This window comes from Schistocerca nitens, chromosome 2 (assembly GCF_023898315.1).
Source record: "Schistocerca nitens isolate TAMUIC-IGC-003100 chromosome 2, iqSchNite1.1, whole genome shotgun sequence".
Lineage (NCBI taxonomy): Eukaryota > Metazoa > Arthropoda > Insecta > Orthoptera > Acrididae > Schistocerca > Schistocerca nitens.
In genome coordinates, this window is record NC_064615.1 from 965652904 (window position 1) to 965797082 (window position 144179).

General features: G+C 43.2%; 1 protein-coding gene across 1 annotated transcript; it reads left to right on the plus strand.

Annotated features, from left to right (window-relative positions):
* The first annotated feature begins 7411 nt into the window (after nt 1–7411).
* Nucleotides 7412–120581, plus strand: LOC126237288 (UDP-glucosyltransferase 2-like). The gene is made up of 7 exons (XM_049947234.1): nt 7412–7659; nt 12870–13048; nt 26867–27045; nt 38603–39062; nt 44639–44861; nt 103961–104180; nt 120136–120581. Exons 1-7 carry the CDS (start codon nt 7626–7628, stop codon nt 120416–120418), a joined length of 1578 nt encoding a protein of 525 aa, XP_049803191.1. The 5' UTR covers nt 7412–7625; the 3' UTR covers nt 120419–120581.
* Nucleotides 120582–144179: the final 23598 nt, after the last annotated feature.

Below are 144179 nucleotides of genomic sequence, written 5' to 3' on the forward strand. Positions count from 1 at the left end.
TCCGTCGTGTTTTGTAATTCTCATTATGATCAGTAAAGAAGTGTAGAAGAAGAACAACGTCGTGCATTACTTTCTGGGCAACCCTCGTACAATGGCTCGCACGACGAAATATCTGTACCTAGCCACTGGAAAGCTGCTCAGGTCATACCAACATTCAAGAAAGAAAATAAGAGTAGTACGACGAATTATACACCCAAATTGGTGACATCGTTTAGCGGTAGGATTTTGCAACATATACTGTGTTCGAACATTATGTATTACCTCTTGCAAAACGATCTATTGACATATAGCAAGCATTCACGAAATGTTTTTCTTGTAAAAAACAACTAAGTTTTTATTTACACTAAATAATGGGAGCTATCGATAAGGTGTCCCAAATGTATTCCATATTTCTATGATTCCAGTAATTTTAAGACACTGTTCCTCATAAGCGACTTTTAATCAAATTGCGTCGATGTGAACTATCATATCAGTTGTTAGAATTTCTTGTCAGAAAGATCACAGTGATTGATGGAGAGTCATCGAATAAAACAGAAGTGATGCTTGGCTTTTCCCAAGGAAGTAGCAGAAGCCCTCTGCTGATCCTGATCTATATAAATGACTTACCGGATAATCCGAGTAGCCCTCGTGGATTGTTTGCAGATGATGCTGTTATTTACCTTCAAACAAAGTCATCAGACTTTCAAAACCAACTGCAAAATTATTTAAACAAGAGAAAAGTGGGAATTGGCTCTAAATAATGAAAAGTCTGTGGTCACCCACATCCGTAACATTTCGGTTACACTATAAACCACAAAAATATGAATACTGTCAATTCAACTAAATAGCCAAGAGTTATAGTTAGGAACAACTCAACTTGGAACGATTATATTGATAATGTTGTGGAGAAGGCGACCCAAAGACTGCCTTTTGTTATAATATTAAAACACAGCACCTGGAAACGGATATTTTATCAACATATAATTTTATCCCTTTTCTTTCGTTCCTTTTAGTGGTTTATGGATTACTCATTTATGCGGAGGAAATAAAATCTGTTATTTGTCATACATACCAGTACATAATAGCCACAAACGATAACATACTGTCACGTCACAAGTGTGAGTATTGCCTGAGAAAGGGTGACAGGGTTCTTGAGAAGGGAATTAGTCGTTTGTCCTATGAGAAGAGAATTAGCCGGTTGTACTATGTAAGAAGTAATCTTGACCTGGCTATAATGTTAAATGCCTTATTACAAAAGGTAAGGATTGGAAAGTAACTTGAAACAATGTCAATGATGAGTGTTTCGCAACTTCTAAATTTACTCAGAAAACAATTTCACCTGCTGCTCTACTGGCTTGGAGGAATTGTACCACAAAGAGGCCAAATCTTAGAACATAGAGGGTGAATGGCTACAGCCGTTCCGTCTACTCTGAAATCAGACTGTCAGTACTAGCCGAGCCTGCACTCACTACACGACACATAGAGCTCCCTAGCTATTGGCTTATGGTTTTATTAGCTGCGCTACTTCTGCCTAGCCCTCCCTGGCTTCTCTCTGCTGCATTCTCCACTCTCTCCACGAGTACTATCTACATGGAGTACTATCTGCCTCCGAGTTATGTTCTGCTTTCTCCTTCAGCCCCGCCTGTCCTTCACACGATGTGACGGAGAAGACCTGTCCTTACCTCATTGGCTTTAACTGTGCACTGCTCGTCAATAGTTTTCTGAGAGGCTGGGTAAAGGGAGAGATCTGTCTCTCCCGTTATGGTCACACACTGCGTCCTAAGCTTGTCATTGTGTTTTTCGTGACGTATGGGTGTCTCCCTTTACCCCTCTCGTCCCGTGCTCCCTGTCTAGCCAGGAAATGCTGGGCTCACTGTCGTTGTCGATATGTGTACTGAGTACACTTGGACGTATGCCTATCCACGTTCGCTCTGTGATGTTCTTGGATCACTCTGTGTTCACAGCTTATAACGCTGTCGCTATACGTGGCACCCCAGCGTGCTGGCGCCTAGCCGGCCCGTTGGCTGCTCTGTGACTTCTCCTAGCCATGCCCTAAGACTACTAATATTTAACGTTATTCTCCATTTGTTACTATTTATCTACAAAGCTGTTTTCTGCGGATACGACAACACTGATTTTATTACAATTTCCTGCTTTTTAGGGAGGTTGTACTATTAATAATTTATTTACTACAATGATACAGTTAATTTGGTGTGTGCAGCATTTGACATCAATATAGTTGATTTAATCAATGATGCCTCATTTTTATATAACTTACGTACGAAATATATTTATGAAGTTGCAGGAACGTAGTTTTGTGTACTGAATCACCTAGATACGGTCCTATCCTGAGACCATTACCAATTCGCAAGATCAGCAGCTAATCATCGTATAATGATTCAGCACCTGTCTAAGCTCAAAACACAGTGAACAAAGCCACACTATTGGCTATTAAAATAGCAACAACATCTAGGCTGCAAGCAAGAAACATCAAATGACGTGAAGTATACTACTGTACACGCTTGGATATGCAAATGATTACCAGATCTGCAGAACGGTACAAAGCAGGTATGTCACTCTGTACATAAGACAAGATCACAGATGGTGTTTGACTGTTTCTGTAGCCAGCATGTTCTTCAGACCTCTCACCCATGAAAACACCTGTCATGGGTCATGGGTTGTCGAGAAACTGGAACTCGCTTGTTAAAGCAGCGTGGATTGATGTAGTCGTGTCTGTGACATAAATTTGGAAATTTGTGGTAAGTTCCTATGGGACCAAACTGCTGAGGTCATCGGTCCCTAGGTTTACACACTACTTAATCTAACTTAAACTGACTTTAAGAACAACACACACATCCATGCCCGACCGAGGATTCGAACCTCCGACGGTGGGGGGAGTCTGTCATATAAGCTCAGGTTTACTCGATACCAGCCGGGTTGGAGCCACTGGCCACTCACGCTGCCAAAGGGTGCAGCTCAGGGTACTAAATTCCGCACTCTCTTCGTCCTCAAACCGAAAAATTCTAATTATGTAATTTCTCTTTCCCTCCATAGTGTCCTTACCTTGTTGTGGTGGTGGGGCCTGCGTCGTCGAATGATTCTGAGAGCTAGGCTGGCTGGTAGCCTTGCTACTGGTAGGGTCTCCCACACCAGATAGATCAAAGGTGATGATCCATACTAAATGGGACATCCTGGTTCTCCAGGTTAGGGGTTGGGCGTGGGGCCAACACCCCTACACCGTAAAAAAAGATGATTGTTATGAAACACCAAGAAATAACCTCGGATTCGGTATGGAACAATGGAAACGACCCCAGCAAGTCAAAGGTTAATGCCAGGAGACCACGGAACAAACATAGAGTGAAATGCGGCACTTGGAATGTAAAAACACTATTCTCACCTGGAAAGGTGAAGGTCCTTGATGAAGAACTGAGTAGGTACAGGCTAGACATAGTGGCACTTCAAGAAGGCCTGGAGAAGCAATGCATAAAGTAGTACAGTTACTTCCACAGTGGAAATAAAGAAGGTAAATACCAGTTTGGAGTGGGCTTTGCAGTAGCCAACAGAGCAATGTTAATGAAAGAATATGCTGGATAAGAATAAAAGGAAAATTCTACAATGTAACTCTGGTTTCATTCATGCACCTACAGAAGATAAAGATGACAGTGAAAAAGACTGTTTCTACTAAGACCTAGAACCAGTACGGTATATAAAGATGCACCATCACACGATGTGAAGGTTTTTCTTGGTGATGCCAACGCTAAAGTAGGAAGAGAAGATAGTTTGAGACCTTACGCTGGCCTTCACAGTCTGTATGATTCCTCTAACAACAACGGAATGAGATTAGTCAATCTGGCAGCTTGAAAAAACTTAAGAATTATGAGTATCTACTTTCCTCGCAAAGACATTCATAAGATAACACGGAAGTCACCTGACCAAGAGACTCAGAACCAAATAGACCACATACTTGTGGATGTCAGACACAGAAGTGCTATCCGGAATGTAAAATCTCAAAGAGGTGCAGAAATAGGATCAGACCGTTACCTTGTGGTAACAACCATACAGGAGAGGATAGAAAGCCATAACAGCAGGAGAAGAGAAGCAGACCAAAAAAATAAATGCAGAACTACCGAAAGAGGACCACATTAAGGAATGATATGCACTTGAAATTGGAAACAGGTTTGCTTCCATAGAAGAAGAAGACGAAGATGAAATTGAAAAGTTTTGGTCGAAAATCAAGACAAGTTTAAAAGATGCTGCAAGTGAGGTGCTGAAACCAATGGAGAAAAGGAGGAAGAGCAGAGGATCGTTTAATAACTGGTGTAAAGGTGCAGTCACCAAGAGAAAAGCAGCGAAACTGTTATGGCTGACAAACGAACAGGATGAAAGAACAAGGTTGGGAGACATGGAAACAGCTAGAGAAGCAAGACAAGTCCTTCGAACAGAAAAGCGAGAGTTCATAAACAACAACATAAAACTGGCAGAAGAAGACCGGACAGTAGAAAATTCAAGAAACTTTTACAGGGCAGTCAGGTTCTTCAGGAAAGGATGAAATCCAGCGATTCACGTGATCAGAGGTCAAGAAGGACAGATAATCACAGATGATATGAAAGCTGTGTAGGAATGGAAAAACTACTTCGAAAACCTCCTGAATGTGCATGTAAACACCATGAGTGCTACAACGGAAAATGAAGTAGAACAATCATATAGAGAAAACGGAGATACCGTAACATGGGGGGAGTATGATCTAGCAAGCATGGAAGAGGTAAGAGCGACCATAAGACTGCTGAAGAGGGGGAAGCACCAGGAACAGATGGCATAGCCGGCCGCTGTGGCCGAGTGGTCGTAGGCGCTTCAGTCCGGAAGCGCGCTGCTGCTACAGTCGCAGGTTTGAATCCTGCCTCGGTCATGGATGTGTGTGATGTCCTTAGGTTAGTTAGGTTGAAACACTTCTAAGTCTATGTGACTGATGACCTTTTAATGTTTTGTTGTGGTATTCAAAAAATTTAAAAACCTCTCTCACACCGGCCTGATTTAGCTTCACTGATCAGGATAGTAAAAACATGCGTATATTAAGGGAATTTTCATTCACAAAGCAGGCTTATCACTTTCACACAGCTCAATACTGTTCTACCCTGATTAAATTGAGCTTAACTTAAATTCCATAAGGCAGTGAAGCAATTTCGAAGTCTCGGTGCGACGAAAATTGTCAGTCGATCTCCTGAAAACATTTGTAATAATTATTAACTTTCGGTGATCACATGGGGAAGACCGGAGATCTGCTGGTAAGACCGTGTTAGCCTATTTATTTGAAGTAACTGGATATCTTGAGCATACAAAACGGCAGGTTCGTCCAGTGCAAATCAGACGTTCCCCACTGATCCCGTGCAACACAGCGTAGTAAGCAGACACTGTCGATAATAATCTGTTAAATAATACGCGAACACACTTACTTTAGTTTATTTCATGTATTAAATTCCTTCTCATACAGAATCTCATCAAGATGGCGACTAGCTCAACAATACATACATATACATCCTCCTTCTTTCACGGCTAATCGGCAAGCATTGCCTCATTCTTTTCATAAGAGAAAACAGATAGCAGAGAAGCTATTCCATGGAGTAAATGGACGCTCCAAGGAATAATAGGCCTTGAAACTACTTTGCATTGATAATCATCGTATATTAAAGTTTAGGAATCGGTAAGATAAGAAGAGATATTTCGAGATATGTACTGAGCTATATAATTTCTAAAATTTCTGAAACTATCGCGGAGAGACCGCTGCAAGAGACATTACAACCTCATATGTTAAGTCCCATAATGCTTAGAGCCATTTGAACCATTTTTTGAACAGATGTCATACCTACAGAGATGCTGAAGGAGGGAAGAGCTACTCTGCAAGCGAGACTATGCCACTTAATCTGCTTAATTTGGAAGAAGGAAAGGATCCCAGAAGAATGGATGGAGTCTGTCATCTGCCCTGTACTAAAGGAAGGAGACCCAATGAGATGTGGAAACTATAGAGGAATCACACTACTACGTACAGCTTATAAGTTCTTGAGCATGTTGTTACTGAAGCGACTAACACCACATGTCGAGAAAGTACTGGAATTCCAACAAGCAGGTTTCAGAAAGGGAAAGTCAACTGTAGACCATTTACATACAATACGGCAAGTGCTAGCAAAGAGGTGGGAAACCCTTTTCGTGGGCTTCCAAAAAGCATATGACAGTGTGAATAGACAAGCAATATGGCAAGAACCCTAAGAAAGTGTGATAAGACCGTTGCTGTTTATAATGTATATAAATGATCAAGTAGAAAGCGTCGGAAGCTTCTTAAAACTTTTCGCAGATGGTACGGTTGTCTGTAAGAAAATAGCAACGACAGAAGACAGTACCTCATTTGAAGAACGACATGAAAAGGATTGAATGGTGAAGCCTCTGGCAGTTGATCCTGAACGTAAATAAATGTAACATATTATGCATACATGGGAAAAGAAATCCACTACTTTACACTTCCTCTATTGATACAAACTGCTGGATACAGTATCCACTGTAAAATTTCTGGAGTAACTATCCACCTTAAGTGGAGTGACCACATAAAACGAAAAGTAGGAAAAGCAGATGCCAGACAGATACATTGGGAGAATCTTACGTAAATGTAGCTCTTACATGAAAGAAGTGGCTTAAAGCACTTGTTCGAACAATTCTTGAATACTGTTCACTCATTTGGGCTTCTCAGCAGGTGGGACCGACAGTAGAGATAGAGAAGATCCAACAAAGAGCAGCGTGTTTCGTCATAGGATCGTTTAGTCTACGCGAGAGTGTTACAGAAATGCTCAACAAACTCCATTGGCACAGCTACAAGAGAGGCTTTGTAGATCAAGGAGAGGTATACTATAAAAATTTCGAGACTGTACTTTTCGGGACAAGTTGGACAACATACTACTTCCCCTCCCCCCTCCCCCCCCCCCTCTCCACATGTATAACGCGAAATGGCCTCGACAAGAAAGTTCGATAAATTTGACTTAATACATTGACCTGTTCGCCATTCGCGAGTGAAACAGGAAGGGGGGGAGGGGAATCAGTTAGTGTTAGTAGAAGTACCTTCCGGCACGCACCGTTAGGCGGCTTGCGGAGTATCATCACGTAGGTGTGCTGCACACTCACGATAAGTAGTGGAATTTTAGTGACCTACAGTAAAAAACCTCATACAATTTTCGTTACACAAGACTCATGTGGGTGCTAATAGCTGGTAGTGCCACACTTGAATATGTAAATTCCACTAAAGTTGGCAATAACGGGGCGTGGGATTCTGGGACGGAGGGAAACAAACAGCCGCCGCGATAAACTTTGACACCCACGTTGTACACACGTGCAGCAGTAAGAGGGCACGCGCCTGCCCGCTGCTCCTCCAGCGGAGCCTGGAGCAGACACGATTGCAGCCTCCAGGAGACAGACGAAAGAGCTGGATCCAGGAATGTCAGTATCTGTCCAGCAGCTGTGCGCGTCTTATAGGGGAGCAACGGTTGCGTTCTGAGTGTCAGGGTCGTACGAAGCAGCAAGAATCACACAAGTTCCGACACAAACATATTTAATCCGGAGCAAGAATCTGGTTGTTTCTAACGAACTTCGTATCTGCACGTGGTTCAATGTCACACGGGAACATGATGATCGGCGTCTCTGGTAATGTACCTATTCTTCACTTTTCTTCACGCTCTTCATTACATTATCATTCATTCTAAGCATATGTTATAGACGCAGACACTATGGAACAAGTGTGAGAAATTTAGATAACGTGGGAAAATCAACCTTTGTTTGTTTATAGTGTCGAATTATTACCTATAACTCTGCCTGGAGCCTTCTTCAACCCCTGAGGTACACGCACGGCACATTTTTTTTTTTTTCGAGGTCCGCGATTCACTCATTGTAACGATTAAACTATGATATTAACTCGATCTTTTTTTCAAGTAAAGTAAGTCGTCAATATCATCTTGAAAGGAGGAGAACCAGTAGTCGAAAGAACCAGTATCAGTGTCGTCAAAAACCCGCCAGCTTTCGGAAGAACTGTTCTCAGACAATGTCAGATTTTTAAAAAAGGAGGAAAATTGCAGGTGGAAAGCCCATCAGGGGTTTCTACAAAGAAGAAATGAAATACAAAATTTCGACGTTTGGGGTGGAAACGACATAATAGATACTTATTACGATGTATTTCGTGCCTTAAAAGCAGGAATGCCGTAATGTCACGTTGTTAATTACAGTGCTTTCATTGTCTTCTTCATAAGAAAATACAGACAACAGGATTGCATCTTGTGATAGAGGTACATTAAAATAAAGCCGGAAGGCTATGGTTGCTACTCGAGCCATGTACAAAATTTTAAAGCTTGCGGATTTATAGTGTTTAGAATTAAATAGACCTGTGAAATATTTATGGATTGACTGCTAGGCCTGCAGGTTAATAGTGAGCCGATTACGATCTAGGAGTTGTAGAAAACACAGAGGTCGTCGATGTGGGGGAGCAACGAGAGACATTTGTTAACCAGATGTAGGAATCCGTAGGGAATATACGAATTTAAAATATGTTTCTTCTAGAACTTGAAAAGGAAGAACTTGAATCCGGAAAGACAGAATGATGCCGTTAAGGTTAAGCCCCGAGTAAGTCTAGAGGCAAAAAGTATTGTGACGGGTTGAAAATTTCTGTGTTCAGCCAATTGATAATTCCTCTATAAAACGGGATTTCGGTTATTCGTTTATAAAATGAGCCAACGCGGTCATCTAGAGTTATATTTTGATTATTAATAAGACTATAACATTGTACGTTAGCGAAACTGACCAGTGGTGTATCCTACAATCGAAGTTTATTGGACGTTACGCTAAAGCAGTTACAGTTCACTGATGTAAACAAATTATTACATTAAAATATTTTACACATTTTATCGTAATTAATAATTTCTTCGTCACCTTGTTTCTTCGATTTCAGCCATATATGGACCACGTGAAGTAACTTCGTCATGATTTTGTATTCTTTCTTGATTTTCGGTCTTTGGAGTATTTCTTCATTCTTTCACTGTGATCTTATTCCTCTTTCATCTGACTACACAATGATGAGGTTTCTCACCTTCTCCTCAAAGCCTCCGAACTTCCTAATCCTGTTTCGGAAAGTTCGCCTGTATACAATTTCTGCTTTGGTAACGTTAGTTTCTGCTAGATCGTTTTTCACTTCCCTTGACTGATTTACTTTTTGTGATTTTTTCAGAAATGGTCGAATATTCTTTCTGGGTTCAATCTTTCTGGGATCAGTCGAACCAGGTGTTCATACAATTAAATTCTCCTTTTCCTGAGAATACTAGATAGTTTTTTTTTATTTGGGTATAGATTTCTTTATTGCTTCTCTTCCTCGCACTTCCAAATTTTTTCACAGTATCTGGATTTTTCTTCTCCAGCTCACCAGTTTCACCCTTTCTGTTGAAGACAAAACATTCCACTGCTTTAAGTCACTCCGGTTTTATGACAGTATTGTAGTGTTGGATTTTTGTTTCTATTGAGAATAATTTTTATTGTGTATATTCTTGATAATTCAGAAGCAATTGCCAACTTATGTGCTCTGTTTTTGTTTCCTTCTTCATCTAGACCGTTTGTTTCACCTAGGTAAATTTATTCAATGTGTTGGGCATACCGTGACGTGTGCTTAGGAATTTTTTGAGCATTTTTAAAGTACGTTACGAATTCAGTATTTTCGAAAGAGATTGGTAATCGGGCCTTTTCCGTACTCTCTTTCAATTGTTTCAAATTCATAAACTCAGCAGCGGCCCTTCTTTAATTCCCGTTGGTATTCACCGATCTGATCATCTAATGGCTCTCAAGCTATTCGAACGGCCTTGGGTAGGATTTTGTAACTAACAGCCGTTAAAGGCAGTCTATAGTTTCCTTTCTTTTGCAAGCAATGTCTGAGAGCGCAATTCCATTCTTCTGGAATTTTTTCAGTTTCACAAATTTTCTGCAAGATTCTTCGAAGTTTTTCAGTCACATCAGCGATGGCCTTTTTCCATATTTTCACGATGGCTAAATCGTCTTGAGAAGCCTTTTCATTTTTGAATTTCTAAATTATATTCTGAATAACTATCCGAAGGTTGTGACTATAGAAAAACATTTTCAGGTTCTGTTTTGTCAAAATATATCTTTTTTGTGGCTACTTTGCCGTTTTCTCTTTAAAACATAGACTTGGTGCTTGATTATTCGTTAATTTAGTTTCCAAAGTTTAAAAAAATTCACATGTTATTTTTCGCGAAGTCTTCTTCAATATCATGTAGAAGAACATTTTAAAATTTCTGATCTCAGCATCAAGCTATTCGCTTTCTATGGTTTATGAATCCCACATAATCAACTTATTTCTTTTTAGAATGCCATCTCTTCCGCGTTCTTAACCTTTCCTCTAAGGAAGCTTCACACTCTTAATTCCATCATCCGAGTTTCTTTCTTTTTCAGGGGAGCTGTTTCCCTGGCAGCATCTATTATTTTGGAATTAATGGTTTTCCAGTCACCAATTTCTAAGTTGTTTAATTTGTTGTGAAAGATTTATTTATTGTTTCGTAATTTCTCTAGGTCAGTTTTAAATATATTATTTTCCTTGCTCTTAGTCTGGAGAACAAATTTTACCTTAATTATCGTCAAGTAATGGTTTGTTACAATATTTGCTCCGTTATTCACCTAGACGTTCTTTATTTAACGTTTCCGCTTGAAATCGCAATATGATCAGTTTGGAACGCTCCTAAATTTGAATTTGGTTACCTCCAAGTTTTTTGCTGTCTGAATACCTTTTTGAAGTATTATTTTTGTTGGAAGCTTTGCATGTACTTATCTACCTTTCACAATCTCTATTGAATCTTTCTGTGCTGGGCAATGTCTGACGGTTTTGCGACTAGCTTTCTCTTTTCCAATTTCAGAGTTAAAATGTCCTAGCATTAATTTGACACTTTTAGTTTATATTTTAGATACTTCCTAAGGTTTCCCATAAGTTCCATCTTAGTTGGGTTGTTCTTATTGCCTTTATTTAACGGAGTATGCACTTAATCGGCGTGCGATCTTTGTTTCCACACCGCAGTGTTAGAAGGGGACAGTCTTTCTGACAGAGAATAAAAGTTTGTCACCGTATCTAACACTTTATAGTTGAGGGAAAATGCCGTCCCTAAATATCGTATACCTCATTTGTGACTACATCCCACTTTTCATTTAAAGATGCAATAGTTCTCATATTCCGCAGCATTATCAATACCGTTTCTTGTAATGCTAGTATGGAAATTCTTTGTTGATCCAAAACTTTTCGTAGTTGTTAAAGTATTCCAGTTTTTAAAAGGGAATTTCTGCTCGGAGTATCCAACAAAGTATTTCTTTTTGGGTTTTAATTTTGACGACTAATTCTTACATGTTGCTTTGGACTCTACAGAATCCGCAGGATAAATTGCACCACCTACAATGAATGAAGATTTTCTTCTCAGGACACTCTCTGGAATATTTTATTCCTGTGACGTTTCCATCATACATTCAGAAGTTATATAAACTTCGAAAGAAGGAAATGTAGTTCTTCATTTCATTCTTAAATCTGAACTGTAGGTTCCAGAGTTTCGGGGTGTGCTTGGCCCACGAGAGCTATTTCATTCCTCTAAAGTCCGCCGGCAAGCAGCCAGCGAGGCTCTCCTATCCACCACCTAGGATACGCCTCGCGCTGCTATGACCTCATAGTAGGTTCGGGGTAAATAATTTATTCTTACTGTATTTAAATGTTTTATATAATTTATTGTTCTTATTATTAAAATCGTATACACATGTGGCATGTCAAAAGTGAGGAGAAGCCATGTTGTATTTGGGAGGGAGGGGAGACACAGACAGTGGAAAACTGTGACCTGCTCCAGAATCGAACATATGACTCGAGCTGCATGAGATTGGATTGTTTGGATTTTGGCTTTAAAAACACTTGGGACACTTTCTGCCTTCGAACCCACAAAATGTTTCGTCTTGTACATATTTCACACATATGTTCAAAGAACGCAGTACTGTCGACGTATTCATGAGACGGAGTGGCTGTTCAGGTGAATCACAGTATACAAATATCGTATGTTTAAGGTTTATGGGTGACACAGACAGTAATTCCTTAATGTGAAGAACCGTAAACCAAGCTGTGGATCACTCTGTACACATTCCTCTGCTCTGATCTATGCCAACAGATACCTTTGCCACTCTCATCAGTTGATGACAATTTCCATTCTGAAGACTATTTTCGGTCTTCAGTCTCAAAATGAGACAATCTCTCTTCACGATAACTCAGACACTTGTTGGTTTGGCAATATTCTAACTTGCGGTGATAATCGTTGTGGAGACTCTCAACCAGTGATTACGACTGCATATGAAATGAACTCGTAAGATCCTCTAATGAGGCACTGTGCAGATTTCTGTTCGTAGATTAAATCTGCCAACAAGGAAAACTAGAGAGTTATTAGCGAACTGGCCCGGCTCACTATACTTCCAGGGGACTTCCATCCACGTCTGCATCCACTTGTTGAGGTCATTTCGGCGATGTATAATTTCTTATGTAGTGAAGTGCATAGTAGCGATCCTAAAAGTGGCTAATTTCTGTTCCATCAATACTTTTTCGATTTGTATGTATCCATTACCAGGGAATAATATTGGCTCAGCAACACTTATCGTGTAAGCGATTACTGCAAAAATACTTTCAACTGTACCATCGTGTTTCTGCAACTTAGCTAAGTAACAGATTTCTTTCTTTTCTTTGGATCACAAATAAAACAGTTTAAATGGATGGAATACATAGAGTAATTTATACAGGATTACTTAATTTAAATGTGATGCATAAAAACGGTGACTATCCCATTTGTTTCCAGAAAACGTGTTTCGGCCTTCCTTTCTATTGCCACTGCTATTTGGTGGGTGCCTCGCTTCAAAAATATTGGTGGTTGCTCCCACTCCATCCATTAGCCACCAGAAGCCGTTCCAAATCTTAACAACAGCTCTTCTTCAAAGAGGACACAAAATCACATTCTTCACCGCTAATCCATTGAAGGTGAGTCACGGTAAGCCAAATTTCAGCAGATGAAGTCATACGTTTCATGATATAACAACACCACTCCTTAACTAGTTACGACGTGTTTCGGAGATTTAACTCCAGGCTAAACTCGGCTTTTAATTGCTCAGCACAGTGGTCAAGAGAGATCTAGTAAGCATGCTGACGAACTAAAATCTAAAATTGTAGCAGAGATCGTCCTGCTAAGTTAACTTTATAAGTGTTGCATGTCGTTCAGTTACAAAAGATTCTGCTTTTCATGTCAAGGAATTATCGCCGCCTCGGCAGAGATCGTTTGCTTCCAGGAGCTACTGTGAACGAATCTAAAGCCTATGCATTCACTGTGAATAGCCAGTAACGAACGCAGGGGACGAGTCACATGTTGACTACTAGCTGCCACCCAACTAAAAATGGTTCAAATGGCTCTGAGCACTATGGGACAACTTCTGAGGTCACCAGTGCCCTAGAACTTAGAACCACTTAAACCTAACTAACCTAAGAATATCACACACTTCCATCAAGACTGTAGTGCCTAGAGCCGCTCGGCCACTCCGGCCAGCACCACCCAGCTAATGAGTTCTTTAACACGTCAGGACCTGGCTGTAAGATGTGCTTCCATACTCACACCTTGTGGGGCGGCGAGTAAGAAGGGAAATCTGATTGCTGTTTAAAAGTTTGAAATGTTGAATCAGTTTCTGGCTATTAGCAAGTTGTTAATGCTGTCTTTCGCCGTTCTCAACACTGGCTCTCTATTTACTTTTTAGCCCCCAGAAAGCGATTTAACAAAACGTGAAGCCTGTAATTAGAGTTCCTAGTGCCCACTTCATTTGAGAGTACCATTATAGCTGCAGCTTATAGCTTTGAGGAATTAGGAGATGGTCTGGGATTTCTAATCAAAAACGATTTTCCAAAATACACTCCTGAAAATTGAAATAAGAACACCGTGAATTCATTGTCCCAGGAAGGGGAAACTTTATTGACACATTCCTGGGGTCAGATACATCACATGATCACACTGACAGAACCACAGGCACATAGACACAGGCAACAGAGCATGCACAATGTCGGCACTAGTACAGTGTATATCCACCTTTCGCAGCAATGCAGGCTGCTATTCTCCCATGGAGACGATCGTAGAGATGCTGGAGTAGTCCTGTGGAACGGCTTGCCATGCCATTTCCACCTGGCGCCTCAGTTGGACCAGCGTTCGTGCTGGACGTGCAGACCGCGTGAGACGACGCTTCATCCAGTCCCAAACATGCTCAATGGGGGACAGATCCGGAGATCTTGCTGGCCAGGGTAGTTGACTTACACCTTCTAGAGCACGTTGGGTGGCACGGGATACATGCGGACGTGCATTGTCCTGTTGGAACAGCAAGTTCCCTTGCCGGTCTAGGAATGGTAGAACGATGGGTTCGATGACGGTTTGGATGTACCGTGCACTATTCAGTGTCCCCTCGACGATCACCAGTGGTGTACGGCCAGTGTAGGAGATCGCTCCCCACACCATGATGCCGGGTGTTGGCCCTGTGTGCCTCGGTCGTATGCAGTCCTGATTGTGGCGCTCACCTGCACGGCGCCAAACACGCATACGACCATCATTGGCACCAAGGCAGAAGCGACTCTCATCGCTGAAGACGACACGTCTCCATTCGTCCCTCCATTCACGCCTGTCGCGACACCACTGGAGGCGGGCTGCACGATGTTGGGGCGTGAGCGGGAAGACGGCCTAACGGTGTGCGGGACCGTAGCCCAGCTTCATGGAGACGGTTGCGAATGGTCCTCGCCGATACCCCAGGAGCAACAGTGTCCCTAATTTGCTGGGAAGTGGCGGTGCGGTCCCCTACGGCACTGCGTAGGATCCTACGGTCTTGGCGTGCATCCGTGCGTCGCTGCGGTCCGGTCCCAGGTCGACGGGCACGTGCACCTTCCGCCGACCGCTGGCGACAACATCGATGTACTGTGGAGACCTCACGCCCCACGTGTTGAGCAATTCGGCGGTACGTCCACCCGGCCTCCCGCATGCCCACTATACGCCCGCGCTCAAAGTCCGTCAACTGCACATATGGTTCACGTCCACGCTGTCGCGGCATGCTACCAGTGTTAAAGACTGCGATGGAGCTCCGTATGCCACGGCAAACTGGCTGACACTGACGGCGGCGGTGCACAAATGCTGCGCAGCTAGCGCCATTTGACGGCCAACACCGCGGTTCCTGGTGTGTCCGCTGTGCCATGCGTGTGATCATTGCTTGTACAGCCCTCTCGCAGTGTCTGGAGCAAGTATGGTGGGTCTGACACACCGGTGTCAATGTGTTCTTTTTTCCATTTCCAGGAGTGTAGTTGAGTATATTCTCAAATTCACAAATAAAAAACACAAGTGTCCCTACAACCTAACTAACAGAGCAGTTCAGAGTCTAATGCGCTGATGCAACTATAAATGTCCGAATTAAATGTTAAAAGGAATGCTCGCCATAATTTGATGAGAATATTTCATCAAACGCCACGCTAAATTATTGGTAGAATGTCTGTTCCGCGACGGCACGTGAAAATACGACAATACGCAAACTGAAGCTAGATAATGAAAAACATCCCAGAATTAACACTTCACTTGAAATGATTTCCTGGTTCCGCGTATCTCTAGTAACTTAATACGGCACCCGAGGCTGTTTGTCGCAGTGATACCGACGCGACGCGGCTCCCGACACAGATGGCGAGTGATTCAGCGTCTGGAGAGAACTGGGGCCTTTCTTCCTCGTCAGCGTTCTTATATATAAAGCCGCGGTGCGGACGTCAAAGGGAACGCCTGATCAAATCGGCTCTCCCGACTAGCCGCTGGGCTAGTAACGCACCACTTCAAGTTACATAATAAATTATAGCTTCTCTTGGTGATGGCCGAAGAAGCTCTTAATTTAAATGTGCATTCAGCACGCAGGTAAGTATTGATAATAAAATTTTGACGTGGCTAACTTAAATATTTTGGGCGAGAGAATTAATTAAATTACACTGCACGCAGCAGATGAGCTCTGAACTGTCCCTTTTGAGATCCGCTATCGCTATAATTTTATAGGTATTCAAAAGAAACTTTTCACATCTTCATAGTCATAGCGGACCTCCAACCTATTTAAATCTAAACATCCTAGCCTTATTTCTTAGCCTACTTAATCTATCTTGCTTCCTTCAGTTTTGAGACGAAAACCAGAAAATCATGAATTTCCACTGAAATCTTAATTTTTGAAAACCAAAGTACTGTTTTTATTAAATCATTATGAAAGATGAATCTAAATATAAATTTTGAAGTCTCTAGCTCTTTTCTGTTGCGCCAATGATTTTTATAGAAAAACGTCCAAATTTCGGAAATGGCTTAAGTTATCGAACTGATATTTAACACATATTAATTTAGTATTATTTCTGACATGCCAGAAAAGTTTTAGGTCATTTGCTTGATTTTTAAGGTACTGCGCAACATTTATGACGTCAGAGCTAGTTACAACAGACTGGCTGGCACACAATGGAAACTGATGTGAATTTACTACAGCATGAGTAGGCTGCTTCCCTACAACCTCATCAGTTCAAATTACATGATGGAGTTAAGTCTCCCAAACACAACGTAATTAACAAGTCTAATATTTATGGACTGGATTCATCAGACTTTTGCTGTTACAGCGGTTTACAAACGGTTGTGGAGGTAGCATTTAGAATGTGATTAGTGCAAAAATATAGTCGTTGAGCAAATTAATATGAATAACGGGGCAATACGAGAATTCAAATGAAATATACCGCATACTCAGGTACTCTACTGTTGGAGGGTTCCGCTATGTTGGCAAAAATCACTGAGTGGTCGTAGCAGTTACTAGTGTGACAGAAATAATAAGGTAGTGATTTGCACGTGTACAAATGCCAGTAACATCGCGTACACAACGAATAAAAGGGCTGTGCACTGGCGGAGCTGTCATTTGTATTCAGGCGACTCACGTGGAAAAGTTACCGACGGAATTATGCAACGTGACGGGAATTAACAGACTTTGAATGCGTAATTGTAGTTGTAACGAGATGCATAGAACGTTCTATTTCGGAAAGCGGTACTGAATTCAATATTCCGAGACCCACAGTGTCAAAAGTGTACTGATAATACCAAATTTCAGGCATTGCTGTCACCACGGACAACACAGTGGCCGACGGCCTTCACTTAAAGACCGAGAGCAGCGGCATTTGCATAAAGTTAACAGTGCTAAAAGACAAACAACACTTGGAGACCATCTGCAGCCATTCTTGGACTTCATGTTCCCAGACAATGATGGGATTTTTATGTATGGCAACGCGCCATGTCACCTGGTCGCAATGGTTCGCGGTTGGTTTGAAGAACATTCTGGACAATTCAAGCGAATGATTTGCTTACCTAGATCGCCCGAAATGAGTCTACTCGAACATTTACGGGACATTATAGAGCGCGCAGTTTGCGCACAAAATTGTGCACCGACAACATATTCGCAACTATATAAGGATATAGAGGCAGCATGCCTCAGTATTTCTGCAGGGTACTTCTAACGACTTGTTGAGTCCATGCCACGTCGAGCTGCTGCGCTATCCCGGGGAAAACGAGATCTGGCACGATATTAGGAGGTATCCCATGACTTTAGATACCTCGGCGTAAATGATCTGGCGGTCAGTGTAAGCAGCATTCTGCAGCTGTTTTCTGATGATGCTGTGGTGTATGGGGAGGTGTGTACTATAACGCCCCAGGGGAGGCTGTGGGCCAGTGATGCAGAAGATGACAGACCCCAGGAGGCTCCAGAGAAAGTCAGTTACAAATTTAAAAAGTTCCCTATTGAAACACGTGGTCTGCGTAGTACACCGGATCAGTCGCCGGCGGGCCTTTGAATTCTTCTGGGCTGGCTGCTTGCACGCCCTGCCATGCTGGCGCGGAGTATCCATGGTACACCGCCGGCCTCGTTACGTAAGCCCACAGTGAGGCTACCTTTTCAGTGGCGTGTGTATATTCGACAATGGCGTTTCTGCTGCGGATCCGCACGGCACCAGGCTGTGTCACATGGGGGATGCCCACCACAACGAGGTACCCGTCCTGTGATGGTGATACACAGATGGTGTGTAGGAGAGTTACCCGCTGCTCCTTGGGCAGCATCATTCTGAAGTAAACATGGAATAGCCAGCTGTGCCGTGACACAAAGTCCGGGAGGGATTTGGACATAAAGCTGTTGCCCTACTGTGTCCTCTAACTGGTGACCTCTGCTGACAGTTCCATGTGGCGACCTCGTCTGGCACAGTTCTTTTGGCCTGGTAGAGCTGCAAGACTGAGAATAATTTCGTTACAAAATATCCACTACTTACAATCAGCAAGCCAGCCCGGCTAGCTGTGCGGTCTAACGCACTGCTTTCTGGGCCGGAAGGTGCGCCGGTCCCCGGCACGAATCCTCCCGTCAGATTAGTGTCGAGCTGCGGGGTGCCGGCCAGTCTGTGGATGGTTCTTAAGGCGGCGTTCCATCTGCCTTGGCGAATGCGGGCTGGTTCTCCTTATTCCGCCTCAGTTACGCTATGTCGGCGATCGCTGCGCAAACACTTTCTCCACGTATGCGTACACCATAATTACTCTACCACGCAAACATTGGAGATACACTCTTCTGCTGTGAGACTTCCTGGTGGGTTCCACTGGGGCCGAACCGCACAATAGCCCTGGGTTTGGCGTGGGGCGGCGGTGGGGTGACGGGACTGCTGTAGTCTTTTGTGGGATTGTCTACCACTGCGGGCTACGGCGGGGACAAGGCCTCTCCGTCGTTTCTAGGTCCCCAGGTCAATACAGCACAATACAATACAATATTCTCAACAATGACCCGCTAGCTGTGCATATGCGCCACTACCTGAAACACCACTGCCACTGTCAGTGTGGTTGCGAGCTGCCGGGGTGGAGAAGAGTTTATACCTCTTTAATTCAGACGAATTTTCCATGAGAACGAGACACGCACTCGACCCCCTCCTTATCTACCAGCTAATTAATTATGAGCACAATGGTAACGGAAGCAAATGATGGTGAACCCTGTTAGTTGTAAAATAAGGAGTGCACACTCACAATAATTTAAAAAAAATTGTAATTTACTAAAAAAAAAGAACGTCTTCATAAGAAACAACAGGAAATGGGATTCTGCCTGTATCTACGAAATGATATGCGGATTAAATATTACGATGAGATTTATTATACATCAGGACATAAATACACGTGACTGTCGACGCACACAGTAAGTTAAAGGATAGGGTATACTGAAATATTATGAGAATAAGATTTGGCTCGAGAACAAGTGGCTCCTACTCTCTGTGATGCAATAGATTGACGATAATGACTGTAGGTCCTAATGAATCAAATATTAATCTCCCGACTATATAGCAGTATCGCAATTAATAGTGAGAGCTCAAATGGGATCAGATGGAGAAACAAGCAAAGCGAGCGCGCATGCTGCTGAGCGATTCAGTATAAAATTGATAAGGTCCTACAATGCCGGAGCCGCAAAATACTGCACCAGTACTGAAATCTGGAGCACGTCGTCGGTAGGCAGCGTCCTGATGATGTGGGCGCCGACTTCTGCCGTGCAGCAACTCTGTGTCCAAACCTGGCCGCGAAGGCTGTCCGAGAATTCTAAGTTCTTCCGAAAACGAGCGACCAAGTCGCAAGACCGTCTGACTCCGAGGAAGATCAGATCCCGAATTCCCCTCCGTGATGCGATGCAAGCAGCGAAGCAAGCATTGCTCAACTCCCTACTCTCCTCGAAAACTGCGAATCAGCATTCAGTTCTGATCCCAAAATTTCCCCACACTGTCTCAGAACATCATTCGTGCCAATAGCGACCGTTCCCTCCAATTTTGAGCAGGGCTTTATGACGTCAACTAGCCTCAGTTTAAGTTGACCAATCATGCCTCTGCTATTCAGCTGAGGGAACTGAACTTGCCGTTTGACCGGCTATCAAAACAACCTGCCTAGACCACTGGCCATCCAGTGCCAGACAGTCGTACTCAGCAGGGCACAGTCCACAAGTTTTCTCCGAATCAAGAGGACAATGCAGTAAGTCTGTGTCAGCAATTTTCGTTCTGGACGCCGGAACGGTAAACACATAAACTGCTGTGACACTCAGACGTCTCGCAGATCGTTTCGCCCTGCATACAATAGGCGAAACTCGACCGACGTCAGTCGTTCCGCCAGACGCTTAAGCCTATTGCACGACCTCCCCAACCCCCCCTCCTCCCCGAATTCAGGGAAGTGCAGCCCCCAACCGGAAACGCAGTGTGCCACGTCCTCTGATGCTCGCCTCGCACAGGCCACCCAAGGAAGTAAAACAACATGTTTAGGGATCAAGTGAAAAGTATTTTTTGAGCTCTCTGTTGTGTCTAGCTCATAAAGCATAGACACAATGAGGTAGCTAGGTGCACGCTAAACTAACGCAGACGGGCTTGAAGTTCTGGAACATGAGACTTATTAATGAATAAGAAGAAAAGTACGTAGATGTTACTTAACTTTTATTCTCTTGTTGGAATACATCTCTTGAATAGTAGTACGCTATTAGCACTGATACAAATGGCGCCTTGCTAGGTAGTAGCTAGGGACTAAGCTGAAGGCTATTCGATCTGTCTCTCGGCAAATGAGAGGAAGGCGTCGTACTTCTGGTCGCAAGCAATGTCGTCCGTACAACTGGGGCGAGGTCATGTCCGTGTCTTGTGACCTGCCATGTGGTGGCGCTAGGTTTGCGATTACACAGTGGTGACACGCGGGTCCGACATGTACTACAGGACCGCGGCCGATTTAAGTTACCACCTAGCAAGTGTGGTGTCTAGCGGTGACACCACATTCCTCCCCCGCAAATCGGCGAACGGTCGTGAGATAAGGCTTCCGCCCGCCGTGGGGAGGACCCCATGTTGACGTATGTGATGAGGTGGGGAGCCTAACAACAGGCGAGGCTGTGCCACCCGCACCCGGCCATTCGGTCCGAGGGGAGCTAGGAAACGCCTGCAAACCTAGTCCAGGGTGCACGTCAACATGAGGTGTATGCGCACGTAATGAGACAAAAGGGGCCGAAGGGTCGACCTCCATGTGGTCGGAGCACCCGACGGGCGAAGACGACATCTGGTCCGGAGCGGGAAAGAGGTCCATGGCGGAGGACGGCTGGTCACGGGAAGCGAGCGGCGGCGCGTGACCCAGGGAGGCGCGTGGCGGCTGCAGCGAAGCGTCCACTGCTGGCGGCGCCGGCGGCGGCTGCGGCGGCTGCTGCGGCGGCGGCGCGACGCCAAGAGGCAAAATGGAAGGCAGCGTCGGTAACACCTGGGGATGAGGCGAGCCAGTAGATGGGTCCCCAAGGCGCTGACCTGACGGCTCCGTCGCTGAAAGCAGACGGGGAGCGGCAGAACCCAGGCGACGACAGAGGCGCAGCTGATTGAGATGCCGACGCAGCTCACCAGAGGCCCCCAAAACCAAATACATCGCGCGGCCGAGGCAGCGAAGAATGCGCCCCGCGAGCCAACGCTGTGAACCGCGATAGTTGCGATAATAGACAACGTCGCCAGGAGCAAAAGCAGGAGTCTGCCGCTGCACAGGAACCTGATGTGGCGGATGCAGCAAAGACATCAGGGTGCGATGAGGACGACCATGGAGCAATTCAGCCGGCGAGCGACCATCGCGGGGCTGAGAGCGATACGAAGACAAAAAGAGCAACAATGCGTCCTCCCGAGAATGCGACTCTTTCAATTTCAACATCTGTGACTTGAAAGTCCGGACCAATCGTTCCGCGGCACCGTTGGACTGAGGCGAAAACGGCGCGGATGTCAGATGGTGAATACCATTGGCGTTGCAGAATGACTGAAATTCTGCGGACATGAATTGCGGGCCATTGTCGGAAACAATAGTCTGCGGAAGACCCTCAATGCAAAAGATAGCAGACAAGGCTTGGATTGTGGCAGAAGACGTCGTGGAAGACATCCCATCCTCGTCGCCAAATAATGTTGTGTCTAGCTCATAAAGCATAGACACAATGAGGTAGCTAGGTGCACGCTAAACTAACGCAGACGGGCTTGAAGTTCTGGAACATGAGACTTATTAATGAATAAGAAGAAAAGTACGTAGATGTTACTTAACTTTTATTCTTTTGTTGGAATACATCTCTTGAATAGTAGTACGCTATTAGCACTGATACAAATGGCGCCTTGCTAGGTAGTAGCTAGGGACTAAGCTGAAGGCTATTCGATCTGTCTCTCGGCAAATGAGAGGAAGGCGTCGTACTTCTGGTCGCAAGCAATGTCGTCCGTACAACTGGGGCGAGGTCATGTCCGTGTCTTGTGACCTGCCATGTGGTGGCGCTAGGTTTGCGATTACACAGTGGCGACACGCGGGTCCGACATGTACTACAGGACCGCGGCCGATTTAAGTTACCACCTAGCAAGTGTGGTGTCTAGCGGTGACACCACACTCTCAGTACAAATACTCTCACTACAATAACCTTATTCGGTCTGTTACTGCCATGCAATGACACAGAACATTAATAAAATTGATGAAAATGAGAGGAGACATGCAAAAGATGGCATGGAACCTCTCATTGTAATCTACCTTGCCCCCTGCTGCACGAATTTATGCAGTACCGCTGAGTTCGATGTTGCAACAAGGTGAGCTACCTAGCAACATTATGTCAGTCAAGCACGATATTTGGGCTCATGCTGACTGAGATTCTGTAGTAAGAATGGTGTCGCTAGAAGTACCGCGTCGACTATGATGACACTCTCCATAAGAAATACGTCAAGTAGCAAGCAAATTGATCGAAAGGCGAAGATTGTGGAGGCACGAGGCACACAAAGAGTTTAAGGCTCTTTGTTACAAAAATGCACAAGACAAAAAACAGCAACTGAAGTAACATCTGAGATATACATCTCTGCGAAGTTGCACAGTTAAAAACTGTCTGGCGTGAACCGCATGTCCCAAACATTCACCATTGAGTGGCTGTTTCAAAAAATTGATCGCACCATATAATGCTTTGAAATGATAAAATTGTTGCCGTTATCTGAAGAGTTTTAGGTCACATTGTTCCCGATCAATGGACATACTGGGGGCACTTTGCCGCACCGTGGTCTTCACCCACTTTGCTCTGCCGGGTGTGGGACTGCAGCAGTGGCGGACTAAGGGTAAGAGTGAGTGTCGGGGGCGGGGGTGGAGGGGATGGAGGGGGCAGCCCACGCTGAACCTCTTGTCCTGGAGCGCCTATTAGCTATGAGGGCCTCGAGATTTGGAGGCCCCCAGGCCCAAACAAACACAAAATACGTTCTGTAAAGAAGAGGCTGTTTTAAGGTCCCATAAGTATGAAAAATTTGTGCAAAAATAGTTCGGAAAAATTTCAGAGGATACATCAAATGGTATTCAACAGTAGTAGGAACAAGATGGGTCGATTCTGCGTTGTGTGGAGCTCGAATTTACGACAATGTTGCGTCAATGCCAGGAGTACGTGGAGGAGTACGACGAAAAATTCGAGAAGCCAATACTAACGCTCTGTTCAGTTCCTGTGCTAATCATTCCTTAAATATTTGTGGAGATCATGCACTCTCATACGATCGCTCTTGCACCATCTGTTTTCGTAATACTTATTCTCCTTCGCAGGAGGCCTTCTGTAAAGTTTGGAAGGTAGGAGACGAGGTACTTGCAGAAGTAAAGCTCTGAGGATGGGGCGTGAGTCGTGATTGGGTAGCTCAGTTGGTAGAGGACTTGCCCGCCAAAGGTAAAGGTCCCGAGTTCGAGTCTCGGTCTGGCCCACAGTTTTAATCTGCCAGGAAGTTTCAGGAAGACAAGTGTTTAACATCCCGCCGACATCGAAGCATTAGAGACGGAGCACAAGCTAGAATTGTTTCAAGCATGGAAAAGGAAATCGGCCGTGCCCTTTCCAGGAAACCATCTCGGCATTTGCCTAGAGCTGTTTAGGAAATCACGGAAAACATAAATCTGTATGGCCGGACGTGGGTTTGAACCGTCTTCCTGCCGAATGGTCGTGCAGTGTGCTAACCACTGCGCCACCTAGTTTGGTGCGTTCAACATCCAGGCGAGGAGATACGGTTTTATTGGTTGCGGCACAGGGTTTAAAGTTACAGCTACGGCACAGTGAACAGTGAAACAAGCGAGTATACGTCTGTTGCTAACAGCTGCCAACATAAGGAGTCAGAAAGATAAAAACTATCGAGTCTACTGCTGTAAGTAGCTGTAAAGTGCGTATACCTGACGAGAGTGGAGTATTGTCAGATACATGCGTCTCGTATTTGCAAAGAACGTACCAAATAGCCTAGTTTCTTACTGAAATTAAAATTAGTGGTCTGATCCACAGGGCGCAAAACACAATTAATATTTTGAGGTAACAGAAGTTTCTGCGATTTTTTACGAAATAAATAAACTATACCCCTATTTATATAAAGGCGCACGATCCATGGAATTACCCGACCCCTTATGGGCGTAAACAAGAATTTAAGTAAGGTCACAAAAAGCAGCCTTTTCTTGGCCGTTATCAAAAACTACGAAATCAATCAGCGGTACTCCCTCTCTATAAAATAATACAGTATCAGTAGACAGTTCAGGAGTCACATTAGAGAAAGTAGGAAAGCCGTGAATAGAAAAGCTGTGTTTTGCGGCTGTGCAGAAAGGCGACTGTCGCATGGGGCAACGTGGGGGGGAGGGGTGTGTGGGGTCCTTGGAAATTCAATGGCAGGTACAGAGGATACACCCCACTCTTTCACAGGTGGTCGGTGAGGCTCCTGGGAATCAACAGAAACGAAAACTGATGGTACGTCTTTTACCGTCACCACATGTTCCGCTGGCAAACTTGGGTCAATCTGTTTCTGATCAGCAGCGGTTTTTGGCAGGCTTTCCCCATCCAGGGGAGCAGAAAAATGGAGGGGGGGGGGGGATACCTTAAAGACTCAGGGATGTCAGAAAGTCCATAGATATAGTACGGAGCTCCGTAACAGATATATCTTCATGTAATTTTGTAGAGACTGTCTCAGTCTCGGGAGTCAGGTCGGAGGGAGTGCTGGATGCTTTCGACACTTGAACGGCATCCGACATGTTACCATTCGGTCTAAACTCAGTGAGGGGAGAGGCCTCTTTCACCGGAATCTTTTCAGTAGAGCGGAGAAGCGAAGAGGAATGTCTGCCTCGTCACCATCTTGCGTTCGTATTTGTTGTGAACTGGATGTGGTGGCGGCGCGGAAGCTACAGTGGTGAAGTCCCTTTGCGAGGTTAACGGCGGAAATGCGCAAGGACCATCACGCAACGGCTCGCCTTGCCCCTCTGAAACCTGGTTAGGCACAATGATTGTCATTTGTGAAACCAAATACGCTAAAGTTAGTTTTTACGTCGTTCATAACTGGTCACGACGAGAGCAACTTTTACATATCCCTTCTTCTCCTGTGTAGATTGTAACTACCCTGTATCCACACATCTGGAAATGATAACCATGTCCACGGATCGAAGTCCGCTATAAACTTGTAACCGATGTTGAGCGGACCAGCGTTCCTGCCGTATATTCCATATATCCCCAAATGGAAGCTGGACGGTCCTCAGAAAAATGTCAACTTCGGGCGGAAGGTTAAACAGCCAAACATACGAAAATTCTACCTCCGCATTCGCCGGAATAACCATAATAGCAGAGCCATCGCGATGGGTGAAGGGGACTTGTCCGTGCTGCAAAAGGAGCCTGTGAACATACAGATCGTCTAGAAACTTGACGTAAATACATACGATTCGGAATCGAAGTAAGCCACGTGAACCTGTTATGAAGTGATTTTTGTACTTTCAACATTGCAGCTCAGTCAGCAACCGTGATAATTTAATATGTAAGAAACTATCAGCCTCGATTGCGATAATGAAACCAACCTTTACCTAGGTTTCAGCCCAAATAATGGAGCCTTCTTCAGAAGATATACCTGAATCTATAATTTGTCTAAGAGGGCACGTGAGCTCCCGAGGACCACCGCACGGCGTCCATGGAGACGAGGCGCACGCCAGAGCTTAAGTCTTGGTGTTCACCTAGTACATACGTACCGCATTTTTAAAATGTGACTACGCCTATTCAGGCTGTTTTAGTTTTATTTCTAGACCATGCCCTCTTAGAAAAATTATAGATTCAGGTATATCTTCTGAAGAAGGCTCAATTATTTGGGCTGAAATCTAGGTAAAGTTTGGTTTCATTACCGCAATCGAGGCTGATAGTTTCTTATATATTTGCTATGAAGTGGGTAGAATGTTCCTGGGAGCCATTGACATCACGGCGCAAGACAAAGCCGCATCAAAATGAAATCACAAACACGAGACGCCGAGGGGCAATCAATTATGTAAAGCACACAATGACTCACAAGCCATTGAGAACAAATAAGGAAACTCTTGCATTGCTAAGAAAGAGGCGGGAACAAGCAGAACTTTCTCGGCCGTCATGCGAAGCGAAGTGTGCTCGGTGGATCTTCGGAAGGCAGCGGTGTAGTGATACGGGTATGTCAGCTGTGTAAAGGGAAGATAATCGAAAACGGAAGTATCCACAGGAGACTTGTAAAAACCAATGAAAGACATGAAATTGGTTATGGTCGACGGTAATATACGAAGTGCGTTGGGATAAAAACAAGGAAAATTTGTAGACAAGATTGATTTAGTAAGAGTTTAAACAGAAAAGCTGAATGGCATGCAATGTCGAAAGCGTCTTCTATGACTACAAAACAAGGTGGCCGAACAGCATTTGATCCATTGTTGGTATAAGAGAAGCATTCTACCAAGCTTTGTTCGTCGTATCCAGTGTCTCTTTTTTGCAGATTAGTCATGAGAACTTAACAGAAATCGACTTATCTGTGGGGTACAACATCATCGGCGATTTGGACCTGGAATCTACAGCGCAGCAGTCCCCCGTGGAGACGATGTCGATGCTTCGAGACGCCACAGCAGTGTGTGTGCAGTGGATGCTGAAGGAACCCGCCGTCCAGAGTTTCATCAGGTGGGTGTTTTCTCAACGTCTCTTCAGATCTGTTTCGCTGTGAAGCGAACGTACCAACTTTGTCAGTTTCCGGATAGTTGACTTATACGTACAGGATGTGCCAGGAAGAATAGTAAGTACACTACTGGCCATTAAAATTGCAACACCACGAAGATGACGTGCTACTGACGCCAAATTTAACCGACAGGAAGAAGATGCTGTGACATGCAAATGATTAGCTTTTCAGAGCATTCACACAAGGTTGGCGCCGGTGGCGACACCTACAACGTGCTGACACGAGGAAAGTTTCCAACCGATTTCTCATACACAAACAGCAGTTGACCGGCGTTGCCTGGTGAAACGTTGTTGTGATGCCTCGTGTAAGGAGGAGAAATGCGTACGATCACGTTTCCGACTTTGATAAAGCTCGGATTGTAGCCTATCGCGATTGCGGTTTAACGTACCGCGACATTGCTGCTCGCGTTGGTCGAGATCCCATGATTGTTAGCAGAATATGGAATCGGTGGGTTCAGGAGGGTAACACGGAACGCCGTGCTGGATCCCAACAGCTTTGTATCACTAGCAGTCGAGATGACAGGCATCTTATCCGCATGGCTCTAACGGATCGTGCAGCCACGTCTCGATCCCTGAGTCAACAGATGGGGACGTTTGCAAGACAACAACCATCTGCACGAACAGTTCGACGACGTTTGCAGCAGCGTGGACTTTCAGCTCGGAGACCATGGCTGTGGTTATCCTTGACGCTGCAACACAGACAGCAGTGCCTGCGATGGTACACTCAACGACGAACCTGGGTGCACGAATGGCAAAACGTCATTTTTTCTAATGAATCCATGTTCTGTTTACAGGATCATGATGGTCGCATCCGTGTTTGGCGTCATCGCGGTGAACGCACGTTGGAAGTGTGTATTGGTCATCGCCATACTGGCGTATCACCCGGCGTGATGGTATGGGGTGCCATTGGTTACACGTCTCGGTCGCCTCTTGTTCGCATTGACGGCACTTTGAACAGTGGGCTTTACATTTCAGAAGTGTTACGATCCGTGGCTCTAATCTTCATTCGATTCCTGCGAAACCCTACATTTCAGCAGGATAATGCACGACCGCATGTTGTAGGTCCTGTACGGGCCTTTCTGGATACAGAAAACGTTTGACTGCTGTGCTGACCAGCACATTCTCAAGATCTCTCACCAAGTGAAAACGTCTGCTTAATGGTGGCCGAGCAACTGCCTCGTCACAATACGCCAGTCACTACTCTCGATGAAATGTGGTATCGTGTTGAAGCTGCACGGTCAGCTGTAGCTGTACACGCCATCCAAGCTCTGTTTGACTCAATGTCCAGGCGTATCAAGGCCGCTATTATGGCCAGAGGTGGTTGTTCTGGGTACTGATTTCTCAGGATCTATGCACCCAAATTGCGTGAAAATGTAATCACATGTCAGTTCTAGTATAATATATTTGTCCAATGAATACCCGTTTATCATCTGCATTTCTTCTTGGTGTAGCAATTTTAATGGCCAGCAGTGTACTTTGCGAGATAGTAGTAAAGACTAAGTCGAGTAAAACAATCAGTATCACAGATAGGAACGTCAAGCCACTTTACTCACTGTTATTTATTCCAATGGTTTCGAGCTGCGCTACCTTGAAACGCCTCAAGCTGTGTAGCCATGATTAATTAGTGCGTCGATTTGTATAGGAGGAATTGGCCAAAAACAAGCCAGCATCGTACGTTAGAACGATCTGTGTGTAATAATCGGGGTTCGTGATTGGGTGATAACAGAGACCTTCCTTCCGGTTCTGTGTACTCCTTGTCCAACCACTCTTCCTCTATCTGTTAAAACCTACCTGCTCTTACCTGGTGTGCATTATGCAATCGCCATGCACCAGAATTCTCGGAGCCTATCCGTAGCGGCTAAATCTGATTGACAAGAACGCTTTTGTACTTAACTCACAAGCGACTCCTGACTGAAATAATGGTAATAATACTGATACCGACTTCTGACTGAAATAATAATAATAATAATACTTTCCCAAAGGACTTTAATAGTTTACTATCCACTTGGCAATTAAGTACCCACCATATTATTCAAGGCTACAACAAACGACAGATAAAGTCGCGGCGAAAATGGTCATCAGCGACTGTTTAATACAACACCGAGAAAGTTGACAAAAGTATGATTACCATCGTCCTGCTTACCATCAGCAGGATGAGAGATGACGTAACGACACGACATAACCTTTGTTCACCTAAGCTACTAATATTTTTGAACTTTTGCATTTTTTTGGTTCTAATAAAACCCCATGTCATTCCAAGCACGTGTGTCAATTTGTACCTCTCTATCTACATTATTCCGTGATTTATTCAGTTTTCAAATTTATACCGACTTTTTGATCACCCGGTGTTTTGACTTTCCCAACCTATGAGAAACGCTCAAAAATTTAATTCTGCTTCTGAGGTAACTCTCATCAGTAACAGGTCCGTCTTCGATCTGCACCCTTCACGTTGTTCCTCGAACAAGGGCCTGCGACTCCTACTTACAACTTTTTAGCTGCTTGTGTCGTCACACACATCACTTTCCCTAATAGACTCTAACCCCAAAAAAAGGAAGATGAGGCACCACGAAGGAATTACCAGGGCTGGAATCTCGTTGGAATAGGTCTTCGGTGGTGAGTCCCACTTCGAACCAAGCCCAGATGACCATTAGACACACCACGGAAAGCGGTGGGATAACAACCTAACTGTCGCCAGCCGTACGACCCAGAAGTGATAGTCTGGGGTGCCATTTCACTCCATAGCATAACTATTTTGGTTGTCATCAGCGTCACCCTTACAGCACAGTGGTGCGGTACGTCAACGGTGTTCTACACCATTCAGGGCAAACCATCTTGGGCTTACATTGCAGCAAGATAACGTTTGCTTACACACGATCAGATTTGCTACAGCTTGTCTTCGTGCTTGCCAAACCCTACCTCAGGCAAAAATTTCGCTGTTCTCTCCCCGACTGAAAGCATTTGAAGCATTACGGGCAGCGCCCTCCAACAATCTCGGGAGTTTGACGATCTAAGTGCCAATTGGACATAATTTGGCATCCTTCATGGGGACATCCAACAATTCTACCAATAACTGCTTGCATACAGAGATCGACGAGCGCGTTATTGACATCCCTCAAGGGTGTACCTCCATAAAAGTTATAAAGCGGAGTACATTCCGCGGAAAAGGGATCTGAAGTTTTACTCACAGCTCATGTACCAGTCAATCTATATGCTATGGCAGTACAGCGAAGTAGCTGCAGCTCCAGCAGACTTGCTTGCCACGTGGCTGGTCCAACTTCGATCCTTCCTCTGGGTAAGCTTTAATTTTTTAAATTGTTTTAAAACTTATAACAACGTTTAAATTAAGTTAACGACTTAAAATATCATCATTTAACTCATAAAACAAACACCGTCCAAACAGGTCTTGGAGAGCCCAATGGTACCGAGCGGCTACCATGTCATCTTGAGCCTTAATGGATATGGATGCGCATGTGCTCAGCACACCGCTCTCCCGACAGCTGTCAGTTTCCGCATCCAGTGCCGCTTCTTCTCACTAAATAGAATAGCTAATTCACAGGATAAAATTAAAACCATAATGTCAGCCGTGAGGGAAGTGTCTGGTCAGGAGCACAACGTCGACGATATAAAGTCAGTTCGCAGTAAAAATGTTTCTGTTAGTGTTAAGTCAGATGTATGTACAGTACTTAACAACCACTTCCTGAGCATTGCTGGTGAATTAAGTAAAAACTTTGTTTCTACAGGGAATCATACAGCTCCTGTGGAAAATGCATTTCGGAGACTGATGTCTGAAACACACTTCTGTGATACTGGCAAGGGGGAGATAGAGTAAATAACTAAATCACAGAAGACCAAGAACCCTCATGGATATAATGGAGTATCTAGCAGAATAGTAAAGTACTGGGATGCACTTGTTAGCCCTGTACTTAGCCATATTTGTAATTTTTGCTTTAAGAATGGCCATTTTCCTGAACGACTGAAGTACCCAGTAGTAAAGCCGCATTATAAAATGGTAGAAACGGATAACGTGCACAATTTTAGTCCTGTTCCTATGCCATCAGTGTTTGCTAAAGTTTCTGAAAAGACTGTGTATGTAGGGGCTACTGATGATTTTATTTCACGTAATTTGCTATCAAATGTACAGTTTGGTTTTAGAAGTGGTTTAACAACTGAAAATGCTATATTCTCTTTTCTCTGTGAGGTACTGGATGGCTTAAACAAAAGATGTAGAACTCTAGACATCCTTTTAATTTAACTAAAGCGTTTGATTACAAAATGTTACTCCAGAAGTTGGACCATTATACAATACGGGGAGTAGCTCATAATTGGTTCCCCTCTTACTGTAATAACAGACAGCAAAAGGTCATTCTCCACAGTGTTGAGAATGGCTATGATGTGGCGTCTGAGTGGGGCACGGTTCAATGGGGGTGCCCTGGGGATGAGTGCTGGGGCCTTGGAAGTTCCTTATTTATATAAATGATATGCCCTCTAGTATTACAGGTGACTCTAAAATACTCTACTGGTCATTAAAATTGCTACACCACGAAGATGACGTGCTACAGACGCGAAATTTAACCGACAGTAAGAATATGCTGTGATATGGAAATGATTTGCTTTTCAGAGCATTCACACAAGGTTGGCGCCGGTGGCGAGACCTACAACGTGCTGACATGAGGAAAGTTTCCAACCGATATCTCATACACAAACAACAGTTGACTGGCGTTGCCTGGTGAAACGTTGTTGTGATCCCTCGTGTAAGGAGGAGAAATGCGTACCATCACGTTTCCGACTTTGATAAAGAACGAATTGTAGCCTATCGCGATTGCGGTTTATCGCATCGCGACATTGCTGCTAGCGTTGGTCGAGATCCAATGACTGTTAGCAGAATATGGAATCGGTGGGTTCAGGAGGGTAATACCGAGCGCCGTGCTGGACCCCAACGGCCTCGTATCACTAGCAGTCGAGATGACAGGCATCTTATCCGCATGGCTGTAACGGATCGTACAGCCAAGTCTCGATCCCTGAGTCAACAGATGGGGACGTTTGCAAGATAACAACCATCTGCACGAACAGTTCGACGACGTTTGCAGCAGCATGGACTATCAGCTCGGAAACCATGGATGCGGCTACCCTTGACGCTGCATCACAAACAGAAGCGCCTGCGATGGTGTACTCAACGACGAACATGCGTGCACGAATGGCAAAACGTCGTTTTTTCGGATGAATTCAGGTTCTGTTTACAGCATCATGGTGATCGCATCCGTGTTCGGCGACATCGAGGTGTACGCACAATGGAAGCGTGTATTCGTCATCGCCATACTGGCGTATCACCCAGCGTGATGGTATGGCGTGCCATTTGTTACACGTCTCGGTCACCTCTTGTTTGCATTGACGGCACTTTGAACAGTGGATGTTACATTTCAGATGTGATGCGACCAGTGGCTCTACCGTTCATTCGATTCCTGCGAAACCCTACATTTCAGCAGGATAATGCACGACGGCATGTTGCAGGTCCTGTACGGGCCTTCCTGGATACAGAAAATGATGGGCTGCTGCCCTTGCCACAACAGCCTCCGGATCTCTCACCAATTTAAAACGTCTGGTCAATGGTGGCCGAGCAACTGGCTCGTCACAATACGCGATTCACTACTGTTGATGAACTGTGGTATCGTGTTGAAGCTGCATAGGCAGCTGTACCTGTACACGCCATCCAAGCTCTGTTTGACTCATAGCCCAGGCGTATAGAGGCCGTTATTACGGCCAGAGGTGGTTGTTCTGGGTACTGATTTTTCAGGATCTATGCACCCAAATTGCGTGAAAATATAATCACATGTCAGTTCTAGTATAATATATTTGTCGAATCAATACCCGTTTATCATCTGCATTTCTTCTTGGTGTAGCAATTTTAATGGCCAGTAGTGTATTTCTGTTTGATGATGACACTAGCTTGGTACTTAAGGATGTTGTGAACAACGCTGGCACTGTTTCAAGACATAAGTTCAAGACATAAGTTCATGGCTTGTAGAAAATAAACTAACGCTAAATCACAGTAAGACTCAGTTTCTATAGTTTCTAATGCACAATTCAACAAAATACGACGTTTTAATTTTATATAATGGGAGTATGATTAGTGAAACTGAGCGCTTCTAATTTCTGGGTGTTCAGATAGATAGTAGACTGTCGTTGAAAGCCAACGTTCAGGATCTTGTTCAAAGACTTAATGCTGCCATTTTTACTATTCGAGCGGTACTTGAAGTAAGTGATAATTCGACACGAAAAGTAGTCTACTTTGCTTATGTCGTATGGTGTTATATTTTGGTGTAACTCTTCCCATTCTAAAAGGATATTTTTGGCTCAAAACGGGCGGTTCGGGCAATCAGTGGTGTAAGTTAACGAAGCTCTTGTCAATCCCTGTTCACGAGTTTGGGTATTTTGATATTGGCCTTTTAATATATATATATTCCTTACTGTTAACAATGTTAGCTTATTCCCAAGAATAAGCAGCTTTCAGCCAGTTAATACTCGACAAAAATCAAACCTGCATTTACATCGGACTTCCTTAACTCTTGTGCAGAAAGGTGTGCAGTATACTACAGAATCCATTTTCAATAAGCTACCACAAGAATTCAAAAATCTTGGCAGTAATCCATGCGCAATCCAATCGAAACTGACTCCTGAGGTATATTGTTGATTGTTGTTGTTGTTGTTGTTGTGGTCTTTAGTCCTGAGACTGGTTTGATGCAAGTCTCCATGCTACTCTATCCTGTGCAAGCTTCTTCATCTCCCAGTACCTACTGCAGCCTACATCCTTCTGAATCTGCTTAGTGCATTCATTTCTTGGTCTCCCTCTACGATTTTTACCCTCCACGCTGCCCTCCAATACTAAATTGGTGATCCCTCGATGTATCAGAACATGTCCTACCAACCGATCCCTTCTTCTAGTCCAGCATCCAGTTCCGCACGCATACTCCCAGATATTTTACAGAAGTAACTGCTGCCAGTGTTTGATCCGCTATCATATAATCATACAATAAAGGATCCTTCTTTCTATGTATTCGCAATACATTACGTTTGTCTATGTTAAGGGTCAGTTGCCACTCCCTGCACCAAGTGCCTATCCGCTGCAGATCTTCCTGCATTTCGCTACAATTTTCTAATGCTGCAACTTCTCTGTATACTACAGCATCATCCGCGAAAAGCCGCATGGAACTTCCGACACTATCTACTAGGTCATTTATATATATTGTGAAAAGCAATGGTCCCATAAAACTCCCCTGTGGCACGCCAGAGGTTACTTTAACGTCTGTAGACGTCTCTCCATTGATAACAACATGCTGTGTTCTGTTTGCTGAAAACTCTTCAATCCAGCCACAGAGCTGGTCTGATATTCCGTAGGCTCTTACTTTGTTTATCAGGCGACAGTGCGGAACTGTATCGAACGCCTTCCGGAAGTCAAGGAAAATAGCATCTACCTGGGAGCCTGTATCTAATATTTTCTGGGTCTCATGAACAAATAAAACGAGTTGGGTCTCACACGATCGCTGTTTCCGGAATCCATGTTGATTCCTACAGAGTAGATCCTGGGTTTCCAAAAACGACATGATACTCAAGCAAAAAAACATGTTCTAAGATTTTACAACAGATCGACGTCAGAGATATAGGTCTATAGTTTTGCGCAGCTGCTCGACGGCATTACAATGTCATCGGCGAACCTCAAAGTTTTTATTTCTTCTCCATGCATTTTAATAACTACTCCGAACTTTTCTATTGTTTCCTTTATTGCTTGCTCAATATACAAATTGAATAACATCGGGGATAGGCTACAACCCCGTGTCACTCCCTTCCCAACCATTGCTTCCCTTTCATACCCCTCGACTCTTATAACTGCCATCTGCTTTCTGTACAAATTGTAAATAGCCTTTCGCTCTCTGTATTTTACCCCTGCCACCTTCAGAATTTGAAAGAGAGTATTCCAATCAACATTGTCAAAAGCTTTCTCTAAGTCTACAAATGCTAGAAACGTAGGTTTGCCTTTCCTTAATCTTTCTTCTAAGATAAGTCGTAGGGTCGGTATTGCCTCACGTGTTCCAACATTCCTACGGAATCCAAACTGTTCTTCCCCGGGGTCGGCTTCTACCAGTTTTTCCATTCGTCTGTAAAGAATTCGCGTTAGTATTTTGCAGCTGTGACTTATTAAACTGATAGTTCGGTAATTTTCACATCTGTCAACACCTGCTTTCTTTGGGATTGGGATTATTATATTCTTCTTGAAGTCTGAGGGTATTTCGCCAGTGTCATAAATCTTGCTCACCAGATGGTAGAGTTTCGTCAGGACTGGCTCTCCCAAGGCTGTCAGTAGTTCTAATGGAATGTTGTCTACTCCCGGGGCCTTGTTTCGACTCAGGTCTTTCAGTGCTCTGTCAAACTCTTCACGCAACATCATATCTCCCATTTCATCTTCATCTACATCCTCTTCCATTTCCATAATATTGTCCTCAAGTACATCGCCCTTGTATAGACACTCTATATATTCCTTCCACCTTTCTGCTTTCCCTTCTTTACTTAGAACTGGGTTTCCATCAAAGCTCTTGATATTCATGCAAGTGGTTCTCTTTTCTCCAAAGGTCTCTTTAATTTTCCTGTAGGCAGTATCTATCTTACCCCTAGTGAGATAAGCCTCCACATCCTTACATTTGTCCTCTAGCCATCCCTGCTTAGCCATTTTGCACTTCTTGTCGATATCATTTTTGAGACGTTTGTATTCCTTTTTGCCTCCTTCACTTACTGCATTTTTATATTTTCTCCTTTCATCAATTAAATTCGATATTTCTTGTTTTACCCAAGGATTTCTACTAGCCCTCGTCTTTTTACCTATTTGATCCTCTGCTGCCTTCAATATTTCAACCCTCAAAGTTACCCATTCTTCTTCTACTGTATTTCTTTCCCCCATTCCTGTCAATTGTTCCCTTATGTTCTCCCTTAAACTCTGTCGAACCTCTGGTTCTTTCAGTTTATCCAGGTTCCATCGCCTTAAATTCTATTCAGTTTTAATCTATAGTTCATAACCAATAGATCGTGTTCAGAGTCCACATCTGCCCCTGGAAATGTCTTACAATTTAAAACCTGGTTCCTAAATCTCTGTCTTACCATTATATAATCTATTTGATACCTTTTAGTATCTTCAGGGTTCTTCCATGTATACAACCTTCCATGTATACAACCTTCTTTCATGATTCTTAAACCAAGTGTTAGCTATGATTAAGTTATGCTCTGCGCAAAATTCTACCAGGCCGCTTCCTCTTGTATTTCTTAGCCCCAATCCATATTCACCTACTATGTTTCCTTCTCTCTCTTTTCCTACTCTTGAATTCCAGTCACCCATGACTATTAAATTTTCGTCTCCCTTCACTACCTGAATAATTTCTTTTATCTCATCATACATTTCATCAATTCCTTCGTCATCTGCAGAGCTAGTTGACATATAAACTTGTACTACTGTAGTAGGCATGGGCTTCGTGTCTATCTTGGCCACAATAATGCGTTCACTATGCTGTTTATAGCAGCTTACCCGTACTCCTATTTTTTATGCATTATTAAACCTACTCCTGCATTACCCCTATTTGATTTTGTATTTATAACCCTGTATTCACCTGACCAAAAGTCAAAAGTCTTGTTCCTCCTGCCACCGAACTTCACTAATTCCCACTGTATCTAACTTTAACCTATCCATTTCCCTTTTTAAATTTTCTAACCTACCTGCCCGATTAAGGGATCTGACATTCCATGCTCCGATCCGTAGAAGGCCAGTTTTCTTTCTCCTGATAACAACGTCCTCCTGAGTAGTCCCCGCACGGAGATCCGAATGGTGGACTATTTTACCTCCGGAATATTTTACCCAAGAGGACGCAATCATCATTTAACCATACAGTAAAGCTTCATGCCCTCGGGAAAAAATTACGGCTGTAGTTTCCCCTTGGTTTTTGCCGTTCGCAGTACCAGAACAGCAAGGCCATTTTGGTTAGTGTTACAAGGCCAGATCAGTCAATCATCCAGACTGTTGCCCCTGCAACTACTGAAATGGCTGCTGCTCCTCTTCAGGAACCACACTTTTGTCTGGCCTCTCAACAGATACCCCTTCGTTGTGGCTGCACCTACGGTACGGCTATCTGTATCGTTGAGGCACGCAAGCCTCCCCACCAACGGCAAAGTCCACGGTTCATGGGGGGGTATTGTTGATTACGTTAACATAAAGATATTCCTTGTCTTTTTTTTTTTAATTCATAAACATTTTGTTTTATCCGTTAGTACTTTTATGTTGTAATTTCTGATGCTGACACGTTCCACGACCTTGGAGATTTGCTCCTCAGTTTGGTCCTACGAAACTAGACGTGTAAAATAAAATAAATAAAAAGTCCTAATACTCCTCAGTTTACTGATGAATTGCCTTGTCACGTCATCCGATGCGATGTGTTTCCAAATGTGATACGTGCAAATGATAATTAGTTCCATATTTACTGCTGTAAATACATCCTTTTATCCTTTTTAGCTTATGTCCTTGCCTTCCAGTTTAACCATACACACGACATGCAGTAGCTCAAAATACACTCTTGTGGATTATCACTTTCGACTCCTTCAAGTATTATTACTTTTGGTGCAAATCAAGATTGTTACGTATCTCGAAAATGTTTGATAGGGAATCGTATTGTCGACAGGAAACTAGGTACAGTGCCACCTAGAACTGGATACTGTTCACCCCTACTGCTGCTCTCTGTTCAAATCATATGGTTCAAATGGCTCTGAGCACTATGGGACTTAACTTCTCAGGTCATCAGTCTCCTAGAACTTAGAAATACTTATACCTAACTAACCTAAGGACATCACACACATCCATGCCCGAGGCAATATTCCAACCTGCGACCGTAGCGGTCGCGCGGTTCCAGACTGAAGCGCCTAGAACCGCTCGGCGCTCTCTGTTCCCCGCAATGTATTACATTGAGGAATTAGGATCCTCTCCTAATAATGATACCGTCAAATGCAAGTATTTGTAAAATGGTGTCACCGTCCTTATGAAGGTTATTTTACTAACGACGATTCTAGAAATTGTGCTTCGTTCGAAATGTTTCAGTGTAGAAAATAATTTTTTACATCGAAACTACTAATGTTTAAAGATGGTGTCATTCAGGTAAACTCTGTAGGTTACGAACACTAATCTTTCTTCCTCATTTAAAATTTAAGAAACCATCATTTGCCGGCAGGGGTGGCCGAACTGTTCTAGGCGCTACAGTCTGGAACCACGCGACCGCTACGGTCGCAGGTTCGAATACTGCCTCGGGCATGGATGTGTTTGATGTCCTTAGGTGAGTTATGTTTAAGTAGTTGTACGTTTTAGGGGACTGTTGACCTGAGAAGTTAAGTCCCATAGTGCTCGGAGCCATTTGAACCATTTTGAACCAAAACCATCATTCAAAAAGTAATTTTCACTAAAAGTATCAATTTATCTTTACAGTAAGCGAGACAACTTCGACTTGGTGATCATGGAGCGGATGCCATCCCAGGCTTTCTTCGGCCTGGTCCACAATGCGGGTTCGCCGCCGCTAGTGGGTATGATCACGCTACCGGCGTTCGCGCCCGTCTACCACGCCATGGGCAACCTCGTGAACCCGGCCTACTCGCCCGACGTCTGGGTCGGGTACTCCGACCATATGAGCTTCTGGCAGCGCGCGTACACTGCCTACTTCCAGCTGAGGTTCTGCTACATGTGGTACTTCCAGATACAGCCGACCCAGGAGGCGATCATGAGGCAGTACTTCGGACCGGGACCACCGCCAGTGCACGAGACGGAGCGAAACGTCAGCCTCCTCATCGTCAACAGCCACTTTTCCGTCGACTACCCTCGCCCCCTTTTACCCAATATCTTAGAGATCACTGGTATCCATGTGCAGACGCAGACGAAGCCATTGCCGAAGGTAATCAGTGTTTTATATTCTTTCTTCCTCTGTGGAACCTTTATAACGACACAAACACATTGCTGGTGTTTGTTGTATAGGCATTAGACCGTAACCCCATTCACGGCTTTTAAATGCCAGGACCCAGTCTCGCCTTATGCAAAACTGAACAAACGACCAGAAGTTTGTGACACTGAATTACGTCATCTGTTTGGGAAACACCGTCTCCTCGGCAAACTAAAAAGACACGTCGAAAGAAGTTAAAAGAATCATTTATGTTACTAGGACCAAGTACATACCGAGCGAGGTGGCGCAGTGGTTAGACATTGGACTCGCATTCGGGAGGACGACGGTTCAATCCCGCGTCCGGCCATCCTGATTTAGGTTTCCCGTGATTTCCCTAAATCGCTCCAGGCAAATGCCGGAATGGTTCCTTTGAAAGGGCACGGCCGACTTCCTTCCCCATCCTTCCCTAATCCGATGAGACCGATGACCTCGCTGTCTGGTCTCCTTCCCCAAACAGCCCCAACCAAGTACATAGAACTGAATAGAAAAGTGAGGAACACAACCCTAATAAAATTCTGTAAAACAATGGCAGTACCGTCAGTGCTTTATGGCAATGAGGCTTTGACAGTAACAGGTGAAAGTAAATGACGAACCCAAAACGCAGAAATCAGATTTTTAAGAAGAGCAGGTAGCTATAGACTATCTGATATAAGAAATACAACAATCAGACTAGAATTAGAACTTAAAAGCATAAATGATCAGATGAAGGAATATAGAAATAAATGGACATGTTATGTCACAAGAATGAATGTGAACAGAATGTGTCAATAGCAATGAATTATCGACCTATAAGGAAAAGATCAAAAGGTAGATCAAACAAAGAGGTGGAAAGATTAAACACTAACTAAGCACTCACAATAGAGGAACTGAACGAGAAGTCTTGAAAAGAAATAAGAGGAAAAAGGAGAAGAATATTAGTATCAGGTAGATTATTAGTCTACTGCATTGAAAAGTTCTTGGAAAAATGTAAATGTTCAAAGAAAATCGTTTAAAACTCAATCCATCAAGAAGCAATCCGTCTCACTACAAGATATGTTGTCATTGTTTCACATGATCATTCAGGGAGTGCGGCACTATCGACTTTTGTCTACATCCCTCGAAACATTTCGTGCATCTCTAGTGAGGAAAAAACACATTTACACTTCTAGCATCTCTTGATTTTGTACTTTATCAGTCCATGTTGTCCCCCTATAACCATAACCATAGCCATAACTTTAACTTAATCAGAAATAAAATGCCGATATACAGAAAGAGATCTTTCATTGCCGCAACAGTAAGTGGAATTGCAAGATTTTCACCATACATAGACGTTGCTCGTGCTCCTCACGTTGTTCATTGTTAATATTTACCTTGAAAGTATCAGCGAGCATGTTTCTTTTAACTATAAAATTTCATTCAGTGATTCCCTCATGTAAATCATTTAATGCCTAAACTGGTTTCGATTCATTAGTTATCAACTGTAGTCCATGAACATATCATGGCGGATGGCTGCATCAGAGCATGACTGAGTTAAAATTTCCCTGCCGCTACTAGATTATATAATATACAGTCAGGTCGTACGTTTTGAATATTTGAAGTGGTTTTTTAATTTTTGTGAAATTTTCACTTGCCGTTAGACTGGCTGTGAAAACTCGTCAGCAGGTAAGAAATCTGAATAAATTCTGCTTTCGATGCAATTTATAAACTGCTGGCAAAAAGTGCAACACACTCAAGGACTGTATTTAATTGCATGAAGGTATAATATGCGCATACAAAGGTGTTGTAGTGTGTTATTAATTCGTCACATCCATCAGCGATCAGATGGCTCTCAGGAGGTCTCGCTGTTTTGAGTCCGTGTGCAGCGAATGTGCTGAGTTTACAGGTGAACGGTGTTTGCAGCATTCATTATCAGGTAGCGGGCTGAAGACAACGTACTCCTGTTGAACAACTTGATACATTTGAACGGGGTAGCATTGAGAGCGTTCACGAAGATGGATTGCTCCACATATTGCGCATAATCCACATCAGGACACTGCAATCCACCTGCATGGTGGAGAGTACTTCTAGTACCACTAACTGATCCCCCTTTCCCAGTTCAACTCGCGAATGGCGCGGCGTAAGAAGAATTATCGGTAAGCCACTGCATTAGGTCTAATTTCTCGATTTTCTTCATCATCGTGATTTCCAGAGTTATATGTAGGATTAAGTAATATGTCGTGCAACTATTTCCGGAAATTTCTATCCCAAAACTTCAATAATTAACCTCTCCATGATGTATGTAAGTCCTCTCTTGTAACACCTGTCATTACAATTTGTTGACCATCTCTGTAACGCTCTCGCGCCAGCTAAATGATCCCATGAAGAAACGCGCCACTCTCCATTGGATCTTTATCTCCTCTGTCAGCCATTTCCTTCGTGGTTGAGTTCCTTGTCTTTAAGATTCTTCCTATGAATCTCAGCCTGGCATCTGCTTTTCCCACTGTTGCTTTATGTGGTCATTCCACGCAATGTCGCTCAGAATAGTTAAGCCTAAATATTTCACGGTAGATACTGTTTCCAGCAATTTCTCACCAGTAGTGTAGTTCACAGTAGTGAATTTCTTTTCCTATATATGCACAATACATTGCATTTATTTAGGTTGAGTGTCGGTGGTGCGTCGCTGCCTTCAGCAGTAGTCTGTGGAACATTCCCATACGCGTTGATCACGTTCTGGAATCCGCGTACAGCAGACGCACTTCAAGTTCAACCCATTCTTCCCTCAACAGCATTGAGGGAAGAAATTCAGGAACATGTTGCACCTGCAGTGTCTCAAATAACTAACGACACTTGTGGATTTGGTCAATCTATTACTAACGCTTCAATTTCAACCCATTTTTCCCTCAACAGCATTGAGGGAAGAAACTCAGGAACATGTTGCACCTGCAGTGTCTCAAATAACTAACGACACTTGTGGATTTGGTCAATCTATTACTAACGCTTCAAGTTCAACCCATTTTTCCCTCAACAGCATTGAGGAAAGAAACTCAGGAACATGTTGCACCTGCAGTGTCTCAAATGACTAACGACACTTGTGGATTTGTTCAATCTATTACTGACACTTCAAGTTCAACCCATTCTTCCCTCAACAGCATTGAGGGAAGAAACTCAGGAACATATTGCACCTGCAGTGTCTCGAATAACTAATGACACTTGTGGATTTGGTCAACCATGACACCGACAATCTGGGCTACTCTGCTGAAAGAGTTGACAAGAGTAGAATGGCGCTTTTCTGTATTCAGTGATGAGAGTAGTTTCTGAGTGTATGCGAGTGATGGACATATGAGGGCTATTCGGAAAGTAGGGAACGTTTCCGTCTGAAGTCGCTAGGCGTGCGCTGATCGCTTATATTTTGGTATGTGCATGCTCGGCAGCTCAGTCGGTATCCATCCGTGATAGCGGGGACGTCTCTGCGCTTCTGGTTTTTTCGGTATTCGAATCTGAAATGTGCGCTGCAATCAAAATCCAGCCAGTTGTGAGGCGCGGTGTGTGATACGGTTTTCGTTGGCAAAAAGCCTAAAATCTATAGAAATTTATCATGAACTGTGCGAACTGTACAGAAACAACGTAATGAGTGAATGTTCCGTCTGGAAATGGTGCATTCGGCTTAAAAATGGCCGAATCAACGTTCATGATGAAGAGAAGAGTGGACGCCCGAGCATTGTGACTGACTATCTTGTCGCTAAAGTTGACGAAACGATGCGTGAAAACCGTCGCTTCACAATAAAGGAGCTTTCGCTTTCTTTTCCACAAGTTTCACGGACTTTGTTGTTTGAAACTGTCACTCAAAAGCTAAGCTACCACAAATTTTGTGCACGACGCTTACAGAGCACCATAAAGAACAGTGAATGGGGGCAACGTTGACATATCTGGAGGCCTACCACAAACATGGTGATTCGTTAATGGATCGAATTGTAACCGGTGACGAGACTTGAGTGAAGCACGTCAATTGCGAGACAAAATTACAGTTCATTGAATGGGGCACACAGGGTCCCCCAACAACTAAGAAAAAGTTTGCAAATCTTGTCAGCAAGGTAGTTGTTGGCAACAATATTTTGGGATAGGCAAGGTGTGCTTCTTATTGATTTTCTCGAACGTGGAGCAACCATAAATTCTGTCCGGTACTGTCAAACGTTGCACTGCCTTAGAAGATAAGTTCAAAACAAACGCCGAGGAAAGCTGACGTCCAAAATTTTGTTTTTGCACGACAATACCCGGCCTCACACGGCAAACCGCACTAAAGAACTCTTTTATTCATTCAAATGGGAAATTTTCCCTCATCCGCCCTACAGCCCAGGTCTTGCACCAAGCGACTTCCACTTGTTTTCCAAGATGAAGAACTGGCTTGCAACGCAGCGCTTTGATGACGACGTGGAACTCAGGCGGGCGTGCTCACTGGCTGAATTCTCAGGCGGCAGAATTTTACGACGAAGGTACTTCAAATGTTGTCCATCGCTATGATAAGTGCCTCAACGTGTTTCGTGACTAAGTGGAAAAGTAGTAAGTCAGTCGCTCTTTCAGATGTATATAATAAAATCCATTTCTCGCACTTATTTTCTTCTTAATCCCAAAACGGTCCCTACTTTCTGAATAGCCCTCGTACATATGCACGATGTACACCTGGAGAGTGGCCTGTTCCATAGAGCATTTGCCGATGACACACAGGTCCCACCCCAGGTTTCATGTTGTGAGGAGCCGTCAGTTACAGCTCGCGCTCACACTTGGTATTTCTGCAGGCTACAGTAACCAGTACCTATTACATTGATCAGGTTTTTATCAGCATGCTACTTTTGTTTCTGCGATAGGAAGGTGATGACCTTCTGCAGCATGACACTGCACGTCCACATACGGCTGCTGCGAAGGAACGTGTCCTTTACGGTATTCAACTGCCCTGGCCAGCAGGATCACCAGATCTCTCGGCCACGAAACACGTATCACACATGATGAACTGGGGACTCACTCGCTCTCCAGGGCCTACAAGAACAAAAGGCCCCAGCTGCTTACGATAATCGATCGCAGGATGCCGTTCGGTACCTTTACGGTCGTTTACACACAAGAATATTCGCCTGATTTGCACTCTGTGTATCCGTGCGACTGTTTGGTCACCCTCTATGCGAAATATGTGTTTTATTTGGACTTAATTTATTATCATACATTCCTACAGTTATAGACTATCTGTCACGTCACTTGTCACTAAAATGAACTTGATCTTGAGAATGTCGCATTTCTTTTCTGGGAGTGTATGTTTCAGTACTCCAAACCAAAGAACTGACATTGGGGCCGGCCGCGGTGGCCGAGGGGTTCTAGGCGCTTCAGTCCGGAACCGCGCGACTGCTACGGTCGCAGGTTCGAATCCTGCCTCGGGCATGGATTTGTGTGATGTCCTTAGGTTAGTTAGGTTTAAGTAGTTGTAAGTTCTAGGGGACTGATGACCTCAGAAGTTAAGTCCCATAGCGCTCAGAGCCATTTGAACCATTTGAACTGACATTGGTTGCATATTCTCGTGGTTGTTCCAGGATATCCAGGAGTTTATTGACGGGGCAGAGCACGGTCTGATATACATGAGTCTGGGATCCAATGTCAGGAGCAGCGGTTTGCCGTGGCAGAAAGTCCAGGCCTTCCTGGACGCCTTTCGGGAACTCCCACAGCGCGTCCTCTGGAAGTGGGAGAACAAGACCCTACCCGGACAGCCACCAAACGTGATGGTCAGCAAGTGGTTGCCTCAGCAGGACATACTAGGTGAGCTCCGATTTCGGCTCCTGACAACCGCTTATTTATTTATTTATTTACACATCAATTTCCGTAAGACCAAATTTAGGAGCAAATTTCCGAGGTCACAGAAGGTGTCAGTAAATTACAACGTAAAAGTAATAACAGATAAAAATAAATGTTTATGAACCCGAGAAAAGTCACTCCATAAGTTTAAGTAAACGCAATCAACAATACAACAAGAATCAGCTTAATTTTTCAAGGAAGTCCTCGACAGAATAAAGGAGTGACCCATCAGGAAACTCTTCAGTTTCGATTTGAAAACGCGTGGATTACTGCTAAGATTTTTGAATTCGTGTGGTAGCTTATAGAAAATGGACGCGGCAGTATACTGCACACCTTTTTGCACAAGTGTTAAGAAGTCCGATCCAAATGCAGGTCTGCTTTCTGTCGAGTATTAACCGAGTGAATGCTGCTTATTCTTGGGAATAAGCTAATATTGTTAATAAGAAATCACAGTAAGGAATACACATATTGAGAGGCCATTGTCCAAATACCCAGACTCGTGAACAGCGGTGGACAAGAGGTTCGTGAACTCACACCACTTATTGCCCGAACCGCCCGTTTCTGAGCCAAAAATATCCTTTTAGAATGGGAAGAGTTACCCCAAAATATAATACCATTCGACATAAGCGCATGAAAATAAGCAAAGTAGACTAATTTTCGTGTCGAACGATCACTCATTTCTGATACCGTTCGCAAAGTAAAAATGGCAGTATTAAGTTTTTGAACAAGATCCTGAACATGTGCTTTCCACGACAGCTTACTATCTATCTGAACACCTAGGAATTTGAACTGTTCAGATTCACTAATCATATGTCCATTCTGTGAAAAACTTCAGGTTTCGCTGAATTGTTTGTTAGAAACTGTAAAAACTGAGTCTTACTGTGATTCAGCGTTAGTTTATTTTTTACAAGCCATGAACTTAGGTCATGTACTGCACTATTTGAAACCGAGCCAATGTTGCACACAACATCCTTTACTACCAAGCTAGTGTCGTCATCAAACAGAAATATTTTAGAGTTACTGGTAACACCAGAGGGCATATCATTTATATAAATAAGGAACAGGAGTGGCCCCAACACTGATCCCTGGGCACCCCCACTTGACAGTACCCTACTCTGACCCCACATCACAGCGTTATCAACATTGTGAATAATGACCTTTTTCTGCCTGTTGCTAAAGTAAGAGGTGAACCAATTGTGAGCTACTTCCCATACTCCGTAATGGTCCAACTTCTGGAGCAATATTTTGTGATCAACACAATCAAATGCCTTAGTTAAATCAAAAAATATGCCAAGCGTTCGGAACCTATTGTTTAGCCCATCCAGTACCTCACAGAGAAAAGGGAATATAGCTATTGGAGTTGTTAAACGGCTTCTAAAGCCGAACTGTACATTTAATAGCAAATAGTGTGATATGAAATGATCAATTATCCTTACACACACTGCCTTTTCAATAACTTTTGCAAACATTGATGGCATAGAAATAGGTCTAAAATTATCTACATTATCCTTTTTCCCATTTTTATAAAGCAGCTTTACTACTGAGTATTTTAATCGCTCAGGAAACTGAAGCCTAGGTAAACGAGTAAAAATTACCTTGCAACTGAAGGCTGAAAAAAATTGTTTGTTTTCTAAACTGACCATACCTAAAGGAAAAATTACAAATACGGCTAAATTCTGGGCTAACATGTACATCACAGTACTTTAACATTCTGCTAGACGCTCCATCATAACCATGAGAGTCCTTAGTCTTGAGTGATTTAATTATTGAATCAATCTCCCTCTTGTCTGTATCACGGAGGAGTATTTCAGACATCCATTAGGAAAGGCATTTGCCAAGAAAGTTATATGATTTCCTGTAGAAACCAAATTTTTATTTAATTCGCCAGCAATGCTAAGAAAATGATTGTTAAATACTGTACACATATCTCATTTTTCTGTAACAGAAATATTTTCACTACGAACTGACTTTATATCGTCGACCTTGTGCTGCTGTCCAGACACTTCCCTCCCGTATGGTTTTAATTTTATCCTGTGAATTAGCTATTCTATTTGCATACCACATACTCTTCGCCTTCCTAATAACATTTATCAGCGTCTTTCAGTACAGTTTGTAATGGGCTACTGTTGCTTGATTTTGACTACTTCTAACATTTTAGTAATTAATTTCTACTTTGTTCTAAAAGATTGTATTATCATCTATGTTATCGGCACTATAAATATCCTGCCACTCTTGTTCCTTGACAAGGTTTAAAAAACTCTCTATTGCTGTTGGATTAACGTTACTACATAGTTTGTAATTAAATATGACATTATACTTGAAAAAAGAGACAGCATTGGTCGTATATTTTTACTATTGCAGACCAATGCTGTCTCTTTTTTCAAGTATACCTGTTATCTGGTCGTTGTGCACAAGACATGGAGTCGCCAATCAATAAATATGACATTGGTTTGAGTACAAAAGCCTTTTAATGTTAAAACTTGTGCATCATGGTCTGAAAGGCCATTCACGCTCTTACTAACAGAATGTTCCTCTAGTAATGAAGAATGAATAAAAACATTGTCTATGGCTGTGCTACTGTTCCCCTGCACCCTAGTTGGAAAAAAGATAGTCTGCATCAGTTCATATGAATTTAGGAGATGTACCAACATCCTTTTTCTTGCACCATCATATACAAAATTAATATTGAAGTCACCAAATGTAACTAATTTCTGGTACTTCCTACAAATTGAATCAAGAACACTGTCTAGCTTGAGCAGAAATGCTCTGAAGTCGGAGTTAGGGGACCTATAAACAGCAACAATTAGAAGTTTAATTTCACTAAATTCAACTGCCCCTGCACAACATTCAAATACCTGTTCAGTGCAGTGTCGTGATACATCTATGGACTCAAAGGGATTGCTGTTTTTTACGTACACAGCCACTCCCCCACCCAGCAAGATACTCCTTGGTAAACAGCCAGCTAAGCTTTATCCTGGCTTGCTTACTAAATGAAAATTTCAAGTCTCAGATTAATTTAGCAGACCTCATGTTGACACGTCAAGAGATATGTTGTTGGTTGGTATTACACCGATATGATAAGTCATGGGATAGCGATATGCCCATATGCATACGGCGGTATATCGCGTACACAAGGTATAAGAGGGCAGTGCATTGGCGGAGCTGTCATTTGCTCTCAGGCGGTTCATGTGAAAAGGATTCCGACGTTATTATGGCCGCACGACAAGAGTCAACAGACTTGGAACGCGGAATAGTAGTTGGAACTATACGTTTGGGACATTTCAGTCCCAGTGTACTGATAATACCAAATTTCAGGCATTACCTCTCAACACGGGCAAAGCAGTGGCGGACACCCTTCACTTAACGACCGACAGCAGCGGCATTTGCGTAGAGACAACAGACAAGCAACACTGCGTGAATTAACCGCAGAAACCGCTGTGGGACGTACGACGAACGTATTTGTTGGAACTGTGCAACGAAATTTTGCGGTAATGGACTATGGCAGCAGACGACCGATGCGAGTGCCTTTGCACCTCTCCTTGGCTCGTGATCATGTCGGTTGGACGCTATACGATTGGAATACTTTGGCCTAGTGAGTCCCGATGTCAGCTGGTAAGAGTTGATAGTAGGTTTCGAGTGCTGCGAACACCCCACGAAGCCATTGACCCAAGTTTTCAACAGGGCACTGCGCAAGCTGGTGGTGGTTCCATAATGGTGAGGGCTGTGATACTTGTGACACACACTGTGTCCTCTGTCTATCTGAACCTATCATTGACTGGTAATGGTTATGTTCGGCTACTTGGAGACCATTTGAAGCCATAGACATCATGTTTTCAAACAACGATGGAAATCTCGTGGATGGCAATGTACCATGTCTCCAGGCCACAAATGTTTGCGATTGGTTTGAAGAACATTCTGGACAGTTCGTGGTTTCCCGACATGAATTCCATTGAACATTTGTGGGACATAATCGAAAGGTCACAAAATGTGCACCGGCAACACTTTCGCAGTTATGGGCGGCTATGGTGGCAGCATGGCTCAATATTTCTGCAGCCAAACACGATATTAAGACGTATCCCATGACTTTTGTCACGGCAGTGTCTTTAATGTCGTAATTTTCTGTAACTATGGCCCGAACACGTAACTGCGGTGCAAGCACTCAGTCGCGAATTATTAGTTGTGTAGACCCGAACAGCTGTTATCTGCATTTCTTTTGCACTCCACTTGACAGTTCGATTGTGCTACATTTTCTGAAACCGATAAATTACTCTATTGGCATACATGGAAAGCGGAAGTTGATGTTGAACTTCCTTGAGAAGCGAACATGATTTCAATTTTGTTACATACAGCGTGATTCAAAAAGAATACCACAACTTTAAAAATGTGTATTTAATGAAAGAAACATAATATAACCTTCTGTTATACATCATTACAAAGAGTATTTAAAAACGTTTTTTTTTTCACTCAAAAACAAGTTCAGAGATGTTCAATATGGCCCCCTCCAGACACTCGAGCAATATCAACCAGATACTCCAACTCGTTCCACACTCTCTGTAGCATATCATGCGTAACAGTTTGGATAGCTGCTGTTATTTCTCGTTTCAAATCATCAATGGTGGCTGGGAGAGGTGGCCGAAACACCATATCCTTAACATACCCCCATAAGAAAAAATCGCAGGGGGTAAGATCAGGGCTTCTTGGAGGCCAGTGATGAAGTGCTCTGTCACGGGCTGCCTGGCGGCCGATCCATCGCCTCGGGTAGTTGACGTTCAGGTAGTTACGGACAGATAAGTGCCAATGTGGTGGCGCTCCATCCTGCTGAAATATGAATTGTTGTGCTTCTTGTTCGAGCTGAGGGAACAGCCAATTCTCTAACATCTCCAGATACTGTAGTCCAGTTACAGTAGCACCTTCGAAGAAAAAGGGACCAAAAACTTTATTGGCTGAAATGGTACAGAAAACGTTCACCTTAGGCGAGTCACGTTCATACTGAGTTGTTTCCCGCGGATTCTCAGTGCCCCATATACAGACATTGTGACGGTTGACTTTCCCGTTAGTGTGAAAAGTTGCTTCATCACTAAACACAATCTTTGAAACGAAAGATTCATCTGTTTCCATTTGAGCAAGGATAAAATCACAGAAATCGATTCTTTTAATCTTATCAGCTGCAGACAGTGCTTGAACCAATTTCAGACGATAAGGTTTCATAACTAACCTTTTTCGTAGGACTCTCCATACAGTTGATTGTGGAATTTGCAGCTCTCTGCTAGCTCTGCGAGTCGATTTTCCTGGGCTGCGAACAAATGCTTGCTGGATGCGTGCTACATTTTCATCACTCGTTCTCGGCCGTCCAGAACTTTTCCCTTTGCACAAACACCCATTCTCTGTAAACTGTTTATACCAACGTTTAATACACCACCTATCAGGAGGTTTAACACCATACTTCGTTCGAAATGCACGCTGAACAACTGTCGTCGATTCACTTCTGCCGTACTCAATAACACAAAAAGCTTTCTGTTGAGCGGTCGCCATCTTAGCATCAACTGACGCTGACGCCTAGTCAACAGCGCCTCACGCGAACAAATGTACAACTAAATGAAACTTTATAGCTTCCTTAATTCGCCGACAGATAGTGCTTAGCTGTGCCTTTTGTCGTTGCAGAGTTTTAAATTCCTATAGTTGTGGTATTATTTTTGAATCATCCTGTACTTTTGCGTGTGATCACAAATATGTAAGAAAATTTAAATAATACTGTATACTATTCATATTTCTAATTATTTAGCTTTGATCTGTCACAGATATTTTCAATATATTTGTAGTACAATGTATTTTACAAAGAAAAGTAAACTTGAGACGTAACTACGGTCAAAATATCTATCCACAGGGTGTTCATGTTAAATTACACTGAAGCGCCAAAGAAACTCGTATAGGCATACGTGTTCAAATACAGAGATATGTAAACAGGCAGAAGACGGCGCTGCGGTCGACAACGGCGAAATAAGACAACACAGCAGTTGTTAGGTGGGTTACTGCTGTTACAATGGCACGTTATCAAGATTTAAATGAGTTTGAACGTGGTGTTACAGTCGGCGCACGAGCGATGGTACACAGCATCTCCGATATAGCGATGAAGTGGAGATTTTCCTGTACGGCCTTTTTACGAGTGTACCATGAGCATCAGGAAGCCAGTAAAACATCAAATCACCGACATCGCTGTGCCGGAAAAAGATCCTGCAACAACGGGACCAACGACGTCTGAAGAGAATCGTTCAACGTGACAGAAGTGCAACCCTTCCGAAACTACTGCAGATTTCAATGCTAGGCCGTCAACAAGTGCCAGCGTGCGAACCATTTAACGAAACATCATCGATATGGGCTTTCGTAGCCTAGGGTCCACTCTTGTTTTCTTGATGACTACACGACACAAACCCTTACGCCTCGCCTGTGCCCGTCAACTCAGACATTGGATCGTTGATGACTGGCAACATGTTGCCTTGTCGGACGAGTCTCGTTTCAAACTGATGCCTTGCAATGTGTTGTTTAGAAGAGATCTCCACCCCGTCGTACTCTTACGAATTTATGGGCAGCCCTGCAGTATCCATGGCGACAGTTCCCTCCAGCACTACGTCAGATATTACTCGAGTCCATGCCAAGTAGTGTTGCGGCACTTCAGCATGCTCGCCTGGGCAGGTGTACCAGTTTCTTTGCCTCTTTAGTGTATTTAGCCTTATTGGTACAGTATTTAAATACCAGAAATAAAAGTAGCTTTTTAATACCAGTTGCAGATTTTATTGCAGTAAGTAATGAGCAAGAAAGTAGATGGGACACCATATCGCCCTTATGCCCAAAACACATTGGTCTCATGACTACGCGAAATACTTGAATAAAACTCAGTCAGAGGGAAGAGATTAAAATTATTTGTCATTGTGAAGTATGAGAGCAAAGTTTGGGCGAATATAATCACTGAAGTCTGCTAAATTGAGGCAGATGAGAGTTGCATGGCAAGAAGTGATAGACTGTGAAAAAGGATCTTTTTGTGTGAATTTTAAAATTTTTCCGGACATTGAATTTCAGCTTGCAGCTGTCGACGTTTAATTCATCGGACGATATTTCGAGTGGGCACCTGCCAATCATCTTTAGGTGAGCCACCCAATACGAAGACTTCCTCCGTTCCGCCATATGTAGCGCGCTGCGCGTTTGCGTTCATTCCCTTAAAATTCAAGTTAGACGGTGCACACCTCCCGGCGGCAGCGCCCTCGCTAGTGGAACCGCGTGGTTCAACTCTCCTCTGTGTTACCGCTCGCTGAGGCCGATGGCGCAATCTGCCGTCTTCTTTTTTTTTTGGTCATCAGTCTACTGACTGGTTTGATGCGGCCCGCCACGACTTCCTTTCCTTTGCTAACCTCTTCATCTCAGAGTAGCACTTGCAACCTACGTCCTCAATTCTTTGCTTGACGTATTCCAATCTCTGTCTTCCTCTACAGTTTTTGCCCTCTACAGCTCCCTCTAGTACCATGGAAGTCATTCCCTCATGTCTTAGCAGATGTCCTATCATCCTGTCCCTTCTCCTTATCAGTGTTTTCCACATATTCCTTTCCTCTCCGATTCTGCGTAGAACCTCCTCATTCCTTACCTTATCAGTCCACCTAATTTTCAACATTCGTCTATAGCACCACATCTCAAATGCTTCGATTCTCTTCTGTTCCGGTTTTCCCACAGTCCATGTTTCACTACTATACAATGCTGTACTCCAGACGTACATCCTCAGAAATTTCTTCCTCAAATTAAGGCCGGTATTTGATATTAGTAGACTTCTCTTGGCCAGAAATGCCTTTTTTCCCATAGCGAGTCTGCTTTTGATGTCCTCCTTGCTCCGTCCGTCATTGGTTATTTTACTGCCTAGGTAGCAGAATTCCTTAATTTCATTGACTTCGTGACCATCAATCCTGATGTTAAGTTTCTCGCTGTTCTCATTTCTACTACTTCTCATTACCTTCGTCTTTCTCCGATTTATTCTCAAACCATACTGTGCATTCATTAGACTGTTCATTCCGTTCAGCAGATCATTTAATCCTTCTTCACTTTCACTCAGTATAGCAATGTCATCAGCGAATCGTATCACTGGTATCCTTTCACCTTGTATTTTAATTCCACTCCTGAACCTTTCTTTTATTTCCATCATTGCTTCCTCGATGTACAGATTGAAGAGTAGGGGCGAAAGGCTACAGCCTTGTCTTACACCCTTCTTAATACGAGCACTTCGTTCTTGATCGTCCACTCTTATTATTCCCTCTGGGTTGTTGTACATATTGTATATGACCCGTCTCTCCCTATAGCTTACCCCTACTTTTTTCAGAATCTCGAACAGCTTGCACCATTTTGTATTGTCGAACGCTTTTTCCAGCTCGACAAATCCTATGAAAGTGTCTTGATTTTTCTTTAGCCTTGCTTCCATTATTAGCCGTAACGTCAGAATTGCCTCTCTCGTCCCTTTACTTTTCCTAAAGCCAAACTGATCGTCACCTAGCGCATTCTCAATTTTCTTTTCCATTCAGCTTCGATGCATGAGCTGTTAAGCTGATTGTGCGAGAATTCTCGCACTTGTCAGCTCTTGCCGTCTTCGGAATTGTGTGGATGATGCTTTTCCGAAAGTCAGATGGTATATCGCCAGATTCATATATTCTACACACCAACGTGAATAGCCGTTTTGTTGCCACTTCCCCCAATGATTTTAGAAATTCTGATGGAATATTATCTATCCCTTCTGCCTTATTTGACCGTAAGTCCTCCAAAGCTCTTTTAAATTCCGAGTCTAATACTGGATCCCCTATCTCTTCTAAATCGACTCCGGTTTCTTCTTCTATCACATCAGACAAATCTTCATCCTCATAGAGGCTTTCAATGTATTCTTTCCACCTATCTGCTCTCTCCTCTGCATTTAATAGTGGAATTCCCGTTGCACTCTTAATGTTACCACCGTTGCTTTTAATGTCACCAAAGGTTGTTTTGACTTTCCTGTAAGCTGAGTCTGTCCTTCCGACAATCATATCTTTTTCGATGTCTTCACATTTTTCCTGCAGCCATTTAGTCTTAGCTTCCCTGCACTTCCTATTTATTTCATTCCTCAGCGACTTGTATTTCTGTATTCCTGATTTTCCCGGAACATGTTTGTACTTCCTCCTTTCATCAATCAACTGAAGTATTTCTTCTGTTACCCATGGTTTCTTCGCAGCTACCTTCTTTGTACCTATGTTTTCCTCCCCAACTTCTGTGATGGCCCTTTTTAGAGATGTTCATTCCTCTTCAACTGTACTGCCTACTGCGCTATCCTTATTGCTGTATCTATAGCGTTAGAGAACTTCAAACGTATCTCGTCATTCCTTAGTACTTCCGTATCCCACTTCTTTGCGTATTGATTCTTCCTGACTAATGTCTTGAACTTCAGCCTACTCTTCATCACTACTATATTGTGATCTGAGTCTATATCTGCTCCTGGGAACGCCTTACAATCCAGTATCTGATTTCGGAATCTCTGTCTGACCATGACGTAATCTAATTGAAATCTGCCCGTATCTCCCGGCCTTTTCCAAGTATACCTCCTGCTCTTGTGATTCTTGAACAGGGTATTCGCTATTACTAGCTGAAACTTGTTACAGAACTCAATTAGTCTTTCTCCTCTTTCATTCCTTGTCCCAAGTCCATATTCTCCTGTAACCTTTACTTCTACTCCTTCCCTTACAACTGCATTCCAGTCGCCCATGACTCTTAGATTTTCGTCCCCCTTTACATACTGCATTACCCTTTCAATATCCTCATACACTTTCTCTATCTGTTCATCTTCAGCTTGCGACGTCGGCATGTATACCTGAACTATCGTTGTCGGTGTTGGTCTGCTGTCTACTCTGATTAGAACAAACCGGTCACTGAACTGTTCACAGTAACGCACCCTCTGCCCTACCTTCCTATTCATAACGAATCCTACACCTGTTATACCATTTTCTGCTGGTGTTGATATTACCCGATACTCATCTGACCAGAAATCCTTGTCTTCCTTCCACTTCACTTCACTGATCCCTACTATATCTAGATTGAGCATTTGCATTTCCCTTTTCAGATTTTCTAGTTTCCCTACCACGTTCAAGCTTCTGACATTCCACGCCCCGACTCGTAGAACGTTATCCTTTCGTTGATTCTTCAATCTTTTTCTCATGGTAACCTCCCCCTTGGCAGTCCCCTCCCGGAGATCCGAATGGGGGCCTATTCCGGAATCTTTTGCCAATGGAGAGATCATCATGACACTTCTTCAATTACAGGCCACATGTCCTGTGGATACACGTTACGTGTCTTTAATGCAGTGGTTTCCATTGCCTTCTGCATCCTCATGTCGTTGATCATTGCTGATTCTTCCGCCTTTAGGGGCAATTTCCCACCCCTAGGGCAAGAGAGTGCCCTGAACCTCTATCCGCTCCTCCGCCCTCTTTGACAAGGCCGTTGGCGGAATGAGGCTGACTTCTTATGCCGGAAGTCTTCGGCCGCCAATGCTGATTATTTATCAAAATTTAGGCAGTGGCTGGGATTATGAATCAAAGCCGCTACCCCTAGACCACGGGTCTATTAGAGCAAATCGTACAGATGACGTGGTTCCACGCACTGTCCAACTGGTGGCCGCTATCACCATTCGTCAGTTTTTCTGGCAGGCATATTTCCACAGATTCTTTAATACTGTAGTCGCAGAAAGATATTGTTGTGGTCAGAATCATAGGCCCATCACACTCCACTGAATGTCCGTGGATATACTGCTTTCGGCAATAGCGACTTGCTTAGTTGCAAAAGGTGAGTGCAGCGTTGATGTTCAGTGCAGCGTTCTTTCACAGTCCGTGTGGTCTGTCCTAAGTAAACCATACTAAACTGACAAAGTATTTTGCAAAATTCCGGCCTTCCGCAGTAAGAAGTCGTCTATCATCGATCCCAATAAGCCTTGAATCTTACATGGTGGACGGAAAGTCACTTTCGCTTGAAATTTACGGAGGATTCTTGCTATAAACGAAATGTTCCCCAGCGAAAGGAAGGAAAGCTAAAGACTTTGTCGGTGAGTTCTCCTCTTTATCCACTCCCTGATTCTTTCTTTTAACTGACAGTACTCCGTTTATCTTTTGGGTGGAATATCCATTTTTTTCTGAACTCTGTCTTACGTGGGCGAGCTCTTTAGCCCAACTATTTGGATCTCAGACTGTGTAAGCTCTGAGTACGAGTGTTTCAAGCACGCTTATTGTTCGCGCTTGCAATTACAGATACGTATGAGTGGCTTTCCGATAAACTGAAAGCCCCAGAGTGCCATCGTTCTGTCGTCTAACCAATACTTCCATCATCTTCCTCCATTTCCATAGTCAGCCGAATGTTGTCATGAATGGAGTTGAGGCGATGAAGAAACACCATCAGTTTATCCTCTTCATGGGGTCACACTGTGAAAGTACTGTCCGTATTTCCTACAAAATACAGTTGGTTTATGGGCAGCTAATTCAAGCTCTCTCCTCGAAATACTCCATAAAAGGGTTGGGCACCAGGGGAGACAGAGGCCTGTCCATGGTGACGCTGTTAGTCTGTTCAAAATATTCTTCATTGAACATAAACAGGTTGAAGATTGAGGATGCCGAAAGAAAGCGGTGACGTCCACCTGAAACTTGTTCACAATTAGTGACAAAAAATGAGCGAAGGAAACCTTTATAAAATGTGGCACCACATCAAAGTTAGGCAAACGGACAGAACTGCTCAGACGGGGAACCCCCTTGTCTATTGATAAAGTCAGCTGAGTTACGGGTGTGATGGGGTCATTTACCTACCTACGGTCTCAGCAAAGAAGTGAGATGTTGGGCTAAAACATATGTAGGCGCTCCAATGATGCTCACTATTGGATGTAATGGAACCCTTTCCTTACGAATTTTTGGAAATCCATACAGTCATGCTGGTACGCAATTATGTGGTCTTAACCGTTTGATAATGTCCTGAGGTAAAGAGGAGGAATTCAGCAGTACAGAAGTTTTCCATTGCACCCGTTATGTAGGGTCGTGATCAATCCTCCTACAGTTAGAGTCGCTTACCAGGCCAAGTGTTTTATCGTCACACACACTACAAGGTAACAAAACGGTTGCATTACCTTTGCCAGCGTTCAGTACCACTACATCACGTTGTACAGGATGGCGGGTATGGGCAGGCGGTGGGCGTTATGGAATAATAGAGTAATTTTTAGAGAAAGGCCATTTATTGGCTAAAGCATGTTGAACGGGGCTACATAGGCCTAGGGAGGTGAGGGTGAGCCAGAGCTTGCAAGTTGGCGAACATTGTTCGCGAAGCTACCGAAAGTGGTTGTCTGCCAAAACTAAGTCCACAGTGCCGCAGCACCGGGAGAAGCGGGAGATGTTCAATGCTACAGGGCGCGCATCCGACTCGCGGGGTGAGCAAGAATGCAAGAGAGCGGGCCCGGCGACGGGCGGCCGGGTATATTCGACGCACCACGCGGCTTCCTCCACCCTGATTGGTCAGGACCGAGCAAACCGTGCGGGCGGCATGGAACTTTCCAGAGCGTTGCCTGCTAAGCGACGCCTGGGACGGCGTTACCTCGTCAGCACACGAGAGAGGCGCGTGAACAAGGTGCCCTTTCTCGGTGCTGACTTCCTGTTACTAGACCGTGGGACGAAAGAATTTACAGGCAGCTAACACTGCCGGGCGTGGCTTGGCCGCAATGGAAAAATGAAGTTACCGTTTGGGTGCTCATATAATAAAGTAAAATCCCTTATTGTCTGGCTCATCCTTTACATTCCTCCCCCTTCCGTGGGAGCGGAGAACGTACGTGAATTCGCTCAATGTAATTATTATTTGACTGTAAACAAATTTATCTTGCAAAAGAAAGTGAACATCACTTGATTAAGAATGGCCCTCACGGAAGACGGCAGGGGTCTTAACCTATGGGAGGGTGTAGAGACTCTAAAGACCTCCTAAGGGTCGCAAAGGGACTTACATCAATAATATTGTGTGCATACGAGAACCATCATAAACCATCAAAACATCATAAAACGTCAAAACATCATAACATCATAAAATATCAAATCAAAATTAGAACAAAACATAGCAGTGTGAATTAGATAAACATGTCAAGTGCTCTTGTTGCTACGTTGAATCAAAAAGTCTTTTTTTTCTTTTGTTGGAATAAGTTGAAAATATAAACATATCACCACTGATGAGTCACGGCGAGGGCGAGTGGCACGAGGCGGCGTGGTGTGTTGTCGTCAGCGGGCAGTGTGCAGGCTGCCGGCGGGTAGGGGGCGGGGGCGTGGCCGTGGCCAGGTCCGTGCACTGGAACTCAGCGCAGGGGGGTATGAGGGGAGGTCCACATATTTCAAAACACAGTTGAAAAGGGAGTTATCACTAAGGGAACACTTCACTACACTACACTAGTTTTTCCACATTAGGTGATATTACCATTGCACTCTTAAAACTAAGGGAGGGCACATGCCTGATGGGTTCTTGTTTTCTCTTTTTTGTTTAGTTTAGTTTGTGGCTGTTTACCATTCATTTAAGTGTGCCAACAGGCGAAGGTAAGAAATTTCTACATTTATGTATGTTTATGTAATTTTAAACAGAACCTACGGTAACAACGCGCCTCTCTCGTGTGCTGACGAGGTAACGCCGTCCCAGGCGTCGCTTAGCAGGCAACGCTCTGGAAAGTTCCATGCCGCCCGCACGGTTTGCTCGGTCCTGACCAATCAGGGTGGAGGAAGCCGCGTGGTGCGTCGAATATACCCGGCCGCCCGTCGCCGGGCCCGCTCTCTTGTATTCTTGCTCACCCGCGAGTCGGAGGCGCGCCCTGTAGCATTGAACATCTCCCGCTTCTCCCGGTGCTACGGCACTGCGGACTTAGTTTTGGCAGACAACCACTTTCGGTAGCTTCGCGAACAATGTTCGCCAACTTGCAAGCTCTGGCTCACCCTCACCTCCCTAGGCCTATGTAGCCCCGTTCAACATGCTTTAGCCAATAAATGGCCTTTCTCTAAAAATTACCCTATTATTCCATAACGCCCACCGCCTGCCCATACCCGCCATCCTGTACAAATTGGTGTCAGAAGTGGGATTACGCGTGTCATCACGCCAGACGCGTTGTTGCATTATGCATTAGTAAATTGGTTCATGAAAATATAAAAATGAGTTACACAAATATTATGAATTGCTGCATATGCTATATCAATACGTAAACAAAGAAAGTTAAGTGCCTCTTTGGGCTGACTCTAACGTGTAATGACGTTCACATTATGAGAAGTTTGTAATGCATCAATGTATTTGCTGAACATATCAAGTGAAATTGACAAAGAAAAGTGACACCAGTTTGGTGCAGGTGGGGCGTAAATTGTGTCGTTGGGTGTCAAGACTGTTGTTAACAAGAGGAGAAACACGACGAAGTCCATAGTGGACCGAGGGACGGATAGCTGAGTACTCGGTGGGGCAGTTGCGTTGCTGTAATTTGTGGAGGCTCAGCCATCTTGCAGGACAGAATATCAGAAAGGAGACATCTGACATATGGGCGGACGGTCTGCTGTGGCACTTGTCAAAAGTGCTCACAGGAACAGGAAATAACACAGGGAGTGACGAGATGAATGGCAAGGACCCAAGAACGGGTGGATCCCCTAAGGGCGTGACACTGTTTAATCTTTAGTAGTAAATCAGCCTGAGAGTAGGCTGGGCGCAGGATGAACGCTGCTAGACTATAGTAGTCATATGGAGACAAGAGCCACTGACGCGTAGACGAAAGTGATAGGTAGGCGATCGATTTACGAAACCGAAAATTGAAGGAATAAATCGATCAGCTGGGCTCTCTGCGGGCGCTAACCGCAACGTGTAAGGTACACGGCCCTGGAGGAATTCAACGCCGTTGGTAGGGAAAAGCAAAACTCGACAAGAACCTAGAGATTTCCACAGTAGAAGCAGAAAGCGCAAGGAGTAATTTCTGAAGGACTTTTCCTTTACGAAGATACAGTGCATGGCGAATCGTTGACACGACGTTATCGCCTTCTTAACTGTGTACATGACAATGCTGCGACTCCAAAATAGCTCCTACCTACTTCTTCCTAAAACTCGACCTCTCTCACATAAAAAAACTTTACTGTGCAACAAAATTCACCGTCTTCATCCTCTCAACATTTTGCGACTAAACTCGCCGTCTCTATAACTCCATGGTGCTGGCCTCCTCAGGCCCAGCTGGTTGCTTAAAACTCCGTCTATCCTTGGTTATATCGCAGTGTCCTGGGACACGTCATACAGTTAAATGCTACTACTTCAATAGTCGGTATTCCTTCGGAAAATACAATGGGAAAACAAAGAAGGCTCAAGGTTTTGAACAGAGATTTCCGCTTACTGGGCGTTTAGCTGCGGGCTAGACGCGGTTAGCGTCTGATGTTGCCTGATCAGCTGTCGTCAGAGACCACGGAACACTGTTCTCGTGAACTCTTCTTCGAGATGGAAGATCAAAGTCTGGGCTGAATAGTTTTGTGTCTGTTGAAAGTTGACAGATCAAAGTGGGTAGGATGGACTATGTCGCGAAACGGAAAAGTGAAGGAACGACACAGACAGCTAAGGGACCGCGCGGGTGCCAGCCGCGTCACGTAAGGTACGTGCCCTTGCGGGTTTGGTCCTCTTGTTCATCCAACAGACTAGGTATATGGCCAAAGCTTGCTCGTTCTGTGGGTGTGATTCACTCTGTTTACGTTATCTATCACGGGGGTAGGCATGTGGTATGTCCCTCCAGATAAACATTCAAATACAAATGAAAATAAAGCATGGTTACATCCTAAATTACTCTTCCAAAACAATTTATCACCTAAGACATCATTATTATTAAACAAATAATTGGCAGTACTCGGGAACTTACTCTAGCATACTTGAAATCCTACAAAATGATTATTCTCATCAATATAGTAACACAGTGACACATGGGAACACTAGGTTGATACTAAATTACTAAATTACTGGTGCTGGCAAAACTTTAGCAAAATTCTCTAAATAGGTAGTAATAAAACAGTCAAAATGAACAACAATAAGATAATACATGGACTTAAATAATTGGACACAAGAAATTAGACATAAGTAATTTGACATAAGTAATTAGACATAAGTAATTGGCAACTCGTCATAGTGATACAAGCTGTTGCACAACCGCAACAAAAGCAAAAGTTCAAGATATTATTTCCTTCAAACAAAACTTCCTTACTCTCCAGTTACATTTCGTAGCAAAATGAATGTAAGCATCCCTTGGTATTCCTTTATGCTCTCGTTTGTATTTTCATTCGAACTAATCTTTGGTACTTCTACCCACAAGAAAACTGTCATTAAGTAATGGCAATGTTGTGTGTAATGCTGTGGAATAGTGTGATGTCACGTTAATACTTCCTTTAACAAGACTCTGATGAAAAGTGGTTTTGTGTCGCCTTCAATGAACAGACCAATAATTATTAAACATGTGATATGCTGTTTGCTGTGTTGATTTGTTTTTGCAAATATTTGTGATTATCAGTCACCCAGTCAATCGTTCAAGGATATGATTGTTGTTCCTTTTGTTAATTCTCTCACTTACCTGCTTCCATATAATCAATATTGGCGGCTCGACGAAGCTGGCTGCATCTCGAAGACGTCGATATGACTTACCTGTCGGTGCTTTGGTTTTCAATAAAATTAAAGTTCATGTGTCATATAAAAAGTGTGTAGGGAGCAAAGTAAGTTCCTGACTATTGAGAATGTGCATAAAGTTATTCAAAGGGTTCGTTATACAATGGTTAAGTATTTCTGTGTTGAGATTCAGTGCAGCTTGAGGTGCTAAGGTGCGACAGGCGTCGCCCTCGTGAGATTGTAAGTTGCTGACAGTACAGCTGACAGTACGGCTGCGTCCGGTTTCACTGGCTCGGCAGCATAACTGGCGTTCACGCTCGGTCCGTCCTCTTGCTACGCGTGGAGTTTAGTCTCTCGGTACTGTCACTAAACTTCCTTCCAGAATTAGCTTATGTTGTTCACGACAGTTATGCATGGGGGATGTTCTTCTCTAAGGGACTCTAATAACTTCAATCGTTAGAGGTCACAAAACTATCGGGTTCCAATTATTTTATTTAAACACTCTGTTCTTCTAAAATTTAGGTAACTGGCAGGTGTTAGGCTTCTATAGAAACTGTATTTTGCGATGGCATTCCAAACCCAACTCCTTGGCTAACGCGTTTCCCACACAGCGGTCGTTTACAGGACAGATATAGCGACAAGTGCCGGCTTCCTTGACACCATATAGATCCGTTTACTAACCGTGGTGGTAATACAACATAGCCGGAGATCGATCTGAAATTTCAATGTTTTCTAATCCTGATAGTTTCCACAATGCGTACCAGGAAAATAGATCCCCATCTTAGATCAGGCTAGTAAAATCTGTAGGGCAATATTGAGCTGGTGAATTTATTTCTATAATTATCACTTTAGGTTTGCTGTTTAAACTGCAACGTACGAATGTACGAATGTGTAGCGTGGTTGACGCACGTGGCGTGCAGGGCGAATGGTGGGTGATGAGGAGGGGCGAGGGGAAAGGTGCAGATGCTGCACGCGCCAAAGACAGAGGCGGTGGGTGGGGAAGGGGGAACTGCAATGGCCGCTCTCTCGGCAGGCAGGTGAGAGGGAAGGGAAGGGGGCCGCGTCGCGAGCTGACAGGGAGGGGCGGGACTCGCCGCATGTGAACAGCTGTAGACAACAGCGGCGGCATTTACGCGACTCCTTCCGTGGCATTTAATATACAGAAATACGTGGTACCAAGAAAACTTACCTTGTCTGTTCACATCGCATCATGAAAACAATAAAACAGCACTTGAGGAAGACTCCTTTTCTTTAGAGTAACATATTGGTTGTTTAACTTGGACATACTTATTCTTGTTATTATCGTTGTGTGATCATTTAGCGACACATACATGTAATTGGGCGTATTTCAAAGACAGGTAGACGGCACCATGTAGTCACTGATCTACTGGCAGTTACGAAGGCGTGTTACTATCATGTTTTTATGGTAAAGCTTTAGCAGCTGTGTTCGTGCACTATTCACTAAATTAAGAGGTGAAATGTGAATCCCTTTGATATATTCTAGATTAACTGATTCTTTCTCTAAGTGTTCTGTTGACAAGGACAACTTTCCCCTTAATTCCATGATTAAAGAATGTTTGTGTTTTTAATTCTCGACTGCTACGATAACATTACTGGAGACGTTAAATGACAAGACAAAATGATTACATAACTTCAAGCACTTCCATTAGCATGTGACATCATAAATTCTATTACCAGTTACCAATGGTTGCCAATTCTTATGTCTACTTATAACTAACATGCACAATTTAATTAAATGTATAGTAACTACGGTGTTTTCCGTCAATTGATTCTCTTGCTTCATGCAGGACTTTTCCAACTGTTTACATACCATTCCAGACCTACTTTCAGGAACGCAAATCATAGGGATTTGACCTTAGAGCATATCTACGTTGCTGTCTAGGCGGTTGTATTACCTTCTTTCTTGCTTTTTTGGGTGGAACTACTGGCGTAATAGGCCGAGCTTCTCCGGTCGGAATTTCGTGCTGAACCAAATACGTAGACGGTAGAAACTGCCTCTCTTCAAATAACAACGAAAATTCCTCTAATACTGGCTGCAACATCCTTTTCTCCTCACTTTTTAAATGACCTAACTTCTCTGCTAACTGACTCCTTAACGTTGACGCGACATATCGCACTTCCCTAACTGAACATTTCTTTCCTTTCCTTCCTTTCTCATCTTTATCTCGCTGCTTATCAGCTCCTCTTATTTCCTCAAAAATTTCCTGACCACTGGCAACAATAGTACCCTTCGGTATCACAACATCTTCTACACCAAAATTATCTATACTTACTGGTATCGCAAAACCCTTCTGTCTCCTCTCCGGTCGGCAGATACTTCTTTTTATATGTACTGACTGACGATCTAAAACATCATTCTGGGTGAGCGGGTCAACCAGAATGTCTGTCTTGGGCTGTTCTTGATTTTTGACATCTATCCAGAGAATCTTTCCACTTCCGCCTTTTATCCTCACAGGGTCAGTGGTTTTTATCGCCCACATCTGCGGTTTTATGGGAGACTGTGAACGGCGCCTTTCGCAGCTCCCTCGCGTCTGACGGGGGTGCGCACTGGCAAATCGGTGAATTGCTTCGCCGAACTGCACAGTTCGCGTTCGATAATCCACTATCCCCTGATAACGGTGCAGGAAGTCATTCCCTAGTATGATGTCAAATTCACCCTTCTTTAACCTTACTACCTCCATCCTCTGACTGTATTTACCCTCGTCGATTTGCAGACTCACTACACACGAACCTGCAGGGACAATTACTTCCTCTCCAAGGCCACTGATATTGTACCGGGGTGGCTGTAACACCCTTCGATCATTTTTCTCCACAAACAATACACTAACTTGAGCACCAGTATCAACTAAAATTCTAACTAATTTGTTCCCGAGTACGCCAAATAGACTAACGTGTTCCACCTCTTTACATTTTTCGGTCCTAACCGGGCGTATTATTTTTGTCGGGGGCGCGGGTGGGTGGCGGAACCTGCCCCCCAAGCGTTTCCCTGATTCGACCCCACGTTGCGGCGGTGGCCGCGCATCTGATTAGAAAATGGAGACTTTGTGGGGCAAACATTATTAGCATGACCTACTGTCTGGCAAATAGTGCAATACGGCGCGCGACAGCGCATTGCCGTATGGTTGGGCTTCCCACAACGCTGACAAAATACTTCTTTTGCTGGGACCGGTACTGGGTTCGTTGGGCGCGGGGCGGCAGCGCAAAAACGCAACACCTCTTCGCGTAGCATTGCCAAACGAACAGCTTCAAACAGAGAAGTGGGGGAGGCTGCTTTGACCTCTCCTCCGATGCGGGGGTCAATACCGCGAACAAATGCATCAATTGCACGCGCTTCCGCTTCTGAGCGCAAAATTCTGTTTTCACTGGCATTTTCACCTAGCTTGTAGGTACGACAAGACACTGCTCGTATGCGATCTGCAAAGGCATCAAAATCCTCATTAGGCTTCTGCCTAAGGGTTGATAATTGATCTCTGTAATATGCGGTACCTCTGGTATCGGAATAACGCATAGTCAATCCGCGGGCCAATACTTCAAATTCGTGCGTGTCACGCAATTCGTCCACCGTTTCTATGAACATTCGGGCTTCCCCTGTCAACTTCAGTCTGGCTACATTGACCAATAGATCATCCGGCCAGGCACACGTGCGACCCACATCACGAATATTTTGTAAAAACATAGCCACATTTTCGTGGGACTTCCCAGAAAACGTGGGAATGAAATCAGCCGCAGGAAAATTACTTACAGTCGCCATGTTAGCAGAAAGTGTGGCGTTTGTATTAGAGACAGAATTAGTGTTAGTCGCCTCTGTTTGAGCATTTGTTACAGGGGCGGAGCTAGCCACAGGTATGGAAGTTCGCGCACTAGCTTCCAGCGTCTGTTTCAAGACGCGGTTTTGCTCAAGTAGCTCCTGATTTTGTGCGAATAACTGGCGCATTTGTGCATTTATGGCCTCGAGCGGGTCTTGCGAGACAGGTGCCTCTACGGGGGTATCCCGTTCCGTCGCTCGTGTCCCTATCGGCATGTTTACAATTTTATGGGACGCTAGTGACCAGAAAAAAGTAATGATTGTTACAAAAAAAGGACGGCCACAAAGCTTCTCAATCCAGCGGCGGAAGATCGTCGAAGCTATAGTTGTAAGCATCGCGGCGACTTACATGGCGATGGAGGCGGTGCGACGCAGTGGTGGCGGCGACGGCTGGCGCGGCGGCGGATGACGGCGGCGGCGGCGTCCGGACCCTCGGGCGGCGGCAAATGTGTTGGCGGCGGACGGCGCTGGCTCGGCCGGTCGGCGATGGCGGCAGGCCCCTGGCGCGTCGGTGACAGCGGCGGGCGGTGGTGGATGGCGCGGCGGCGGCGACGGCTGGCGCGGCGGCGGATGACGGCGGCCCGGCCGGTCGCGCAGCGCAGCGCAGGCCCCTCCAACTCAGGCAGCGGGCAGCGCGGCGGCGTCCGGGTCACGTGGCTGACTAGCGTGGGCTGCCTCGCTGCAGCGCGCGCTCTGTGCGTGTTTAGTGGAGCAGCCACGGCCCACGTGGAGCAAACGTGGCGGCCGGTTGGCGCATTCCATGCGCGAAGTGTACGGCGTCTTGCCGGGAGGAATTTACTGTAGCGACAAAGTCACTACGGGAACGGATCCCACTTCTGACACCAATTTGTACAGGATGGCGGGTATGGGCAGGCGGTGGGCGTTATGGAATAATAGAGTAATTTTTAGAGAAAGGCCATTTATTGGCTAAAGCATGTTGAACGGGGCTACATAGGCCTAGGGAGGTGAGGGTGAGCCAGAGCTTGCAAGTTGGCGAACATTGTTCGCGAAGCTACCGAAAGTGGTTGTCTGCCAAAACTAAGTCCGCAGTGCCGTAGCACCGGGAGAAGCGGGAGATGTTCAATGCTACAGGGCGCGCCTCCGACTCGCGGGTGAGCAAGAATACAAGAGAGCGGGCCCGGCGACGGGCGGCCGGGTATATTCGACGCACCACGCGGCTTCCTCCACCCTGATTGGTCAGGACCGAGCAAACCGTGCGGGCGGCATGGAACTTTCCAGAGCGTTGCCTGCTAAGCGACGCCTGGGACGGCGTTACCTCGTCAGCACACGAGAGAGGCGCGTGAACAAGGTGCCCTTTCTCGGTGCTGACTTCCTGTTACTAGACCGTGGGACGAAAGAATTTACAGGCAGCTAACACTGCCGGGCGTGGCTTGGCCGCAATGGAAAAATGAAGTTACCGTTTGGGTGCTCATATAATAAAGTAAAATCCCTTATTGTCTGGCTCATCCTTTACATTCCGTCCTTTTTTCATATTTTAGCAAGTCATCAATTGACGATAGGAGGTGAACATTTGATTTATTAGACAAGACCGGTAAGTTAGCTGACAGAGGAATCATGAAATGGCTTTCAGGTATAAAAAAAAAATAATTAAAGGGGCGCGAATAGTAATTGAGTAAGCCATAGTGGCATGAAAGGTTATTAATGGCGTTCCGACAGGAACCGTTTGCTAAAGATCTGCGCGGAGGCTACGTCAGAGTGGCAGCTGACTGCAAGGCCGAAACTCGCGCTAAGTCAGAAAGGCGCGCGGCAGATAACTTCAAAAGGCAGCGCCGCGTCAGAGCTGCACGCGGCAGCTGAGAAGCGAAGTGCGCACGTGCGCGGCGCAGGAAGCATGCGTCAGATGTAAGAGCGAGAGAGAGCGATGAAGCCTACCGACGCTGTTCACTGCGCTGTCTGTATTTTACGCTCTCTCCACAGGGAAATAGATATGCATAATCGATATGGTTTATTCACCGATGACAAACAAACCACATGCCTACCCCCGTGATAGATAACGTAAACAGAGTGAATCACACCCACAGAACGAGCAAGCTTTGGCCATATACCTAGTCTGTTGGATGAACAAGAGGACCAAACCCGCAAGGGCACGTACCTTACGTGACGCGGCTGGCACCCGCGCGGTCCCTTAGCTGTCTGTGTCGTTCCTTCACTTTTCCGTTTCGCGACATAGTCCATCCTACCCACTTTGATCTGTCAACTTTCAACAGACACAAAACTATTCAGCCCAGACTTTGATCTTCCATCTCGAAGAAGAGTTCACGAGAACAGTGTTCCGTGGTCTCTGACGACAGCTGATCAGGCAACATCAGACGCTAACCGCGTCTAGCCCGCAGCTAAACGCCCAGTAAGCGGAAATCTCTGTTCAAAACCTTGAGCCTTCTTTGTTTTCCCATTGTATTTTCCGAAGGAATACCGACTATTGAAGTAGTAGCATTTAACTGTATGACGTGTCCCAGGACACTGCGATATAACCAAGGATAGACGGAGTTTTAAGCAACCAGCTGGGCCTGAGGAGGCCAGCACCATGGAGTTATAGAGACGGCGAGTTTAGTCGCAAAATGTTGAGAGGATGAAGACGGTGAATTTTGTTGCACAGTAAAGTTTTTTTATGTGAGAGAGGTCGAGTTTTAGGAAGAAGTAGGTAGGAGCTATTTTGGAGTCGCAGCATTGTCATGTACACAGTTAAGAAGGCGATAACGTCGTGTCAACGATTCGCCATGCACTGTATCTTCGTAAAGGAAAAGTCCTTCAGAAATTACTCCTTGCGCTTTCTGCTTCTACTGTGGAAATCTCTAGGTTCTTGTCGAGTTTTGCTTTTCCCTACCAACGGCGTTGAATTCCTCCAGGGCCGTGTACCTTACACGTTGCGGTTAGCGCCCGCAGAGAGCCCAGCTGATCGATTTATTCCTTCAATTTTCGGTTTCGTAAATCGATCGCCTACCTATCACTTTCGTCTACGCGTCAGTGGCTCTTGTCTCCATATGACTACTATAGTCTAGCAGCGTTCATCCTGCGCCCAGCCTACTCTCAGGCTGATTTACTACTAAAGATTAAACAGTGTCACGCCCTTAGGGGATCCACCCGTTCTTGGGTCCTTGCCATTCATCTCGTCACTCCCTGTGTTATTTCCTGTTCCTGTGAGCACTTTTGACAAGTGCCACAGCAGACCGTCCGCCCATATGTCAGATGTCTCCTTTCTGATATTCTGTCCTGCAAGATGGCTGAGCCTCCACAAATTACAGCAACGCAACTGCCCCACCGAGTACTCAGCTATCCGTCCCTCGGTCCACTATGGACTTCGTCGTGTTTCTCCTCTTGTTAACAACAGTCTTGACACCCAACGACACAATTTACGCCCCACCTGCACCAAACTGGTGTCACTTTTCTTTGTCAATTTCACTTGATATGTTCAGCAAATACATTGATGCATTACAAACTTCTCATAATGTGAACGTCATTACACGTTAGAGTCAGCCCAAAGAGGCACTTAACTTTCTTTGTTTACGTATTGATATAGCATATGCAGCAATTCATAATATTTGTGTAACTCATTTTTATATTTTCATGAACCAATTTACTAATGCATAATGCAACAACGCGTCTGGCGTGATGACACGCGTAATCCCACTTCTGACACCAATTTGTACAGGATGGCGGGTATGGGCAGGCGGTGGGCGTTATGGAATAATAGGGTAATTTTTAGAGAAAGGCCATTTATTGGCTAAAGCATGTTGAACGGGGCTACATAGGCCTAGGGAGGTGAGGGTGAGCCAGAGCTTGCAAGTTGGCGAACATTGTTCGCGAAGCTACCGAAAGTGGTTGTCTGCCAAAACTAAGTCCGCAGTGCCGTAGCACCGGGAGAAGCGGGAGATGTTCAATGCTACAGGGCGCGCCTCCGACTCGCGGGTGAGCAAGAATACAAGAGAGCGGGCCCGGCGACGGGCGGCCGGGTATATTCGACGCACCACGCGGCTTCCTCCACCCTGATTGGTCAGGACCGAGCAAACCGTGCGGGCGGCATGGAACTTTCCAGAGCGTTGCCTGCTAAGCGACGCCTGGGACGGCGTTACCTCGTCAGCACACGAGAGAGGCGCGTGAACAAGGTGCCCTTTCTCGGTGCTGACTTCCTGTTACTAGACCGTGGGACGAAAGAATTTACAGGCAGCTAACACTGCCGGGCGTGGCTTGGCCGCAATGGAAAAATGAAGTTACCGTTTGGGTGCTCATATAATAAAGTAAAATCCCTTATTGTCTGGCTCATCCTTTACAACGTAGATTTTATAGTGCAGCCCTTTGTGCAGTGGTTAAGTTTCGAGGAGTAGCTCTCAAAAGAGCATGGCATGTTTTCCTTTTTATTTCTTCTGCAGCATGCCATGGAATGCTTCGTGCAGCTTCTTCAACACGACTCACAAAACTAATTAAAGGCGGTGCTCTAGGTGAAGGTGCAAAATTGAGTCCCTTGCTTAATAGAGTCAGCGTCGCATCGTCCAAATTTTTCTCCATGAAACTGACAACTAAACGCCGTACAATTATCTCTTGTGTTGACGACTGCTGTGGCAGCAGATGTCCAAATTTCGACATCTGCTGAAAACTTAGATCCTTTTAACTCCGAAGCCACTCCATCAACCCAGTCCGGGGATACAGGGGAGAGATGCGTTCCAACATTTAGCTGTAACTGGTACAGTTCTTTTGAAATGGCATCTAGTCTTCGTATCGTATAGAAAATCCTGTCTTTGACAATAGCGTGACTAGCCTTCTCAGTAACTTTCCGTGCAGCGGCAGTCTCAATAAAATGCGTTACTCTGGAAAATTTTGGTACTATACCATGGTCCCGACATCTCAGTGAAAGGGTTTAAGGAACTTAACAGTTTTCTGTTACCACGTAGCTTCTCGGAACTTCGGACATGTGAGGAAATCTCGTCCCCCTAAGGATGCAAATATTGAAACTGTTTCCACGAATTGAATATTCAAAAAAAATTTGGGCATACAGCCGACCGTTGTTAAATTTAACGCATGGTATTTCGACTGAGCACCTCAAAATTATATTCAGGTGAGCCATCGAAGACTGACGAAGACTCGCTCCGTTCCGCCGTATATAGCGCGCAGCGAGTCTTCCGGGAATGCATCAAAATTCAAGTTGTCAGACGGTCCACTCTTCTCGGTGGCGGCGCCTTCGCTGGTGGAACCGTGGGACTCAGCTGTCCTCCGTGTCACCGCTCGCCACGGCCATTGGTGCTCTCTGTCGTCTTCGGTTAGACGAAATCGTGGAGATGACGGGGTTCTACGCACTGTCCAAATGGTAGCCGCCACTGTATTTCCTCTAGGCGTATTCTTTAATGACGGAGTCCCAAAAAGACATTACTGTTGTCAGAATCATAGTTTGTCATACTCCACTGAAAGTCCAATGGAAATAGCTGACTCGCTTGCTTGCTGAAGGTTAGTGCAAGTTGATGTTCATCACAGTGTTCTTTCACAGTGTGTGTGGTCTGTCCTACGTAAGCCATATCACACTGACAAGGTATCTTGTAAATAGTGATTAAAATTCTTCTCGGTATTATGCCGCGTCATTGCAAACAGCTAACAACAATAATAAACTAAAGCCGACGTTTCGGCTGAATTGCAAAGGCCTTCCTCGGGGCACGACTGGTTTTCCATGGGGATAGGTGCTTCTATTTATTACAGACTATCGATGTCTAACGTCACTGTTGTAAGACTTTTCATTGGCCCTCTAATATGATTGGCTAGTCATGACGTAAGGGAACATGCAAGTAAAGAGGTTATTCGTGGATGTCCATGTCGTCAACGATTGGTAGCTGTCCGCCAATCAGCGTTCGGATTCTGGTCGCCAAGTTTCCCTCCTGGTGTTCCCGGAAGTGGACTGACAGTTGCTCTACAGCTGTTTGTGCAGATACGTCCGTGTCCCGTGTAGCTTCTGCCCCGCGACCGCTCGCGGCCCGTTGGGCTGGGATAGCCGGCAGCCAGGACGTCGGGAGTTTGCAGCCATCTTCTTTGTTGATGTTGTCAGGCTGCTTAATAATTTCGATCGCCCCCCGTATTTTGCGTTTTCGCATCCACGATTATTTCGCCAGTACTCGGGCTTCCTGGAACCTGATAGGTTGTCCACAGTCACGGTGGTGTTCCGCTATCGCCGATTTATTATGTTGTTGTAATCGTACATAGAGTTCGTGTTTTGCTACTCGTAAGCTGACAGGTCTCCCTGTTTCTCCTATGTAGGTAGCTCCGCACTCATTGATTCTTGCTGGCTAGTCTCCTGAACTTCAGCCTACGCTTCATCATTATTAAATTCTGATCTCAGTCTATATCTACTCCTGAGCACGCCTTACAATCCAGTATCTGATTTCAGAATCTCAGTTTGACCATGATGTAATCCAGCTTCAATCTCCGAGTGTTTTCCAAGTATACCTCATATTTTTGTGGTTCTTGAACAGAGTATTAGGTATTACTAGCTGAAATTTATTGCATAACTCAGTTAGTCTTTCGCCTATCTTATTTATAGTACCAAGCCCATATTCTCCAGTAACCATTTCTTCTTCTCCTTCCCCTACAACACCATTTCAGTCCCCTATGAGTGATAGACTTTCACCTCTCTTTACATAATGAACTACCAGTTCAATATCCTCATATACTCTCTCTTTTTATTCATCTTCTGTTTGTGACGTCGATATATATACCTGAACCATTGTTGTTGGTTTGGTACTGATTCTGACGAGTGCAATCCTATGACATGTAAAACTTTTTTTGTTTATTTATGGACACATATGATTGTTAAAAAACTAAAAACCCGCCTTGATTGCGAAAAAGGCACCTAGTGTTGTTAACCCACGTTTCGGCGTAGATAACTACACCTTCTTCAGAACAACAATAAAACCCACAAGCGCCTAAGAAGAACTTTGTCAATGATTAACACTAGGTCCTTTTCTCGCAATCGAGGCGGGTTTTTGGTTTTTTAATATATTAACCAACGATTGCTGACGCGCTTCGATGTTGGAGGTTCTTACATATGATTGTGTCTATAAATATACAAAAACAATTTACAAAAAAATCAGAGACAAAATGTCGTTTTTTCCTCTGAACTGTCTCCAGTAACTCACTCTCTGCCCGATCTTCTTTTTCATAACAAATGCTGCTCCCGTTATACCATGTTTTGCTGCTGTTGATATTTCTCTATACTTGCCTGACCAGAAGCCCTTGATTCTCTCCACTTCGCTTTACTGAACCCCACCATATGTAGACTGAGCCTTAGCATTTCTCTTATCAGATTTTTTTAGTTTCACTGCCTCATTCAAACTTCCGACATTTCACGCCCCAACTCGCAGAACGTTATCCTGTCGTTGGTTACTCAGTAATTTCCCTATGGTCACCTTCCCCTAGGCAGTCCACTTCCGGAGATAATAGTAATAATAATAATAATGACGTGTAACGGGGGCCTCCCGTCGGGTAGCCCGCTCGCCTGGTGCAAATCTTTCGATTTGACGCAACTTTTTTTTTTTCACCGAGACTCGAACTCGGGACTTCTGCCTTTCGCGGGCAAGTGCTATACCAACATTTTTTTTTTTTTTGCAGACATTCTATCCATATTTCTTTTTTTTGAGTGAAGGGTTTTTATTTATTTATTTATATGAAGAAAGGTAGGAGAAACAGAAACCTTTATTATTCAAAAAATAAACATAGTACGTACTGACACATGAGAACTGTCCTGGAAGGAACCTCGCTGCCGTCCTCCGGCACCCTAAAGAAAAGTATTTATGGATATTAAAACAAAATTTGAAGTACATCCATTTGCTAACTGTTCAAGCGTGAGTTTTTCGTAGGTCGCATACGCGCATAGTGTTCTTAGTCGCTCACATTACTTGGTCGGTTTCACAACGAAAGCACCGCCGCTCATCTTTGCGCACCCGGCACGCCCCAAGTATATGGCGGGTCCGCAAAAACCGTTACTAGGAAATTGGCATACCAATCCTTGTACTTTTGTAGCCGTAATAGTTTTGTCTGTCCATCTTGCAAGTATTGCCAGTAATCCAGGACGTTCAGTATGTTCGTGCGTGTGTCTCTATAGATGTAATGGACCGTCATACCTGTGATCCACGCCACTGCGTTCGTCTTACGGCGCGGAAATACGTTTCCTCTGGAAAAAATACTATGTCAGAACAGACTGCTGTATAGATAGTGCGCCGCATGAACGCTATTGTCTTTCTTGCGAGAGTCCAGACAGCCAATGCCTCGCCGCAGACCAGCCGATGGTCGTCCGTATCCAGCACGCCGCATTGCTGACACAAGGGCGAATCCGCCAAATGTATTGCGTACTTTTTATCATTTGTAGGGTATTTGCGGTTGACGACAATGTACCATGATTGATGTAGGTATGTGGGGGTGGTGGACCGTGCGCCACACCACGTGCCAATTAAGAGCTGGATTTGTCGAAGAAGCAGATGGTACACGTCCTTCGATGTCGACTGTCGGGTCGTCGGTAAACGCTCTCGAACGTAACTGTGTTCCACGATGAACGTGCGCACATACGTTAAAGGGGGCGATATATGGCCGACACTGACTGGAGGAAGATGCGACGTTGGTACGAGTTCTTCGATGATCGTCCCCGTAAGCGAGTGATTCCTGTTGCGCCACCGTTTGAGCATAGTATTAATATACATGGCACGCGCCTTCTCGTGCACGTTCACTAAACCAACGCCCCCCACTCGCGATGGGAGGGTAAGCGTGTTGTACTGTACCTTAAAGAGTTGTCCCAGGCACACATAGTACCCAAAAGCCGCCTGAATCTTCATAGCCATCGTGCGCGTCAAGGGGAGAAGGTGTGTCAGGTGGAACATCATGGGCGCGAGATAAAGGTTGACGAGTAACACTCGCTGCAGCATATCCATCGACCGTAGGGCGTGTAGTCGTATTGCCGTGCGGACTCTTGAGTAACAGTCTTCGGTAGTTGTCCGCACCCGTTCTCGCTGTCTCTTTATGAAAGGTGATACCCAAACAGCGGAGGGTTTCCACCGCAGGTAAGGGTCCTTCCGTTCCTGGTTCTATTCCACGCCCCACATGCATGAATTGTGATTTTCGGTAGTTGACCACACTTCCAGCTGCCATCCCATACGTCTGCAGCCAATCCAGTGCTGTGTGAGTCTCCCTCTCATTCCTTACGAGGAACACAATATCATCCGCGTATGCTCTGCATTTGAATGATAAATGCCGCAGGGAGATCCCGGTAAGACGGCGGCGAAGGCCTGCGAGGCACGGTTCTAAGGCGATCGCATAAAGGAGGATCGACGAGGGGCAATCCTGTCTCACTGATCTTAAGATCTTAAAATACTCAGTTCTCCCTCCGTTGACCACCATCGCTGATCTGGCGCCGTGCAACAGCCGCATCACAGCATTGGTCAATAATGGCGAGACACCCATCCTGTTCATCACCGCCGCGAGGTACACATGATACACGCGATCAAAAGCACGATCGAAATCTACTGCAACCATCGCCCCCCGGAGGCCGCATGCAGCCGCGAGGGCGACGACGTCACGATAGTCTCCCAAGGCTGTGTGGATATTACTGATGCCGCCAAGACAAGTCTGATCGGCATGTATTCGATTCTCCAGGGACTTTTTGATACGACTTCCCAGGATGCGCATGAAGATCTTGTAGTCACTATTAAGGAGAGTCAAGGGGCGATAATCTCAAGGCCGTTTGCCACCACGGGGCTTCGGTATCGGTATCATGAGCCCTTCCGTGAATTGAATGTGAACCTGTACTTCTTGCCGCAGAAGCTCATTAAACATACATAGCCACATCGGTGTCATAATGGTCACAAAGGCACGGTAAAACTCCAACGGGAATCCGTCTGGACCTGGGGACTTGTTGCAAGCACCTCGTGTAATCGCTTCCTCCAGCTCTTCACACATAATTTCAGATAACCCGTCCGCTTCCCCGTTCACACTCGTCGCGTCTGGGATCTCTTCCAGGACGTTCCCCAGCTCCCTCTGACCCTCCCCGTTGCTCGCATAGAATCTGCTAAAATGATCCGTGAACGCCTGCGCTATGCCCATTTGTGTTGTAAAACGACGACCATCGCCGAGATCGATCGCATGTATTAAATTACTGCGTCTTCTTCGTCTTTCCTTTATCATATAATGCATCGAGGGAACCTCGTTGGGCAGGAAATCCTGCGACCTCGCTCGTATCATCGTACCTGCCCCCGCTGCGTCGCAAGTTGTACCAGCTTCGCCTTAACTCGGTGGACGGCCGTCTGGCGTTCTGGTGTAGGTGGTTGAGCTAACTTCCCGGAGAGCCGTAAAGTAAAACTCAGTGGTCGTGCGCTGCCATTGAGAAATCTCCTTCCCGTAACCTATTAACGTCATCCGTAAAGCTGGCTTCGCGCACTCGATCCACCACTGCAGGACAGAACCGAAAGAATTTCGTCGACGGAGGCAGCCATGCCACGCGTCCTCCACCATGCGTCGGCATTCTGCATCTCGCAGGTGGGAAACGTTCATCTTCCAATTACCGCTCCGTCTCCATACCTGCTGTCTATCAAGGTTAACCGTACAAATACACTCCTGGAAATTGAAAAAAGAACACATTGACACCGGTGTGTCAGACCCACCATACTTGCTCCGGACACTGCGAGAGGGCTGTACAAGCAATGATCACACGCGCGGCACAGCGGACACACTAGGAACCGCGGTGTTGGCCGTCGAATGGCGTTAGCTGCGCAGCATTTGTGCACCGCCGCCGTCAGTGTCAGCCAGTTTGCCGTGGCATACGGAGCTCCATCGCAGTCTTTAACACTGGTAGCATGCCGCGACAGCGTGGACGTGAACCGTATGTGCAGTTGACGGACTTTGAGCGAGGGCGTATAGTGGGCATGCGGGAGGCCGGGTGGACGTACCGCCGAATTGCTCAACACGTGGGGCGTGAGGTCTCCACAGTACATCGATGTTGTCGCCAGTGGTCGGCGGAAGGTGCACGTGCCCGTCGACCTGGGACCGGACCGCAGCGACGCACGGATGCACGCCAAGACCGTAGTATGCTACGCAGTGCCGTAGGGGACCGCACCGCCACTTCCCAGCAAATTAGGGACACTGTTGCTCCTGGGGTATCGGCGAGGACCATTCGCAACCGTCTCCATGAAGCTGGGCTACGGTCCCGCACACCGTTAGGCCGTCTTCCGCTCACGCCCCAACATCGTGCAGCCCGCCTCCAGTGGTGTCGCGACAGGCGTGAATGGAGGGACGAATGGAGACGTGTCGTCTTCAGCGATGAGAGTCGCTTCTGCCTTGGTGCCATTGATGGTCGTATGCGTGTTTGGCGCCGTGCAGGTGAGCGCCACAATCAGGACTGCATACGACCGAGGCACACAGGGCCAACACCCGGCATCATGGTGTGGGGGGCGATCTCCTACACTGGCCGTACACCACTGGTGATCGTCGAGGGGACACTGAATAGTGCACGGTACATCCAAACCGTCATCGAACCCATCGTTCTACCATTCCTAGACCGGCAAGGGAACTTACTGTTCCAACAGGACAATGCACGTCCGCATGTATCCCGTGCCACCCAACGTGCTCTAGAAGGTGTAAGTCAACTACCCTGGCCAGCAAGATCTCCGGATCTGTCCCCCATTGAGCATGTTTGGGACTGGATGAAGCGTCGTCTCACGCGGTCTGCACGTCCAGCACGAACGCTGGTCCAACTGAGGCGCCAGGTGGAAGTGGCATGGCAAGCCGTTCCACAGGACTACATCCAGCATCTCTACGATCGTCTCCATGGGAGAATAGCAGCCTGCATTGCTGCGAAAGGTGGATATACACTGTACTAGTGCGGACATTGTGCATGCTCTGTTGCCTGTGTCTATGTGCCTGTGGTTCTGTCAGTGCGATCATGTGATGTATCTGACCCCAGGAATGTGTCAATAAAGTTTCCCCTTCCTGGGACAATGAATTCACGGTGTTCTTATTTCAATTTCCAGGAGTGTATATGCCTCGTGGTCTGTAAACGCTGTCGGCCATATTTCTGCGTCCACCGTCGACACTGCTAACGCCTTGAAACGTAGATCCGGTCCAAACGGCGCGCGGAGTGGCTAGTAAAAAATGTATATCCTGGTTGGTTGCGATACTTCAGGTCCCATGTATCGACTAATTCCATTCCGTTGACCAGCTCCCTAAGTTCTTGGCTAGTAGTATAGTTAGGTTGTTGGTCCTTTCTGTCGAGCACAACTTCGGCGACTTGCGCGTCGATGGGGATGAAATGATGATAATTAGGACAACACAAAACCCAGTCCCTGAGTGGAGAAAATCTCCGACCCAGCCGGGAATCGAACGCGGGCCCTTAGGTTTGACAGTCTGTCGCGCTGACCACTCAGCTACCGGGGGCGGACACTTCCGGCCATCTGAATTGGGCATTATTCAGGAATATTTTGCCCTCTTTGGCGAGTCATTTGCAGCTTGGGGGTGACTTCTTATGCCGGAAGTCATGAGCCGCCTTTGCCGGTGATTTTTGTTCATAACTGAAGCAGTGATGGGTTTCGAAACCGGTCCCCTCCACGTTTTAGATTAACAGACAGCGAAGCTACCCTCAGACTGCAGGTGCAAACTCTTAGCTTAGTAACCTTAAAATTGGAAACTGTTGGTCTCCACGTGCCAGAAATCCATGACGTCAATTGAGTGATCGACAAGATATGCACACCACTAAGAGGGCATGAACGAAACAATGACTAAGACAGTAATTTGAACCACCGAGCGAGGTGGCGCAGTGGTTAGCACATTGGACTCGCATTCGGGAGGACGACGGTTCAATCCCGCGTCGAGCCATCCTGATTTAAGTATTCCGTGATTTCCCTACATCGCTCCAGGCAAATGCCGGGATGGTTCCTTTGAAAGGGCACGGCCGACTTCCATCCCGGACCTACCCTAATCCGATGAGACCGATGACCTCGCAGTTTGGTCTCTTCTCCCCCCCCCCCCCCCCAAACAACCCCACCCCAGTAATTTGAAAAAAAAAAAAAAAGAAAATGGCCGTTCGACGAAACTCACACGGTTGCTAGGCAGCCAGATACCTTCGAAAGAGACGACACGAGATGGTTTAGCCGACCACGATGATGTGCATAGGCTTCTATAGTCTTCAACCACTGCCAGTAGCCAGCATACCGATCGCTATGTTGTCTCATCAGACGTGCCCTTAAACATTGCCGCCAAAGCCACGCGTTACATTGACGCGCTTAAGGCTGAATTTCTGCAATGAACTGAAGTCGCACTACTCGAATGGCGTCACCAACGTTGCAAGTGGATTCCTGTAATGTCACTAGCGTGGTAACATGGCACTAAAATAAGTATTTTTTTCTCTCTAATACCTCTCCTTCTCCCACCCCCGATTAGCTTCATTTCGACTGCCACCTCGTGGCTGAATTTCGGGGCACCATCGTTGTGTTCTAGTTGTCGCGACAGTAATTTTGCTGTATATGAATGTCTTATTAAAAAAATACCTCAAAAGTGTTCATTAGTAACAGCTGAGCAGCTTCTTTAAGTATACAAGAAAAGCCTTGTTTGTGGATTCACAATATTAATCAGTGCAATACCGGCAATATATTCAATTATACACACATCAAAAAAAGTTTTGCATCACCTTGGTTCCGAGAGTCCCGGAACCTGTACAGAAAATTGAAATAGAGATTAACAATAATATCATTTCCGCCCTCTTTATTGCTCATGAAAACCACACATTGCATGTTGTACCACCATACAGCGAGACCTTCAGAGGTGGTGGTCCAGATATCTGTACACACTGGTACCTCTAATACCCAGTAGCACATCCTCTTGCATTGATGCATGGCTATATTCGTCGTGGCATACTGTCCACAAGCTCATCAAGGCACTGTTGGTCCAGATTGTCCCAATCCTCAACGGAGATTCAACGTAGATCCCTCAGAGTGGTTGGTGGGTCACGCCGTCCATAAACAACCCTTTTCAATCCATGCCACACATGTTCAGTAGGGTTCATGTCTGGAGAACATGCTGGTCACTCTAGTCGAGCGATGTCGTTATCCTGGACGAAGTCATTCACAAGATGTGCCGGATGGGGGCGCGAATTTTCGTCCATGAAGAGAATGCCTAGCCAAAATGCTGCCGATGTGGTTGCACTGTCGGTCGGAGGGTGGCATTCACGTATCATATAGCCGTTATGGCGCCTTCCATGATCACCAGAGGCGTACGTCGGCCCCACATAATGCCACCCCAAGACAGCAGGGAACCTGCACTTACTGCACTCGCTGGGCAGTGTGTCTAAGGCGTTCAGCCTGACCGGGTTGCCTCCAAACACGTCTCCGATAATTGTCTGGTTGAAGGCATATGCGGCACTCATCGGTGAAGAGAAAGTGATGCCAATCCTAAGCGGTTCATTCGGCATGTTGTTGGGGCCGTCAGTACCACGCTGCATAATGTCGTGGTTGCAGAGATGGACCTCGCCATGGGCGTCGAGAGCATCATGCGGCCTACTGGGCACAGTTTGAATCGTAACACGACGTCCTGTGGCTACATGAAAAGCATTATTCAACATGGTGGCGTTGCTGACAGGGTGCCTCCGAGCCATAATCCGTAGGTAGCGGACATCCACTGCAGTAGTAGCCCTTGGGCGGCCTGAGTGAGGCATGTCACCGAAGTTTCCTGTATCTCTGTATCTCTCCATGTACGAACGACATCGCTTTGGTTCACATCGAGACGCCCGGACACTTCCCTTATTGAGAATCATTCCAGGCACAGAGTAGCAATGCGGACACGATGGAACCGTGGTACTGACCGTCTGAGCATGGTTGAACTACAGACATCACTATCCGTGTACCTCCTTCCTGGTGGAATGACTGGAACTGATTGGCTTTCAGACGCCCTCTGTCTAAGAGGCGCTACTCATGCATGGTTGTTTACATCTTTTGGTGGAATTAGGGACCTCTCTGAATAGTCAAAGGGACTGCATCTGTAATACAATATCCACAGTCAACGTCTATCTTCAGGAGTTCTGGGAACCAGGGTGATGCAAAACTTTTTTTAATGTTTGTAGTATTAGCAACATAAGGACATAAATGCACTTAGACACCGGTCCAATGAATCTGAGAAAGGAAGAAATATTGCATATGGGGACAGTATATCAGCGTTTCTGTAGTTTTTAGTAAAGCAATTTTATTACCCAATTAACAACAGTACTACATTGTGTTTTAGTGCACAAAGCGTAACTCCAAAATTCTATAAAAAATAACATCAATATTTACAACACGGACTATGTCTCACACAAGTAACGGATGTGGGCGGCATGACCGAAAACATTATTTTTCAAATTAGTGTTCAGGATATAGTAAATAGCATTCAACAGATCAGACAAGAATCCTGAAATTTTGGTTTTTAGAGTGTACACACATCAGAAAAATTTTTGCATCACCCCAGTTCCCAGAACTCTGGAAGATAGACGTTGATTGTGGATATTGTATCACAGACACAGTTCCTTTGACTGTTGAGAAATGTCACTAAACCCGCCCAAAGATGCATGAGCAGCACACATTAGACGGAGGGAGTCCGACAGCCGATCAGTTCCAGTCATTCTACCAGGAAGGAGGTACACGGCTCGAGATGGCTGTAGTTCAATCATGCCCAGACTGTCAATACCGGTGTCCGATCGCTTCCGCAATGTTATTTTGTGCCAGGAAGGGCTCTGGACGTGTCCAGGCGCCTCGGAGTGAAAGGAAGTGATGTTTTTCGGACATGGAGGAGATAGAGAGAGACAGGAACCGTCGATGACATTCCTAGCTATGGCCACCAAAGTGCTACTACTGTAGTGGATGACCGCTACCTACGGATTATGGCTCGGAGGAATTATGACAGTAACGCCACCACTATGATGAATAATGCTTTCCGTGCAGCTATAGGACGTCGTGCTACGACTCAAACTGTGCGCTGCGCAGTAGGCTGCATGATGCGCAACTTTACTCCCGACGTCCATGGCGAGATCCATCTCTACAACCACGACACCATGCAGCGCGGTACTGATGGGCCCAACAACACGCCGAATGGACCGCTCAGGATTGGCATCACGTTCTCTTCACCGATGAGTGTCGCATATGCTTTCAACCAGACAATCATCGGAGACGTGTTTGGAGGCAACTCGGTCAGGCTGAACGCCTTAGACACACTGTCCAGCGAGTTGTTTTGGGGTGGCACTATGGGGGCCGACGTACGCCGCTGGTGACCATGGAAGGGGCCATAACGGCTGTACGATACGTGAATGGCATACTCCGACCGATAGTGCAACCACATCGGGAGCATTTTGGCGAGGCATTCCCTTCATGGACGACAATTGGCACCCCCATCGTGCACATCTTGTGAATGACTTCGTCCAGGGTAACGACATCGCTCTAGTAGCGCTGCCAGCATGTTCTCCAGACATGAACCCTATCGAACATGCCTGGAATAGATTTAAAAGAGCTGTTTATGGATGACGTGACCCACTAACCACTGTGAGGGATCTACGCCGAATCGCCCTTGAGGAGTGGGACAATCTGAACCAACAGTGACTTGATGAACCTGTGGATTGTATGCCGCGACGAATATAGACGTGCGTCAATGCAAGAGGACGTGCTACTGGGTATTAGAGGTACCGGTGAGTACAGACCACCACCTCAGAAGGACTCGCTGTATGGTGGTGCAACATTCAATGGGTGGTTTTCATGATGTTTATGTTAATCTCTATTCCAATTTTCTGTACAGGTTCCCGAACTCTCGGAAGCAGGTGATGCAAAACTTTTTTTTGATGTAGGTATTTTGTATACTGAAAAAGTGACAGGTAATGAAATGGTTCTGAGCACTATGGCACTTAACATCTATGGTCATCAGTCCCCTAGAACTGAGAACTACTTAAACCTAACTAATCTAAGGACAGCACACAACACCCAGTCATCACGAGGCAGAGAAAATCCCTGACCCCGCCGGGAATCGAACCCGGGAACCCGGGCGTGGGAAGCGAGAACGCTACCGCACGACCACGAGCTGCGGACAACAGGTAATCGCTGGTTGTCAAATATCGACGTATCACTTGCAGTTTTACTCGAGCCAGTTCTGTAGCTGTTCTACTCGAGACAGTTCTGCATGTCTGAATGTCGGGATTTATTATTACAGTCAGCTCAACAACTCAAAATTTAGTTTTGTTATTCGAAAATAGTTCACGAATGCATCTTCGCTGATCAGTGCTACTTCCTTTACGGGTTTGAGAACCCCTTGTTATTTCTACGCAAAATCCACTTCCGAATCCAACTCTTGTGCTTCCTCTTCTTGTTATTGGATTCTTGTCTCAGTTCTTATGAATGAGAACAGCAGTTTCCGGCGACAGCACTATAATTTTGACAGGAGCGTATGGAAACATCAGTACACGGCGTCTCAGCCGTCGTGCCATTTGCTGTGCGTCACTTTAGCTGCATGTGGAAACCGAGATTAAGGGTATTCGCTGCTCGCACGTCGCCGAGTCTTGTCGGCGCATTTAGCCCGCAGTGTCGCCGTCGCATTCGGAGGTATCAAGCTGGTTTGTGTTTCTAACGGAGGCCATCGCCGGCTGTCTTGAAACTGGACTTGTGACTGGCTACGTCAGTGTCACTAGCCACGCCGTTGTTTAGAGAACTGCTCTTCAATTACACTGGTTCTCCGGCTTAATACACCTACATCTACATACAAACTCTACAAAGCACTTTGAAGTGCATTTCCGTTGTACCAGATGTCACTGGACATTTTACGATCCTTTCTCATATGGTGTGCGGAAATAACTGCTTAAATGCCTCTGCTGGCGCTATTATTATTCTAATCTTGTCTTCACGATACCTAGAGGAGTTTAAGAACGTTCCTAGATTCCTCGATGCTGGTTTCTTAAACTCTGTTAGTAGGACTTTGTGGGATAGTTGGCCTCTGTCTTCAAGCTAATGTTTTTCTGAATTTCCGTGACCATTTGTGTTGCCTTTCTTTGTATTGTTTCAGTATATCAGATAGTACTACTCGTTGTGGGTCCCACACACTTCACCAGGTTTCTAGGGTGGGTGACACGACAGTTCTTTGAGGAACTTCTTTCGCAGACTCACAGCATTCTTCCAGTACCTTACCAATACTTACCAGTATCTTGCACTACACTCAGACAGTTGTGTGACGTTCTTAAATTCGCACTTATTTCACCTGATATTTTGGGTTCAAACAAGACTGAAATAAATGCCCTCTCAATATCGTCAGTCACAGAGTCTCATTCTTGAAACAACGAGGAGCAATTCTCAATCCCAGCACACCTGGAATGACAGTGAAGCCCAAGTTTCAGGGTGGCCGGTGATAGTCGTTGCTCGATATCCTCGTCTGGAATGGATCGAAGCCAACAGCTGGGCGAGTGGCGATGCTGCAAAGTAAAAGCGTCGGTGACTACGTGGCCTTGTCTCCTCATCCCCCGATAATGGCGTTGACGTGCGGACTGCAAAGCTGCAATATAAAAGTGGTATTAGAGATGAAATAGCATTGAGCCAGCATTATCCGACATACCTCAGATCTGGCTGTTAGGCCGAAAGTGCGGTTCATTTTACAATCTCGAAGTCACCAGACCAGAACAGCGTATGGAAACTGACATCGGCTGAGGAAATCTACGCATAAGCAAGTTATAAATTGCTTCTATGTTATATAGGTGATCTGCCTCCACTGCAGTGCATTCTACAGGTTTTGCACGATCTGCTAATCCATTAGCATTATCATGCAGTAGCGTGGAAAGAAGATGATGGATGAGCAGTGTTGCAGTACATCTATATCTACATCTGAAATACCCATGCCGCAAGCCACCTTACAGTGTGTGGCGTAGGGCACTTCCGGTACAGTTCGTGAATAGTACGTGAACTGCATTCGTAAAGCATCCATACAAACTCCATTTTTGCGTGATGGTCGCTTTTCGAGTAGCGCGCGGGAAATGAAGGCTCTCGAAACTTCAACAGTAAGCCTCTCCGTGGAACACAACGCCTCTCTTGCAAGGTCTGCCACTGGAGATCATTGAACATCATAGTTATGCTCTCCCTCTTTCAATACGTTTCCGTGACAAAATGCCCCCTCGTCGTTGAATTCTGTCTCTCACTCTCTCTCTACTCTCTACTTTCCCTCCCTCCCTCCCTCTCTCTCCTTCTCTCTCTCTCTCTCTCTCTCTCTCTCTCTCTCTCTCTCTCTCGCTCTCACTCCCTCTTCTATTAATCCTACCTGGACTACTACTGTCGTAAGTGAACTGAATTTCGTCAGAGTTTTTCAATGAATCTTTGCTACTTCTGCTTTTCCTACAGTTAATTCTTTGTGGTAGTTTCATTTTACGTTGTTCCGGAAGTCTACTCCAACAAATTTTACATTTTGTGTTGTTACCTGTGTTTTCTCATCGATAATGTCCTCGAAAAAATATGAATCCTTCCACTATTTATAAGCAATAACTCACATTTTGTGGTGAGGAGCAACTGTCAGTCCTTGCACCAACCGTTGATTCTTTCTGTCACAAAGCAGCAAAACATTGTGCATAACTAAAGTTTGAACAGACAAGAAACGTCGTTGATAAAACGCTATTAAACCCGACAGATTTTACATTAACCCTAGTAGTACCAATGCATTTTCCATAACTCGCATTACGACGTTGGGGGGGGGGGGGGGAGGTGATTTATTTCTACCTTAAAAGATGTTAGTAAAAAATTCGTTAGCTGTTGTTGAATTACATCAACAGCATACTTTGTAAAGAAGTACTGATATGTATGTTCGATCCAGAACCTGAAAATATCTTTTCCATATTCTTAGTAACATAAATGCATTTTCAATTACGTATATTACCAAGGCGGGGTTATCTCATACAACCACCACAAAAAAAATTGAAAAAGGCAAATATCTTTTGTATTCGTTAACATTTACTCGCAACACACCAACACACAGTTTTGAAAGATTTTGATACGTAAGTGAGATCGTGAACATGAAAATCTTGAAAAACATTCATTGCAGAAAGTGACATGTACTACTTAGACTTTTGGGTTCAGTTTAACTGAAAAATTTGACACATTTGTAGCATCTGGTAAAAGACATCATTAAAAACATTAAACATATTTTTCAAAGTTTTAAAATATAAAGTGACTGACTAGATTACATTATTCTCAGAAGGTGAGCATAAAGTAACCCCCCTGGTACTGCGAGGGTTAAATATGCGAAAAACCTGGTGCCTCTTGTTAGTGGAATAACGGAGCGTTCCAGGGTCACAGGACAAATGTGCAGACCACAGACCTATCTCAAAATGTTCAAATGTGTGTGAATTTCTAAGGTACCAAATTGCTGAGGTCATCGGTTCCTATACTTGCATACTATTTAAACTAACTTATACTAAGAACAACACACACACACTCATGCCCGAGGGAGGACTCCAACCTCCGGCGGGAGGGGCCGCGCAGTCAGTAACATGGCGCATCTAACCGCGCGGCCACACCGCGTGGCACAGACCTATCTCATTGACGTCACACTGTTATGGAGTAATGAGACAAATTCTGTACTTGCTTAATTGCGATATTTTTGGAGACAGACCAAATGCTTTGTAATAACTAACATGGTTTCCACAAACATCAATAGCGTAAATCTTACCCTACCCTGTTATTTCACGAGATGCAGAAGGCTTTAGAAAAAGCCCTGGCTGATGACGTACACGTTTGAGAGAAAACATTAGGATCAGCTGCTTCATAGTGTGCTGGTCTATCGTTGGAACGCAAGCAGTGATTGCACGTCGCTTGTATTCGGCAAGTTCTATATGGTACCAGAGTTCTACGCACCGGTCACACAGTACCCAAAACATCGGGCTGTTGATTTGTGAGTGCGGAGCTGGCGGCGGACAGCGTCCCAGATGTGTTCCATCGGGTATACATTAGACTAATTTAGTGGCATCAACGCGAGTTCATTATCATTCTCCTGAAACCACTGTAGCACAGTTCTGTACTTGTGACGTGGACCGTTATCCCTCTGGAAGATAGCAACACGGTCAGGGAAAAATCAAGCATGAACGGATTCAGGTTATCATCAATAACTTTCAAATAGTCCACAGCTGTCGTGGTGCCTTCGATTTCTACCACAGGATACTTGGAAGCCCCGGAGAATGTCCCCCCCCCTCCCCCCTCCCTGCTTAACACTGCCCCCACTGTTCTGAAGTTGTGGCGTGGTGCATGTTTGGAACAGCCTTTGTCCTGTATGACGGCATATCCAGACATTTCTTTCGCCCTGGTCTAACGAGAAAAGTGATTCATTCGACAAGGCGTCCAGTATCGACCATCTCGTGCCCACTGCAATCGTAAGCGATGATGTCGTTGAGTTAGCATGGCATTGCGTAGTGTCACCTGCTGACGAGTTCAATATTCAGCAGTGTGCGCCGAACGGTATGCTCCGATGGATTGCAACATCGAGCTTTGCACTCTGTCTTCAAATCTGCCACAGGTCGCAGCCTCTTCTATTTCACAGAGGGAGCAAATCTCCGAAGTTCTACGATAAGGCGTGGACGTCCAACACTTCGTCGCCTTCTAGTTTCACAGTCGTTCATCCACTTTCCATACATTATTAAGACATCAGCGCGCGAACAACTGATTCATAATTTTCAAAATGTTTATCCCGAAGCATTGCGCCATATTAAAATGCCCTTTGGCAAATGTACCTATGTAAGTGGATATCCATGTTTTCTACCCATTCGCCTCTGCCACACTTATGTAGGCGAATGTCGTGGGCGCATCACCATCAAGCGGCATTCAATCTCGTGGTGGGCAGTGGTCATAATGCTTTGGCTCATCGGTGCATTTCTTGGCTTCCTATAAAGCATGTCATACACTTTCACATCGTCGCCTACTAAACAAAATACACACTTTTGGAATATGAAATCAGGTACGTAACTGAAGCCTTGCTACCAAACAAGTCTCGTAAAGGGGTTGCACATGCGGAAACGAAAAAGCGTCCGCCGCTGCTCAAGGCAATGTGGTAGAACTGTTACTGTTCATGATAAAATATAGAAACAATCTGACGGGTAATTTTGTAACACAGAATGGAACAGCCCGTTGGTAATATGGGGTATCGTGCGTAAAGCCAGGGTTTCCTAGAAGCTGGAATTTTCCACCGCATTTTATGTCATCCCCCGAGAGTAACAAATCACTGATGCGTTATCAGGGTGCAATTCGTAGCGCGTCAGTGCTTTACGTCAGACGTAACAAGCTAACTGGTCTGGACGAGTTTAATGCGTTGTGCGCTTCAAAGTGAAGTAAGTGCTGAAAGTCACATAACGTTCGTGTGAAGAATATCTATAGAGTGTGCTAAAAAGATACAAGTGCGTTTGATTGCCTGGGAAGATGAACTGTTAATTGACGCATTGTCTGTACCTATCTGTTCATTAGACATGATGAATCCTGACTTTAGAAATATAGTGAAGAAGTGATTGGGACAGAAACTGGTGAAGTTGTCATAAGACAAGTAAGAGAACTCAAATAAAATAATGTTAATGTAAAACACTTTATCTGAACTCTCTTCCAAGACAGCACGTGTAGTGTGAATAGTTAATGCGCTTTCTGTTTCCTGCTTTCTTGGAAAACATAAATGAGCGACTTACCTGTATGTAAGTTAAGCGTTCTTGTCAATGCAAAACGCCCTATGCTGTTAAAGTAGCGCAAAGGTCCTGCTCCTAGAAAAGCCCTGCTTCATTTGTTTTCGGCAGCAGCGGAAATGTTGCAGCTGTTTCGTGCCAATCCAAATGATTTCTTTGCCCATATGCATTGAACCTCCATAATGTACTTAAACAGGGGAAAAGACCCGATATAGATTGACAATTCTATCGGCGACAATCACAACTGTGAAAGATTGGAGAGTATATGCTCGGTGTGATTTAACACTGATGAAGCTAGTATAGACGATAAAGTGCGATTTCCAAGTAGAATCCGGAATTCACTCACCAGAAGGTCGCTCATGAAGTCCCCATTAGAGCAATCCTTCTGTATTCTTCCTCTCCCAGACACATTTACCAAGTCTGATTTAAAGCTAAAAGATGGAGATTACTCAAGACAGAGGTGCAAGATTTGTCACAGATTTGTTTAGTGCATCCGAGAGCGATAGATGAGATCAACCAATTCCCACAGATACATAGTTCCTAGTCATCTGTTGTGAGCAAAAGACGAGTGCCAACTAATTCCTTGTACTGCGTGTGGTCTTCAGTGAAGTCGGCTACTTTTCCCATGTTCCATTCCCTTCCCTCCCCCCACCCCTCTCTTTTCTCATTTTAGCTGTAATAATTTTAAGACTGTAATAACAGATTTATACACTGAATGTAACGGTTAAGTGTCCTTTTTTAAGTGATTGTAAACAAAAATGATTTCTCATACCAGAAATTATCTTGACTCAGTTGTTAATGTCTCCTTCATCCTTATCTAACACTATCCAACAGCAGTAAACAGAAATAGTTTAGAACTTCCTGTATTACTAGAGAGCATATAACTTATATAAGTAAGGAACAGGAGTGGCCCCAACACTGATCCCTGGGGCACCCCAATTTGACGATACCCCACTCAGACCCCATATCATAGCCATTCTCAACACTGTGAATAATGACCTTTTGCTGTCTGTTGTTAAAGTACGACGTGAAGCTCTTGTGAGCTACTCCCCGTAATCCATAATGCTCCAGTTTCTGGAGGAGTATTTTGTGATCAATGCAATCAAATGCCTCAGTTAAATCAAAAAATGTGCCTAGCGTTCGAAACCTTTTGTTTAATCCATCCAGTACCTCACAGATAGCGCAGAAAGCATTTTCAGTTGTTAAACCACTTCTAAAACCGAACTGTACGTTTGATAGCAAATTATGTGAAATAAAATGATCAATTAGCCTTTCATACACACCCTTTTCAATAACCTTAGCAAACACTGATGGCATAGAAATAGGTCTAAAATTGCCTACATTATCCCATTCTACCTTTTTATAAAGCGGCTTTACCACCGAGTACTTTAATCGTTCAGGAACCTGACCATTCCTACTGGAAAAATTACAAATATCGCTAAATACAGGGGTTATATGTACTTTAATATTCTGCTAGGCACTCCATAATATCCATGAGAGTCGTTAGTCTTCAGTGATTTAATTACTGACTCAGTCTCCCCCTTGACAGTATCACAAAGGAGTATTTCAGACATCAATCTCGGAAAGGCATTTTCCAAGAGCGTTATATGATTCTCTGTAGAAACTAAGTTTTTAATTCACCAGCAATGCGCAGAAAATGGTTGTTAAATACTTTACATTTAACTGACTTATCAGTAACAGAAATATTTTTTCTACGTACTGACTTTATATCGTAGACATCGTGCTGCTGACCAGACAGTTCCTTCGTAAACTGACCATATGGTTTCAGTTTTATCCTGTGAAGTAGCTATTCTATTCGCGTATGTAATACTTTTGTGGTTTATCGTCAGAGTTTGTAAATATATTTTAATTTAATGCAAATGGAGGATATATTCATGAAATACAATAAATTTTAATCGTAAGTATACTGAAATTGTTTTTCATAAGCAACCACACGTATCTTGCTATAAAGTATGGGTCGTATGCGTTTAACGGTGCAGTTAGTTGTCTGAATATGACAATTTACTAGTTTCATTTCATTTATAATCTTTGTCTAATTTATTATGAAAAAAATGGAAATGAAGTCCCATGCTTCTTTACAGAGCGTAGGGGAACGATGCGGGAGACCCGCACCGTCTTACGAGGCAAGGTCCTAATGGAGGTGGTTTGCCGTTGCCTTCCTCCGACCGTAATGGGGATGAATGATGATGGTGATATACACGTTGCATGGGGGCTTAATTAAAATAGAATGCAAATAATTTTTAATTTTTGGTAGCTGTATGTCCGATTACGCTATGTCTCGTAAACGGTTGGCCCTGACTAGTATTATTACGCTATCTGACTGCAAAGAACAACAACAAAGAATGAAATGGGAATTTTCATTAACACAATTAATTAATTAAGTCCCCAGCAACTATAAAACCTACGAAACCAAAGCACAAGTGTAACTGTTCTGTGTGTGGAAGTATGACTCAACGTACGCATCTGGCACGGTTCTTCTTCAACAACACAAGAAATTTTAAATATCATTTATACTGAATTAATTAAAAGAAATAGAAATACCATAATTACTCAAGAAAACCAGAATTACACTCCAATACAAGAACACAAGCCAGATGCTTTGTTGACTGAACCTGTAATGACGCATTATTCAGGACATTGAAATAATGAGAAAGAAAAGAAAAGTAGTTTGTTACCTTAATTTATATTGACGAAAAGCACTCTAGACATTACAATCTCTCCACACCGACTCGCTACTATCACATCTCAACAAGAACTTTTCAGTATCACATCTCAGCAAGCACTGCCTACTAGCTCATCTCAACAAACACTCCTCACTACGACATCTCAGCACTGACTACCACGAGTTCTCCAAAAGCACTGCCCACTACGAGTTCTCAATAATCACTGCCAGTGGAGGCGGCGGAACAATGCTCTCTAGCGCGATCTCTGGCGCTGTGGCTCAGTGTAGCCACCTTTCATATGCCCTTCCTCCACGGGCTAGAATTTGATGGTATTTTTGCCAGCATTGGTGGAGAAAATACCACCAAATTCGTAAAAAAAATACAGACAAAAATAAAAGATAATATTCATGCGTAAATATCATATAACTAGATAAAATTTTGGCTTTGCACTGACCTTTCAATAACCTAATATATAAAATACAGTAAGCAATACAAATTCTTTCATACATGTGACTTTACATAACAGTTTACACAAGTATTATGTGGTTAAACAGTTCAATCAATAGCGTCAGCAATGACGAATATGTGCAGGTAAGAGTCTCATAACTTTTCACAAACAGTAATACACAAAAAATCTGTTTATACAAATATTCACATAAACGCTTTCCATAGCCCAAGAAACAAGTAGTTGACAGTTCCAGCAGTAGCACACATCAATGGTCAACAGGTGCAAATACCAACAAGTGACATTTTTTCAGTAGAAACAGTCCATCAGTGGCACCCAGTAATGTTGAGTAGGTGCAGACATCAACAAGTAACACCATTTCAGTATAAGCAGTTCCATTAGTGGCACCAGCAATGTTGAGTAGGTGCAGACATCAACAAGTAACACCATTTCGGTAGAAGCAGTCCATCAGTGGCACCCAGTAATGTTGAGTAGGTGCAGACAGCAACAAGTAACACCATTTCAGTAGAAGCAGTCCATCAGTAGCACCCAGCAATGTTGACCAGGTGCAGACAGCGAGAAGCAACATCATTTCAGTAGAAGCAGTCCATCAGTGGTACCCAGCAATGTTGAGCAGGTACACACAGCAACAAGTCACATTTCTCAGCAGAAGCAGTTCCATAAAATTCAGTATCACTGATCACACTGTTCATCAGAGTTTATAAGCAGAAATTAAACATGTCCTAGTGGCACCAATCATGTAGAAAAGGTACAAGTAACAGTCCATAATTTTTACAATCACTGATCACACAGTTCATCAGCAGAAATTAAACATGACTAAATGTCACACATCATGTTGAAAAGTGCAGCACCATCACTAATCAGACAGTTCAGGCATGAACAATAGTTTGAATACACATACAATGCTTTTACACTAAACATACAAATCATAACAAACAAACAAATGATATCCGATAATTGTCCTATTAACTATTACAATACACAAATACCAGTAAACCTATAACATTTATGGGTGTCAGTGCAAGCCACTACCAACAAATAAAATAATATTTAGGAGATAGGTGGGTAGGATTAGGAAAGGAAAACACACAAAACACACTCACTCATCTTTCATCCACATTAAGTACTACTGTGTAATTGAATAGTGTTAACTGTGTAAATGTAACTCTGTCCAAGATTTGATGTTCATCATGTGTACCAAGTAGTAGTGGCAGCAATGTATAACAGTCAATAATAGTTAAGTCAACGTCATAGTCATCATGTCTAGACCAATGTTTGCCAAGCCAGATCAAAATGTACGGTTGCTGAACAACTGTCAGTGAGCCAAGATATGCACATGCTTCCTCTCTCAAAAAAAAGTATATACTGCTTAGTGATTTGACAAAGTGTGTGTGTAGACAATCTTCCTTCTACTTGAGTGTTCTAGTCTGCCATCTTCATCCTCCTTGTTCCATATGGACCAACAAAAAAAAAATATGCTCCTCACTTACTTTACCTCTTATCCACCAAAACTCCAATAATCATCAGCATAATCTCAATACTTCACTAATACCTCTTCAATACGTCGATACATATAAACCTTATCATCAATATCATTTACCTTACCTCTTGTCCACGAAAACTCCAATAATCATCACTTAATCTTAATACTTCAATAATACCTCTTCACTACGTCGATATATATAAACCTCAGCACCAATATCATTTCACTTGCATAACAACTCTTTCCTCTAGTCAGTCTCCTCGAACAAGTACAGACAAAATCCTAGTGCAACTTCAATTCATCATCCCATACAATCCGAAGACACAGTGTCTACACACAACCTCTGTGTAATCCATCTGACCCAAATTTTCTACTCATTATAAATTATAAGATACATTTTGGTTCCTTGTCCATCATTAAATAAAAGAAATGCATACATGACCTCTAACAGACTTAGTTCGAATAACTCTCAGCAATTAAGTACGATTACGGAGTGTGAATGATCATAATATTTCACAGTGTGTACACCACTTCAAGAATCATAGCAGAAGCAAACATGTGGAGTATTTTTTGTGTCAAGTGTCACTTACTATTTCAATTGCTCACGAAAAATGCAGTGTAATAACTGTCAATGGTCTAAACCTAGTTTTGGTATGTCATGTCGTTAGCTTCCTTCCTATTAGCATAAATTTATACAGCTTCCATAAAACCTCAGCTCATGTGACTTCTATGAAGTTTCTTGTACTCATGTCGTTCGTCGAATTATAGCAGTTCATTTTCTTATCTTAAAAATATAAGGCACTGAGCATAAGCAAAACATGCAATAGCGAGTAAATATACCAGTAGAGAACTGAATGTCAACAAGTGGATGCAGCACAATTCCTACAACGAGGCTCTGCCAAGCGAACAATCTATAATTAACACCATGGTGTGACCTAAACTCCATGTTCGTACACCGCATATCAGTATTCTATATACCAAATTAAAGAGTAGTTATGACAACAAAACAGGAGTGTGTAAATATGCAATCCATACGCACAGCAGCAAACACATATATCTTACGTAATAAACAAGTCATTAGCATCATTCAGCATAAGCAAATAAATGTTCATATGTAATTTAATAGGTAAACATGAAGGCGCAAGCAGATAAATCACAAAGTATAACTCACATACATAACCACAGTCAGCACAATTAATCAGTTGACAATTACAATTTAAATAAATAAGCACAGCAGGCACATAATAAAAAAAATATGACATCAGTGAAAAAGCAGTGCAGCCAAGCAATGCATAATATATACAAATAACAACCCTGTTCATTAGTCAATCATTGTCAAAATCAGTTAATGTGCGCAAGCACGTCGCTTCACTAGTAAATTCATAGAACATGAAATTTAGCACAAAGTATGAATCACGTAATCGCGAGCAGCAAATTACGTCTAAAGTACGTACCTAAGTGGAAATATGTTACCTGAAAAATAAACTCAATTAATCGTTACCTTTTTGGTTTTTTACTTCCTTTTTTTTTTTAATTACATTCTTCCTGAAATTTTCTCCATAGCAAGTCGTCTTAACGTCGGACACGCATAGAATTTACCTGAAGGTCTTAAATATTTTATACAACCATATCCTGAAAAATACTGAACGTTAATAACATAATTTATAAAGTCACCATAGCTTTATACTGAATTTAATCCGAGAAATTAGACTGTGTATTTGTTTATGGCTGTCAGTGCATTCGCACTGAGCGCTCGATCAGCTGTCGGCGCGTGACGTACGAAGTGATTGTTTGCGGTCAACGACTGCCTTGTGCGGCGCGCAGACTGACTGTTGCTTTGAGTATGTGCCGCCGCCAAAACACAGCGCGGTATCCTTGTATTCTCTGCATGTTTACATGTAGCTGTTAGTTTCTCTAAAGTATGTCATTCCACAAAAAATTTAACGTTTGATATATGATGTATTCCCTTAGAGCGCCGAGATTTAAGAGTTTCTACTTCAACAGTGTTATCATGAATGATTTTGCGAACCCTATATGGACCATTATAAAGCAGAAAAAATTTGCGACACAAGCCTTTTCCTTTATGAGACAAACGGTGAGACTTAATTAACACCTTTTGACCAACTGACAAAATTTTTAAACGACCAGGACGTTTCGCTGATTTCTCTCTTCTAGCAGCCGCAGATGCAATATTTCGTAGAGCCAGGTTGACAACTTCAGAATGCCGCAGTTTCCGTGAAGGCGGAAAGGGAACGATTTCAGAAATGCGATTTGTTGGTACTTTATTTTTTAATATCAATAGAGGTGGTAAAGAAGTTGAGTCATTAGGAAGTTCATTCAGAATGTTTTGAAAAATATGAAGATACTGATCCCAAGTTCTGTGATTCTGATGACAATAAAGACGGCACAATTTATTGATTTCCTTCATCCATCTTTCTGAAGCGTTAGATTGAGGGTGAAAAAGTGAAATGAAGATTGGTTTAATTTTACGACGCCGTAGAGTACGAAGCCAAATTTTAGAGCGAAACTGTGATCCATTATCTGATATAACCTTATCAACATGACCCACTTCTTTAAGAAAATGTTTGATGAAAGCATTAGATACTGAACGAGCTGTTGCTTTGCGTAACGGTGTAAAACACACATATTTTGATGTCAATTCCACTGCTACAAAAATGTACGCAAAACCATTAGTAGATCGAACCACTGGACCGAACAAATCAACTGCAGCCATCTCCTTTAATTTCGCTGGAATGATAGGAAACAACGGTGCTCTGTGAGAAATTGTTGGCGGCTTAGCCTTTTGACATAATTTGCATTTGGCAAGAACAGATCGAATACGTTTTTCCATATTACTGAAGTAGCAATTTTCTCGCAATTTATGAAAGCATTTTCTGATACCAAAGTGCGCATAACTGAAATGTGTGTACCAAATCAATTAATTGACCCACTCATCAGGAATACAAACTAACCAAACAGAGTTGTCGACCGATTTTCGTTTGAAAAGAATGTCATTGCGAACTAAATAATGCTGTCTAATCGCTACGCTTTCCTTTCTCCTCCACTTCTCCTTAATGTCCTTCCAGATTGGATCCTTATTTTGCTCCTTAGCGATGTCCTGGAGCGAAGACGAAATAAAATTCTCAAACGCAACACCTTGAATGTACATCAAACAATAATGGTTTTCTTTGCAGTCCTCTTCAGCACTTTGTTTCAAACCCATAGGTGCACGTGATAAAGCATCAGCAACAATATTTGAAGATCCCTGTATGTAAACAATACTAAAATCAAATTCCTGTAGATACAGCGCCCATCGTGACAATCTGCCATGAGTTAATTTTGTCGACATAAGAAATTCCAAAGCTCGATGATCAGTGTAAACCTTAGTATGTCTACCAAACAAAAATGTGCGAAATTTTGTGAAAGCCCAAACAACAGCCAAAGCTTCAAGTTCCGTAATCGAATAATTCTTTTCGGATTTAGAGAGAACACGACTTCCAAATGCAATAGTCTTCTGTACTACAACGCCGTTTTCTTCTATCTCTTGAAATAAATGTGCACCTAGGCCTTTGTATGATGAGTCCGTCGCCAAACAAAAATCTTTAGATAAATCCGGATGTGAAAGAAGTGGAGCAGCAACTAAAGCATCACGAAGTTGTTCAAATTCTGATTGAGCTTCCTCATCCCAACACCAATTAGAATTTTTTCCAGATAGTTCACATAAACGAGGTGTGGCCAAATTGTCCAATCTAACAAAGCGTCTAAGAAAATTACAGACACCAAGGAAACTACGAACATCACGTTTTGTGGTAGGAACAGCATAATTACGAATAGCGTCTAGTTTCTCTGGATCAGGGAGAATACCTTCTGTAGAAATAATGTGACCGAGAAATTTCACCTGAGAACGACCAAATTCTGATTTTTCCAAGTTCACTGTCATGCCAACTCGTGCAAAAATACGTAATAATGAATCCAAAATTTTGTTATGCTCACTCCAAGAACGTTTAGCAATAAGAATATCGTCAACATATGAAGTAATATTGTCACGAAGATAAACAGGTAAAATTTCATTTAAACTACGAATGAATGCTGCAGAAGATACAGTAAGTCCAAACGGTAATTTCCGAAACTGGTAACAGTTACCAAAGGCTAAAAAGGCAGTATATTTTCTACAATCAGGGTGTAGTTCTATTTGCCAAAAACTTGCGCGCATATCAATCGTGGATAAAACTTTAATTCCATGGAAATGTTGAAGAAGTTCATCTAAATTTTGTGGACAGTCAGTTTCAGGAATAATAATATTATTTATCTGTCTGGAATCTGTAACGTTCCCTGGCATTTTCACAGTTTATTTGTACCATATACGCCGCTCTGGGCAAGTTGTATATACATCGTAATTATTCAACAAAAATATTACTGAATGTGGTATAAAATACGTTTGTTATTTTCATTATGTTTTATTGTAATATTTCTCTGTATTTAGGATAGGAATTTTTCTGTATTTAATATGTGAATGTAAAATGTGTCAGTATTTGCGGTATCAGAGATATAAAAATTTGCCAGAAAAGAATAATTTACAAAGAAATGTTAATAGTCGGGAAATGCTATATAAGGACTAAACATTATGTATTCTTTGGTCGTCTCTGTTCTGACGTGATCGAGGTAGGACGCTGTGAAGAAGCTTTTAATGAATATGTAGACTTCTTTTGTCTCTGTCTGGACTTAGCCGCCATTAGACGATGCGTTACGAATTAATGTGAGTTGAATTGTTGTTTGAGCTAAATATATCAGTATTTATCAAAAGTGTGAATTATTTATGTAAATTAGCTTGCCCACGTCATCTATAAAATTTCTTTAAGAATTTTTCAGCATTTTTTAGCGGTGTTGCTGGGCCGTGCCGCGACCAACAATCGCAGATCTGAAGAGGCGGCACATTTAAAAAATTATCAAACCCGTAAATCGGGAATAGATGCATAAAAATCAATAGTGAATTAAGAAATTGTTCTTTCTTTTCAGTGATCCTGTGGCTGATAAAATTTGAATTAATTATACGTTTGTGCATTCGTAGGCGGATAGTTAATGTTAGTCAACATTGAAATTTAAACAGTTTGGTGCTTTAAAATAACTCAAATGCGTAGTGAAGTAGGTTTGATCAGTGATAATTGTCGGCTTGGCAATAATTAAAACATTTTCTGCTGATAGAGATAATCTTGTGTTCTATGGCTATTGCCGGGATAAAATTCAGTAAAAATATTTAACAAAAAACCCACTGCATCAGGAAAGTGTATGCCAAGGCCGAATGATCTAAAGGACTCAATTCTCAACTAAATATTATTATCCAGTTAATATGAGTGCACGTAATATTTTTCTTTAAATGTACGTAATTCTTAAGAAAGTAAATTTTTTTATTACCACACGAAAATAAGAGAGTGGTTCTACAACAAAGTTCGCACGAGAGAAAATTAACTTAAAAGCAAAAAGATAAAATCTATTATTCTTCTTTAACGAAATTTAAAATCAATTCCAAAAATTTCGACGATTTCGTTAAAAATCCAGAACCAAACGAATTGACCCATCCTTTTTAAGAACAACGTGTAATGGGCTGGTATAAGGGCTGACTGCTGGCTCAATAATGCCCTGATCTAACATGTATTGAAGTTCATTCTTAACCTTGTCTCTGTAAGCCAAAGGAATAGCGTACGTTTTTCCGCGAAATGGTGTGTGTTCTTTTACTTTAAATAAATATTGTAAGCCCTGTATAGTTCCTGTGTGATGACTAAACACTGTAGCATGTGAAGTCAAAATATGGTGCAGCTCTTCTTTTGCAACGTCAGCTGGCACTTCAGCTTTTTCAACCTTTTCATTAATTAATTCTTCGCTACTAATTATATCCTCCATCGCGTCTCTGTATCTATTGTCATTGTCATGAATAAACACACTGTCGTCATAATGCTCAACGAAAACATCAGAAGTAAGAAACCTTAAACATTTTGTATCTGATTCAGGTCTTGCTAAACACTCGAAAAATTTCAAACATTTCGGCATTCCGGCAACAGTCAAATTCACACTTCCTTCTTTAAAGTTCAAAATTGCCTTATGTGTGTTAAGAAACTCCATACCTAATATAATCTGTGTACTGAGTAATGGAACAATAATAAAATTAGCAGACAATTCGTATCCTTGACAAATGAAATTTAGGTTGGTCTGTTGTTTAACTTCCACACCTTTTCCAGAAATCGCTCCTCGAATTGTAGTTTTAGAAATAGGTAACACAGGACAGGCAATAGTTCTTTCACATATACGAAAAACTGATTCACTAATGACGTTCAATGGGCTCCCAGAATCTAAAACAGCAGTGAACTTATTCTTACCCACACATACTTCAATAACAGGATGTAAAAATGCGTCTACATTATTTTCCTTTTCGCCTAGCAAAATGTCTCTCATATCTTCCAGGCGTACGTAGTGTAAAGTTGTAGTGTCATTACTTTCTGAACCGTCTATATTGCTGCCAGAAGCCGAAGCTGCTAGTCATTGTCGATTGTTTGCGTCACGTCTTTGATTATTCCCGACATTTCGCGGATCAGTTTCTACTATTTCCACTTGTCTCTCTGAATTTCTGTCACGCGGAGGATGCCAATTAGGTCCTTCCTGTCTGTTACATGCAAATTCTTGGTTGTGTCTGTTATTAAAATTTCTGTTTTCCTCTCTGTCTGCATAACTACTTCTTGTATAATTTCGACTGTCACTTCTGAAATTATTGTTAGACCTACTACCCTGGTTATTTCTGTAGTAAGAGTTTCTATTATTGTATGAATAATTTCTGTCTTGATGATACCGATTACTGTTTCCGTATGATTGATCATTCCGGTAAGAATTACCGTTATTATAATTGTCTGTGTAATTTCTGTTAGAACGTCTGTTATTGTCATAGGGCTGGTATCTATTGTCCTGTCTGTTACGTCTGTCATTCTCAAAATTACCCATATAACGCCCGTTCCGATCACTATCCCTTTTCTCTGAAAATCTATCGTAATTACTGTTACTGAAAAAGTTACAAGAAGTCCCGTCGTCGTTGTCATACTCAAGTTCTTGTAACAAAGTCTTAAAAGTCTCAATGTCGTCTTTACATCTTCCAGCTAAAGCAATTTTTCTTATGGATTGTGGCAGCTTAGTTAAACAAATGCGAATTAATTCAGTCGGGCTATAAGGGTTGGACAGGAACTGATTCTTTCGAATCATGTCTTCAAAGTATTCTGCCGGCGTGCGGAACTCAGATTGTTTAAAATTACGCTGCATAATCAGACTATGTTTGACTCTGTCTTGTGTGTTTTCGGACCAATATGCCGATAGAAATGCATGATAAAAATCATTTAGATTATTACAATCTCTAATGAGTGCGCGCATTCGCGTCGCCGGTTCGTTTTCTAAATATCCACACATAAATTCCAGTTTGTGACTTAGTGGCCAATTTGGTGGGAGTGCGTACATAAATTGATCTAACCATGCACATGGATGTATGTCATTCTTAGAATTGCGGAAGATCTTAAATTTCCGAACAGTCAAAAAGTGTTTATAGTCAAAGTTTTCGCCTCGTGGCGACAAAGACCTACCGCGTCTGTCCCAGTTTGAATGTCGATTATTGTCAAGTTCGCGCGCCTGGCGCTCTCTTGTTGCGTCCCGTAAATGAAACAAATTATCTTCTTCAAACCCCTCTGGTATCTGTGATTCTAAATTTCTTTTGCCGTCTTTTCCTACGATTTCGCCTTCAATTTGTTTGACTTGCTTTTTTAATGCCTCAAATTCCCTTTTAACGCGTTCATTAAATTTTCCCTGATTGTCAACATGTTTATTTATGTTCTGGTACTCTTCGGTTTCTGCAAATGGTAATGGAGCTGTATCATCCGAATCTCTGTCCCCATGTAAACTTAGATTTGTCAATTTATCTGAAATCTCCTCAACTCTTTCCAATAAGTCACCTATTTTTTCTTTCTGTTTACTTACGTCTTCCGTAAGTGTCGCGACTCGGGTTTCAGTATTGACACATTTGGTAGTTAACTGTCCATATTGTTGTGTTAGGTTATTTAATCTGTCATTTAGTACGGATTCCTCGATTCTCTCAAATATTTCTTCCTTATCGTGTGCACGTTGTAAATTTAACTCTTCTTTAATTCATCTTTCATATTTTTGAAACATGTCCCTATTCGTGAATCTAACCGTGTTTCCATTGTTCCCATCTCAGTTTTAATTGTTCCTATTTCTGTTTTAAATTCAGATCGAAACTGCTCCATTGTTCCCATACCAGTTGTAATTATTCCTATTTGTGATCCCTGTGAGTCTAACCGTGTTGCTAAAGTTCCTATCTCTGTTTTAATTGTTTCCATTCGTGCTCCCAAATTTAATATAGCACTCATCAACTGCTCCGTAATAGCCGGTTCGAAATTCATTTCGCCCCCAACATTTCCCGCGAAACCAACTTCTTTCGTCATGGCTGTAAAGCTATCTGTGTTCGATACTATTTCAGAATCTTCTGTCGTTAATCTCGGATTCTGTGAATTTTCTGATTGAGAAAAATTTTGAAATGGTTCCGGACTATTTTCCCGACTTATTACATTGTTTTCCACTTCATTATCCATCATACTGTTTTCCTCTGTTGGCGAGTTCGCCATGTTAACAATTTCGTCATTCTCACTATCCATCATTTTCGCCTTTTTCATTGATCGCGTAATCATTTACAAAACATACAAAACTCGTCACTGTACGGAAATTATACACAATGACTCTTTATCTCCAACAATACCATTCACTCGAAATGTTTCCCTCAAACACGATTAACGAACAATTGAAACAATTGCACTAAATCGTCAAACGCGTATACAAGACAACAATCAAATTCAGAGAAAAAAAATACCATTAGAAGAATGACAATTACCAAATCTACACATGCAAAATAGACTACAATTACTAAATTACAAATTACTACAACAATACTACTGTCTACTATTTCTGCAATCAGAAGAACTCCAAGGGACGATCCGAAGCAGCGGTCGCCACGTGCATGGGGGCTTAATTAAAATAGAATGCAAATAATTTTTAATTTTTGGTAGCTGTATGTCCGATTACGCTATGTCTCGTAAACGGTTGGCCCTGACTAGTATTATTACGCTATCTGACTGCAAAGAACAACAACAAAGAATGAAATGGGAATTTTCATTAACACACTTAATTAATTAAGTCCCCAGCAACTATAAAACCTACGAAACCAAAGCACAAGTGTAACTGTTCTGTGTGTGGAAGTATGACTCAACGTACGCATCTGGCACGGTTCTTCTTCAACAACACAAGAAATTTTAAATATCATTTATACTGAATTAATTAAAAGAAATAGAAATACCATAATTACTCAAGAAAACCAGAATTACACTCCAATACAAGAACACAAGCCAGATGCTTTGTTGACTGAACCTGTAATGATCCATTATTCAGGACATTGAAATAATGAGAAAGAAAAGAAAAGTAGTTTGTTACCTTAATTTATATTGACGAAAAGCACTCTAGACATTACAATCTCTCCACACCGACTCGCTACTATCACATCTCAACAAGAACTTTTCAGTATCACATCTCAGCAAGCACTGCCTACTAGCTCATCTCAACAAACACTCCTCACTACGACATCTCAGCACTGACTACCACGAGTTCTCCAAAAGCACTGCCCACTACGAGTTCTCAATAATCACTGCCAGTGGAGGCGGCGGAACAATGCTCTCTAGCGCGATCTCTGGCGCTGTGGCTCAGTGTAGCCACCTTTCAACGTCTATAAAATTATTATATGAAAAAATACGAATTGTTACCCTAGGGCCCCCTTCACTTCACTTAAGACTGCAGGTAGTAGCAGGAAATAGTTTGCGCTCATCCGTTGTTCATAATGGATAACTAGGTACTATGTATCCATACGTCAAATCCATGCAGCTTTTATCGAGTTTCGGTTAAGCTTTGCCCATATATCTTCTATATCCATCGTGCTGGAACTAAATGAAGTCATTCATTGTCTAAGTGGAATGCTATCAACTGTCTATCTGCTCTTTCTAGCGGAAATACCCTCCTAGACTTCTTGATTGGTTTATTAACTTCAGTAACCAAAGCCGGTATGAAGACACCGTGGTAACTAATCATTGTCTCTAAACTGACGCTATCGATTAGGTCAAGACTGTTTATAGCTACTAGGTCTACAATATTTCCATTGTGTGTGGGCTATCGAACTAGCTGCTCAAGATAGTATTCGGAAAGCGTATTCAAAAGAACTTCAGAAGACTGTATTTCTGCAATGAATCCGTACACGGCCCAGTCTCTAATCGCTAGTTTAAAGTCGCCTCCAACTAAAATTGCGTGATCTAGGTATTTCCGCGCTACTGAAATCAAATTTTCTTTCACTGGCTTTAAAACCGTCACAGCGGAATCTGACGGCCGGTAAAACCATCCAACAATTAACTTTATTTTACCTAGACCTGTTGTACGCGACCAGATAACTTTAATGCAGCACTCAAATTCGACCTCAGTAGACATAATGTTCTGATCGGCTGCAATGGACATACCCCTTCCTATGGCCTCTAATCTGTCTTTTCGATATATGTTCCATGAATCGCCGAATATCTCAGAGCTTTCCTAGTTTCAGCCAGCTCTCGGTCCCGGTAATGATTTGACCGCTAGAAGTTTCCTGGAGGGGAGTAAATTCGCTTTGTTACGAATACTTCGGCGAATGACAGCTAAAATTTTGACATTGGAAGTGTCATTACTCTGAACGCGGACAGATTTCTCTATCTGCGAGAAGTCTGGCGATTGTTCATCAGAGAACCTCAACCTATGACCTAGCCTAAAACAAGACCCATGTGCACTCCAGAAGTACACTTCTACCTGAGTAGCAGCTTCCTTTGCACAGTGCACCCCCGCCTATCAAGGGGAGTCCTTCAGTTCCCCAGCCGATAACAAAGCTCCAGAAATCTGTAGCCAATAACGTCGTAGACTCGACGAAACCTTTAAGTGAGACCCTCCACTTGGCTCCAAACCAAAGGACCCCGATCGACTCTGGGAAAAATGAGGACCCCGATCGACTCTGGGAAAAATGTTGCATATTGCGAGCTCTGATTGTTGTCGAACATAGAAGAGTAGGCAGACCTCAAAAGATGGGTCACCCCATGGGCAGTCTCCTGCAAAAGGATCGTAGTAAAATAGTATTTCTTACAGCTGCCACCATGCTGCCTGCATGACGTGACTTATTCTGTCAACAGCTCACCGAAAAGTACGCCTCTTCATCACACAGGGAGGCCTCCAGAGCATGAACGAAGCGATGTATCACGCAGTTCCCTTTCTTGCCATTCCGTTCTTTGCTGACCAACCGTACAATGTGGCCAAGATTGTGCAAGCTGAACTTGGAGTCTCTCTACAATTCAACGATCTCACAAAGGACTCCATACTTCAACATTCGCGAGCTGTTCTAGACAATGAAAGGTACGTCTACCCTAAATAATAACAATTGTTTGGAAATTATGTATTGTTGCTGAACATATAAGAATAGATGATCTCAAAACTTACGACAGATCACCGCGGGATGTATATTCAACCACACGTAAAGTTTAAGTCACTGCATAGAAACACTGCACAGTATTATATAAGATATTTAATATCACTTACCAAAAGAATTGGAACATAATTTTCTGTTTACAGTAAATCAGCTACTAGAGATATCGTGTAAGTTCTGTCATCGTATCTCATAAACTCTCAGAAACTCGTTGCATTCAGAGCCATGTTATACAGGTCACATTCATTACCACCAGAGGAACCTTAGCTGTGGCAGGAGATAGACACCATCAAAATAATAAAAAGATACAACAGCTACTCTTAAAATCTGCTTGACATGCTATCCATCAAGATCAATGAGACCATTAAAAATAAAATCCATGCTGAAAATGTATTACAATGTTGCCAGGGTACTCAAATCAATAAATAAAATAAATACAACAAACACATAAATAGGAAGCATACCGTATTTATTAGAGTTTTATCGAGGCCAGAACAGAATCAGATAGTGGTAGAGTTTAAGCATAAGATTAATTTGAAAAATTGATGATATTCCAGACTAACTGTCAGAGTTTTTCTAGATTTTCTTTAAGCACATTTTGCCTTGTCTTTTGCCGTGTTATTGTTATTACTAAGATTCTTATTACCGTCGGATTTACCAGAAATAGGACATAGAGTTCTCAATGTACCGCTGCTACCAAGCTGTCATGATTGCCCAGAAAAATATATCGAAGACACGGCACAACTCTAAATCAGTCATTTTTATGCAGCTGTTTAGGTGAATCTGAAGCTATATAGTGTGCCAAGAATTATACTTGGCAAGAAGTACACTAAAGTTACTACACTATTGTATAAAATATTAATAGCTGTCCACGTAATATATATTTTAATGGTACCCGGAACGTCCTATACCTCCAATGTTAAATGTAAGGAACATTTCCTTATGAACTATTAACACCAGAATGCTTAAACTTTTACAGTATAATATGGATTTTAATTTATTGGTGTTTTTTCGGAAGATATTAATTATTTTGTGACTGAAAATAATTGCACATTTTTGGCATAGTATTTTTGAAATAAAATCTGTTATCTATTATGTATCACAAAAATTCTATGATACAAGGTGTATATTGGCACTGTTTACATTCCTTGAAAATTTTAAGTCTTTATCTCTAATAGTTTAGCAGAAAATGCTCCTTATATGGCAAAAAAGTGAACTTGTGGAAAACTAGTTTCAAAGTTTCACTAACATTTTAGTGGAGTCCAGCACCATAAGAGGGGTTTTCACTGTCACTAGACATCTTCCCATCTAGCCTTCTTTTCACACCTTTCATTCTTTGTCTGGCTTGCCTCTCACACTCCTTTTCTTTCCTTTCAGCATCCCATTTCCTCTCATTGTCTATAGACATCATTGCACTCACCATGTTCCTTCCGGGCATCACATCCAACTTCTGCAGCACATTGCACTTTATAATGTTACCTCTGTTGTACGTAGCAATGGCATCATATACTCCAAAATGAAGAGTATGAATTTCAACAAACACGTTTTTTGGGATTCTGGTCCAAATTACATTATTCACACTCTCATTTTGATTTTGTGTACGTCCATGGAGACATTTCTTCAAAAGTTAAGTTGCAGAAAGATTTCTGAAAATTGGTTTTGTAGCCTTCATGACAGTTTCTGGTAGACTGTGATGATGCTTGTATACACGTTCAGATCCCTGATATTGGTTGTACTTGCACCAGGAATTGGGTCCCTGTGGGCATAGTCCATGTAGTGGTTCCTCGTCAGTCGATAAGGTGTGGTAGTAAAGTCCCATTACAGCCTTTTCCATTGAATCAACACTGTGAGTATTTTGTCTTATTTCCAGTCCATAGTCTCTCTGCAATCTGTTGATTACCTCGTCTGTCAATCTTCTAGCTCCACCCAAAAGTTTTCCATCGCTGAGTACCTGGCCTTTCATTGTGGTCTTCAGTCGACGCAGCCTTGTTCCCACACGTTTCTGAACGTGACCTACGCACTCCTGTTTAGTAATGGTAACATCGTTTCCATAAGGTTTCAGCTCAGATACGGCAGCAAAGGACTTCGAATCACCATCACCCAGAAACTGTAGGTATCTGACCTTGTACCACAGAAGAGAGCGACTGAAAATGTCTTTCACACCGGAAACTTCCATGGCCCCACTAGACCCACTGTAATTCTTTCGACAGTTTTCTGCATGCTCATCCTTCACTCTTTTAGGACACCTACAGTGCTTGGATTTAATTACAACATCTATAACTTTTGTAGTATCAGCACTTGTTGCCGTTATTACCCCATTATGTGAAGTGTGCCCGCGCTTCTGCCACGTACCATCTAGCGCGACAGTCAGGTCCCTAGGATTCTGAACATCTGGAATTTCTTCATTCACCGCCACAGATTCCTCCACTGCTTCTTTCATGGATTCTTGGGCAATATCTTCAACACAGGATCCAACAACCGAGTTAATTTTGAGAATTTCGTTGGTGGTGATGGTAGATTCATTACACCACAAAACATTTACCAGCAGAGTATCCCTTACTGATTGACCTTAGAGCATAGACACATTTAATATTTACACCATACTACTTGCTTTTCTCACTATCCGTTTCACCTTGGCCTATTTCGACATATACTGAGTTCCAAAATGAAACATTGTAATGACAACTAGTACAGTGAAGACAGATTTCTGCTGCAAGTCCTATGTGTCGCTTGACATTTACTGACATACTCAATTTGCAACATTCCTTACACAGTACTGAACTCTCAGTCACCTTTGAGGGCAATGAAATGTTAATTATTTCGTTCACTTTATCCTCACTACACTTCTCCAATAAACTGCAGTATTTTTCAGTTGATCCATGCAGCTTCTTGCTTGTGCTAGAGACAGGAGTAGATTTCACTTCATGAATAACCTCACTATTTTCAGAATCATTACCCAAGGTCGGAGAAATTGTCACAGTTCCACTAGTGTATCTCGGAGGAAGCTTCTTCCTCTTGTGAACTCTGTTACTAAATCGACGCATTATGATAAGTTCCATTTGCGCAATAGAAATACAACACAAATCGTGCAATAATCACCAAATGCTCAATGTAAACAACAGTATCCAAAGACTAAAATACGCAGACAAAACAATTGCCTATCAAATCGTGTTGCCAACATAATATAAAGTCTTTGGAAAGACCGGAAGTTTTGAAAAACGATGTTTTCAGTGAACATGTATCCATGGAAATTCAATGTCGCGACATGCCCTCTACAGCACAGTATTGAAAGTAATATTTTCAATACTTGGAGTTGAGCTACAGGTAAGATTAATATGTCATTTTAAAGAGGAAGATCTGTAGTATTTTATTTCACAATAAACTGAAAACCCAAAATTTCATCATTTTTAGGTTCCTGGCTCCCTTAAGGTAACTTACATTAACACCTAAGAGTGAGGGCATTTCGTTAGTATATGCTGTGCACATTTTTTAAATTATTAACATGATTACGACTGCCGTCCTTTAAGAGCTAATAATTTAAAATTATATTTCTATATGATTAAATCGAACGTCCACTTCCAGTTAACAAGTAAATTTAGAAAATATTCACAATAAATGATATTATTTTTTCCATATTTTTGTGATAAGTTCCTATGGGACCAAACTGCTGAGGTCATCGGTCCCTAGGCTTACACGCAACATAATCAAACCAATTCACGCTAAGGACAACACACACACCCATGCCCGAGGGGGACTTGAACCTCCGACTGGGGTAGCTGCGCGAACCGTTCAAGACGCCTGAGACCGCGCGGCTACCCCGCGTGGCTAATGATTTTGTTCACATACCAATAATAATGGCTTGACATTCGAAAAAGTCAGAATGACTGGAGAAACTTTTGCTGTATAGCCACAAAAATAACAGAAAATCAAGAAATAAAGTTATAAAAAAAATTATGGTACAACTTTCGTTGAATCACTAATATTTTGTTTGCTTTCAAAACTTTACATCACCTATGTTAATGGATTCATTGAATTAATTTCGTTACAAAGTGAATCGAGGGCCAGCATTCCATTAGATGAATATACGATCGTTCACAAAACCATAGTTAAATTCACCTTAGACCTAACCAAGACTATATTGACCACAGTGAGTCCAAGCAAACAAATAATTGTTCTCAGATATTGCAACAACAAACACTTTATTTCTAACACAGGAAATGAGAGTAAGTAACAAGTAGGTGAGACTGGGGCACATTGGCAGTAGAGGCACGATGAGTAGTTGATATTATTTCGTGAAACTGCCGTCAGAACACGCAACCGACCAAGGGCGTTGGTAGCAACAGTACCGTCGTTTTCCCACAAACACGTCGATACAGTTAAATTGTCGAGTGAGGGTAGGCACGCATTTCATGCTTTCTTGTTCGTGAAAGTAAATTTTGCTTACTCAAGCTATTTTGTTGTGTGCTCGAATACAATACTCTTTCTAAACAAATAAGTAGAGCGATCGAAGTCTATAGCTTAAGAATTATTTTAACAGTGTTTACAGAGGTAACGATCTAAACGTTTTCATAAAAGAACTAAAATAATTCCAATATGATAATGGAGCACAGTGGACCACTTAAGTATGGGCACGTGTGTTCATATGGTCAGCCTGCCCCACTCTCTTTATGAAAGTAAGTACTCTTATCTAATACGTATATTTGTAATCAAAGTCTACATCACATAGGATGCAATTTTTACGTAAGAAAATTGTGTCTTGCATTGATTTTTAGCCGGTGGCAAGTATGTGATTTTCATTTTTATTTCTATTTAATTTTTTGTCACCGATTCCCTCTTAGATAACCGATAGACGCGATCCCGATACTGTTGGCTGTGTTTTCATTGTTTAAGTTGTCCCTCCAGTTATTCAAGAACTCAGTGGTAGGCTTATGCTGTCGAAACAATGGCTATTAAGTTGAAAGTCGTGCTACCCAACGCCTGAAAAACGCAACCATTTGAGAAATGGCAACCAAGGAAAACGATAGAAAACTGACGATAAGGAACTTCAGCAATACTGACCGACCCTCCGGTGAAATACGCGTTACAATAAAAACAACAAGCCTTCACAGACAGAAAACACTATAAAGGGAAATATGGGTGTTCTGCATAATAATAAGCTATACTCTAAAAAAGTTCCCCTGATCGTGGAAAATCACACGATAGAACTCAGTAAGCCAGTATATATTCTTAAGAAGGTTCTTTAAGATGAAGAAGATGAGGATGCCCTGTCTCGTAGGTGTCTTAAACCTTTTCCTCGCCGCTATCTAGGGGGTGAAAGGATTCAATGGACAAAATGTAAGCGTTGGTCACAACTGCCATGTGTTAAAAATGACACGAAAGGACTGTTTTTAAATAATGTTGAACTATGAAGATGCTGTTGGACACTCAAACGAAGATTGATAAAATTTCTGGACATACTTTTCCGTCAGACTATTATTATAACAATGAAAACACGATTTATGATTATAGCGTTTGTCATAAAGCTGTAGGAATTTATTTCAAAATAAACTGTGAATATTAAAGTCGATATTTTTTTTCGATTAAATAACCAAAGTCGTAATTAATTAAATGATAAAATCATCTGGGTCAACTTGCCGCACTTGCTGGGCCAAGTTGCCCCATGGGTGAGATAGATTGCCCTAGGTGATATTACTCTACTAAACAGTCGGTGAGACGCCATGATTATTTAGTTGTAAAGATCCCGAAAGAATAAAAGACCAATGGAAACATTTTACATACGATCAGGAAAAAAATCATGGAAAAAGTTTTGCCAACCTGCCCTGGTCTCCACTGCATGTCCATAGGGACGCCATTCTAGGTAAATCTGAAGGACATACAAGATGTAATGTTCCTGAATGACGAGTAGCAAGAAAATTATAGCTCCCCTAAGGTTATTAATTCTTAATTGCGAAAAACAACACTTTTATTATTCTGAGTCTGGTCGGATGAAGGCAATCGCATGACACCAGCATGCGGTATTAAGTTGAAGCAATGTATACTGTCGCAGGAGCACAGTGTCTAACTGATGCCGTTGTCAGGGGAGGCGATGACACTGGTGACTCCTCGCAGTACCACTTCTGTGCAGATGCTCCATTGATGTTGCTGCAGTTGGAACCATAGATGCCACGAGCAGTAGATCCCGCTGTGGCTTTATGAACGGAACTGATCGCTCTGTGTCCTCGTGGCTACTTAACTACACAATCTCGACGGTCTGATACTTGTTCAATAGCTCAGCGAACACGTGATCGGCGGATGCAAAGTCGTGCCGCGAATGTGGCGCCGACAACAGTGGGCGGCTATGCGGGTGCCTCTCATTCCCGTGGAGTCCACTGGATGCTAACTCAGAAGCAGACCACCGTGTTTTGGTCGGCCACTGTGTTGGTATACATGCGCAGCACACCAGACTGTGTTGTACTGCCTGTGGTGGATTTGCAACGCGGCAACCCGCTGGTCTCCGCTGCATTGCACACTACAGTACTCTGCAGCCATCTCAACAGGGCTGCTGAATTCATATTGTATGACTGCACGTTCCGCAGCATTCACTCCATAAATTTCGGGAAAATGTCATATCCAGGTACAGACAATTTTCTAAAATTTAAATTTTCACGCTTTCCTTTCCTTTCCTAGTGCTGAAAAGTTTCTTTTTATCTCATTCTGACTGTTGCAATTGCGTGCACAAAGAAGAGTAGACCTATGTCATAAGCCGAAGACGTTCTTCAGAGTTTACTAAAATTACTCTACCATGTAAAAGTGACTGTAGCCTCACCAAGCCACCAGACGGTCTTTATCTGTCAACGGATAATGGGTAAACTATAGCTGTCTTTAAATTTTGTGGCAGGGAAAGAAGGAATGCCCTTGTGAGAATTGGGGTCAGGTTTTGGCCAGGTTTACTGTAGGCATGTTTATGCTGCACTGGTGAAAGAGAGGAAAAGTGAGCTGGGCTGTTTCTACACTCTTCCCTAAAGATTTGCATCCACATTGACTATAAGACAGCATCCAAGCTTCCGGCGTACCAAGGAAGCTGCACGGCAACTCATTATCATGCTGACAAAGAAATAGACACGAATTATGTATTGACGGCTTAGCCACACTGTTACCATGCCCTAGACGTCTATTTGTGGTTTATTGGAACCTTACAATATTATTGCTAGACATGGGGGATATTTATGTAAGGAATAAGAAATTTGCCACCCAGGCTACTGGACGGCCAAAGCAGGTCCTCTCCTAGCCATTAAATACCTTCTTTCTAGCCGATCGGTGTTGGAGCTGGATTCCTATTCTTCGTTGTGACATCGGGCTTACCTAAAGGCTAATTAAAGCTTTACCCGTACTGTATAATTCTTCACAGCAGGAAAAATCAATATAGGATTTGATGTCCAATGCTGCTAAAAGAACTATAAAAATTCGTTAGGGAAGTTGAGTCATAAGGCTCATTATACATTATTAAATCTCGTTATATATCACCCAGCCGCGCGGGATTAGCCGAGCGGTCTAAGGCGTTGCAGTCGTAGATTGTGCGGCTGGTCCCGGCGGAGGTTCGAGTCCTCTCTCGGGCACGGGTGTGTGTGTTTGTCCTTGGGATAATTTAGGTTTAGTAGTGTGTAAGATTATATGAGTCTGGCGATATACCATCTGACTTTCGGAAAAGCATCATCCACACAATTCCGAAGACGGCAAGAGCTGACAAGTGCGAGAATTATCGCACAATCAGCTTAACAGCTCATGCATCGAAGCTGCAAACAAGAATAATATACAGAAGAATAGAAAAGAAAATTGAGAATGCGCTAGGTGACGATCAGTGTGGCTTTAGGAAAAGTAAAGGGACGAGAGAGGCAATTCTGACGTTACGGCTAATAATGGAAGCAAGGCTAAAGAATAATCAAGACACTTTCATAGGATTTGTCGACCTGGAAAAAGCGTTCGACAATATAAAATGGTGCAAGCTGTTCGAGAGTCTGAAAAAAGTAGGGGTAAGCTAAAGGGAGAGACGGGTCATATACAATATGTACAACAACCAATAGGGAATAATAAGAGTGGACGATCAAGAACGAAGTGCTCGTATTAAGAAGGGTGTAAGACAAGGCTGTAGCCTTTCGCCCCTACTCTTCAATCTGTACATGGAGGAAGCAATGATGGAAATAAAAGAAAAGTTCAGGAGTGGAATTAAAATACAAGGTGAAAGGATACCAATGATACGATTCGCTGATGACATTGCTATCCTGAGTGAAAGTGAAGAAGAATTAAATGATCTGCTGAACGGAATGAACAGTCTAATAAGTACACAGTATGGTTTGAGAGTAAATCGGAGAAAGACGAAGGTAATGAGAAGTAGTAGAAATGAGAACAGCGAGAAACTTAACATCAGGATTGATGGTCACGAAGTCAATGAAGTTAACGAATTCTGCTTCATAGGCAGTAAAATAACCAATGACGGACGGAGCAAGGAGGACATCAAAAGCGGACTCGCTATGGCAAAAAAGGCATTTCTGGCCAAGAGAAGTCTACTAATATCAAATACCGGCCTTAATTTGAGGAAGAAATTTCTGAGGATGTACGTCTGGAGTACAGTATTGTATGGTAGTGAAACATGGACTGTGGGAAAACCGGAACAGAAGAGAATCGAAGCATTTGAGATGTGGTGCTATAGACGAATGCTGAAAATTAGGTGGACTGATAAGGAATGAGGAGGTTCTACGCAGAATCGGAGAGGAAAGGAATATGTGGAAAACACTGATAAGGAGAAGGGACTGGATGATAGGACATCTGCTAAGACATGAGGGAATGACTTCCATGGTACTAGAGGGAGCTGTAGAGGGCAAAAACTGTAGAGGAAGACAGAGATTGGTAAACGTCAAGCAAATAATTGAGGACGTAGGTTGCAAGTGCTACTCTGAGATGAAGAGGTTAGCAGAGGAAAGGAATTCGTGGCGGGCCGCATCAAACCAGTCAGTAGACTGATGACAAAAAAAAAAAAAAAATGTTAGGGACTGATGACCTTAGCAGATAAGTCCCATAAGATTTCACACACAGTTGAGCATATATCACCCAGTTTATTAACTGTTAGTCCACAGCTTATAAATATGGGTAATGTTGGTATACAGCCAATCACGAGAACAGTTATTTATGTCTTTGCTCTACCATAACGCAGAGGCAAAGAAAAAAGATACCTTAGTTCAAGTTTCTTCATTTTTTACCAAACAAAGTGAAATTTTTGCAAATGCCTCTAGGAAACTACAATTACTTCAGATGATGTCCGTTACACTTATGTTTTTCACCAATATAATGTGATGTAATACAATATTAAATAATCGCTCGAGACTGTTACACTTAGTGACGTTCATCACTCCAGCGCAATCTTCTATTAGACCACTGACCCGGCTCTAATAATCGTCGCCTTGTTATAGTGGTCCTCATTCCGAACAGTGATATGATGCAACTCTCTGTGGCAGTCCATCCTGTGGAGACCTCTTCATCGCTACATCACTACCGCAACCTACATCTTTTGAACCTGCTTACTGGATTCAAGCCTTCATTCTCTCTCCACTTTATCATCCCCACCCCAATACGAGGTTGCTGGTTTTACCCCCACAGCATTTATTTTCAGATAGTAAGTAATGCGTGTACTAGTTTTGATTGAAATCGATCGAGGTGTTTAGGAGGAGCTTTTTATCAGGAGCTTTGCCCACATGCGCACGTATCACATATATATGTACACATATTTCTCCTGTATCTCCAGCGAAATTCCCCTGGCAGTTTCGTTTTTATGCAGGTTAAGGATTGTGACATCATATCTCTTGAACTAATGATATAATTTTGAGGGCACTTTCAACGGCATACACACACTGAAAAGCCAAAGAAACTGTTACACCTGCCTAATATTGTGCAGGGCCCCCACGAGCACGCAGAAGAGTCGCAACACAACCTGGCATGAACTCGAGTAATGTCTGAAGTAGTGCTGGAGGGAAGTGACACCATGAATCCTGCAGGGCTGTCCATAAATCTGTAAGAGTACAAGGGGATGAAGATCTCTTCTGAACAGCACATTGCAAGACATTCCTAATATGCCCCATAATGTTCATTTCTAGGGATTTTGGCGGCCAACGGAAGGTTTTAAACTCAGAAGAGTGTTCCTGGAGACATTCTGTAGCAATTCTGGACGTGTGGGGGTGTCTAATTGTCCTGCTGGAATTGCCCAAGTCTGTCGTAATGCACAATGGACATGAACGGATGTAGGTGATCAGATTGGATGCTTACGTACTTGTCACCTATCAGAGTCGTATCTAGACACATCACGAGTCCCATAAAACTCCAACTGCATACAGAGCCTCCCACCAGCTTGAACAGTCCCCTGCTGACATGCAGGGTCCATGCATTCATGAGGTTGTCTCCATACCAGTACAAGTCCAGCTGCACAATCTGAAACGAGGCTCGTCCGACCAGGCAACATGTTTCCAGTCACCAACAGTCCAATGTCGGTGATGACGAGTCCAGGCGAGGCGTAGAGCTTTGTGTCGTGCAGTCATCAAGGGTACACGAGTGGGCCTTCGGCTCTGAAAGCCCATATCGATGATGTTTCGTTGAATGTTCGCTCGCTGACACTTGTTGATGGCCCAGCAATGAAATCTGTATCAATTTACGGAAGGATTGCATTTCTGTCACGTTGAACGATTCTCTGCAGTAGCCGTTGGTCTCGGTCTTGCAGGATCTTTTTCCGGCCGCAGTAATGTCGGAGATTTGATGTTTTACTGGATCCCTGATGTTCACGTTACAGTCGTACGTGAAAATCCCCACTTCATCGCTAGCTCGGAGATACTGTGTGCCATCGCTCGTGCGCCGACTATAACATCATGTTCAGACTCGCTTAAATCTTGATAACCTGCCATTGTAGCAGCAGTAACACATCTAAGGAATGAGTCAGACACCTGTCTTACATAGACGTTGCCGACCGCAGTTCCGTATTCTGCCTGTCTACAAATCTCAGTATTTGAATATACATGCCTATACCAGTTTCTTTGGCACTTCAGTGTAGATACTTCTGCGAAATGTGTTGCAAATAGAGTTAGTAGGAAAGAAATAATAAATGTAAACGTCATGCATAGTGCAGTAGTTTTTCCCGCATCTCAAGAGTTTATGAGGTTATGTCTCCTGAACTATCTGCCCTACAATGATATATTCAGTGGCATATGTGAACAGTGTCTGCCAAGTATGTAGCCTATACAGTTAGCAGTGAAGAAATAATAAATTAAAACGCCATGCCTAATGCATGAACAGCAAAAATGTAGTAAGCAATAATTTTTTTCGTCATTTTGTGGTGGTTTTCCGCGAGAAAAAGTTTCGTAAAGATTTGAAATTTTGTGTGAAGTTTGTTAGAATTCACGAAGTTCTCTCATTCTCAAATACTGGATTAGTAAGTTCTGGATACTGTCGAGGCGTGAGCCTTAATCCATTTTCACCCCCTCCTTCATACCTTTGATAGTAGGTGGTTCTTACCCCCCACAGTGATTCTTTCTAAATAATAAGTGATATGTGTGCCAACTTTGGTTGACATCGCTCTAGAGGTTTGGGAGAAGACGTGGAACTTCTAACAGCAACAAACACGCCACCGCCAACTGTATTTAGCCTATACTCTCCGAGCACCGTTAGGTCTTACCCAGATATGTCGGCAGAACTTACCTCTGACTTTAGCCAGCTTTCAGTGCCTATATTGATTTGAGCATCAGTACTTTGTATTAGCGCTACCTGTGTAGCCACCTCCTGTGTGTAATGGATTCAAAAATGGCTCTGAGCACTATGGGACTTCACTTCTTAGGTCATCAGTCCCCTTGAACTACTTAAACCTAACTAACCTAAGGACATCACACACATCCATGCCCGAGGCATGATTCGAACCTGCCACCGTAGAGGTAGCACGGTTCCAGACTGTAGCGCCTATAACCGCTCGCCCACCCTGGCCGGCTGTATAATGGACTTCTGACCTATTTATCGGAAGTCTGAACTCCACCAGCCTATGGAGCAAGTGGAAGAATCTGCAGCCTACATTGTAACAGAACCATCTGAGGCTCTGACTCAGACCCTGCACTCGGCTATGTAGCACACGTTCGCAGTCGGTCCCGTCGTCTGTGCTGGCAACGGTGAGCTCTGCTTCCATCTCGTAAGCTAGACTGGCAGCCTTTACGACTCGCTCGAAACCAGAGATAACTTCTTCCGATCGAAAGCGACACACATCTTTGGTACGAACGTGAGCCACTACCTGCACTTGGCGTTGCTCACTGTGCTCCTCATGGCGTCGGAAGCCCACATTCCACGTCTGGAATGATTTCAGCCAGTATGAACATGGAGTGCACATTGACTTGCGCTCTATCCTTGGCAGCCGTGTCCCTGAAGGGTCCCATAACGCGTCTACCATAGGAGTTTCCAACTACCAATAATCATATCCTCTATGACTGTCCGGATCTTGCAGGATGAGACGTTTACTCTGAATCAGGGTCAGATTAGATTAGATTTGTACTTAATCCATAGATCATGAATACTACACTTCGTAATGATGTGGAACGTGTCAGGTTATAAAAGGTGTCTATACAAGAGTTAACATTACACAAAATATTACATGACACTTGATATTTTTAATTTTTTTTTTGTGGCGATTGGGGAAATTACCCACTTACTATATCCAAAAATTCATCTAATGAGTTGAAGGAGTTGCCATTCATAAATTCTTTTAATTTCCTTTTAAATGCTGTATGGCTGTCTGTCAGACTTTTGATGCTATTAGGTAAGTGACCAAAGACTTTTGTGGCAGCATAATTTACCCCCTTCTGAGCCAAAGTTAGATTTAACCTCGAGTAGTGAAGATCATCCTTTCTCCTAGTGTTGTAGCCACGTACACTGCTATTACTTTTGAATTCGTTAGGATTGTTAATAACAAATTTCATAAGTGAATATACATATTGTGAGGCTACAGTGAAAATTCCTAGCTCTTTAAATAAGTGTCTACAGGATGATCTTGGATGAGCTCCAGCAATTATTCTGATTACACGCTTTTTTGCAATGAACACTCTTTTACTCAATGATGAGTTACTCCAGAATATGATGCCATACGAAAGCAGAGAATGAAAATAGGCGTGGTAAGCTAATTTACTGAGATGTATATCGCCAAAATTTGCAATGACCCTAATAGCATAAGTAGCTGAACTCAAACGTTTCAGCAGATCTTCAGTGTGTTTTTTCCAGTTCAACCGCTCATCAATGCATACACCTAGAAATTTTGAATATTCTACCTTAGCTACCGATTTATGATAGAAGTCTATATTTATTAATGGTGTCATTCCATTTATTGTGTGGAAATGTATATACTGTGTTTTGTCAAAGTTTAATGAGAGCCCATTTGCAGAGAACCACTTAATGATTTTCTGAAAAAAACATCGTTTACAATTTCACCAGTTAATTCTTGTCTGTTTGGTATGATAGCTATACTTGTATCATCGGCAAAAAGTACCAGCTTTGCATCTTCGTGAATACAGAATGGCAAGTTATTAATATACATTAAGAACAGCAGAGGACCCAAGACCGAACCTTGCGGCACCCCATTCTTGCGACTGCATCTGGCTGCAAGTGTCAGCCACAGACAGCACCTGGAAGCTGTTTGTCAGACTAACAGGGTAGGTATGACCTTCGCCCCTGGGAAGTTTTCTTCAGCCTTCCATGCCCTGAGGCCACCTCCCATTCTACCACGGGTGAGAGGTCAACCTCAATGTAAGGAGTAAGTGGCCTCACCATCGGGGCGGACTGAATGGCGAACTCGTAGAGGTCGTTCTGGACGTCCGCTGGGTCCCCACAGGCGGCCCACATAAGTAATACCTATCCACTACAGCCTCAAGCTGTGTACCTGAAGCCAACACAGCCCGAAGCTGAGAGCGAAGTGTCACATCCGCACACAGCAGTCACAGTCCCTATCCGTGCTAAAGTCCGTGTAAAAGTACACTATACAGACAGGCGTGGGACTGTCGGCAGACGCTGCGGAATTCTACTGTAGACCCCACGAAAACGCAAGAACTGTCTATTAAATTATCCTAACAGAGATTCAAAAACTAAACTACCAAAGCACACAGGTGAGACTAAATAATTCACTCCTTGTTAGGAACCTGTTAAATGTCACCTAATTAGTTACTTTCCGACGCAAACGGTAACGTGAGAACTGTGTCTAATAAAACAGACTGACACGCAGAAATTCAGAATCTTAACTACCAAAGCACACAGATGAAACTACTGTATATAATTCGCTGCTGTTTAGGAACTCGTAAAGTGTTGCTGCTCTGCCTTGGTCGGCGGCTGCTGCCTATCATCTATCATACCTTCTACAGTTTGCCACATGCAAACAACAAACCATTTTCTATTTTCTGTTTTTTGGTCACTTCAGACTAAAATTCGAGTTATGTGTCGTGTTATTTACATCTGATGTTGTAATCTTGTTTCTCGTTATTTTAGGCGTATTAAAAGACTCATTTCTTGTAGTACTACTGCCCTTGACAGTTACACTCGTGTTTAATTGGTTTTATCACAAAACAAAAAGTTTTTGCTGTCAGGTCACGTGTTATTGTACTGTAGGCATTCTATGTTGATTTGTACAGCTGCGTTTTTTTTGGGGGGGGGGGGATAATAGACAAAACTCAGTCAACATAAGACAGAAGATGCTGAAACATATTTGGGGAAACCAAAACTAAATAAACGATTAAGTAGAATTTCTGCCCTTTTTTTCTTAGCAATCACAGAAGTTAAAGCACAACATCCAAAATATTTTGCACAACTTCATAGCGCTTTTGTTTTACATTTTGGTATTTCCATTGCAGTAGGTCTGTTTGTAGATTGTCGTATTTCGTTTGTAGGTCACTGTTGCTATTTGAGTTTACACATCGTCATTTTGTGAGTTGGTGAGTCAAGCTGTGGACGCTAGACAGTGGAACGCCAAGAACAATCAGGACATTAGCGACCTACTTTTCTGTTTAAGTTTAACAGAGGAGTGACAGCAGCGGAGGGAGCCAGAGACATTTGCGTCGTGCATGGGACAATGCCATTGGATAGAAAGCAAATGGTCTTCTCGTTTTAAGGAGGATCGTTTTGATATTAGTTAGTCTCCAAATTCAGGCAGATCTAATCCACGATAATCGACGTCACTGTACCCCAGAACTCGCAGATGTGACGAACTGTGAGTATTTCATCATGGAGAAAAATTTACATGCATTGAGAGAGGTTGAAAATAAGGATGTGTGGGCACTGCATTATCAAAGAAAAAATCATAAAAATCAGCAGGTGGCAATACGCGCATCTCTGCTTGATCGTCACCAATTAGCTCGTGAACAACACCAATCATTCGTATACTGTATTGTTAGTGTGACCACAAATGGTGTCTTTCTGCTAGCATAAGGAAAAGAAAGAATGGTTCAGCCCAAACAAAGCAGCAACTCCGTTAAAAAAAAATAATAAAAAAAAATCTGTACACATACACAAAAGATAAGTGTTTTACATCTGGTGGAACAACGACGCCGGCCGCGGTGGCCGTGCGGTTCTAGGCGCTTCAGTCCGGAACCGCGGGACTGCTACGGTCGCAGGTTCGAATCCTGCCTCGGGCATGGATGTGTGTGATGTCCGTAGGTTAGTTAGGTTTAAGTAGTTCTAAGTTCTAGGGGACTGATGACTTCAGATGTTAAGTCCCGTAGTGCTCAGAGCCATTTGAACCATTTTGTTATGTTTACCTGTTTTGTTTACGTAGCTCACGGAAAAACTCTACGAACGTATCACTACTTTCTGCTCGTATCTCTTCCTACTCATATCTTTCGTCTTCCTCCACAGGTACAAAGAGAACATGAACAGGCTGTCAGAGATATTCCGCGAACATCAGGCGGACTCTTTGGAGCGCGCCGTGTGGTGGGTGGAGTACGTGATACGTCACAAGGGGGCTCCGCACTTACGCAGTGCTGCCCTCGACCTGCACTGGTGGCAGCTGCTGCTGCTCGACGTCATCGCTTTCATCTTGATGTCAACGTGCGCCGTTATGTACGCCGCCTTCTACTTCATACGTCAGATCACTGTTGCGATGAAGGATACTAAGAGAAAAGAGAAGAAACAATTGTGATGCACGACGTCTCTATTTAGCTGTTTAATCACGTTTCTCATACTGAACTGCCTCAAATATTGAAGAGTGAACTCTTCTTTCTAAGCATGAGTCATGCTATAAACATTATGATGTGAATGCACAACACTAGATTGATCCTATTATACTGCACTGTATTGATTGTAAAGAGGAAACAAGTAATTGATTTCCTTATTAGTGTATTTTTTCCTTAAAATAATAATATGTGTCTAGAGTATTCATAAATGCTTCAGCTGTGTTTAGTCCTTTATTTTTAGACCGCTATCGGTTGCATGCCATTAACACGCACATCTGAGAGTGAACATTTAAGTAAAACATTAGAGCTAAAAGGCTTGAAAGTTTGTGCCCAATATTCGTTGCCTGTCAGAATAAAACGCCTCTAAACGCCGGTATGCCATTGAATAAAACAGCCGGATGGATGGATTGACTTCAGTCCCATATGGTGGATGGGGCCGCTTCTATAGACTATTGTGAATAGGGACACGGCCATGTGATGTGCTTCTGTTAGACGCAGCATCTGGCCACGTCCCCTGTTCATGATTGTCTATAGACTGGAGAAATGGCACCACGCAGCAGATTAAACTGGAAGCAACCCATTCATCTGGCTGTTTTATTCTTTGACATACCGCCTTTTAGCGGTCTGATAGGCAACGAATTTTGGACACAAAGTTCCGAGCACTTTAGGTATAATGTTTTAGTTATATGACCACCTGAGGATTTGGTTTTTAGTGCCACAAAACCGGTGGTGACCTGAAAATAAGGGACTGAATACAATGAAGCGGTTTCTTATTACCCAAACCGAGCGAGGTGGCGCAGTGGTTAGCACACTGGACTCGCATTCGGGAGGACGGCGGTTCAATCCCGTCTCCAGCCATCCTGATTTAGGTTTTCCGTGATTTCCCTAAATCGTTTCAGGCAAATGCCGGGATGGTTCCTTTGAAAGGGCACGGCCGATTTCCTTCCCCATCCTTCCCTAACTCCAGCTTGCGCTCCGTCTCTAATGACCTCGTTGTCGACGGGACGTTAAACAACACTAACCTAACCTCTTATTACCCAAGATGATTCCTCATAGCTGTGGTTGCCCTACCTGCATGTTGTCACCACACTTAGCAAGTATGTTGGGTTATGGTAATGGGACTCTAATTCTCTTTAGGATTCAGACAAGTTACTCACCAAGCCATTGTGACTACATTAATTTTTAATTCATACTCGAATATTGACTACCGCTCTCAGAGAAGAAGTACTGGAACTGTGTGTGTGTGTGTGTGTGTGTGTGTGTGTGTGTGTGTGTGGGTGGGTGGGTGGATGGGTGGGTGGTTGGGTGTGTGGGTATGGTTGAGTGTGTGTGTGTGTGTGTTTGTGTTTGTGTGTGTGTGTGTGTGTGTGTGTGTGTGTGTGTGTGTGTGTGTGTGTGTGAGCTGGCCATTATGAAGGTATGCACATGTGGGTGGTTTATCGAATTTCCAGCTCTCGAGCCACTGGCTATCAATGCAGGTGTAGCTGTATCTCTACAGTCGTCAGATAATTTGGGTGGCTTATTGGAATGGCAGATCTAGAGCCAGCAGCTCTCGACTTAGTCATGGCTGTATTTGTAGGGTTGTCCGACAATATGGGCGCCTTATGGAATTGGCTGCTCTCAAGCCAGCGATTCTTGACCTAGAGTCGGCTGTACGAGTATCTCTATGTTCGTTGGAAACTGTCTCCCATTGCTGCTGGTGTATAAAGGCAGCATTTGATGTGGTGGGTGGTAGGCCGGAGGGTGACAGTGGCAGCCGTGATGATGGCAGCGGAGTACTAGCACCAACTCATGGCAAGTAACAGTATTTTGTGTGCTTCTCACCCTTTCAACAATATATGTAGCTTCCTTCGATAAGGCAGCACGAAAATATGAAGAATTTGTAGGAAACATTTTGTTTTTATTTTCAATATGTACATTTTACTTCCATTGTATTGACCCGCCAGGTTAGCCGAGAGTACTGATGCGCTGTTTCCTGGTCACGGATCGAATCCGCCCGGCAGATTACTGATGAGGGCTGGTGTGCTGGCTAGCCTGGATGTGGTTTTTAGGCGCTTTTCCACGTCCCACTAGGTGAATACCAGGATGGTCCCCACGTCCTGCCTCAGTTACTTGAGTCGCAGACATTTGCAACACTTTGACAGACAGTTGGGGTACACTGATTCCGACCCAGGGGGTACGGGGTGGCGGCAGGAAAGGCATCTGGCCACCCCTTCAAATTAACCTTGCCAAATCCGGTTGTAACAATGCTGACCCTGCGCAAACTGCTTGGTAAAGGCTCAGGCAATAGAATAAAATACATTTTACTTCCATTCTATTGTGCAATATTTTAGAAACAATTGAGCCTTAAACTTAGCTTGTATTACATTCAGTCCAGTAGGCATGACAATGTAAATAGCAATACTGTCTGAGAATTCTGGTTCTATGGACTTTATACTTATAAAGTCAACGCCTGTATACTTTGGCACTGGCTGCATACGTGCATTCATACACTGTTATAATTGATTCATATTATTTACATATTTATAAATTCATATTATGTATTTATGTTTTTGCGCAAATAGTTCACAAAGTCGTGGTACACACCTCTGACATACGTACACCAGTGATTCAGTTTGTCTGTAGCAATCCTTAAACCACAGCACATTAAGAATACTAATTCGTTTTATGTAGATCCTTGTGCCCCCATAATCAGTTCAAGCACAGCTTCCACATGCTTACTGACTATTGGAACATTCCTTCCAAATATATGAATGTCAATTCACGTGTATGATGGATCATACTCGGTCGTCACCTTCTTTTCTATGTACTCCACTGCTGTCATGCTGCACAGGAAGTCCCATGCTTATTAAGAACACTGCACTCTGGCATCAACACATTGAAAGTTTTCTATTTGAATTAATGCTTCATAGTCATTGTCAGATGCTAGGACTACATTCACACATTCAGACCCACTGGCAGACAAATTATATGTGTTGGCAAATAGAAGTATTCTGCTAGAACTTAACCGAGGATGGGTGAGGTGAGGAAGTGGTGGCTGCTGCAATGGTTGTGGCGGTGGTACAGATTAGGAAGACTGTGGCTTCTGCTGCTGCCGTGGCACGGACAAAAGTTTTTGGAAGAAACGACATTTTGTCTATGGAGTGCGTGATTGATTCTCTTGTAAAATTTTTTTTTGTTTATTTATAGACACAATCACATGTCTATGACACAGTCATAACCGGTTTCGGCCATACAATGACCATCTTCAGATGCTAAAACAATACAAAAGAAAATTTATATTAAAACCTAAAAATAAGTGCACTATTTAACCACGCTTATTAGTGATGTAACGGAATTTATGCGAAATACAGGGTTATTACAAATGATTGAAGCGATTTCACAGCTCTGCAATAACTTTATTATTTGAGATATTTTCACAATGCTTTTCACACACATACAAAAACTCAAAAAGTTTTTTTAGGTATTCACAAATGTTCGATATGTGTCCCTTTAGTGATTCGGCAGACATCAAGCCGATAATCAAGTTCCTCCCACACTCGGCGCAGCATGTCCCCATCAATTAGTTCGAAAGCATCGTTGATGCGAGCTCGCAGTTCTGGCACGTTTCTTGGTAGAGGAGGTTTAAACACTGAATCTTTCACATAACCCCACAGAAAGAAATCGCATGGGGTTAAGTCGGGAGAGCGTGGAGGCCATGACATGAATTGCTGATCATGATCTCCACCACGACCGATCCATCGGTTTTCCAATCTCCTGTTTAAGAAATGCCGAACATCATGATGGAAGTGCGGTGGAGCACCATCCTGTTGAAAGATGAAGTCGGCGCTGTCGGTCTCCAGTTGTGGCATGAGCCAACTTTCCAGCATGTCCAGATACACGGGTCCTGTAACGTTTTTTTCGCAGAAGAAAAAGGGGCCGTAAACTTTAAACCGTGAGATTGCACAAAACACGTTAACTTTTGGTGAATCGCGAATTTGCTGCACGAATGCGTGAGGATTCTCTACCGCCCAGATTCGCACATTGTGTCTGTTCACTTCACCATTAAGAAAAAATGTTGCTTCATCACTGAAAACAAGTTTCGCACTTTACTTTGTCATTGGATGTCAGGGCTTGTAGCAATTGTAAACGGTAAGGCTTCTGCTTTAGCCTTTTCCGTAAGATTTTCCAAACCATCGGCTGTGGTACGTTTAGCTCCCTGCTTGCTTTATTCGTCGACTTCCGCGGGCTACGCGTGAAATTTGCCCGCACGCGTTCAACCGTTTCTTCGCTCACTGCAGGCCGACCCGTTGATTTCCCCTTACAGAGGCATCCAGAAGCTTTAAACGGCGCATACCATCGCCGAATGGAGTTAGCAGTTGGTAGATCTTTGTTGAACTTCGTCCTGAAGTGTCGTTGCACTGTTATGACTGACTGATGTGAGTGCATTTCAAGCACGACATACGCTTTCTCGGCTCCTGTCGCTATTTTGTCTCACTGCGCTCTCGAGCGCTCTGGCGGCAGAAACCTGAAGTGCAGCTTAAGCCGAACAAAACTTTATGAGTTTTTCTACGTATCTGTAGTGTGTCGTGATCATATGTCAATGAATGGAGCTACAGTGAATTTATGAAATCGCTTCAATCATTTGTAATAGCCCTGTACATATAGTTCATTTAGCGCAAAGGGGGTGAACACAATCTAACAAATTTTTATATCTATATAAGACCGGTGTTCTACATTTTATAACTAGTTTAACAACGCATGAACCTGTGCTCAGTGTTTGCTGCCTATAGGTATGAACTATATGTATTTCACGTAAATTCAGTTACATCACTAATAAGCGTGGTTAAATAGTGCACTTATTTTTAGGTTTTAATATAAATTTTCTTTTGTATTGTTTTAGCATCTGAAGATGGTCATTTTATGGCCGAAACCGGTTATAACTGTGTCATAAACATGTGATTGTGTCTATAAAGAAACAAAAAATTTTTTTACAGACAAAAATATGTCGAACACATACTGGCCCAGCATTCTGCCAGTACCAGACAGGACTACACGGAGATGCTCGTAAATAACAATATGAATATATAAATGAATATATTAATAAATGATTGTAACAATAAAATATTAATAATAATGGATGGACAAATGCTTACTTTCAAATGAAAGTCATATTGTTCTTATTTTGCCTAGGAGCGCTGCCTGGTCTCTGACAATGGTGATCTTTTCACCACAGAACTCGAATGAGGAGGCTCAGGCAACAGGATTTTTATAAAATAAAATAGGGAAGGTGAGGAGAGAACTCGATTTCTATTGGTCCCAGGATTTCGCACCTTCTTTTAAACCTCGCTATTGTCCAAGACGAAAAGGGGACGAGAGAGAGATGTGACCTGGAATGTAACACATACAACTGCGTGGTCAGGTCTGGGGGGGGAGGCGGGGGGGGGGGGATGGGGATGAGTGTGTGGGCTGTACTGGGGTTCCCCTGGGTGACCATGAATACATGTCACTCAACTGCCCCAGGTGTAGCCTGACACCAGAAGTGACTTTAAGATAAAATTGTTATATCAGCTCATATGCCCACTTGATAACTCATGGACTCAAGTCTGCAATAGGGAGACTGAAGTTCCTGTAGCTTTTCTCATATCCTCCTTCCCAGGAGGAAGTCATGCATGTCTAGTGTTTGAAAAGCTGCAGTGATTTCACGTGGTAGACTCAAGCACTTGTGTCTGATGTGCATGGAAACAGCACTGTCCACGAAATGCAGTAGTCTGCGTTTGAGTCTCAGTGTGACACAATTGGTCTCAATCAAGAAGTTAGAGCATTTCAAGTCACGTCTATCTTCTTTAAGAACACTTAAATCAGTATGCCGTTTAGCCTCATTAAAGGGCCCACCCGCCTAGTCACTGGTGTCAGTATACCACTTTCGGGATTTGGGATTGTTGGGGTAGGGGGAGGGGGGAGTAGGTGTTCGCGAACGGCAGATCGAATCTGTCCACCAGATTAGCGACGATAGCCGGTGTGCCAGCCTGCCCAGTTGTGGTTTTTAGGTGGTTTCCATGAGACTAGCTGAATATTGTGCCAGTACCCACGTCCCTCGTCAGTTATACGACTTACAAACACTTGGAAGACATTCTCACACTTTCAGACTAGATAACTCCCGACGCAGACAGATGAGATACAAATATTCACCTTGTGTTTGTAGTAAGGGGGGAGGGGGGGGGGGGGTGAAGTATGGCAACAGCAAGGGCAGGCATATGGCCAGACTCTACGACTAATATTGCCAAACCAGGAGTAAGATCAAGGAAAGAAAGAAGAAATTTAGTTTCATTAAATCTAAGTCAAAACGAGAAATAATACAGCAAGTGACGAAAGCAATAAATCTGTGAAATAAATACATTTGAATAATATTAAGTACTTCATGTTTAATAGCCTTAATGGGATCGCCCTCTTTGAACGCTTGAAAAATATCATAATATTTTTTTCAACTGAAACATGTAATGCTATATCTGCTGACACAGTTTTATTTCTGACACATTTGTCTCTAAGAAATCATTTTTGTGTTCACTTCAGACGCTTCCTCCAACCGCAGCACCAGGTGGAATTACCCGTGGCCGCCGGAACGTTGGTCGTCGGTGGGAAGTCCTGAAACCCTTCTATTGGAGCTATAACAACAAAACTTTGCATAACCAATTTTCAATATATTTTGGCATAACTGAAAACAGTATTGAGTTCCAGCAAAATGGTGACACGTTGAAACGAATGTCATTTCTTTGCCCACAAAATCGAGGCGAAACTGTACACCGAAAATAGATTTTTGAAGATATCAAAGAATAGCTACATAGGCTGGTAGAAAATTCAATTTAGAATTACGGCATCAAATTTCGATCTCGATCGTATGTATCGTTCTCACGTTACATTTCCCGCCAATTTCAAAAACACGGTTTCGAGAGGAGCGCGTTTAAAGTTTTAGGTTCCATTTCTCTAGTCAGGTTAAACATGCCTCTGATCAGCGATTTATGGAGCATACAGAAATCCTTCCAGATCCAAAATGAGGTCCTCCTCCATTTTTCCGTGACCATGGTGGTCTTTCGGGCCTCTTTAGCAGCTTCTGTCATCGGCTGCGCTGTTCGCCCAATACACTTTCAGTCCCATTTTCTGCAGAGTTTGTTAGAGCTTGAACAGTCGTTCGTTCCATGCAGTTTTTTCTGGACTGGAAAGGGGCAAGCAGTATTGGTGAATACTACACAACTATCGCGGTTCTAGACGCTCAGTCCGGAGCCGCGTGACTGCTACGGTCGCAGGTTGGAATCCTGTCTCGGGCATGGATGTGTGTGATGTCCTTAGGTTGGTTAGGTTTAAGTAGTTCTAAGTTCTAGGGGACTAATGACCACAGATGTTAAGTCCCATAGTGCTCAGAGCCACTACACAACTAGATTAAAGCAAAAGACAAGCGATTAGTTCACTGGATGCGGATTCGCAAGGAGCAGGGTTAGAAACCACTCCCAGAATCATGTGAGATGATCTCCAGACAGTTACTGTAAATAGGAAGTGGCCAAATTTATTTCCTTCCATATCCAGACTTACCCTCCCTTTGGCTGTAATGACCTTGTCGTCCACAGACATGAAGTCCTAACTTTTCTTTCTTTTTTCTTGGTTGCAAAAAAAGTGCACGATAATAGGCCTGAGTTGCAAAACATCATACTTCAAGACGACGTCCCTCTTTTAAAAGTGCTTAGGTGATGAGAAAGCCACGGAATTTCAAGTGCGAATTGTTAGGAAGTTCATCTTATTCACCAATTCTTCACCCGCTTATTTTAAATAGTCTCGCATGTAAATACATTTCTTCCTGGAAAACGTTTCTAGGCCAATGAGGAGGATGTTCTGATACTTGTAGATTGTATTTTTCAGATTCCTTAGAACAAAATTCATGGATGAAACCTACTCGCTAGAAGAAACTGTGTACCAAAACTTATTGCCCAGAAAGTGATCTTCACGATAGAGTGATCCTTTTGCAGCCACCAAGCGAGGTGATGCTGATGTTAGCACACTGGACTCTCACTTGCTATAACGACGGCTCAAATCCGCGTCCATATATCTACATTTAAGTTTTGTTGATTTTCCCAAATCGCTGCAGGCAACTGCGGCAGTGGCTCCTTCGAAAGGGCACGGCCGATTTCCTTCCTCATCCTTGGAACAATCTCACCTCGAAATTAGATTTCAGTTGCATAAGCTCCGTGAACTGTGATGAGTGTCACATCTAACGTTGCATAATCGTTGTAACTAATGTGCACCAACCAAACAGCATACAACAATATATGAAGATTTTATCAAATTAGCTTGGTATTTACTTTATAGTGAGCTAAATCCTCAAGGAGTGTTGTTGTGTTGATAAAAATCTGAACCAGGTTTCACACATTGAGGTGAAAAGTATTAACAATTACTTAACTAGTAAGGGCAGGTAAGGTTAACAGGTAGAATATGTGCGACTGGACACAGCATAAGAAGGTAGGTCTGTGTTGCTACTCAGTCACACACGGCTCTTGGTGTTCCACTTACTGGACCAAACAGTTCATTCTATATTACATCAGAGCAGTGAGTATTTTACGTCTCTTTCTCTGCTTCTTAACTAGTGTATGAACAGATCCGGAATAATTAATCTGCAAAGTTCCGATTATGGCACGTCGTATTCCGATTAGCACCAAAAATTCCAAATAAATTCATAATAGGTAGATAGATAGATAGACATCCAGCGATCACAGGCCCTGCAGACCACGAGCTGCTTCCACAAACTGCCTCCATTCCTTCCTGTTTGTGCCCGGTTCCTCCAGGTGTCTTCAATTCCCAGGGTTGCTAGGTCCTTCGCCAGGTCGTCCATCCAGAGCTGCCTTGGTCGTCCAATGGGGCGTTTGGTGTCTGGTTTCCCCGCTAGTGCCATTTTCGCCTGTCTTCCATCTGACGTACGAGCTACATGGCCCACCCATTGTATTCTTTTGCTCTTTATCATCTGTAGGACAGTTGGTTGTCGCATCAGAAGGTACATTTTCTCGTTTTTCCTCCTCCTCCATTCTCCGTTATATAAAACTGATCCCCATATCTTCCTCATTACTCTTCTTTCAAATATTAATAGTTTTTCCCTTTCTCACTTTGTCATGCTCCATGTTTCTGAACCGTACATTATTGCTGGGCACATCACTGTGTTGTAGATTTTCACCTTAGTGTTTACTGAGATCGATTTAGAGCCGAGCGTCTCTCTGAGGGAATGCATGCATTTAGTTCTCACTGCTATTCTTTCCTTGATGTCCATTTTTATGTTGTTGTCCGTGGTAAACCAAGATCCCAAGTATTTGAACTGGTCTACTCTCTTGAACCTCTTGCCATCTATCACAAGAAACTCTACCTGCTCTTGTCTTCTTCCTAAGTGCGTGAACTCTGTTTTGTCTCGATTCGATTTGAGCTCTACCTTCTGTGCAAAATTGTCCATTTTCTGGTACATTTCTTTCAACTCGTGCTTTGATTCACTTAATAGTACTATGTCATCTGCATATGCGAGACAACTGAAGTTACCGTCCATCTCTACTCCAGCCCACTCCTGTTGCCTACTCTCTAAGATGACATTGAACACATGAGAGCATCTCCTTGTCTGAGGCCTGCCTCAATCTCGAATGTTTCTGATGTGGCTCCCCAGAAACGTACTGCTGCCTTTGACCCTTACATACACGCTTGCACCATTCTCACTAGCTTCTCAGGAATTCTGAAGTACCGCATTGCATTGTATAAGCTATGCCTGTGGATGCTGTCATATACACATTGAAAATCGACGAACAGGCTGTAGATATCCTGATCATATTCCCAATGTTTTTTAAACAATTGTCTTAGTGTGAAAATGTGATCTATTTTCGATCGGTTTGGTCGAACATACTCTAGGACTGAATTTATTTTATTAATATTATTCTTTTCTTTTCCAAACAAACTTGGAGTTGCCTTGCTTCCACGTCGCATGCTCTTCTCTGCTGTCGCACTCACTCGTCCGGAGCCGCGACATGAAACATAACCGCAAGAAGCGCCAACGCCGTTTCACCAAGTTCCCGCTGCCAGGTCATCACTCTCCTGTATTTTTGCTAGAGTCATGACGTAGCTATATTTCCTTCTTAAATCTAGTTCCGCTACTCGACACTGACTCAATGAGCAACTCTGCTCTTGCTGAGACACTCCAGCAGACAAGCTGTCGGCTGTTGCTAGCCCAATAACTATTGAACATACATTCTTTCACATACGATACCTTCCCTTGCCTGAATTGATTTCCTGGAATAATGATGGCTTTTTACCTGCAAGCTTAATCTTTGACTAGCAAACCCAATAAATACTTTGCGACTGCTTAATATGTATTCGGATTGGAAATAAGTCCTAAGTTCCTCCTTCCGCCTCTCTATCTTCCCCTCCCCCTGTCTGTATCCATCTGATCCTCTTTCTCCCTCTGTCCATCGCCTCCTTCCCTATCTCTCTGCCCATGTCTTCTCTCTCTCTCCATCTCCTCCTCCCTTTCTCTCTATGCATCTCCACCTGCCCTTTTCTACGTCCACTTCCTCACCCCCTTCTTTCTCTGCCTTTTGAACACTGTTAATTGTTATTGCAAACAAAACTTTGATTGGGAATTGAAGCCGCTTAAAACGAGGGGTTAAACAACATGTCTTTATATAATGGTATAGATCAGCGCTTCCCAACCGCCATGTCACGACACGTTGGGGTGTCGCGAAGAGATGTAAAGTATGTCGGGAGATAATTATAGCCCTGGTTGATAGTAATAAGCTTACTCTACTGTATGCCTTATGTTTCTGTTCATATGTTCCTATAAAAGAGTCTTTGCAATGAAATTGCAAAACTATGTATCTCATAGTCGTTGCAGAGTATTAAAGTATTGTACATACTTTATATATTTCTTTTTTTGCATCTAGGAAAAATGTCCCATGTAGGTCGCGAAACTTTATTATGCAGCTAAGAAGTCTATCTTTCACTCTTCCTGCGTCTGTCATACTGCAAGCATTGTAGCAAGGCTTCTTCGTACTTCTAGTAAATCATAGCAAAGCTTGTATCATATGACGTGTAACCTGAACGTAGTAATTCTGCAGGAACACGTATTTGCTAATTATACCTTCACATGTACTCTGCAAAAACACTACACAGTGTGAGACGCAGGGTAGTTCACGCCACTATTATGGAATTTTTGTCCAGTTACATGCTCATATTATGCGACGGAAGAATGCTGTCCATATTTTTGCCTCTGCGCGCGCGCCCTAATTTCTACAATTCTCATTTCTCATAGTCCCCACACAGCTTAAACGATGGTGGCAGAACAATTGTTGTACCGTCTTCCTCGGATAAACGTTCCTCATCTTTCCGTTTAAACTACGAAAATGGACGGGAAAACTGAAAGATCATTGACCTTACTTACCTCAATCTTTATTTTCATTTCTTATCCAGTACACGAACTGATATGCCCTCAAAGAAATTTAAGAATCGTCGGAATTTCACTAAATTTCTAGGTAAAGTACATTTATTATCACGTGATAAACTTGCCAATAAGATGTTTCTTTATTATTTTTACATAATACGTCAGCTATCCACAAAGACTTCAAGAAATCTAATTTAAATATATGATCGTCAAGATCTGTCTGAATATAAAGCCTACAGGAACCTTTATCAGTGAATGTCCTGTCTAGATCTACTGCTCACTTGTCTACATCGCCTATTTAAAGGCTCGTATAGGAATTATAGAGGTATTACATATTCAGTAGTAACATGGTAGACAGGTATGACAGATAACGTATATAAACAACTGGTAGTTAAGTAATAACTTCATTCAGCTAGAAACTGTATATTCTTTAAGTGACGTCAATACAAGTTTCAATTATTTGGTTATCCGTTCCAGTTGAATGTTACAGCTGGTAATATTATTTCATTTCTTTTCGTACTTCCCTCCTTTTTTTGAGTAAATTCTGTGTACATTGTTAATCAGCCTATGATACTGAGTCAGACACAGAAGTGTCCAGTTGAAAAAATACGAGAAATATAATAATAAATAACAGCTATGCCATTTCTCTCTTGCATTTCATTTGTCATCATTTACATATCTAAAGCTTTATAATTTCTCAAAAGATGAAACATCAACAAAAATTCTAAAAGAACCAAACTGTAATGATTATACATAACGTTACATGCAGAAATGGAAAAGAAATTTTTCATTTATGAACACATACAACGTAATAAAAAAATTCTTCCAAAATGAACATATAGGAAAAGAATACATTTAGCGAATGTCCTCTTCCTCTGGAATTATAATACACTGCTGAGTACTGTTCGCAATAAATTAAATCCTTACGCAAAATTATACATAATTTATACTAAATGCCGGATAAAATATGTGTAAAATTGATTTAGATGTTGAATAAGTGAGAAATGTTGTGAGCACCTTGTCAGTCCATCCAAAATAATTTTATTATAACCATTAGAGGTAAGCTGAATACTCAGCACATTATCTCATTCCTGCGATAGTTATACATTAATTTTCTCGTTTCATTTCAGTCCAATAGCCACGCTTTCTTCTGTAAACGTTAATTACACTTAGTTCACAATATAATTACAGCCGTTTCATTTCCGATCACAACAACCGAGGACTGCCAAAGGAAGAAGGAAGGAAAATTAGGATTCAACTACCCGTCGTCAACGAGACGGAGCACAACGTGAGATTGTTCCAAGGATGAGGAAGGAAATCGTCTGTGCCCTTTCGAAGGAACCATCGCCACACTTGCCTGCAGCTAGTTGGGTAAATCACGAAAAAATTAAATGTAGATAGATGGACGCGAATTTGAGCCGTCGTTATAGTAAGTGAGAGTCCAGAGTGCTAACATCAGCATCTCCTCGCTTGGTGGCTGCAAAAGGATCACTCCAACGTGAAGATCACTTTCTGGCCAACAAGCTTTGGTGCAGAGTTTCTTCTAGTGAGTAAATTTCATCCATGAATTTTGATCTAAGAAATCTGAAAAATACAATCTACAAATATCAGAACATCCTCCTCACTGGAATAGAAACGTTTTCCAGGAAGAATTGTATTTACAAGCGAGACTATTTAAAATAAGCGGGTGAAGAATTGGTGAATAAGATGAACTTCCTAACAATTCGCACTTGAAATTCCGTAGCTTTCTCATCACCTAAGCACTTTTAGGAGAGGGACGTCGTCCTGAAGTACGATGTCTTGTAATTCAGGTCTATTATCGTGCCAATTTTTTGCAACCAAGGAAAAAGAATGAAAGGTTAGGACATCATGTCTGTGGACGACAAGGTCATTACAGCCAAAGTGAGGGTAAGTCAGGATATGGAAGGAAATAAATTTGGCCACTTCCTCTTTATAGTAACTGTCTGGACGTCATCTCACATGATTTTGGGAGTGATTTATAACCCCGCTCTTTGCGAATTCGCATCCAGTGAGCTAACCGCTTCTATTTTGCTTTAATCTAGCTGTGCAGTATTCACCAATACTGTCTGCCCCTTTCCAGTGCAGAATAAACTGCCTGGAACGAACTATTCAAGCTGGGGAATATAATGTATGAGATTGACGACGTACCATCAGACTTTCGGAAAAATGTAGGCTCGCAACGCCGAAGATTGTACATAAGCACGAGAACTATCGCATAGCCAGCACAACAGCTCATCCATCCAAGCTGCTGACAAGAATATTATATAGAAGAATCTACAAGAAAACTGCGGATCTAATGGATCACGACCAGTTTGGCTATAGGAATGGTAGAAGCACCAGAGAGGCAGTTCTGACGTTGAGGCTGATAAATGGAGCAAGGCTAAAGGAAAATCAAGGCACACTCATAGAATCTGTAGACCTAGAGGAAGCATTGGATATTGTAAATTGGTGCGAATATGATCAAAATAATGAGAAAAATAGGAGTAAGCTGTAGGAAAAGATGGGTAATATACAATGTGTATAAGTACTAGGATGGAAAAATAAGACTGGAAGACCACGAGCAAAGTTCTCGGATTAGAAAGGGTGTAAGACAAGAAAATAGTCTTTCGCCCCTATTGTTCAATCTATACATCGAGGAAGCAATGGCGAAAATAAAGCGATGGTTCAAGACTGAGATAAAAATTTAGAGTGAAAGGATATGAATGATGAGATTCGCTGATGACACTGCTTTCCTGAGAGAAAGTTAAGAGGAACTGCAGGATCTTCTGAACGGAATGAACAGTCTTGTAAGTACAGAATATGGATTTGGAATAAACCGGACAAATAAGGGTAACGAAAAACTTAACAACAGAATTCGTTGTCACGAAGTTTAGCATTTCCGCTACCTTGGAAGCAAGATAACCCATAATGGATGAATCAACGAGGACATAAAAAGCTGGATAGCACAGCCAAAGCTCAAGAAGAGAAAGCATTACTGGGCAAAGTCTTCTGGTATCAAACATAGGCCTTAATCTGAAGAAAGATATACTGAGAATGGACATTTGAGAACAGCATTGTCTGGTAGTGACTACGGACAGTGAAAAAAAACGGGAAAGAACAGAATCGAATAGGGTGAGATGGGGTGCTAAAGAAGAATATCAGAAGTTAGATGTACTGATAGTATAAGGAATGAGAAATTTTACCAACTGCGACACAGTCGCGTATACAAACAGTGATCCAATACTGTCAAATGTTTTTTATTCCAGTCTTTGATCAGAATCTCAATTCTTTAGACAATGACCGGTTTCAGTCCGTAATGACCATCCTCAGACCTTTTTTACACCATGCCCTAAAGGCCATATTGGCATCGTCAAAACTGATTATATTTATATGTTTTGACTATGCCAATATGGCCTTAGCACTTTAGGACATGGTGTAGAAAAGATCTGAGAATGGTCATTACGGACTGAAACCGTTCATCGTCTAAAGAATAGAGATTGTGATCAAAGACTGGAATAAAAAACATTTGAATGAGAAATATCTATGCAGAATCGCCGCAGAAAGTAACATATGGGAACACTGATGAGAAGAAGGGACAGAGTGACAGAGACGTGTTACGACATCCGGAAATGAGCTCCATCGTACTAGAGGAAGCTGGTTTCTTATTATACACCTATGGGGTCAGCTAATTTACGCAGTTGTAATCACCTATCGCTCTGTGCCAAACTGTGGATTTTCTCGGTGGACTTTCTCGATGTTTTAATCTGTTAAAAAATCTTGGAATGTCCTTCACGAGGATTGTCTTTAAAAGAGCTGTGATCTCGTATGTATTTAGCTGTGTATTTTGTGAGGATCTTATTTTCTCACAGGTCACATTATTTGGTATTTTTTGGCACTCTTTTTCCTTAATTTGCCTGCACATTGAGTATCGGTAGACATGTGGCAACAGCTGGTTAAGCTGTATCCATGGTAAAAAGTAATCTCTGCCGGCTGACAACGTATTCCAAATTATCGTTGTTGTTCGTATTGCGGGCGCGCAGGCCGTAATATCTGAATCCACCACAGTTGGTTAGCAGTACTGTTGAAATGGAGACACACTACGTGCTTTCCGATATAAGTGATACGATTTACATCTGTCTCCAGATTATGTTAGGTTCACGGTATAGCTGATGTTTCACTGTGAAAAACTTCATTCCTGTACGTGTTGTGTTGTGTGCTGGTGACTGCAAGCGAGGTGGTCACAGCCCACCATAGGCGGGCTGCCTGGTGGCCTGCTGGTGCGCCAGCCTACTTCAGTCTGGTGAGCACGTTGTTGGTCTGGTGTTCACAGTGGGAGCGGTCCAATACTCCCGGCCAGCCCATCTAACCCGGCCAAACCTACGGGCCATTGCCACGCTCTTCTGCACTGGGCTACATGTGCTACATGTGACTCGGACGAAACGAGCCTGTGACGTCACTGCACGGGCGGGGCAGCGCGGCGCGCGATCATCGGTGCGCAACAGGCTGCTGGTAGCTCTGGCAAGGAGCTCTCTATGAACGGCGGACAGTGCTTAGGGGAGCGCTGGGCCGGAGTGTATAGGCTACTTCATCATCAGTGAGCCATGTCGGACCTCTGGCTATCAACCCTTGCCCTCTGTTTTGACCTTTGGTCATCGGTTGCGACTCGAGCAGGGGTGACGCGCTCTAGCGTAGAGAAAAGTCGTTTCTGGACAAAAGTGAAGGCAGTACGAGCCTTGGAAGCTCACGAAGTGGTCGTGGATTTGGGCCTCTTCGGCAGTACTTGCGATGTGTTGCGGACTAGCTGGAGAGACTAGGAGCATGGGAGCCGTTGACCACTTTTGCTATGTGGATCTGGTTCACTTATCTGCCAGTTGGAGAATTTATGTTGCCAGAAGTCGACTACTGTGCTTATATCGTTTTATTTAAACATGTTTTCTGGCCTCTATGTCTGCAGGTGTGTATTACTTTGAAGTTCTTATAAGTGCAGGTTGCTTTTTGCTTCTGAGCTTCTTGATTTATTGTGGAGGTCGGTGTTGCGATGCGTTAAGTTCAGAGCAGTGCTGAATATTAATTCAAGTCATCCGAGCCATGGTCTGAGTTTTTCACTGACATTGTTATCTTGAAAATCTGTGATAATTGAGCGTCTTTGTTGTTTTACCCTCTCTCAGTTCTGGTATTTAGTCTGTTCCAGGCAGCACTGTGTATTGCCGAGCAGAGGTCGTGATCAACGGCCTTGTTATTCTGACAGATTTTTCTCTGGGGAATTTCGGATGTTGCCTGTGCACTGCAGTCTGCAATGACTGTGAGGCAGATTTGTGATTGGATATTTTGTGAACTAGTTTTATGGAAAAATTTGATGTGCTTTAGACAGACGTGTTTTAAGATTTAAATTTTCTTGCTTTGTTCTCTCAGTTTAGCTGCAGCCTTACATGTGTTTGAAATTTATGTTTTGTACACTCACTTGAAACTGCTTCATCGCATTTAGGGGTTCACTGGGGTGTTCTGGACTTAGTAGTGTTAGTTTGATTTTGTATGCACATGGCAGGGGTCTCCGTAATTTAATATTTACTAATACATGCTCTATACTCCGTGTGCCTACGCTAAACTTGATCGCTTGTGGGCCATTTATTGCTATACGTGGGTGTGAGTGTTCGAACCTGGTTGGGGCTTGAGGTGCGTTTCGCACGCCCGTCATCTGGCGGTGCGTTGTCCTTCCTTCCACCGGCTGTCGGGCGGTCGAACTAGCGAGGCATTAACTGTGCCTGCCGCTATATGCAACGAAGCCCACTCTGTGCATGGAATACAATATAATTTGTATTTCTTTTGTATTACCCCTCAGAGTCTTTCACACAACTTTGGAGCGTTTGCTTTAATAGGTTGTGCTCTCCAAGCGGTCTCTAAATTCTATGTTGAAGAAAAGGGTATTACTTTTATATATTACCATACCTTCGAGATGTATACTGATATTGGAATATTTTTGAATGTTATTGTGTTTTTATATGTTTAGCAGAAAAAGGTTCACATGTTAATGCTTTCCCAAAAGTGATGGTGAGCATCAAGAATTTCGGCCGTGGTATTCACTAAGAACATAGAATTCTTTTGTCCCCGCTAAAAGCGGTTATCACGTATTATTCAAAATTATTTTAAAAAGCGGGAGTTGTGATCCTCTCGTTTCTCTGGATCGAGTTTCTAGCTCTTGATTGCCATCATCTTGTTCCTCCTATGGGCGAATTACTATCGTATGATTGCGCCCCGCCGGCCGAAGTGGTCGTGCGGTTAAAGGCGCTGCAGTCTGGAACCGCAAGACCGCTAGGTCGCAGGTTCGAATCCTGCCTCGGGCATGGATGTTTGTGATGTCCTTAGGTTAGTTAGGTTTAACTAGTTCTAAGTTCTAGGGGACTAATGACCTCAGCAGTTGAGTCCCATAGTGCTCAGAGCCATTTGAACCATTTGATTGCGCCCCCGGGGCTTGTTATCTGTTGCAAATAAATTTTAGGAATTGTCTCTCTTTCGATGCTTTGTTATTTAGTAAAATTATGATTATTGTTCTTCTACCTGAAATCTTTATACTGTTGAATTGTTTCCAAATCGTAAACATTGTTACTGCCTTGTAAAGTTTACTTCTTGTTTCAGCTCAGCAACCTTTTATGAATAAATCATTTTGCATGCAATAAATAGTGAATGAGAAATCAAACTTGGGGTCCAGTTCTTCCATCAAACTCCTTATCAGAAATTTTGGGGCGTCGAGATTTCCCCATTACGATCAACTTTCCCATCTCTTGTTGTTATACAAAATGAGTGCAGAATATATGAACATACCACATTATATCACTGGGTCAATCTGGGAGTGATTTTGGATGACCCCTTTAATTTCGTGAAATAGTTCAAGTATCTTCAAGACCATTTATTTTAGATTTGAGTAGCAATTACAGATCAGATTGTCACGTAGAAATGGACAGCAAAAAATATGTAGAGACAAGTTAAAAAGAACTATTAGTATTGATTACGGAACACCAGGTTTCTAACTCTTCATTCTATTGACAAAATTTTGGAAGAAGAAGGTTGCCCTAATACTGCCGCCATATCATATATGTGTAAATATTATAGTACGCAATCTTCCATATACTAAGATCCATACTCGTAATATATTAAGCATCTGCCTGTCTAGGTCGAAAAAATAACGTTTGACGCTTTTGGTGCTGATAGATGAAATGCAAGTCTCACCAAGCCTGGTGCAAGCCTTTCGACATAACGCCATGTCAACTACGATGCTTTTATATTCAAGTAGCTTTTCAGTTACAAGGCTAACCGCACCTCCTTGCAGATCTTTCCTCAGGAGAAAAATGTGCAGTGTCACCAGCAATGGAATCCGGGATCTCAGCATTATTAGGCAAAAACGCTAACGACTAGAGCAGTGGTTGTCAATCTGCGGCCCGTGTTGTTTGTGTACTCTGCGGTTCTCAGCTGTATGTTACACTATTGGCCATTAAAATTGCTACACCACGAAGATGATGTGCCACAGACGCGAAATTTAACCGTCAGGAAGAATATGCTGTGATATTCAAATGATTTGCTTTCCAGAGCTTTTACACAAGGTTGGGGCCGGTGGCGACACCTACAACGTGCTGACATGACGAAAGTTTCCAACCGATTTCTCATACACAAACAGCAGTTGACCGGCGTTGCCTGGTGAAACGTTGTTGTGATGCCTCGTGTAAGGAGGAGAAATGCGTACCATCACGTCTCCGACTTTGGTAAATGTCGGATTGTAGCCTATCGCGATTGCGGCTTATCGTATCGCGACGTTGCTGCTCGCGTTGGTCGAGATCAAATGACTATTAGCAGAATATGGAATCGGAGGGTTCAGGAGGGTAATACGGAACGCCGTGCTGGATCCCAACGACCTCGTATCACTAGCAGTCGAGATGACAGGCATCTTATCCGCATGGCTGAAACGGGTCGTGCTGCCACGTCTCGATCCATGAGTCAACAGATGGGGACGTTTTCAAGACATCAACCATCTGCACGAACAGTTCGACGACGTTTGCAGCACCATGGACTATCAGCTCGGAGACAATGGCTGCGGTTATCCTTGATGCAGCATCACAGACAGGAGCGCCTGCGATGGTGCACTCAACGACGAACCTGGGTGCACGAATGGCAAACCGTCATTTTTTCGGATGAATCCAGGTTCTGTTTACAGCATCATGATGGTCGCATCCGTGTTTGGCGACATCGCGGTGAACGCACATTGAAAGCGTGTATTCGTCATCGTCATACTGGCGTATCAGATGGCGTGATGGTATGGGGTGCCATTGGTTACACGTCTCGGTCACCTCTTGTTCGCACTGACGGCACTTTGAACAGTGGACGTTACATTTCAGATGTGTTACGACCCGTGGCTCTACCCTTCATTCGATCCCTGCAAAATCCTACATTTCAGCAGGATAATGCACGACTGCGTTTTGCAGGTCCTATACGGGCCTTCTGGATACAGAAAATGTTCGACTGCTGCACTGGCCAGAACATTCTCCAGATCTCTCACCAATTGAAAACGTCATGTCAATAGTGGCCGAGCAACTGGCTCGTCACAATACGCCAGTCACTACTCTTGATGAACTGTGGTATCGTGTTGAAGCTGCATAGGCAGCTGTACCTGTACACGCCATCCAAGTTCCTTTTGACTCAATGCCCAGTTGTATCAAGGCCGTTATTACGGCCAGAGGTGGCTGTTCTGGGTACTGATTCCTCAGGATCTATGCACCCAAATTGCGTGAAAATGTAATCACATACAGTTCTAGTATAATATATTTGTCCAATGAATACCCGTTTATCATCTGTATTTCTTCTTGGTGTAGCAATTTTAATGGCCAATAGTGTACAATCACAAGTTTTTAGGAACTGCCTGACAGCAGAATTCAAAAACGTCAACTAACGTCAAGAGCTCCTTGAATATGCGTTTTTCTTGCTCAGTGGCAAACAAAAGTCCGCAGCTCGTGGTAGTGCGGTAGCGTTCTCGCTTCCCACGCCCGGGTTCCCGGGTTCGATTCCCGGCGGGGTCAGGGATTTTCTCTGCCTCGTGATGACTGGGTGTTGTGTGACGTCCGTAAGTTAGTTAGGTTTAAGTAGTTCTAAGTTCTAGGGGACTGATGACCATAGATGTTAAGTCCCATAGTGCTCAGAGCCATTTGAATTTGGCAAACAAAACTACTGACAGGATCGTTCTAAGATATACTTAACTTTAAGACGTGCGTAATCTTAATTGATTTTGGTGAATTCGGCTGTGAGCTAAGTGAAGTTGTCGGCTCACTCTGTGGGCAGAGTGCTAAGTAGCGCAGTCACTGTGGCTTTAAGATGCACGTAAAAGTACGAATGGGAAAAATGTATTCTTTGTCTTCCAGTGCCGATAAATCACGAGCGTGGGCAGCTCACAACGGCCAGTTGCTGTGGTATAAATGTGAAACGGAAGTAACATGGATTCCTGAATGCGCATCTTTAAAAGTGGCACATGTTTGTATCGAATAATATGCAATCAAATTCTGTAAACATTTGTGATGTAATTCTCCAGGCTTTCCCGGCCGTATGTTGACATGTTGAAAAAATGGTTCAAATGGCTCTAGGCACTATGGGACTTAATATCTGAGGTCATCAGTCCCTTAGACTTAGAACTACTTAAATCTGACTAACCTAAGGACATTACTCACATCCATGCCCGAGACAGGATTCGAACCTGCGACCGTAGCAGCAGCGCGGTTCCGGACTGGAGCGCCTAGAACCGCTCGGCCGACATGTTGAATAATCAGGTCTTGTTCGCTTCGTTCTCGCACGATATTTCGACGGCATGACTAGCTGTCTCAGGGAGCACCTGAAGAAGACGTAGAGTTACACCATCGAAATAACGAGCGAGAACGACACGAACAACCGATAAAGAAACCAAGTATTCAACACGTCGTTTGTGATGATATACATATTTATTTGTTAATTTATGTAGCTTGCCAGTTCATAAGATCAGTGTGGGAGTTGTGGTGAAGTGGCCAAGACGTGAAACGTGTTCATTGCGTAGCTTTTTCCCTGAACTGTGCTGCTACCTGCCGAGAAGCGGTGACACCAGTTCTAATACACATCGCCATTGTTGTCCGTGGCATTGACTGAAGAAGATTGTTCCACTAATTTTTAGTAAAATATGTTTCTGGTTTTTTGTCTGATGTAATTCATTTATATATAACATGTAAACAACTTACTAATTAACTGTAGCACGTCATAGTGCTCCACTTACAAGAGTATAACAGTACTGGAGCGTTTCTGTTACTATCTCCCCTCCCTACTTCTCGGGCGTAAACACGGCGGTGCTGCCGTCCTGTCCTGGTAACCAGTTCACCTTGACGACTAATACATTTGCATATACGACATTTAACTAAATATAAGAAGAAATTGAGAATAAAAACATAATTGCGAAGAAGGTAACTGCGAAGAAACCATAGGTAACGAAATACTTCAGTTGATCTATGAAAGAATGAAGTACAAAAAAATTCAGGGAAATTCAAGAATGCAGAAATACTATGCATTTAGGAACGACACGAATAGGAAGTGTAGTGAAGCCTAGGCGAAATGGCTGCATGAAAAATATGAAGAAATTGAAAAAGAAATGATTGTCAGAAGGACTGACTCAGCATGCACAAAAGTCAAAACTACATTCGGTAAAATTAAAAGCAAGCGTGGTAACATTAGGAGTGCAATGTGCTTTCCACTGTTAAATGCAGAGAAGAGAGCAGGTAGGCGGAAAGAGTACAATGAAGGCCTCTACGAGGGGGAAGACTTTTGTGATGGCTCGACAGGAGAGGCAATACGAGTCGACAGTGAAGAGACAGGATATCAGTATTAGAATTTAAAAGAGCTTTGGAAGACTTAAAATCGAATAAGGCAGTAGGGACAGACAAAATTCCATCAGAATTTATAAAGTCATTTGGGGAAGTGGCAAAAACCGATTATTCACAGTGTTGTGAAGAGTGTAGGAGGTTGACAATATACTGTCCGACTTTGGGTAAAACATCATCCACAGAATCCCGAAGGTTACAAAAGCCGATAAATGTAAGAATTATGCACAATCAACTAATGAGTACAGAATATTGATTGAAAGTAAATCGTACAGAGATGAATGTAATGATGAGAACAGCGGGAACCTTAACATGACGATTTGTGATCACGTAATATATGGCGCTAAGGAATTCTGATACCTAGGCAACAAACACCAGATCATCGTAGCTAAGCGCTGTTGGGCTGGGCTAGCACTTGGATCGGTGACCATCCCGTCTGCCACTCGATGTTGGCAAGCTGGGTGCACTTAGCCCTTGTGAGGCAAAGTGAGGAGCTACTTGATTGAGAAGTAGCGGCTCCGGCGGTCTCGTAAACTGAAATACGGCCGGGTGAACGGTATGCTGACCACATGCCTCTCCTTATCCGCATCCAGTGACGGCTGTGGACTAAGGACGACACTGTAAGCAGTTGGTAACCTTGGGCCTTCATGGCCTGTTCGGGCGGAGTTTGTTTGGTTTTAGTTTTTAGGTAGCACATAACCCGTGACGGGTGGAGCAAGGAGAACCTAAAAAGCAGACTAGCACTGACAAAATAAGCACACCTGGCCAAGAGAGGCCTATTAGTATCAAACATAGCCCTTAATTTGAGGAAGAAATTTCTGAGAATGTACGTTTGGAGCACAGCATCATATGGTAGTGAAACATCGAGAGATGGAAAATCGGAAAAGAAGAGAATCAAAGGAATTTTGGAAACAGGTGGACTGATAAGGTAAGAAATGAGAACGTTCTCTGGCGAATCGACGAGGAAAGGAACATATGGGAAACACTGAGGAGAAGAAGGAAGAGGGTGATAGATCATCTGTTATGACATGACAGAATAATTTCATTGGTATGAGATCGAGCTGTAGAGGGTAACAACTGCAAAGAAAGACAGACATTGGAATACATTCAGTAGATAACTGAGGACGTAGGTTGCAAGTGCTACTCTGTGAAGAAAAGGTTGGAACAGTAGAGGAATTCGTGACGGGTTGCATCAAACCAGTTAGAGGACTGAAACTTAAAAAATTTGAAAATACATCTGCTGTTGACATAAATATCACAAAACCTGGGTAACAGTCTCGAGGAGCAGGAAGCTTTCGTTCCTTGTAAGCTCTCTCTATCCGATTCAGCCTGAAAAAAAAATCGTCCAGTACCTGCATGAAAGAAAAGTCTGCAGTATATTTGAATCATCACCAAATACTATTGTGTATAAGTAGAATTTAA

Bases quoted from the DNA above. Each gene is read 5' to 3' on its own strand.
- LOC126237288 (XM_049947234.1), top strand. From the start codon at position 7,626: ATGTCACACGGGAACATGATGATCGGCGTCTCTG. The intron at 13,049-26,866 runs GTGAGTCACGGT...TCTTTTTTGCAG, and splicing joins TCACCGCTAATCCATTGAAG to ATTAGTCATGAGAACTTAAC. The intron at 27,046-38,602 runs GTGGGTGTTTTC...TTATCTTTACAG, and splicing joins GCCGTCCAGAGTTTCATCAG to TAAGCGAGACAACTTCGACT.